The following is a 107,095-nucleotide window of genomic DNA, read 5'->3' as shown; positions in this document are numbered from 1 at the left end:
AAACATTGGTTCAAAATTTTGCTCCGGAACGCCTCTGGGCTCGACAATTTTAATCTAATTAGGGAAAAGTCGTCTTATCACTACGCACACACAACTATTAAATCCCAAGGAATCTGGATAATGGTAATCAAAAATATTAACAAAATACCGATTAGATATTGTTTTTTTTTTTCGAAAACGAAGCACGACACGCACGCACGATTGCGTTTGCAGCTGCACAACTTGGAAAAAAAATAAAATCGGTAAAAAAGTCAGTGGCGTACATCTATTATTGTAGAAAAAATATTCGAACAACTTTTTGAGATGTCAATGGAAAGTTTTGAAAAAATATTGAGTGGTTTCGCAGCCCAGATAGAGAAAATGATCACAAATGTTCAAGATGTGATAAGTACAGTAGAATACTAAGATTTCTAGGTCATGGTAAAAGAATCTATATTTCATTTATAACCAATTTTGATAATTTATATTTAACCTAAAATAAATATGCACTTTTAGAAGCTTAAAACTAGTCGTTATCCATTAGTCCAAAAGACAAATCTTGAAAATAAACGGCAGGCCTACTTCAGCTGCATTCCTTGAATCTGCTAATGTTTGGTACTAGACGTAATATATTTTATTTTGTAGGTATCCCCACAAAAAGACATCCAAAATCGATAAATCGTGTGACCCAGGTGGCCACCTCATAGATCCATTTGTTGCAATCCAGTGGCAAGGAAAAGTTTTACCGAGAGATTTTGGAACTTGCATATTTGGTTTAGATTCGTGAACCACACATTATGCTTAAATCTTGATAAATGTAGATAGATTATATTTACAAGGAAAACATGATTTTATAGATATTAACTTAAGGCGTAATAAAAAACAGCTAAAAAGAGTTAAGCAGGTAAAACACTTAAAATTTGAAGCATATATCGAAATCTGGGATTCATTTTGAGAACTACCAAAGGGTTCAAGAGGCATCAGTCCGTAATAATCGTGATAATGTATTCAATACAGTACCCATCTAGAGTTTGGAAGCCTATTATAGCAAAAGTCTCTTCAGAATAGAAAGCATACAACAAAAACTTTTTAACAACTTCAATTTTTATAATTTGAAGTCGATTGAAACTCGAAGAAACTGTTTTGATGTTGGAAATTTGTAAATAACGTTTTGGAATCTTCTTTTTGTATAAATTATTTGAGCTTTAAAGCTAATCCGTATACGTTTTCTATCGAGCGATTTAGGTTGAATTACTTTTCTGACTCTCTTATAATAAGCTTTAGTTTATTTAAAACAAACATATATAAACTTCTTTAGCTTGTAGTGAATAATTGAGCCTTTGCTTTCATTGTAGAGGTAAGAAATGTATTGATTTTGTTAAATAGTATAGGCCTGTATTGTGCCATTCTGTAATTGGGTAGGTGAGTCTGCCTCTTCAATGGCCTGTGAAAGACAAATAAATAAATACATTAATTTTTTAATTTAAAAACAACCAAAGTTATACATTAAAAAAAAACATAAGTTTAGTTTATTTCTCAAAAATTATTGAAGATATAAAAAGGGGCTACAATTGATTACGGAATTTTTTGTTTCTCGAAAAATTGACGTCAGGTTTACTCTTTTTCTAAAAGCTTGTAGAATAATGCATGACACTTTTAAGTTGGTTTTTTGAAGAGTATCTTCTACGGCATATTGTAAAAAACTAGTTAAGTGCGAACTTGTATCGGTACATATTAACATAACCATGGTTTTTGATTTATTTCAGCAGTTGGCATTACTTAACTTTTTAGGTTAGGATAAAGATATTGAGTTGCGGTTAACAAAATTTGATTTTTTTTGCTGTCTGATATTTTACGAAATTGATTGGCAGCGAACTTTTATTCGTTTATAATAATAACATAGCCTTGTTTTTTGATTTATTACATCAGTTGGCATTACCTAACTTTTTAGGTTAGGATAAAGATATTGAGTTGCGGATTACTCTGGATCGTCCCATTTAGTCTTTTTCAGAGCCTACTATTTTTCTAAAAGTTTGTAGAATAACCTTTTGCTTCTTTACTGTCTGATATTTTAAGAAATCGGTTAGATGCGAACTTTTATTCGTTTATAATAATAACATAGGCTTGTTTTTTGATTTATTTCATCAGTTGGCATTACCTAAATTTTTAGGTTAGGATAAAGATATTGAGTTGCGGTTTTCTCTGGATCGTCACATTTAGTCTTTTTCAGAGCCTACTGTTTTTTTTAATGTTTGTAGAATAATGTATGACATTTTTATGGATGATTTTCTACGAGGAAGTTAACAAAATATGTTTTTTTACTCTCTGATATTGTAAAAAATTGGTTAGAAGCAAACTTTTATTCCTTTATAGTTTATAGTAAAAACATAACCTTGTTTTTTTATTTACTTCGTTAGTTGGCGTTACCTAACTTTTTAGGTTAGGATAAAGATATTGAGTTGCGGTTTTCTCTGGATCGTCGCATTTAGTCTTTTTCAGGGCCTACTTTTTTTCTAAAAGTTTGTAGAATAATGTATGACACTTTTGTGGACGATGTTCTACGATGAAGTTGATAAAATTTGCTTTTTTACTGTCTGATATTTTAAGAAATCGGTTAGATGCGAACTTTTGTTCGTTTATAATAATAACATAACCTTTTTTTTATTTATTTCATCAGTTGGCATTACCTAACTTTTTAGGTTAGGATAAAGATATTGAGTTGCAATTTTCTCTGGATCGTCGCATTTAGTTTTTTTCAGGGCCTACTGTTTTTCTAAAAGTTTGTAGAATAATGTATGACACTTTTGTGGACGATGTTTTACGATGAAGTTGATAAAATTTGCTTTTTTACTGTCTGATATTTTAAGAAATCGGTTAGATGCGAACTTTTGTTCGTTTATAATAATAACATAACCTTTTTTTTGATTTATTTCATCAGTTGGCGTTACCTAACTTTTTAGGTTAGGATAAAGATATTGAGTTGCAATTTTCTCTGGATCGTCGCATTTAGTCTTTTTCAGGGCCTACTGTTTTTCTAAAAGTTTGTAGAATAATGTATGACACTTTTGTGGACGATGTTTTACGATGAAGTTGATAAAATTTGCTTTTTTACTGTCTGATATTTTAAGAAATCGGTTAGATGCGAACTTTTATTCGTTTATAGTAATAACATAGGCTTGTTTTTTGATTTATTTCATCAGTTGGCATTACCTAAATTTTTAGGTTAGGATAAAGATATTGAGTTACGGTTTTCTCTGGATCGTCACATTTAGTCTTTTTCAGCGCCTACTGTTTTTTTAAAATTTTGTAGAATAATGTATGACACTTTTATGGACGATTTTCTACGAGGAAGTTAACAAAATATGTTTTTTTAATCTCTGATATTGTAAAAAATTGGTTAGAAGCGAACTTTTATTGGTTTATAGTTTATAGTAAAAACATAACCTTGTTTTTTATTTACACTCTTTAGTTGGCGTTACCTAACTTTTTAGGTTAGGATAAAGATATTGAGTTGCGGTTTTCTCTGGATCGTCGCATTTAGTCTTTTTCAGGGCCTACTTTTTTTCTAAAAGTTTGTAGAATAATGTATGACACTTATGTGGACGATGTTCTACGATGAAGTTGATAAAATTTGCTTTTTTACTGTCTGATATTTTAAGAAATCGGTTAGATGCGAACTTTTGTTCGTTTATAATAATAACATAACCTTTTTTTTATTTATTTCATCAGTTGGCATTACCTAACTTTTTAGGTTAGGATAAAGATACTGAGTTGCAATTTTCTCTGGATCGTCGCATTTAGTCTTTTTCAGGGCCTACTGTTTTTCTAAAAGTTTGTAGAATAATGTATGACACTTTTGTGGACGATGTTCTACGATGAAGTTGATAAAATTTGCTTTTTTACTGTCTGATATTTTTCGTTTATAATAATAACATAACCTTTTTTTTATTTATTTCATCAGTTGGCATTACATAACTTTTTAGGTTAGGATAAAGATATTGAGTTGCAATTTTCTCTGGATCGTCGCATTTAGTCTTTTTCAGGGCCTACTGTTTTTCTAAAAGTTTGTAGAATAATGTATGACACTTTTGTGGACGATGTTCTACGATGAAGTTGATAAAATTTGCTTTTTTACTGTCTGATATTTTTCGTTTATAATAATAACATAACCTTTTTTTTATTTATTTCATCAGTTGGCATTACCTAACTTTTTAGGTTAGGATAAAGATATTGAGTTGCTATTTTCTCTGGATCGTCGCATTTAGTCTTTTTCAGGGCCTACTGTTTTTCTAAAAGTTTGTAGAATAATGTATGACACTTTTGTGGACGATGTTCTACGATGAAGTTGATAAAATTTGCTTTTTTACTGTCTGATATTTTAAGAAATCGGTTAGATGCGAACTTTTGTTCGTTTATAATAATAACATAACCTTTTTTTTGATTTATTTCATCAGTTGGCGTTACCTAACTTTTTAGGTTAGGATAAAGATATTGAGTTGCGGTTTTCTCTGGATTGTCGCATTTATTCTTTTTCAGAGTGCACAATTTTTCTAAAAGTTTGTACAAGTAAGTTAACAAAATTTGCTGTTTTATTGTCTGATATTGTAAAAAATTTATTTTTTATTTTTATTTATTTATTCGTTTATAATAATTATATAACCTGTGTTTTGATTTATTTCAAGAGTTGGCATTACCAAATCGATGCAAGTTAGATGAATCGATGTTTGATATGAAAATGGCGGACTACATTCGGCAAAACTTAAAAGACCCTGTTTATTTTGTGCAAAATATCACTTGACGGAAAACCATTAAAAACAGCTACAAAGACATATTTCTGGGGAACTGCGACGGGTAAAAAAGTCAGTCGGTGGGCCTCGAAAAATCGGAGGCCTTGGTCGCGATGGCCTTCGGTACCATCGATGGTAGTTAATCGTAATTGCCGCAACTCTCTGCACTTGGCCGACGCAGTGCAAGGACTTTCAGTTTCCATTGTTGCCCGGCGATCGTCTGCGATCTCCGTGATTGACGTCGATTTCTATATACATATACCTTCGCAGGGCCCTTCGCATCGAAATTAACGTACCAATAAAATTTGCGTAAATTTGAAAGTTAATCTTACCCCCCACTCGATTTCGATATGTTTTTTTTTTAAATGTAGCTTAAATCTTCGGACACAGTTACGAGATAATGGTAAATAATGTTCAAGATGGCGACCGATTTAACAGCCGTCAAGTGATTTATTCTCAGTTTGGTTTGGCAATTCATCATGAATAGACTCACGCCTGAACAACACTTGCAAATGGGCCCAAAACGAGATTGAAGCGAAGCTAATCCTCAAGTGTGTGTCGAAACACCGTTACATCCAGAAAAACTGACTGTTTGGTGCGCTTTATGGGCTGGTGGAATCATTGGTCTGTACTTCTTCAAAAACGATGTATACAGACAAGGAAAAAGCATAATTTCCAACTTCTTTAAAATTGGTCGACAGTGCTCCAGATAACCTGCAAAGCAATCAAACGAACAACGTTCTTTTGGAGTTTAAATGCCGGGTCTGCTGTGGCAAAATTACGCCAGAGAACTATGCCGTAAGTTAGATGAGAGTGAAAAAGAGAAAAATAGGTAACTCGCAATGTGCCCGCGGTAACCAATCCTCCAAGATGATATGAGGGGCCCAATTTAAATTATCAAGGGTTACTCCCAAGAGTTTCACATTCTTTCCATCCAGTACATTATTATTAGCTAAGAAAATAAGACGTTGTGTTTAGTTTAAGGTTATTGTTGGTAAACCAAAGTTCCGCCATCTGCTCAACATTATCAACATTGTGCATAAGTTCATTGGAGTCATTGCCAGAAGTCACAAACGATATATCGTCCGCATAAAGTGTACCTATTGGGGAACAGAAAATGATACAAGTTATTGTCAAAGACGACACACTGTCTTCTGTCAGTTAAATATGACCGAATAAGTTCTTGAGGGTGACCACGGACACCATATCTGCCAAGCTTCAAAATGCTTCCCAATTTGGTTTTAAGACCGGCTGCTCCACTGTGCAGGCGGTTTGCAGGGATGTGGGAGAAGTGGTGGAGGGCCTGGAAAAGGGGGAGCATTCACGCTATGTGACCTCAATAAGGCTTTCGACTGCGTCTCTCATGACCTGCTTCTGGAGAAGCTTGGCAGATATTGTGTCCGTGGTCATGTGGTCGACCAGTGGAGGTCATAACGGAAGATATTGTTGCGATTGTGGAAGAGGTGGTATTGAGTGATCGACGTTTAAAGGTCAAGGAAATCTCAGAAATTACTAAGCTTTCTGATACAAGGGTTCGTCGAATCCTGCATGATAATAAGGTTAGTGCAAGATGGGTGCTTAAAAACCTTTCGGCTATTCAAAAACAACGCCGTGTCCAGTGTGCGGGGTCTTTTTTGGAAGTCTGTGGGTCGGAACCAAAGCCTGTGATAGAAACTATTGTGACGGGGGATGAAACTATGGTTCTCTATTATGACCCTCCATCGAAAAAAGAATCAATGGAGTGGCGTCGTAAGGGTGAAGCACCTCCAAGAAAACTCAGAGTCTGCCAGTCAACAAAAAAGGTGACGCCTACGATCTTTTGGTATTGTGAAGGAATTCTTTTGAGTGATTTTAAAGAAACTAATACCACTGTCAATGGTAAATATTACGCAAGATTATTACATAAATTGCGAGACTGCATACGAGGAAAACTGACTAGAGGCTTGCGTCTTTTGCATACCGCTGGTGTTGGACAAGCTGTTATTTTAGAGTGTGGGTTTCAAGAGATAGATCATCCTCCCTATAGTCCAGATATGGCCTCCAGCGACTATTATTTGTTTGGATATTTGAAAAAGGACTTACGTGGACGGCGGTTTAACGACGAAGTTGAGTTAAAAGGCTGTTTTAGCTCATTTTGCAGATAAACCAAAAGAATATTTTTTTAAAAGGATTGACTTGTCAATAAAGAGATGTAATAACTGTATTGAAGTTAAGGGGAATTATATTGAAAAATACTCTACTTTGTTTCTTTCATATTCAGGCCGAGAAATTTATATGCATGAAAGTTTTATTAGAAAACCTTAAATATACACACAAAATAAAAACATTTCAATAAGCTTGGTAGACCAACTTTCTAAGCAAATGTGGGAACAAAGGAGGCGTCGGATTTATGCCAATGAACTCATCTTCACCCATTTCCTCTTCTGGAGAAAATTCAGTGAGAGTACTAAGACATAAAGATGGGTCACTATCCTCTTTGTCACTGCTTTTACTTTTAGATGGAAAGCCCTGCTTTCTTTTTGCTGCTCCTTTATTTGTATTTTTTGTAGTCTTCTGTGATTTTTTTGTTGTGCTGCTTTTAATATGTTTAACACTTGTTCTGTGGTTAAAATTTTGCCTTGACTAAGAGCTTTTACTCTTGGAACTACAGCCTTTTTTTGGCTCAGGATTGGACTCTCTGAAGAAGGGAAAAATAGTTTTTTTAAAATTTTGGTTATTATTAGACTCTTGTGATATATTTCTGACATATCCTGTGATAGAATTGTATCTGACATGGTTTTCCCTGGACACTTAGATGTGCATGGAAGGTGTTCACATCTCTCATCTTTCTGCAGTGCTACCATTCAGATACAATTGAATCAGCATCTCTCCTGCATTTTTGCTGATGCTGAGTTTTTTTTTTAGTGAAAATACATCTCGATGGCGCTTTATAGAAGCATAGTACCGATCCTGGACGGTCATTTGTGAAAGGAATTAATATATTGTGGGCCCTAAACAAAAAAGTTATGTGTGTCGCCGGTTGTCTATGAAATTCGTAATGGCGCCAATAAATTGACAGGCAACCTTAAAGAAAACGCTGCATATTCAAAAATAGCAGCAAATTTAAACCGGTTTTTAACTGCGTTTACAATTTCCCCGGCTTGATCCTACATTTTTTTACGCAATTTTCATATGACGCCGACGATATTGCTAATTCAGCGGTCAGTGGTCAGATATTCCAAGTTCTGAGAGACGTGTGCATTGAAAGCGACTCATAAAATGTTTCGACTTCGTTTCCGATATTTTTGATGGAAAAAAATCTCACAAACCGATCGAACGCGGACTCGAAAATCAAAACCCATAGTAAATTCTCAACCACACGATGTACCGGGAAGATATATAACGTTTTTATGGGGCCGGGTATGGAAAAATCCAATGGTATTCGCGTTACCCGCATAGTTACCACCGAGGGTATGGCGTTTATGTATGTGTGTGTGTGTGTACGGCGAAAAATGCCGGTCGACGACGGTTACGGGCAAAAACTCGCCTAGACTTATATGTCATATTATGGGACGCGGTCCCGCGGATGAGCTGACAAACTCGGAGTTCTCCGAAACGAGACGCAGATCGCCCGCACCCCACCAATAAAGGAACCGAGAAACGGTGAACAGAAATTTATATGGCATTATAAACAATGGGCCTGTTTCACTTTTTTTTAATTTTTCGAAAACCCAGACTAGAAAATTTCAAGTTTCTTTGATACGTCAAAGCATTCCATGCAGCATGCGGAGCGCCTTTAATGAGTGTAACGATTTAAAATTATGTGGTTGCAAATTGTTGAAACTGTTCTTCGTTTTTCTTATAACTCTCATCTGAAGCCCACAATGCAATGTCAACATCGAGAAGATCATATGGCAGGTCAAAGATTTTGAACAAATGCAATTATTTTTGAGAAATAAAGACAATGACATCGTTTTCGATAATCGAATTGATGTTCTTTTGATCGATCTTAGATATTTTGGTATCATCAAACAGTGATAAATTATCAATAAAATTGGCTGAATGATCTATTGGTCATAAGATATGATTATTTATATATAGTAAACTATAATGAGTATATTTTTCACATTCATTTTAAGAGCTCGTACGTGGAAAGTACTTTTTAGAGTTTTTGTTTTTGAGTCAGTTAAAAAAAATCGTTCTTCTTTACCCACCCTCATTTATAAGACTTCTGAATTCCGAATATCGATAAATCTACTAAATTTAAGCTGGTCAGCGTATTTTCTAACAGCATCTATTTAGCCTACCTAACTATATATGGTTTTAAATGTAACACTGTATAATTTATTACATTTTTAAATTTAATTTACAATTGGTGGCATTTAATTGGTCAATTGCATCCCGAATTTGTTGTTGTTATTTTTTTTAAGCATCTTTTTTAATGTGCCCCACTTTGCCCAATCCATTCGATGGTAAGGAGCGCCATCTTGTTCAATTTTGAATATTGTCTGAGAAAGAGTATTATTTTCTATGTTACGCAGAAAAGTCTGTTAAGCGTTGCTATGCAACGTAAAGAAAACCTTTCCAACATAACAACATATTTCCTAATATATATAGATATTCATATATATCTCTGGATTCCTCTTTTAAATTGGTAGTTAAAAATGTAATAAAGTATATGGTATACCATTTAAAAAATTACAATTTTATTTGAATTAAGTGACAAATGAAATACTACAAAAAAAATGCGGATAATTAAATGTGTCTCAATTATACATTATATTATATTACTCTTCCTCCAAGAGGTCCGAAATTTTGTTATTTTAATTGGAAAAAATACAGAATTGAAGTGTTTGCTTCTTAATCAGTATATGCTATTGCAATAGCAATAACTTGCCTCTTCTTGGCCTGCAGGAGATAATGCATGAGCAGTATAAATAAGCAATATTACATTTTGGGTTAGAAGTAGCCATCCAAAATTACCTTCTTTAAGTTGAAATACGATTTTTTTCTATTCTCTAATCCAAAATTATGCTCGCAATTATATAAACTAAATCAGAAATGTCTTTAATACGGCTCTTCGTTCTATCTTTATTTATTATTATGTGCGGTGAATGGGTTCGGTATAAAGTAGTGGGTAAATAATAAAATACAATACTATTCAAAGCTACATGGCAGCAGCGAAAGATATATATTTTTGAAGAACGCTGTAAAAGTGAGCTTTTAGAAGTTCTAAAACCTTCAGCATAAAAAAAGTATTTTTTTGTGTGTGTTTGTGTCTTCAATCCTATAAAGCACATTCTCCTCACTTTAAGTAACTAGCGTACTGTATAATAATTAATATTTTTAAACTTGTTTTATGAGTATTATTTCTTTATTTTTTAAGCTTTTCTCTTCACACTTTACTTGCTTTTACTTAATCTTGCCTCGTCTGTTTTTCGTTGGTGCGGGCCCGCTATTACGCGACCGAAAGACTTCGCGGTGGACGCTTAAACACTTGTCACCAAGAAATAAATATCTACGTTCTCGCGATCTATTTGCTTTTCTCGTTAGTTTTCGGGCGTCTTAGGTAGGCAAACGCACACGGTGGGAATGTTGTTTCCCCGCCGGGTTACTTACTTCCACCCCAAAATAAACGTACGGATTCATCGCACAGATTACACCGCGTGTTAAAGTAAAAGACCGTTAACAAAATACAACTTAAACGGAATAAATAACACTTTGCTTTAAAGGACTCACCTTTAAACGCCGAAGGCACTGTTAACGCACGGATTTTTTTTTACAAAGACCATCTCATAAGCGAGCAAATGAACCGAAAGCGAAGGGGCTACATGGCGTCAAGGTTGTCACAGAGGCTCCTCTTAGGACGACAACTCGGTCGCTCACCTTCTTGCCGCGCAGCTGGCGCCCGGTTTTCGTTCGGCAAAATACACAATAACGTACCGATTAATAAATTGATATCATACGTTTACAAAATCGCCGATATTTAACAAACAGTCTTGCGTCCTCTTCCTTAAGCCCGTGAACTTAAACCGACCAATCGTTGATGCTGTGGTGTCGAAGATGTTCGAAGGCCGATCGTACCGGGACTTGAACTGAGCTCGTGTCGCTCGCCAAATTTGTGGAAAGTGACGCGAACGATAATAATAAAGAAATGATCGGGGTTTATTTGAACATAGTCCAAAGTGAAAAATAGCACGCCATTATGTGTTACGACGAATCATGACGTAAATCGCAACAAACGAATTTGGTTAACAACCAATCCGACTGGTAAATACAAACAGCTGACAAACTGTCAGGTTTGTTTACAGTATCATTCCAATTTGACTTTGTGTAGCGATGTATCATTAACTTTCCGATATTTTTGGCAGCGATTAGACTCTGTTTTAGGTATCAGCGGCCAGGTTAAATTCTGTTTTAGTTTTTTTTTTAAATTATGGAGGGTATTCGATGCGGTCAGTGCGTGTTTTATAACGATTTCGATTCGGCCAATTTGTCCAGGGTCGAGTTCGTCACTCAGCAGGAATTGGGTAATCATAAATTGGCGTTATCGAACTTGTTTGATTTTCATTCACGATTTCAGCGTTACTCAAGCTCACCCCCGGCCCGACACACGATAAATTTGAAGTACCGGACGCGGAGTTTAATATTTGGACGAGACCGGACTGCGACGGAACCGAGTTCGAAAATGGCAACAGGACGTGGTTTTATTTCGGAATTAAAGGTATAAACGCGTTATGTCCGTTCGAAGGTCATTTTTAGATGGTCTTTAGCTTGCGAACCGGCATTGAATGTCCGGTTGAATATGGTAGACCTTAACCGCCAGGGAAAGATGTACAGCCAGGGCATGGCTCCGGTTTTCAGAATTCTGCCCGGCAAACCCAAATGGGAAAGGATACACGACAAACCCACTTACAACGTGAGCATTTAACCAGTGTCGTGCCTCCCGTCCATTGCAGCTAGTCTTCCTTCTAGCTAAGCGACGATATTTTCACGTTATCCTTCAAATACCGCACTCCGGACAACCCGGAGTGCTGCACCTATTTCGCGTTCACATACCCCTTCTCTTATGTCGATTTGCAAAAGTTGCTGGTCAATATAGACCACAAGTACCTGGCGATCCAGCCCATAGGCGAGGACGACATTTATTACGTCAGGGAGACTGTGTGCAAGTCTCTGGAGGGCAGAAACGTGGACCTGATCACGATATCGTCCTACCATGGGATCACTGCGGAACGCGAGGAGCGTTTGCGGGGCCTGTTCCCCGACAAAAACGTCCCCAGGCCCCACAAATTCGTCGGCAAAAAGGTAGGCGGTAGACTCATTAAAGAGATAGGAAAGTACAAGAAAAAATCCATTCCATTTCAAAATAGCTGTTGGGTTTAAAATGGTTGAAATAACTATGGGTTAGTCCATCCTTTATATTTTTTTAAGTTAGCATTAAAAAAATTGTAGCAAATTTTGTGTAGAGATTTTTAAAAACGGTCAAAAATGTATCCATTCCCATTTTTTTTTACAATTCTAAAGAGATTTCCTCACAGTGAAAATTATCGTCTTTTGAGACTACCCATTTGAACAGAAAAACAAATTTTGCCTACATTAGTTCTTTTCTCTTTTTATCATATTATTTAGTAGGTATTCTTGAAAACCATTTAACTGATCTTAACTAAGTTTTAAACAAGCTTTACTATAATAGTTTTGAGGTTAGAGATTTTTATGAAATCTTAATTAACTATAGGAATGTATCAAATTTAATGCCTCTGAAACAAAATACTCGAATAAAATCAAACTATATTTCTTCAATTTCTTTCATTCGGTACGAATTATTGTTTGAATCTTGAATAAACCAAAACTTAATTACAATAAAGTTGGTTTCAATATTTTGTTTCTTAGGTCTTATCTAGAAACTCCTATTATTTGATTTAGGCAAAAAATGGTAAACTGTTAATACAATTTGTTAATAAACTAAAAAAAATCTTATTGAGAGTTGGGCTTTATTGTGTCTAAGTTTGGTTTTAGTTGTCCTATTTTCTATATACATTATTTTATGTATCTACATTAATTATCCACAATAAGCACATGTAAAACTGTTGGTAAACCTGCAGTTAACCTATTTAGTAGATGGGAAAAGTTTAACTGTGGTCACCAAATGACATTCACCTGCACAGCGTTGCCAAACTGCCATATTTATTGATTTTGGCCAGGCAATTGTACTTATGCCCGTTTCACGTTTCATGAAAAACTCCATCATCTTTGGTTCGAAGAAATTTCGAAATGATTTCAAAATTTGCAGTAATAAAATTCGCTTCTTTTTGGTTTTTCTATTTCATTTTTGGAAATTGACGTGTACACTCAACGTAATGGAGCACTAATCAAATCATTTTCGTAACAACTTGAAGGAAGTAGACGAACTTTCAAGTAATAAACATATCTATAGTTTAAAAGTTTATCAGACACTTATAAAAAAGTTTTAAGGGATATTATGCCAAATGATAATGCTCAGAATTGAACAGTTAAATTAAAAACAAAAAAAATGAACAGTAGTCTTTTTAACGTTTTTCTGAAATACCATTCCGTATTTATTTGATAAAGATAAAATTAATAACATATAAAAATATAATCGATTACATAACCGAGATAAGAGAAAAATTTCATTGTTCCTGACACAAAATTTGTTGGGTCGAATAATTTCAAAGTAAATATTCGTATTGTTATTAAACGAAATACAAAATAGGTTAGACTTGTATAGTTTTATCGATAAACATTTCAGTTTTTTCATCCAACTCACCGAACACCGATTTACAACAAAAAGTATACGCAAAATTTCTCAAAACTTGCAAAACTATCAATTGAAAAAGATTTATTTTAAAAAAATACAGATTTTGTTATCGGCTGATTTTTCAATTCCAAATCAAGAAAACGATATTTCTGAAAACAAATAATTCTTTGTATTTTCTTAACTTCTGATATAGATATATGCTAATCATTACAAAATTACTTATGGGGAACTTTATTTCAACAATCTTCGAATGCCCCCGCATGGAGAATCCCAAAACCAAAAAGCCACAAAAACAAACCTAACCTCCTAACCTTATATCATGAAAATCCCTAGTGGCCTTCTCTCAGGCGTTACATCGTAAAACTAATAAAAATAGTGCATGTTAGATGGCGCTATTCAAAAATAAGTTTAAAATTATTACAACAATACTTATATATCTCGATACGTACTTTACAGTTCATTTTATGAAATCCGCAATATGATTATTATACTCCTTTGTTTATTTTTGTTTTTTCGACAATAAAAAGAGACAAAAGCTGAGTGCCACTATTATCAGCAGAAATTCGACGGTCATAGATAAACGAAAATCAAATTCAATTTACTTTTGTTTAACACAACACAAATATGGCGGCAAAATACGGCCGAATTCACAATAGTATGAGTGCTATTGGGACCTATCCTGTGTTATAATGTTTTGAGCATATTTCGTAATCCTATCAACCCTTCAATCTTCGAAACCATAATTGAATATTTGGCAACAAGGACGAAAAGTAAGTTTTTTTTTGAAAAAGTTTTACGTAGAACGGACAACTCTTTGTATAACGATTTTGTTCAGATTACAAATGAAAAAAAAAAAAAAACAACGCATTCGTTGCATATCACAACACCCCGTGAAATTTGCACTTTCGTTAGTAGGCCCTAAATATTTGTCCAAACTTTCGAAATTCGACTGTTTTTAGGTTATATTTGTTTCTGCCCGGGTTCATCCCGGCGAGACGCCCTCGTCGTTCGTTTTCAACGGCCTGCTGAATCTCCTGCTGTGCAGGGACGACCTTCAGGCGCAGTACCTGCGCAAGTTTTACGTGTTCAAACTAGTACCCTTTCTGAACCCTGACGGGGTTGCTCGGGGGCACTATAGGACCGATACCCGAGGCGTAAATCTGAATAGGATTTATATGAATCCTAGCATCGTGGAACACCCTACGATATACGCCGCCAGGGCTTTAATAAGGTAGGTGCTATGACGTATACGTTTAAATCCCGATCAAAAGACGTTACCATAGAATACTTGCTTTTTACTTTAACGTGGTCTGTGATACACGTGCACAGAACGCGTGAACATTGTTATATAAACCACAGAGCTCCAATCTAAGCAGAGGCGACCGTTTGGATGTCCATTTTTCGTGACCAATTAAATTTAAACGCACAAAATAAAATTTGATTTGCCACTACATGCCTTGTTGCTTACAAAAATTATTTTGAAAAACTTTGTTTTAATATACATTTTTTTAAATTTGGATCTACTAACAGTTGATTTTCTTCTCTCCAATGTATTCTTTGCCGCATATGTTGGAGATTTTTGGAAAAGTGGTAAATCTGGTTTTGACATAATGTCAATAACGGCTCTGATGGTGAAACAATTAGATTTGATCATTTCGAATTAAAATGTAATTGCATATATATATATATATATATATATATATATATATATATATATATATATATATATATATATATATATATATATATATATATATATATATATATATATATATATATATATATATATATATATATATATATATATATATATATATATATATATATATATATATATATATATATATATATATATATATATGATGACACTATATTCCGGGATATCATCCGTTCGCTCGTTGAACTCCGACTGGAATCCTGCAAATCCTGCATCCGACTGGAATCCTGCAGACGTTTCGCCAAAATCTCACTTGGCATCTTCAATGCTCGCGCTCCGAAAACACTTCGAACACTGGGAGGTTATCGGCGGTGCGTGCGGTATTTATACTCTGCGCCGGAGATGGTAACGGTGCTGCTTGTGCGTGGGAGGAGGTGGCTCCTCCCCCTGAATTGTCGCGTTGTTAATTTCGCCCGATCGTAGTTGCGATGTCCCCGTTGGCTGCTGCGCATCGCTCTGCTGTTTGATTATCGTTCTCCACGTGTTGGATAAATGCAGAGCGTCGTCTCTCGTATTGAGGTGTCCGGACTTTTCTATTTCGATGGCCTCTCGTATAATCCTAGTCCTAAAATCAGGAATATTAGCTATTTGTTTGCAAGTGCCGAAATCAATTTTATGGCCTGTCTGATGTTGGTGCTGAAACAAAGCAGATGTTGTTTGTTTGTTTCTTATGGCTAAACGATGTTCCTCGAGCCTGGCTGAAATCCTTCTGTTGGTCTGTCCCACATACGTCAGGCTGCACGATCCGCATGCTACACTGTATACTCCTTGGTTTTCCAGAGTAATTTTTTGTTTTGGGTTTCTTAGTATTGCTCCGATGGTATGGTCAGGTTTGTATGCCGTTGATATGTCGTGTTTCCGTAATATTCGGCCGATTTTGTCAGTAACCCCCTTGATGTATGGCAGGACAGCGATCGATCTTCGTTGGGTCTCGTCCTGCACTCTCTGCTGCGGCTGTTGTTGTTTACTGATTGCCTTGCTGATGGTGCGCCTTTGGTATCCGTTTTGTCGAAGACAGGTACTAATTTTCTTCAGTTCTTTATCTCTGTTCCTCTCGTTTGTGAGCCTGAAGGACCGAGCAATTAATGTATTTGCCACTGCCTGTATCTGTGATGGGTGGTGATGAGATTTAGCGTTCAGATATCTATCAGTGTGGGTTGGTTTTCTATAGACAGTGTGTTCCAAGTGTCCATCTTCGGTCCTTGTGATGTGCACATCTAAAAAGGGCAGACTGTTATCCTCTTCAAGTTCTATTGTAAATTGAATCCTTGGGTGAATGGAATTCAGATGGTCTAGGAATTTCAAAAGCTCCTCCTTGCCAAAAGGCCATACAACAAATACGTCATCAACGTATCTTGTCCATAGTTTTGGCTTCAGATTTGCCTTCTCTATTGCTTTCTTTTCGAAGTAAATCATGAAGAGGTTGGCAATCACAGGTGAGAGAGATGATCCCATTGCTGCTCCATCTATTTGTCGGTAAATTTTCCCGTTGTGCATAAAGTAAGCGTTTTTCAGGCAATGTCTTGACAGATCCATTATGTATGGCGGAAGATCTTCGTTTTCTTCTATAAGCAAGAGTGCCTCTTCTACTGGAATACTCGGGTAGAGGGATTTGACATCGAAACTTGCCATAATGTCGTCCTTGTCCATCCTGAGAGAACCTAAAATCTGAGTGAAATGTTCTGAGTTTTTAACATAGGAATCTGCCTTTTCCACTATAGGCTGAAGTGCACTGGCCAGATGTTTTTCCAGCTTGCATAATGGTGAGTTAAAGGCGCTTACGATTGGACGCAGGGGAACCCCGTCCTTATGGATCTTTGGGAGCCCGTAGAATTTTGGGCAACGACTCGATTTTTCCCTCGGAATAAGTCTCTTCTTTGTATCCTCGTTTATTGATGAATCGAGAATTTTGGACTTAGTTGTTTTTTCCAAATATGTCGTGGGATCTCTGGTGACTAGTTTGTATATTGGGTCGTTCAAAATATCCTCCAATTTTGCATTATAATCCGACGTATTCATGACGACAGTGGCATTTCCTTTGTCTGCTGGCATTATTAGAATGTTTTCGTTTTTGTTTAGATTCCTTAAGGCTTGCATTTCTTCTCTGCTTAAGTTTGGTTGCGGTGGTTTTGACTGTCTTAAGACTCTGGCGACATCTTGCCTAATTAACTCCGCATCTTGCTCGTCTATGTTGGAAAGACTTGCTTCGACGTTGGAAACGATCTCTTCGACGGGTACTCTTTTTGGAGCTATTGCGTAGTTAAATCCTTTATTCAGTACGCTGACTTCTGTATCGGAAAGATGGTATGCTGAAATATTATGAACTGTGCTGCTTCGGTTTGTATTTGGCACTTGTCCTGATTTTTTGGAATTTGACTGAAGGATTTCTAATTTCTTCCACAGTTTTTTTGACGTGATGTCCTTGTCTTTCTCAGTGCGCCATGATGTTAATAATTCTATGCGGTCCCACAGCAACTGATGGATCTTGTTGCTCAGTTTCAGGTGGAGTCTGAAAAGTTGTAGCTCAGTCTCACTAATTTCGTACCGGGTCCGCCTGATCTGGTCTTGGAGTAGGGCCTTGCTAGCTTTGTCCAGGATAGCTTGTGTCTTTCTGGTGTGTGTATGATAAGACAACCTTGTAAATGTTGGCAGCAAGTTCTGGTTGCGGCAGTTTTTAAGAAAATTCAAGTTGCACAGCGAAATAACCCTCCTTTGTCTTAGTTTTTCATAACACTTGGTGGCTGTAAAGGTCTCCTTCCCGTAAAGGTGTATGATATTCTCACGTATTGATTCACGGATGGAAAAATATGATGACACTATATTCCGGGATATCATCCGTTCGCTCGTTGAACTCCGACTGGAATCCTGCAAATCCTGCATCCGACTGGAATCCTGCAGACGTTTCGCCAAAATCTCACTTGGCATCTTCAATGCTCGCGCTCCGAAAACACTTCGAACACTGGGAGGTTATCGGCGGTGCGTGCGGTATTTATACTCTGCGCCGGAGATGGTATCTCCGGCGCAGAGTATAAATACCGCACGCACCGCCGATAACCTCCCAGTGTTCGAAGTGTTTTCGGAGCGCGAGCATTGAAGATGCCAAGTGAGATTTTGGCGAAACGTCTGCAGGATTCCAGTCGGATGCAGGATTTGCAGGATTCCAGTCGGAGTTCAACGAGCGAACGGATGATATCCCGGAATATAGTGTCATCATATTTTTCCATCCGTGAATCAATACGTGAGAATATATATATATATATATATATATATATATATATATATATATATATATATATATATATATATATATATATATATATATATATATATATATATATATATATATATATATATATATATATATATATATATATATATATATATATATATATATATATATATATATATATATATATATATATATATATATATATATATATATGCAGTCGAAACTCTATATAACGAAATTAAAAGGACTACTTTTTTTCATTATAAAGAGTTTTCGTTATAAATATAATAGGCACTTGAAAAATAACAATACGCATATGTGTTCTGTAATATTGAATTACTTTATATACATATTTTAATAAATAAAAATATTTTAATAATACATAAACAACAAAAATTATATCATTACCAAAACGTCCGTCTTTAATTTTCTGTCCTTTAATACCTGCCGGGTTTATTGCCGTCAGCATATAACTTCCATAATTGCGGGCAAAAGCCAGCATTATGATGATTGAGACAGACTATACCGTAGATTACTGAGGTTAGTTGTCAAAAACATGTCATATAAAGCAAATAACACCATTTATTTTGGTTACTTATTGCGTTATTTATTTTCTACCTTCTGTGGCGATAAAGTGCGTCCGTTCAAGGTACTACCACTACGGCGCCGAGCGCGACGACAAGACCACAGACGAGAGGGATTGGTCGGGCAAGATGACGCGCTGCGCGGACTGCAGCCGCGTCAACGAGAACAACATGTCGACGATGTCGCTTCGCGTGGACGGCGCCGTCGACACCCGAACGACATCGTGGTGCTCCAAATGTAAGTGCGCCTGCGTGTCGTCTTTTTGCTCCACAGTGACGTGGACGGCGGTTCTCAGGGCGTAGTTTTTGCCGTCATTGCGGTCGCAAACTCGTGCGGCACGGGGAACGGGACGAGGTCGAGTTCGAGACGGCGACGGTAGATGGCGATCGCGGCGACGTCAACTCGAACGAATCCGGCCTGTTCCTTTACGTGGACATGCACGGCCACGCCTCCAAGAAGGGCATCTTCATGTACGGCAACCATTTTGCGGACGCGGACCGCAGAGTCGAGTGCATGCTGCTGCCGAAACTGATGGGCCTCAACAATCACCATTTTCATTTTCAAGCGTGCAATTTTACCGAGAGGAACATGTATCTCAGGTGAGTCCAATAGCAACTCACAGACTCAACAGAAACTCCAAAATAACATAAAAAATTACACTCTTATATATTATTTATTAATTGAAATTTATATTCGTTCACTAAATTTTAGAGTTGTTACTGGATTACAAACATGAATAGTTTCTAAATGTCTATAATTAATTATAATTTAATTGTAATTAATATTTTTTTAATAATTGACTTTTAATTTTCTCTATTTGAATTGGAAATTAGAAACTTGAATCATATAATAACTCAAATAAAGCGTTCTTTTGTTTATAATTAATTGCTATTTAATGTAAAAATAATAAATCCTAATTTAGAAATGATTCGATATCAATTATAATGGTCATTTATTTTCACAGCTCTATAACTTAAAAGCCGTTGGTCCGGGAGAATGTACGCATGGAAACTTTTTGTAGCAAATTTTATGCTCTGCAAAAGTTATACACGCGTTTTTCCCAAAAAAAATTCTTCACGTCAAAAATTTTATGAAACAAAATATGAAGGACATTTTTTATTAACGTATGGTGTTCGTTCGGTTCTCTAATTTCAAATCTTCAAAAAAACTGCTAAAATTTTTTGACAGTAACTTACCGAATTGTTAACTTTTCTTGTTAACCACAGATAAAAAAACTGACAACTACGAGAATGTTGTAGAGGAGCTTAAATAAATAGATTTATTTATCCATTCAGTTTTTTCTAAAATAATTTTTTCTTTAAAATCTTTCATTTTTCGCGATCTTTGAAAGAAGAAATGAAAAATTGGCGCATGATTTTTGGCCGAAATTTCGTTCACATTCTTCTATGTGCCATGGTTAAAGTTGACGTCACAAATCTCCGGGTTTACTTTCTCCATCACAGACCACTGAAATATGTCGCGATGCCGATCGCATTTAATGAGAAGATAACCTTAACATTTTTGTACATAAACAGAAAATGTGTAGCTATAATTCGAGCTTTATGCGGGACGCTACGCAAACTGAGGGCTTTTTTTCCACAGAGATAAACGGGACGGGATGAGCCGGGCGGGCTCGGGTCGCGTGGCAGTGCTCTCCCTCACCGGCATCGTTAAAAGCTACACCTTGGAGTGTAACTACAACACGGGCCGCTTGGTGAACGCGTTGCCCCCTGCCACGGTGAAAGAGGCGGCGGGCAGAGCTCACGCGACCTCCCCGGTGCCGCCCAAATACAATCCGCAGATATTCGAAGAAGTTGGCAAGTCGTTGGGCGTCTCGATCTTGGACCTGACCGGGCAGAACCCTTTTTCACGGCTGCCCAACTCCGAGTTCCACAGTCTCGCGGGATTGAGGGAGTGGTTGAGGAGTAGCTGCGGCGAGTGCCGCGACCCGAGACCCAAGTTCACCCAGGTAGGCTATGAGGATGATGTGCCGGTGCGCTTTTGTTTCGTTTCGTAGAAGTTGACCCTAGAGCCAGCGGAAAAAGAAAAGCCGATTATGATTTTTTATGTGTTTTTTAATGGGCTGAATATATTCTGTTTACGTTTCGGTTCTTTTAATTTTGGGGCGGGAGGTTTTTCTTTCTACGTAGGAGATTTTAACGTAACCTTTGTGTTGCTAACATCGTGTGTAATTTTTTTGTTTAGTGATTTTTGCCTTTTGACCCCTCCTTTTTCTTTTTAAAAAAGTTTTGGTTATTTTTTTAATGTGGCCAAAATTGGTAATGATTTTTTTATTTTACCCGTTTTTTTCTTTACTTTTTTAAATTGAATTGAATTTGGTAAAATTCAAATTTAATTTTCTTACTTTTTCTCTTTTTAATGTATTTTTACTTAAATATTTGGTTAATGTTAACATTTCATTTGCTTAGAAGTTTGCATTTTTAAATACAAAGAGAAAAAAATTCCTGTGTGGGTTTCAATTTTTTTTTACGTGGCCAAAATTTATTAAAATTGCAATTTAATTTTTTTGGTTAGTTTTTCCTTTCATTGTTTTTTTACTTAAGTGTTTGGTTTATTGTCCACATTTCATTTACTTGGGATTGGAATTGGGATTGGGATTTGTACAAATTTTTAATGTCTAAAATTGCTAATGATTAAAAAAAATCGTTTTTTCCTTTTTTTTATTCATTTTTTTCATTTTTTTACTCAAGCGTTTGATTAGTGTTAATATTTTATTTATTTAAAAAAACAAAGTGTTTTTAAACGCAAAAAGAAAAGAATGCTGATTGTGGTTTTTACTTTAAAAAAATTAATCGGTCCAAAATTGTTAATATTAATAGTCATTAAGTTTATTCAAGTTATAAAGTTTATTTAAAAATTTGTTTTTTTTTAATGCAAAGAGAAAAAATGACTCATATTTTTTTTTTATTTTTAACGTTTTTTACTTGCAATTTGCAAATTAGGTAAAATTTCAGTTTTATTTTTTACGTTGCTGTTTGTATTTGTTTTCTTTTTATCCTTTAAAGTTTTTTTTTTGTCAATTAGGTAAGAAGAATTCTGATTGTAATTTTAAAATTTTATTTTACTATTAATATTTTTTTTATTTTTATCGTTTTTTAACTAAATTTTATTTAAATTTTTAATGGGTCTAAAATTGTTATTGATTTTTTTCTTAGCGCTAACATCACATTTATTTAAATATTTGTGTTTTTAAATGCAAAGAGAAAAAATGACGAATAAGGTTTTAATTATTTTTTAATGGATTCGATATTTTTACTGTTTTTTTTTAACTTTTACCGTTTTCTACTTAACATTTTTATTTTTTTCCTGCGAATTAGGTAAAATTGTAGTTTTTTTTTTACAGCATTATATTTGTATTTATGTTTTCTTTTTTATTTTTTTTTCAGTGTTTGATTAGTGGCTTTAGTGTCTTTTTTGTATTTTTTTTCCGAATTTGCTCAATTTGCAATTCAATTTTTTTACTTCATTTTTTTTTTATCGTATTTTTAACCTAAATGTTTTCATGATATTTACTTAAAAAATTGTGAAGAATACTGATTGTTATTTTTGAAATGTTACAAAATTATTAATGTTTTTTTTTAGTGTTAGCACATTACATTTACTTAAATATTTGCCGATTGTGGTTTTTATAATTTTTTTAATGTCTTCAATACTTTTAATGTTTTTTTAAATTTTTACCATTTTCCATTAATTAATTAATTAATTAATTAATTTTTATCCATATTTGTTTTCTTTTTATCCTTTTGTTTCCTTTAGCTCTTGGTTAGAGGGTTTAGTATCTTTTTTATTTTTTTTTTACAAATTTTGTAAAAATTGCATTTGAATTTTCTTACTTGACTATTTTTTTCCTTTTTATCGTATTTTTTTAACTTGTGTGTTTTCATTACATTTACTTAAAAAATTGTGTTTTCAAATATAGAGAGATGAAAATTGATTGTAATTTTTTCAGTTATACAAGATTTTATGATTTATTAAAAATTTTAATTTAATTTATTTGGTTTAATATTATTAATTTTTTTAGGAAATTAAATTATTAATATTATTAATTAATTTAATTTAATGATTTTTTCTTAGTGTTAACATATTACATTTACTTAAATATTTGACAATTGTGGTTTTTATCATTTTTTTTAATGGGTTCATTACTTTTAATGCCTTTCTAATTTTTTACTATTTTTCATTGAATAATTAATTAAGTAAACTAATTTCAGTTTTTGTTTTAACATCATTATATTTGTATTCATGTTTTCTTTTTATCCTTTTTTTTTCCTTTTAGTGCTTGGTTAGTGGCTTAAGTCACACACTTTATTTACTTAATTTGAGTTCTTTTAAATTACAATGGAAAATTATAACCGCGAGTTATTTCTATAGTCTTTGGTCGCATCTCGTTTCGAAACTAACCAACACTAATCGCGGACCGCGCGTTTTATTAATCGTTTTTTCGTTTCTGTTCCTTTTTCCCGGCCAGCCCGTAATCGAATTTTAACGAAACCGGCGGCGCCGCCCTCCCCGCGCCGCCCCGCGGCAGGGAAACGAATTAAAATACCGGCGTCTCGTTTCGTATGCGCGTAGCGTGGTGGTCGGTAAGTCATTTGTTGCTTTAGGGAATCGCCGGCGGGGCCAGGGGTGGCAAAAAGCCGCCCAATAGGGCGGGCCGGGCCGCCCCCTCCGTAGACCGCAAGGAAAACTTGCCGGGGTGCTCGAAACCGTCCGCGGCGAAACTGAATCGCTCGCTGAAAGCGAAAAGCAGGAAAGAGATGTCGCTGCGGGCGAAAAACGTCGGGCCGGCGCAATCGGCCGACAAACTCGTCGCTTCCGGCAAGCGTTCTGCGCAGAAGGTGAAAAATCAAGAAGGCGGCGGCGACGCGGTGCGCCTGCGGGAGATTTGTTTCATCAAGAGCGGCGAGGGCAAGAAGACGATGATCGCGAAGTACAAAAACAAAAAGGGCGGCGAGGATTTCGACGACAGCCTGATCGTGTCGTGGGACGCGCCCGCGTCCAAAGCGACCGTGTTTACGTCACGGAACGCGTTGCCGAGGTCGCCATCGGAACCGAGTACCAGCAAGCAGGGCGTGTTTCGCGCGCACAACTTTTCGAAAACGGTCGCCGCTTCGTCGTCGTCGCGGGTCAAACTCAAAAAACAGTCGCTGCGCAGGTTATCGAGCGCGGCCGAGCTGGCCAAGGCGGCGGCCTCGGCCGTCGCCGAGAAAAAGAAGAAGAAGAGGAAGCTACGGGTGAAGTGACGGCGCGAGGGAAACGTCAGTCGCGGTTTTTCATTTCGACGAGAGCGTGATATTTTTTGTGATTCGATTTAGATTTTATTTATTGCGAAATTAATATACGCCCCTGGCAGTTACGGTGTCGTTTTATTCGACGGAGCCCGCGCTGAGACGCCCAGCTGAATCGGTAACTAACCAGCACTGATCTATGGTTACTGACACTTGGGTTGGTAGCCAATCGACAGCAAAGGAGCTTGAAAGATGCTTAAAATTTTCCTATACATTTTTCATTCCTACAATATAAATAAAAATGTTTTTAAAAAAATTGCTTATCCATTGAAACGTTAATCATATTGCAAATGGATTGGTTTGGATGAGGTAACGGGTGAATTAGATTCGTAATTTCTTCCCGGTTCTAGATTTAAAATCAGAAATAAACAAAAGAAAAATCTACTCATGCCCTATGTGGATTGTATTTTTGTAAAAAGATCGAATTAATATAATTACTTTTCATTCTATAATTTTCGAAAGCATTTTTGGTTATGCTGTTTGACATCTCGCTGTAACTGCGTACCTGTAAGGTAAAGTTATCAGCAGGCGAAGGAAACCAATGGCGTGTTTTATCGAACTCTTAATATTCCATGGTCGTTCTTCTTCATTTACACTTTATTTGGCCAATGCAACATAAGGCTATTCGGTCAACTTGGTGGGACACTTATATTAGCAAAAAGACATTATCTGTTCACTAAGATCCAAGACAATAACAATTTGACCGAAAACAAGATCTTAAACGTCGAAAAACACTGATTCACTAGGCAGCGGACCCTGAGAATCCATATTCCGTGATCAGTCGTGTCCAGCCGTGTGTGAAACGTAAAGAAGAAGAATACTTTTTACAAAACTTCTGGATCGTCGGTTTTTGCTGAGTCGAAATTGCTGACGTTTCGCCAATTATCCTGTTGGCTTCTTCAGAGCTTGACTGTGAGTTTCAGTAAATCCAGAAGTGTTGTAAAAAGTATTACAGTACCCTGTGGAAGTTTCTTTGAAAAAGAATGTTATATGGAAATATGTCCTTCAAGAATTATGCAATTGGTTTAATGGTAGAAAAGTTGCAGTTACATTTTGAGGAAAAATTGCGAAGTAAGCGTTTGGCATCAATTGAAATTGAAATTTTAACTTGGAAATTGGTGTAAAAAAATTGGAATAATACTACCTGGTTATCCATGGAAATGTTAATCAAACTGCAGTGTATTGGTGTCACATTCATTTTATAATTTGTTTCATTTTTCGGAAACATCTTTGGTTATGTTGTTCGACATCCCACTAGATTTGGGTGGTATCTATAATGGTAAGTTATCAGCAGACAAAGTAAAACAAACGGGTTAGTTAACTACAATATTGATTTATGCTTTATCACACTCTTAATATGCAGCAGGGTCCAACCTTGTGTAAAAGGTAAAGAAGAAGAATATTCCGTGGTCTAATGCGAACCAATATTGAATCTAGCCTATCGCATATATCATTAACTTTTCGACTATGATTTTATCTTTAACCCGACAACAATAGAAGTTCTATCAAGAAGGCGTTGTAGGAATTCTAAATTTGCAGTTTATAAAAACACCAAGCTCAAGTCTATCCCGCCCAAACTTCCTAAAGTATGAGCAGTGGAAATTTTAATGATCAACGAAAGATCCGCGTTAAGTATGAGAGCAGTTTGAAAGTATCACGAACTGCAGAAATGTCTAATCCTGCTTGGGCCATTCGCCCATTGTCGGCATTTAATTTTTGTTTTAGGCTTTAGTTGCTAACAAATGGACAGTAAAAGAGCTTTATAGAAAAACAAGAATCACGTCAAAGTTGCGTGGATCGCTCGTTCATTTCCGACATTTCATTTCTGATTTATAATTTTGTGGCGTTGGAGGGGGGGTAAAGCATTCCATACTTTTACGTATTCTTCTTCTTTTACTTCTGTTGGCTACGACTGCTAGGATCATTCGGCCAACTTTTACGTATTACTTTGAGAATAAGAGATTTCTTCAGTTTTTTTGCCGGCATTTCATTGTCGATATATATTTTGATTGGTAAAATTACGAATTGCCGTTTCCGCATCAATTTATTTTAGAATATGGGAATATTGCCTGGGCCATCATTTTTGGCATCTGATTTATGCTTTGGCTGAAAAAGCGCCGAGCCTCGTATAAATCACTATTACTTTTTCCGTATCAATTTAAGATTAAAATAAAAAAAATATATTTTTAAGAAAAATTATTTTAAAGTATTTGCTTTATTACAATCCATTCATATTATTACTATTAGACAAAATATCGCAATTTTTTGTTTTTCTCAGTCTGCAAGGCTTAGTTCGCCTTCAATAAAGAACTACAAATAATTTGTTTAACAATTTAACCAAAAAATATTCTTTGCTAGAAACTAGTTCTATTAAAACTAAAGGTCATTTTATCAAAAGTTATAAAAAAAATAAAATTCTTAATGATCAACTTAGATATTTCAATACTAAATATTATATATACTCAAAATCTAAAACAACTGAAAAAATAGCATGACACTATTAAAGACGGTACTTATAACAATATGCAAGTTGCTATGGCTCGAGGCCTATTTTGAAACTGGAAGCAACCTACTTTTATTGCTTTTGACCAAAAAATAACCAAAGAAATTTTGTTTAACATTATTATTGCACTTCACAAAATATCATTTAATGTGGTGGCCTGAGTAAGTGATTGTGGGGCAAGTAATGTGCGACTATGGAAAGTATTAGGCTTCCATATAAATAACACGTCATTTAAGCATCCCATTTCCAATAATAACATTTATATGTTTGCTGATGTTAAACATTTGTTAAAATTATTGCGTAACTGGCTTTTAGATAGGGGATTTAAGCTAAAGGACAATTTAATTTTAAATAAAAATCAGGCTCGGGTCTCCTTAACCGATAGTGAAGTCAATGCTTGTTGGAAAAAAAAATGTCAAAATGTGCGACTTGCTGCGCAACTTCTCTCTAATAATGTTTCTACTGCTCTTTTACATTATAAGCTGGGAGAAGATAAGAAAATTTCAAAGGATTTGGGTAACTTTATAGGTGATGTTAATTTATGGTTCGATATTTTTAATAGCTATGTTCCAAACGGGAGTGTCCTGTCAAAAAATGACCACTTAAAAAAAATGTACGAATTAATTTATATTATGAGAGTTGTTGAAAAAAATACCCTAATGACTTTCAAAAAGGCATATTAATGTCAATTATTTCTTTACAAAAAATGTTTGAAGACATGAAGTCCACTTTAGATATTAAATATATTTGTACTCATAAATTAAATCGGCATAGTTTGGAGAACTTTTTTTTTCAAATAAGAAGCATACCCCGATGGACACCAACACCTCTTGGGGTCGTTTACAGAATTCGTATGATTCTGCTAGAAAAAAATCTTGCTATTTTAGGTTCCAAAATAAATACAGAAGAGCGCGTTTTAAACGATTACATTATTTGTACCAAAGTTTTGGAAACTGAAACTGTTTACAATTTACATAATGAGTCTCAAAGCAATATATAGAAGATATATATGGATAGCAAGAGAGCTTGTTAGAAAACCATTAATCACCATTCACAACTTTCTCCGCATCGACTTGAGATTAAAAGAAAAAAGATTTCTTCATTTTAGAACAACAACGCATAGTCAGCAAAGGAGATTCGCAGAAAATCTCGAATCATCAGTCTCAACTTTTTCTTTATTTTAGTATACGGGCAATTTTGGGTGGGCCACTCGCCCATTGCCGCTCTTTCGTTTCCGATTTATATTTAAGTTAGAGACGTATCGTCAGCAAAAAGCTTTACAAAAATCACGAATCGTTATTCGAAACATGCATGTCTCAATTTGAGATTAAAGGTTATATATTATTATATATATTTTGGCTTATATTCAATTCTGCCTGTAATATTCGCCTATTGTATTTCCAATTGATAATTTGGCAGGTAACGCGTCCACAGCAAATAAGCTTCACAGAAAACCACAAATCATGAAGCAACAAAAATTAAAAAAAAAATTTTTTTTTCATTTTTGTACCCGGGCAAAATTGTCTCGGTGATTCGCCCAATAACGGTATTCTATTTCAAGACTTTTACGATCTTTCCATTTTAGTCGATAAACTTTTTCTTTACTTCTATAGCCACGACTACCAAGATCATTCTGCAATCGATTAGCTTCGAAATTCTGATTTGATCCTCTTCTTCCTTTACTTCTAGTGAAATACAGGATAATCTAAACGTTAAAGGTTATAGGTTACCTCATGGCTTATTAGATGTCTAAAATTCTCTATTGATAAACCGATCTTTGGGCTTTTATATTTAGACGCAGTGATCTGTGGTTTGTTTCTTCTTCTTCTTTTTTGGTAAATGACTGGATAGAAAGAAGGTTTTTCTTCCATTGTTTATTAGGAATCTCGCGTTTAAAAATATACATAAAAAAAACGAATACAAATTGTCTGGTAAGTACTATCATAAATCTATGCGCATTAGTGGCACGTATAAAATTAAACAAAATATACAAAAATTCTCCATCCGGCGTGTCAACATTTATTTAGTTTTCCAGCAGCCTAGGACATATACGATTATCACAACGTTGCCGGAAATCGTAAACTTAACCTACATTTTAATCACAGAAGCTTTCTAGTGCTGAAAATATTCGAGCTTGGTCTATACAGGGTGTCCCTGAAATATCTTGCAACCGACGTTTATTAAATCATTATTAGTTTTCGTTAGTTTGTTTCAATTAAAATTTATTGAACGAAATAAATGTTTTAGAGAAGGCTTCAACCACATATGTAAAAAACTGCGTAATTTATACATAAAAATGTCATTTTTTCAACTCAACCTGGATTTAATGACCTCACTGCCTAACTGTCCGGTTGGTTGGGCTGTGTAATACCTAGAATATTAATACGCCCCCAAGAGTTTTCAAGGACAGCCTGAATTTTTCACACGTCCTGCGCCTCGATGGTGGTGTACTGGACCTTCCTCGTGATTGCCTCGAGTATGGGCGAAAACCTACTCCTCATCTGATCGCGTTTCAGATAGAAATACGCCACCATCAGGCTGATCAACACGCAGAGCAACACCGCGAGCAAAACCGTCAAAGATTGCGAAATCTTCACGTGTCTCGACTCGATCAAAGACATCACCTTCACGGGATACTTTTTTCCGTATTTGGCCTGCGCACACTCGAGGTTTTCAAGATGGCGTACCTGCACCCTCGACGTCTGCGTCCACGGGTAAAACCTCCGTATAACCGACTCGCATTTTAAAGGATTTCCGTTCACCTCCACTTGGAGGTTTTCTTCGCGACCCGGCGAGGTCGCGAGGGCGTCCAACGCGTCCAACTCCCTCTGCGTGAACTCCGTGATGTTGTTAAACTCCAGGTCCAAGTAGCGCAGCTTTCTCAAACACGTAACGTCGAAGTTCAGGCTGGGTATGTCGTTGTCGCCCAAATGAAGGTCGTGGAGGTCGGGAAGGTCGCAGAACACGGTCTCGTCCTTGAAGTTTTTGATCTCGTTCTGCTCCAGGTGCAACTTATACAGTTTCGTGAGGTTACTGTTGACGAAGATGTCGTGGAGGTCGTCCGCGAGGGCGGAGTCGGTGTTGTCGGCGAACGCGTTCGTCAGGTGGAGCTCCTGGAGGTTGACGAAGTTGGAAAAGACGCGGGGGTGGTGGAAGTTCTTGTCCTCCTCGTCGGCTATCGAGATGTTGTTGTGATCTAGGACGAGACGCTCGACGTTAGCCACGTGGTGGAAGGTTTTGCCCCTGATCTCGCGGATACCGTTGTTGGTGAGGTCGATCACTTTCAAACGGGACATGTAGGCGTTTTCACCGAACAGGTTCGATGGTAGCGACGGTATGTGGTTGCCTGGGGGAAACAGATTTAGCAGATAAGTAATAAATATTTAAAAAAAAAACAAATTTCGTAAAAAATATATCATATTGGTTTAAACAGTATTATAGGCCACGTCAAGAGCTACAATGCCTGTACTTACGATTTTCGTCTACATCTACAATCCATATGAAAATCGCTATTTCTCGGGCTCCATCTAGACGTGATGACGTCATTTACTATTACCTCGTACTGCGTGCTTTGAGATAACAAGTATTTTCTCGAAAACCATCCACCCTAACGATATACTGGAAAAAGTGGGAGATCCAGGGCTAGAACCTCAGTTTCGAATATTGTTTTAATTATATACAGCGTGTCTCGATTATAAGCCGAAAATCTAAAAGTTCCCCAAAATTTCGGGTTTTGTGGGTAAATTATTGGCGATAAAGGAAAAACTGATAAAAATTGGATAATTTCCTTTAAAACAGTATCGTTAATCGTGTCTAAGCGGCTTCGTTGAAAAATAAAGCCTCGCACTGGAACTCTCACACACGGACAAAATAATACATAATAACTCAAATCACCCTTATACGCACAAAATGGCTGCCTTTTATGCTTTTGCCCGCAGATTACTTAATATGCCACTTTCCACAGAAAATTTTGAAGAAGAATTAAATATTATAAAACAAATAGCTTTTAACGATGGCGACGACCCCTCTTGATAGATAAGATTAGAACTAAAAATCAGTTTAAAATAACTGCGAACTCTATCTATCTCATATTAAACACCGAACCCAAAACTTTAAAACAATAAAATAGATAGAAGAACTTAGGAAGAAAATTTCGACAAATCCATCTAAATTTGGTCTTAATATTGCTTTTAAAACCGAAAACATGGCAGGACATTTTTGAAAAACAGGTAGAACATTTAAGAAACGCATTAACGAACATAGAAGGGCGTATAAAAATAAAAGTTCGGATTCTAACTATTCATTTTAATTCAGAAATGCACCAACTTTGACGATAATTTTGACATTTTACATAATCAATCAAAAGACAAAAAACTAAATTAGTTGGAAGCTATGGAGATTAACAAAATCAGATATTCGATTCCATTACTTAATGACCAATTGAATTTAAATGCGTCTCTGTTGTTAAATTTAAATTTATAATCCTACACCGTTAATTAACAATCTATTACTACCTGTTTATATTTTTTTTTTAGATCCGGATCGTTTTCCGGTACAAGAATTTTTTTAATCTTAGTAACCATTTTTGAGAAAAAAAAAACGTATCTTGAACCATTGAAAATTTAGTTTTCAAATGTTTAAAAACCGTCCTCGACCTGCCAGCAGTTTAAGAAGGTTCCCTTAGAGAACTACAGGACTAGCAATGGGTTATTGCCTTTTTAAAATAAAAATTTGTTCAATCAACAAATTTTTTTACAAATACCAGTCGTTCAAGGGCAGAAATCTATCTATAGCGTTTAAAACAAACAATACGTTAAAGCAATTTATAATTAAAATTAAAAATCCGAGAGATTATTTTTCTAAATCCGGAGTATATTCTGTATTAACTGAAACAGTTTTAGTTAAGCTGTGAAGATGCCAACCGACGCAGGAGGAATCCAGAAGTTTTGCAAATATTATTAGAATTGACGACGATTAGACGAAGTGCATTCAATAACGGTTATAATAATAATAATCATAATAATAATAATAAATAGCCTTTATTAGAGTAGAACAAAAAGAGAGTTGAACAGGTGGCGAGGTCTGGCAGCACTACTCCACATAACCACCGATAGAATGTAGTAATATATTGATAATTTAACAAGAAAAAAAACTAGCAAATATAAATAAGTCCCTTAAGTCCATCCAAGATTCACAATTTGACAATTTTAAACAAAGTAAAACGCGATAAAAAAGACAAAAAAATAGACTAGTACTTTCAGTTTTTCGTAGGACTTTTGCAGTAAATAAGACCAGTGAGAATCAAAAAGCAGCTTACTATCAAGAAAGACTCCTAAGTTTTTACATTTGTCGACAAATTCATTCATTATACTGGATAATTTCCTCTTTTTTATTACCAAAAAGAACAACCTGGTTCTTGGAATCATTTAATTTCAGACCATGGGCTTTGGAGATTCTAGAAATCACTTCAAGATCCTCATTTATGCCATTGTAAGACAAAGCTGCATCTTTGACCGAGAATGATAAGTATATTTGCATATCATCTGCATACCATTTTGTTATCCGCGAGTTTATAGTTTTGTGAAACCCTTGTGGACGTACCGCTGTCGAGATATAAGTTTCGTTGCCAGGAGTGTATGCTTTTCAAAAAAATCGACTTCATCGATTCATCGAAAGCAACATGTCAGTAAACAAGCAAACAAATCAGTTTCACAGAACACATAAATTAATACAATTACTACATTTCTCTCGTTTACAGTATTTTGGGATTGTGGATTTTTCTTTTATGCCCACAAGTTATTAAAAACCTAGTAAAAATATTTTCGCCATTTAACCTTTAAAAACAAAATTTGATCCCATCCCATCAAAAATTGCCAGTTAAAAATGCAACAAGTAGCAATTGGATCGTGTCCACTAACCGCAACTAACCAAAACGTGTTCTATCCCTAATAGAGTGACTAGGCAACTGGATTAACAGTCACGCGTCGCTTTCGTAGGCGCGGGTGTGTGGTTTTCCATAATAACAAATTACATTCGATGCCTACCTGAGAAAATCAGCACTTCGGTTTGTTCGGGCAAGTCCAACAGCACGTCGGTATTGGTGAAACCTGTGTTGGTGCAATTAACCACGAACATGGTGCTTTGGTCCACGAACTGTTCTCCGCAAAAACACGGCTCGAGCAGCTTGTTACCGCACTTGCTCAGCCTGGGGGCGGCGGCTGACAGGAGCCCCAGCAACTGAACGACGAGATACGACTTCCGCATGCTGCACGCACGAAAAGAAACAGCGCAATTAAAATTGCCGTTAATTAACCTGGTCGGGGTCAAGTAATCGCTTTTAAATGAGTTCGGGATTATCCTACTCCGGAGCGAAATAAAGACACCTCTCTCTATTGTTTTTTCTTTAATACCCGGTTAAAAATAAACGTAAAAGCGAATTTTATCGCCCGTCTCACCACTAAAATATCGAAACTGGAACACCCATTGCGCTACCGAAAACAAAGTGCCGTTGTCCCAGAAAAACACGCTAGCGTGTTGCAGTGACGCAGGTAAACTAACAGGTGTGTCAAGGCGCGCGTAAGGTTGGTTGCCTACCGTCGGTAATCCCCGGCGGAGTTCCCTCGTTTCTTTCGGATTTTCCGCCGATACGCGCTGAAATCCGACCGCTTACCGAGAAGTAGTCGCGGAATCACCGCGTTATTTATTTTTTTTAGATTTAGATATAATTATGGAGGCCGCAAACCAAATACCACAGGGACGTCCGTAAAACTTCCTCTGGATATCTGACGGGACATAGCGGATATGCTAAGATGTCTCAAGGATATACGATGTTACTAATTGGAACCTCCACAGTATATCAGACGTATGTCCTTAGGATGTTTATTAGGACATACTAAGGATATCCAGTTATGCTACTTCGGACGTCGTTAGTATATCCGACTGTGAGGATATAGCTCATAGTATTTTGTCTCACTGGTTTCAAAACTTACGAGAAAATGCCAAAAGTTGCAAAGATTATTAGGACGCACAACTTAAAATTATTTTAAAGTATACAAGGTGGCTCAATAAAGCTTGACGAATAAAACATACATTTTTTTATACTGGCACACTCTATTTTTGAATTGTGTTTTGGTTCCTTTTAAAATTCTTCAATAATACGTATCCAAAACTAATGGTTTTCCTATTTTTTAATTTCAATTTTTCTAAAAATAACAACAGTTTGAAATGTGAAAAAAAAATTATTATTTTTAAATTCTAAGATTGGACATTATGGCTATTCAAAAATTACGTAAAAGATATATGCGAATTTGACCTAGATGCTACGAGATGTTGAAAATATGCTAATATATTTGGAAAATTTTAAATTAAAAAATCTCGATTTTCTTAAATACCGCATACATCAAAAACCTACAACTTTTGCTCTGTATATACCCATGTTTAATACTTTGAGGTTTATTTTAACTTTTCCAATATTTACCCTTCTTTCTGTTTAAGACTAATGCTATAACATTAGTTGGCCATGACCAGATGACATTGTCAAATTTTTACCTGACAACTGAGTAAATAAATTCATAATATATAAGTATGTATTTTTATGGATTTATGTATTGAGTGAGACGGAAAAATACTTTTCAAGCTCAAAACAAGTGGTGAAATATAAAAAATTGTCTTTTTTATATTCTGCAGCTGCCTTTATTATAAATACACTGAAGACGCCACAGTACTTATAAAACAAACAAAACGAACGCGAAGAACATAGAGGGATTCTTTGCTTAAAATTAAGGGTGGTCTGTGATAATAGTCTGTGCGGGTGGTTGGGCCGAAAGCCAATCATTAAGATATGATGTCACAAATATGGCGGCAAAATAACGTTTTTTTTATATTAATAACAAAAATAGATAGAACAATAAAATATTCTAGAAGATTACTATTATAAAAGCACGCTTTCTGTACATTTTCTTATATTTTTAAATTGCATGGATGTTATTGAGTTAGACTGCAGTCATTTTGCTTTACGAAGTTTAAAGAAAAATTTACTACTGGAAATTTATTGTCCATCAAAAATTTTTAATAAAAAAATAACATTATTTGTCCGCCATATCTCCTCAACAGTTCGCTTTTGATTCGACGTTTATATGACAAACTACCCATTCATCTGTTATGTTGTTTGCATTTGTTTTGAAACACTATGGAAACTTTCAAGCCCTCCCATTGTTATTGCGTAGCAAAAGTATTTGATAATCTATCGAATGAATTTAAACCATTAAAGGCTGTACAGATATCTGTTATCAAAACAATAATCCCCTGAATTAAATGCGCTATTTCTCTACTGTTTTTAAACATGTTGAGTTGTCAACTATGGCTGATTTTCTACTATTATTTTTTGTTTCATAATATTGCACATTTAATATCGACACTTTTTTTCATTATTTACTATTTCTGTATATTTCCTTTTATGGGATGCTAGGTTTAGTGTAACAACAGTAAATATTCCAATAATGCTCCATGTCTAAAGTACTTATAAAATGTATAATTACTTATTTTGTCAAGCTATAACGATTTGCAATCTAGTCAGCTTCGCAAACGGATAAGCTTTCGTTTCGAATTGGAACCACAGACCACTACGCCAACGTTCAAGTTGGGAGCATGTGTTGGCCACCTGAGATCGCGTTCCGTCCTGAAATCCATGGCCTGCTCTTTTAAGCCGTTTGATACTCGCGCCTTTATATAACAAAAAAACATCCAGAAATTTCAGTTTTGATCGAAATAGACTCTTTATTTAGTGCGGAGTCAGATTAAAGGTAGGTGTTGTATTCTTAACACATGCGACAAGAAAAACGGCCGGGTCTGTACACAAAAATATATTTCGACGAATCGAGTAATGTCAAAAATGCAAGAGACATGCGTACATCGTTTTGATCGGTTACTGACGTCACAAATACAACTTCGAATTCCGAGAGAGGGCGAACAGTGATAACGCTTACCTATGTAGGATTACAACCGTAAGAACTAAACAGGGAGTTTCGAAATGCAGATATGACTTTGAGCGTTCAGAATTCTGATAAAGGATTTTATTTAATCTGAACCATTTGCAAGGTGTTTCAAAACAAATGCCAAAAACTTATATGTTATGGAAGCATATTTCTTTTTTTATTTTTCTTTTTATCTTTCTTTGTCTCGGTCAAGTATCTTGATTGCCATTAATTTCTTTAATTTACTACCACATTATTTACTTCTTATTCAGTAAAACGTGGTCTAGCAACGAGGCTGTTTTCAAGAAATGAAATTCTTTTTGAACCTAAACTTCTTTATGAGTTCTGGTATGAATTAATTAAATTATACGAGGTGTGTTCAAAAAGTAAGGCGACATTTTTTACCTAGTAAAAAACCGCCTCACAGTCTCCCTCCTTGCAGGAAACGTCGGAACCACCTGTCCTGTATTACTTCAATATTTCGTGCCATCTTGTTTTCTTAGCTCATCTTAGCCTGCTGCGTCTCTGAGTTCATCTAGAGTCCATAATACTACTTCTATGAGATCTATGTTGATAGGTGGCCATATTATTTCTTTGTGTTTTGGATAAAGCTTTTTAGCTTCCTTTTTCATCACGTTCATGACAATCATCAACCTTCACTTCGTCAAGGTCACCTCATGATTGTTCGTGCTAATAAAGCCCGAAGGAGATGTAGAATCTGCCACAGCCACACAATTTAAATTAAACTTTCTTTTGTATATTTATGTATAGATTATATGTTACATCTTATGTGCCCCACAACATTATTCAATGTTTTTTCCTAGTGGTTCGTTTCCGCACCAGTATTTTTTTGTATGTTTCGAATTTTTTTTTTGACACATGTAATGCATTCTTAAGTGCAACAAAATAAATAATTTCAGAGCAAAAAAGCATTTTTTTTTAAATTTTTTGAAATGGTTGGGATAATATGGGTTAATGAGGATAAGATAATTCTTAACCGCTTTTAAGGTTTTCCATTTAAGTTTCCGCCTTTTAATTATATTTTCTGAGCTACCTTGTTGGTATCTTGTATAATTGCATTATACTTTTTATCACAGCTTTAAAAGTATCCTTTTTTTAACTACACAGACACTCTGTATACTTTCTGTATATCCTAGTTGCCTTAAACCTTTTTTTATACGTATATTTAATTGTAAAGAACACAATTACGTTACGTAAACACTATGATTTTTGTAATCCTAGATCGGTAATCATTATCAATGTGAGCAGCCTGGTCTCACATTTAATAACATTTACTTTAAGCACCCGATATGTACAGTACGTTCAGCAGTCTTGGCGAATTAAAAAAATATTTTACAAATCCCTTGGAAATTTACAAAAGTGTATAGTGTCCCGTTGATTTTTATACGTTGGTGGTGATCTTTTGGGTGTCCCTTTTGATCGATGTCTTGGTGATCTTGGTGCTGCTCCGCGGGTCCAATTCCCTGACCGCGTTCACTTCCGACAAGTTGTGGTTGATGTTGTCCTGACGCTTGTTGTTACGAACCCTGACGCTGCTACCGTCGCCTGTCCACGATATTCCATTCAGTATTGATTAAAATACAAAACAAGGTGTGCCTTACGCGATTTGGAATAAGAGTTGTGCGATTCCACCCGTGACACGTTGAGTTTTCGTTTCTTGCCGCCCAAAATACGCCGCAACTTGGAGCAGTACACGGCAGTCTGGAAGTACTGCCGGAACCTGTCAATAGCGTTAAAGTGTATGGAACCTTTACTGTGTTCTATGATACAATTACTATTCTTTGGTTCTGTCAATAGTTCTTGGGAGATTTATGGGTACATTTTAAAAAGAAAACTTCACATGACGTGTCTATTTTAGCAGACATTAAAATTAAATTAAAAACCCCTGCAAAACTCTAAGGTGCCTTTTTTAAATCTTTATAGGAACATTTTCAAATATACATAGAAGGTTGACTGCAACAGATACGTTGACGGCAAATAATAATTTAAAAAGGGCCCATTGGACTTTAAGAACTATAAAAATTGAAGAAGCAGTTTTAAATTCTATTGATGGAAATTTAGAGCAGTACACGCGGTCTGGAAGTACTGTCGGAACCTGTCCAAAACGTCCGTCAATACCGTTAAAGAATATGGAACCTTTACTCTGTTCTATGGTACAATTACTATTCTTTGGTTCTGTGTGTCGCCGCACTTTTGTAGTCTGTGGTATGGCAGTAATATATGGGATGTTTTCTAATCGAATGTCAATAATTCTTGGGAGATTTTTGGGTACATTTTCAAAAAAAAAAAACTTCAAATGACGTGTCTATTTTAGCAGACATTGATTTCTCTTAAAATAAAAATTATTCCTACAACTTCCAATCATTTGTAAATAAATTTAATTTCTTGATTAAAAAAAATAATAAAAATCTTTGCCTGGTCATAACAATATTATTATGACAAAATACTTCAAAACTCTAAGAGATACGAGAAAAAGTTTCGTGTAAAAATTTCTTGAACTCTAATGAAATTAATAATTTTGTTGATACAGGGTGTCCCAAAAGTCCCCCGCGACATAATCATTGCTATTTTAAATGGAACACCAGGAAATTTTTTGATTTTTTGAATCCTTGGTTAAAATAAAGGTCACTGTCTTAAGAAATTCCTATTCGAATTTTGTATAGTTTAAGCAGGAAGTGAAAATATGTGTTTTTTTTTTCATATTTTACTTGCCCCATATAAAATAGTGTTGTGACGCTACTGATCTAGAAATTGCAACGAAAATTGAACCACGGACGAAGGAGATGATGCACTACTCAATCAGTTTGACAGATGCGTCTCAGATTATACAGGGTGTCCCAAATAGGTGGTGCCGTTTTGGCGAATTCAATTAATAAAATCTCAAGTTTGTTATTAATCTTATATTTAAATTTTTCTTACTTTTTGAGATATTCGAGGTTTAAGATAACCGATTAGATGCTAAAATATGCCTGCGCCTTCTTTTCGGCAATAAAAGTCTTTTAGCAAGTCCACAAATTAAGTGCTTCATTTTCATGCCGGATTTCGTTAAGTACATCGAATACTGCCGCAGTAAATTCGGCAAAGTTTACCTAGTGTTCATCCAGTAGTAGATCAGGGGGTTGACCATTGCGTTGGACATCGCGAACCAATAGAAACTCAAGTACACGTGTTGCGTGTACTTGCCGAATATCACCTCCGTGTCGAAGTAGACGTAGATGAAGTAGGCGTGGTATGGTAGCCAGCACAGGCCGAATATCATCACGACCAGGAAGAACATTTTCACCACCTGTGGTTATGAAAAGCGGATCGCATAAAAAAAAATATTCGGGTCGTGCTTTCCTGGTAGCTATTACGGAATATACAAATAATAATAATATACAATAAATAATATACAAAAAAAAATAGTACACAAAAAAAAATAATATACAAATAAAATAACTATATACCGGACGAAGTAAAGCCTAAGGCTATTCAAACTTAACCCCGGTAAACCAGACTGAAGCCTAGTTTATGTAGATATATAAAAACTAAGATATGCGGCGATATCAATCCATGTTCTGAATAGACCATCGTGTGTATCAGACCAAGTTTCATGTAGGTTAATTAAAAATCTGTTTTCTTATCTATACCTTTAAATTTTCTGTTGGTTACCACTTGTTTTTTAGTCAATATAATTGGTTTCATCTTCTTCTAGATTCCTTTTTAGTTTATCCAAAGTAGGATCAATCTGGCCTTGATAAAAGCAGTATATTGTAAATCCCTATTTTTTTCCTTTCTCATTATGCACCTGTCCATACTGCTGGTGTTGCACAACCTGCCATTTTAGAGTGTGGGTTCCAACAGATAGCCCAGATATGGCCCTCAGCGACTATTATTTGTTTGGATATTTGAAAAATGGCTTACGTGGACGGCGATTTAATGACGAAGTTGAGTCAAAAGATACTATTTTAGCTCATTTTGCAGATAAACCAAAAGAATACTGTTTTTGAAGGAATTGAGTTGTGAATAAAGAGATGTAATAAGTGAATTGAAGTTAAGGGGGATTATATTGAAAAATATTTAAAAAAATTGTTACTCTATTTTGTTTCTTTCATATTCAGGCCGGGAAATTTTGGCGCTGCCCCCGTATTTTCATTTACACTTATTCAAATTGGTCTGTAGTACACGTAAATAAATTAGAAGAGCGGGTTTAGTTATAAAGAAAGTGCTCTGGATTTTTTAAAAATATCATTAATAATCACAAAATTTTCATATAACAAAAATGCATATTAGCGTTTTTTTTTTTATTTCGATGCATATGTTCTGAAAATTGTATACATTTAAATGCTTATTAGATAAGATAGAGTTATAAGATAAAAGGCATGATAAAGCATTTCTTTTTTTTTTCTATTTGTATTTCAATTTCAAATTCAATTTCCGCGGTGCCAGGAAAAAACTCGCGCCATCGCGAAAATTTGAAACTGCACGCATAAAATTTTGAAATAGAGTAATTTTTTAAGCCTTTTTTTTGTTTTTAAAATTTGCAACGTCATTAAAACGCGGCATATTCGGTCGCACAACGTCGTAAACAACCGCCGGCAAACAACCGGAAAAAGCGGTCGCCGGCTGGGGCGGGGGTGGGGGTCAATAATGAGGGAGGTCCGCTGCGCTTTGTCCGAGAATAGAATCGGACGGGTATAATTGGAAAGACGCGAAGCTTGACGCTTTCGACACAATAACGGTTCTCGTTTTCGAAAAAAAAAAAAGAATCCAATCCAATCCAATCGTCCCCATTATTTTTGTTGATAATATGAGAATATTAACTTATTGTTAATTAATTGTTTTGTTAATTGTATCTATATATATCAATCAATATTTCTAATATTGACTTGTATTCATACTAATTTCAGCTATATTATTAAATTTTAGTTCTTCATTATGATAATGTTCTTGTTATTATGATTTTATCCATAAATATTATTTTCCTAGTTTTTATGCCATTGTATTCATATAAGGAGATCTGCACCAAAAACGTTTACACTTGAAGATTTCATAGAATGTACAGGGGCGTCCGTAATTTGCAAAAAACGAAAATTAGGTTCCCCTTATCGACCAAGAAGCGAATGCTGGGTTTCAGTTTTCAGTTTCTTATAACCATATAGCCCCCGCGGACCGCTAAAACTTTTGTATGTGAGGTTTTCACATATTGTACAGGGTGTTCGAGATGTTCTGTGTTATATTCTTGTTTTAGTCTAGTTGATACTTTTCGTCCTGTTGCACATGGTATGATATGCTGCAAAGTTTGTCTTTGATGAGAGATTTTTGGACAAGTGGTAAATCTGGTTTTAACATTATGTATTTTAAGAACTTTGTTTTGAATGTAAGGAAGGACCGTGGTTGCAAGTGTGAGGTTGCATTTGACTTTTGGGGGTTGGAAGAAAAAATATTAGGTGTTTTTAATTCTGGATATAGTGATTAGGGATGAGATATTTTTACGACTCTGTGAACAAGAGAGTTGATAACCAATGATCTTTGGTCTGGATGATGATTTGACAATGCATGTGGCTGTGAGGAGACTCTTCGTTTTGTTATTTGACCTCATGGTAAGAAATCTTTCCATTTACACCCTATACCCGTTGTGGTCATTCAATTTACAGAAAACCTACGCACAGGCAGAAACTTGAATCTATTGTCACATCACTCTCCAAACCAAAAGTCATTTGTTTGCAGAGATGTAAAACTATCTCGTCCTTAAATCACTGGTTCAAGAGACATAACATTTGATCTTCCCTTGAATAATTTCAACATTAGAGATATTAAGCTTTCCATCTCAAAATAGAGTTCACCACAACCTTTCAGAGAAAGTGAGACCGAAAACAAGCCCACACTTGCCACGTTCAAAACATTAGTGATTATATATTGAAAGTTCTTAAGAAATCGGGAAAACTTGCTAATGATCCCAATGCGTCGATTTGTGGAAGTTTCTTTGAAAAAAAATTGCGAATGATCATTACCAACTGGACTTTTTTGCTACTTTTAGCATCTTTCCGCGTCAGGTTCTTCATACATAGTTTGAAGTAGACCTAGTTAGTTAACATTGCCAGTCATGGCTTTTACTTGATGAAAATCCATTTATCAAAATAAATAATTACTAAAAGTTCAGATTTTCACGAAATTATATATTATGACATTACAATTGTTTCGACTACACGGTGTCCTTATCAATTTTTATGATAAAAAAAAATTCGTAAAAATCTGAACTTTTAGTTCTTATTTATTTTGATCAAATATCTTCCTGATATTTTTAATAAATTAGAAAATATATGTTAAAATTTTTACTTTTTGATGGAGTAAAAAAATAGATTTTATTAATTTATAAGATAATTTATAAGTTAAAAAAAAGAACATGATTAATTTTTTTAGTTAAATTATTTACATATTATTTTTTGATATTTTATTTTCATTGTAAGAAATGTAGGCTCTCCGTTTCAAAATTTGAATTTGAAATGTTTATTTGCAATTAAAATTTGTTTGCCTTTTGATAAAATTCCCGCCCTGTATTCTGGTAACGTTCATTTTATAGCACAATTAAACAAAATTAATTATCTTTGGGACATTTTTTTCAAAACTATGATCACGTATGCTTCCCTTTCTCGCGTATAAACATTTTTCCGGGCATAAGTTTAACTTTTATAGCGGAAATAAAACTCGCGTTATATCGCGGTAGGCGGATTTATTACCCTCCGAGAAGCTCCCCGTCGACGCGGTTTCGACCCAACAATGCCCCGTGATTTGTGTTTTTAATACAATAACTTCAAACTGCTCGCTTGCGCATTATGCAAATTCCTTTAAACAAGCAGCAGGCGTATAAAGTTGAGCGTCGCGTCGTAAGTACGTTAAAGTTATTTACCATGTCAGGAAGTTGATTATCAGTTCGTAGTCGCTACGCAGAAGTAGAACCGACTAAGGCTACGAATGGTTCGTGGAAAACCCTCGAAATGAGATTCGATAGGTCCTCCTAGGTAAAGTGTGTTTCGAAGTATATCGTCTTGGCTTTCGATGAAATTTTAAAGAAAACGTCTAGCCGCTTACAAAAATATCATTGTCGTCGTTTTTAACATTGAATGAAAGAAAACAAAAGGGATTTTCAACCTTAATGCCTGGACAATGGTGAAGAAGATATGATAAAAGGGATCAAGTGCAAAGGAAGCTCGAAGAAGATGAACCCAATAAAATTATATAGGCAAAAATCAAGATTGTTTTCGAGATCTCGTCGCATCGCGAAGCTATGCATGCTCCCTGTATAAAGCAAACAATGATGTCATCGCGTCGAAACTGTGCGCGTGGAATAGCGATTTTCATATGGATTTTTTCAAATATCTCGAACACAGTATGTGATAGCTAAAAATCGTAAATACAAAAATTGTAGCTCCAGATGCGGCTTATACTATTCGAAGAAATCATTTCCGAAGAGTTTTCGGGGTCTTTTAGATTTCTGTCCATAATTGAAAATCCCTGCATATAATCGAAAAAATAAAAGTTATAACACCGGACCTTCCGCGTTTCTTGGTTAAATAATTTTCCCGATTGGGTTAGTAGTTTTCTAGAAAATGTTTTTTTCTTCTGGAAGCCAAAATAATAAAATAAAAATCTTCTTCTTTGCTAAATTTTTTTCTTAAACCCTTGCGAAGGTGGTTTTTAATCTTTTAAAAATACTTCCCGACCCCCCAGCCCCTCCAGTTTCAACAGGGTTGGTAAGGGAACTAAACTTTATACGAGTGCCAAACTTAGAGTCAATAGCTTTAAAATTCTGATACTTATCGTATTTCATAACGATGTCCAAAAAACAGTTGAAAATTGAAAAAGAAAGATGGACGCCGGCTTCGGATCTGAATCCAAATCTGAAGGCCCTGTGTTAAACCGTTCGAAAGTTATTTCTGTTTAATACCTCATCACCGTAAATATGCAGGACCTAACAAAAATAATAAGAGAATTAAAAAAAGTGACTGGTGAAGAGTGTGGTATATTGATTGATGCCTGTGCAGTTGTTGGAAATCGATTGTTGGACATTGTGAACACCTCCCTTACGAGTGGAATTTTTCCGGGGGCATGGAATACATCAATGGTGATCCCTGTACAGAAGGTTCCCAACATCAATCTATGTCAAGAATTTAGGCTAATTACTACCGTTCCAGTTTATGAGAAGGTTCTTGAGATTGTGGTGAAACATCAGCTGCAAAGTTATTGTGACGTAATCAATATTTTAGTGCCTAACCAGTTGGGTTTTCGCTCCAATCATTCATGTGAATCTGTGATGATTTCTCGAGGACCTTGGAGGATGGTAAATTTGTGTTGGCTATATTTTTGGATTTTAAGCGGGCTTTCGAAACAATAAATAGACTGTTGGGAAAATAGGTATTAAGGAAACAGCGTATAAATGGCTTCGTTCGTATTTAACAGATAGGATAGAAAAAACGAAATATAAAAATTGCGTATCTGATTGCATAACTGTAGAACATGGTGTTCCTCAGGGTACAGTTTTGCGACCATTGTTCTTTCTTATGTATATAAACGATGTTGTAAATATTTTAGAAGGTAAATATTTTAGAAGGCTTCTGAATGGCTGTGTAATAATAACCTTTGTATAAACACGGACAAGTCAAAGTTTTGTATGTTTGGTAAACGACATAAATTGAGTAAATTAAATTTCGATGTGAACATTTATATTAACCACAAAAAATTAATTCATGAAAAACAAATTAAATACCTGGGTGTTATATTTGATTCAAATTTGACGTTTCATACACATGCCTATTACATAATGAATAAATTTTCGAAAAAGATTAATTTAATGTCTAGAATGGGGAAAAATTTGTCAATTGACACCAAAATCTTTATAGTATAACAGCCTAGCTGCTCCCCATTTAGAATCTTTTCCCACACTTTTGTTCAATTTGTCTAATTATGAATTAGAGCAATTGCAGATTGTTCAAAATAATGCTAAATAAAGATTATATTATCATTATTATATTCACAGAACGGAAATTGGAGAACGAAAATCAGAAAAAAGTTTTGGCTAGGCATTTTGTATCATTTTTTAAGTGAAAAGGAATTTTTTTAATTATATAAAATAAATAAGAGTTTTTTTTTGGTGATATGGACAGAAGGAGGCGTTAAAACTGAGAAAAAAAAACGTCCGAGAGAGGGCGCGCGGATCTGCCGAATCGAGCGTACGTCGATAGAAATATCGAAGCCACATCCGGCACGTTTGTTGCCGAGTTCTAATCAGTCGGTCGCAGTGGGCGCGAGGCGGCGACCTGTCACCGTGTCAGATAAGCGGACCGTCACTAATCGTCTCGACAACATTAATTCCCCAAATATCTCGTGATAGAGCGGTTTTACTTCGCGATTGCGGCCGTGGTTTCGAAATTAAATTATTTCGCAGCCCTCCGAGACGTTCTTAAGTAGTACGTGTTTCACGGTTCTGAGCCAACAGGTGATAGATTGATTTTGACTTATAAGTAGTATGTATACTCAAGTTCTGTGCCTACAAGCACTTTGTATTTTTTTTTAAATCAATAGACTTTGGGACCTAGTAAACCGTAGCGACGATGAACTTCATTTAAAACAAATAATTATTAACGAAAATAATTACAAAATCAAAAATTAATTAAAAACAAGATAGTTGTATTTGTTAGTTGATGTACCGCGAAATTTGGTAAATAGAAAGATTCTTTATTTGACTGGTTTACATTATTGCAGCAAGTCAAAATAGAAAAAAAAAATATACACGAATAGATGAAATCTTCAATAAATAGGTATAAAAACAAAAAAATTCAATGATATAAAATACATTCAAATGGTGACCATCAAGAATCAGATAATATCTTTTTCTATTTTTGCTATAAAATATCTAATTATGCACTGGTCTAGCTTGCAGAAAGTGTCACTTTATGACGTTAGTTTCACGACTACGGCTGCTTCCAAAACCAAAACCCACGGTTTTGGGAGCAATAGAATGTTTTCGGAGATATAACCTCCTCCGCTGCGCTTATTATCTTTAATGTGAGTTTAGGTCTGATTGGGGTGATAACAGATTTGTTGAGGCAATTTTCTACTATTAAATCTTTAAGTCGTTGTAAAACATTGACTTTACTAAAAAAACAATATGCTCCTTGTAAGAAATCCTATTATTCTTCAGAGTCCCACCCAATAACTTTGCAGACTTCATATAATTTTAGGCTATTGGCATGTTCTTTGGCGAACCGTGTTTACTCTTTAGGAGTTTTAATATTCGGGTTTCTTGTGTTAAATGTAGAGCCGTATGCAAAATTATCCACGGCCACAGAGAAAATACGGTTGATATAAAGTAAAATGGGAACCCTGTGGAACTTCGTACATTACAGTCTGTAAACTAGACATGAGATTATTGGAAAAGACTTTCGTTTGCTTTCTGTCAAGAAGAAAAGATGATATTGCATCTAGTTCAAACCATAAAAATCTAATTTCGCTAAAATGCTACATGCGGTAGGGAAAATGACTTGCTGGAGCAAAACAAACTGCCTCACTTAAGTGGAAAACTGTCATTGATGGAAAATCAGCCAAGTACAGTATTTAATACTGAGTCTTAAGAGTAACAAGAAACGGTATTTACTATCTCATTCTGAACCTGCAGGAACCTTGCATAACATAACGCCATCAGTAAATTGTAGCAAAGCAGTTGAGATAGAAACAAAAACGAGGATAGAAAGTGTTTCAATATAAAATTTACAATGCAATGTCAAGAAAAAGATTTAGAAATGCGTTAGGTTTGATAATGGATAGTGGAAGATATGAAAAACAAACAAGTCCTATTGATTATTATGTTTTTGACATTTTAGGAAATAATATAACTGCAACAGCGGTTTTCATAACGAAAATGTTGGTTGTTGGATCCCTTTTAGGTATTGATAAAGAAAACGGAGCATATTATTATTAGTATTTAGGATCGTTTTATCATAATATGTATTTTGAAAAACAGAACGGCGAAACAAAAATAAACCTTGTCAGAGGTCACGGTTACAACGAAATTAAAGGCGGAATACGAATCACAACGCAACACATTTGAAAAACCTGAAATACCTGCACCCACAACGATGAAATGACGAATGTCACTCAATTATAATTAATCAAAAAAAATGGCGGATGTGCCGATTCGGATACACCTGTTAGTTAATTAAGTAATCAATTATCGGGAGATAATCAGGTAGTTTGTTCTGTAAAACCACACCACCTCCCCCGCAACAACGTTATAATTGCGCGCCAATGCATTATCTGTTGTTTTGCAATTGGGTTTACAAAGCGCTATCGCGTTACCTTTCTCTTCGATCGAATGGAATTTATCTGCCTCTGCGTCCTTTCGCCGATGGACTTCGAGCCCCACAGGACTTTGCCCATAATCGTATAGCACAGTGACATTAGAGTCATCGGCACCAAGTAGGTTACGATCAAGAAGAACATCTGATACCTGAAAAAAGTTACCTTCTTAAGTAATAAGTTTTGACTATATACGAAAGTCGCTTTCCTCCTTTACTCAATTGCCAACAAAGAAAAGTTTAAAAAGAAAGTGTCTGTAGTGTAGGGCAGGGAATGCAAGAAAAAAGTTCTAACTACGTGCAAGAGTCTTGATGAAATGTATTCAAATAACTTTTTAGCATTCAATCTCGATTTAAGTCGAACTATAGCACGACAGTTTTAAAAGCCATTGACGACATTTTTAAAGTATAAAATGATAAAAATTTAACCTTCTTAGTTTGCTATGGGGGTTCCCACATGTTGAATCATCAACTTTTCTTTAAGGCTTATTTTGGATTTACGAAGTGACTGTCCGCTTAACTCAAGATTATTTGAATTGTCGAAAACAACAAAACATATTTAACAGCTCAACATCTAGTTTATTACTAGGGGAGTGCCCCAAGGAAGCATATTAGGACCTGTGTTTCTATTTATGTAACTAATATTTATAAAATTGAACTGAGATGGCTTTTACATGATGAAAATCATTTTGTTACTCTAAATGGCTTCCAATACATTTAATTTTCTACTTTTTGCGACTGTATGTAAAATATCAAAATTGTCGTCAAAAATGTGTTTTTCTGTGTTTAGGTGTGTAGCATAATTAGATACAATTAAGCAACATTAAAAACAATAGTCTAGATTATAACTATGCTACACACTCAAACACAGAAAAACACATTTTTGACGACAATTTTGATATTTTACATACAGCCACAAAAAGTATAAAATTAAATTTATTGGAAGCCATGGAGATTAACAAAATGAGACATTCAAATGTATTGCTTAACGATCAATTAGATTTAAATACCTCTACTTTATTGAATTTAAATTCTCGTAACAACATTAACTAAGGTTTTATGGTCATTTTCGGTGTATATATTAGCAGGTAGTTTGTAAATATTACATTTGATAAAGACAGGGTGTTGTCGGTTTAGTTCTTATTTATTTTAGTATTTATAAGGCATTAAAAGAACTTATTTGATTTGATAAGTCCGCAAACTGCTTGGTTTTGAATGAATATCAGATCAATGTTATTGTCTTGGGAGCAACCTCAACTCCCTTTAACTTAAATAACCAACAGTGTAGAAAAATTAGAACTTTTCATGGATATGAGGATTCGATCGCACAAACTCCAATCCAAATGAGACATTATGACACTTGTATCGAAACAAATATTTTTTTCTTTATCGATATAACGACTCTTGAACTATTGAAGTTCGGTTAATTGATCTACCTGTACAGGGTTATTCATTATATTTTGACGCCCACCTACGGGGTTAATTTTTGAAAGATATATAAAAAAGTAAATACAAAAGTTTCAATATTTTTGCTGTATTATCTTATGAAAATGTCAGAAAGAACAAACGCCGAATGCTCTATATATTATTTGCATAAATCGTAGATCTTTTTTTGCATGATTTCAAAAACATATAATTTATTGACATTTTATTTAATCGTTTTTGAGATATTTCAGTTTAAAAATAATTATAATTGGATTTTTCGACAATAGCCATATTGTATAAAAATGGTCAAGTCTGCATTAATACCAACCATATTATCTATGTTTGCAATTGCAGAACTCCTGCATTCGATTTAGTTTTAACGCAAAATAGTTCGATCATATATCTACAACCGTCACTCGTAGCAACTGGCTCACGATACTAATCTTCATTTCTTACACAGTTCAATATTTAAAAAAAAGGATAGACCCTATTATCTTCCATCGCAATCGAAGGCATGCAGTCGAACCACGTCATACCTTCTTTCTCTATACTGTGGTAAAATGGTTTAACCAATCAGCAGTCCAAAACCAAAATGTCTACTATACGTAAGCCTCATTTAAACTAAATTTAATGAAGTGTCCTTACCATAAATCATACTGGGAGCCGACCAGCTTTTGGTCAGGCCAGATCATAATGCAGCCAGTTCTGTTCTCGCCTTTGTATCTGCAACATAAACGATTCGAGTTTAAGCGAGGCATATTTTTCACTCGATTGGAAAATTACGTGTCTGTTGACAAACGATAAAACTTGGAAGGGCAATTTTTAATCACTCCCAAGGCCGTGCAGAAAATCAGAAACAACGTTTCCTTCCTCGCTCTCGGTCTATCGCGAAACGCATCGAGGTTAAGCGACGGAAAATGAAAATTGCCAAGCGCAAGACTTTAAGTTAATTCTACCGGTTCAATCGGTTAAGCTAAACTTTCAAGTAGGTATGGTCTGTTCATAGATATAAGAAAGAGACCAATTGCTTTCGAATGGGATTATCCAAGGGTGGTCATTAACATACAATGCAACAAGATTATTACCTAAAGTTTCGGAATTTAAAATCAGGTAAAATTGTGGTCCGTAATAGAAAATAATTTTATACCTACCTGTGTTTAATATTCTTTAGTTTGGTATACTACTTAGTTTAGGTTTATTATTAATCATTCCTATTTCGTGTGTAATACAGCGTGTGTTGAATAGTGTGCGAATTATGCAAAATATGTATCAGGTATCAGGAGATGGTCCTGCCCAAATGTAGAAAACACTATACTATTGGGACTAAGGAAGTTATAAACAATGTTTATTTGACTCTCATTGAAGTAATTTAAGTAGGTAATAAAGATAATTTGTAATTTTATTTTAGATTCAAATACAAATACATACATAAATAAATAAATGTTGTTTAGTTCGGTCATATTTCATTCTTACAGCTTGCCCGGGTCTTTCCTTCATTCGTATGAGTTAGTCACTTTCTTATATCTATGAACAGACTTTAATCCGAAGATTGCACCGTCACGAATAAACTAATTTTAGCGACTGCAATTGTTTGTAGTTTCATGAAAGCTTTAGCTCTTACCCGTTCGTTATGATGGTAGAGTACAGCAGACACGGAAGGGCAAACACCATGCTCGTAGCCCAGATAAAAGTGATCGCCACGAGCGATGACACCTTCGACATCCGGGGATGCAGCGGGTAAACTATAGCGAGGTATCTGAAATAAAGGAGTGCGAAACGTCGAAATTTGTCTCTTATGAAGGCGAACGCACTCTTACCTGTCGCAGGAAATCGCGGTGAGGGTGAACACACTAGCAGCGACTGTCACGTTGGCAATGAAGTTGCTGACGGTGCAATACCACGATCCGAACGGCCAATGCCTATAAAAGGAAACTTATGTCGTTGCAGTCACTACAATATTATTCACATTTCAGTAGTAATCACTGGAAGTTTACTCCTACTGTCTAATTCTGAACCTGTTGAAGCCTTACCCTTCGACTTATCCAGATTATTGTAGTATGGCAGTCGAAAAACCGTGTTTGTGCTGTAGTGAACTGTTATCTAGTCTAAATTTTCACATACGGAACCCTGGAACTTGGTGGTTTCGCAAGCAAAAATTTGGAACGAGTTCTCATATATCGCTAGTGCCGTTTTCTGATTGAACGACTGATAGACTACGAATTTGTACCAGTTGTACCAAGCTATTGGTTGTTCCTAGAAATTCTTTATCCCTGTTCATTCTTCTTGACACCATCCATAGAATACAATTGATCGTAAAAAAGCCTTTACGTTTAATCTTAGTGTTCAGTTTGTTTGTTTATTCAATATCGAATCTTGCAACTTGTTTTATTCTTTTGTTATTGATATCCATATTGAAATTCATAAAAATGGTCATAATCTTCGTTATATATTGTAGTATCAATAACACGGTATTGCCTAGATATCTTACATTTTTACAAATCTTCCGTTTACTTTTATGATTTTCGTTCAAAAGCTTTTATAGTACATAGTGAATAACGTTGAAGATCGTATGAGGCTGTTTGTTTTTAGTACAACTTTCCGATCAGTTTGATATCCTTTTCGTTTAGTCCTTGCTTGTGCATCTCTATCGAGTGGAATCGGAAAGCCAAATACTTATAACACATTAGCTCACATATGATTCTAAGAGGTATCTTCAGTATATAGCCCATCAAACTAATCAATACGTGGTGTGAGAATTTATTGACTCCATTTTCCTTTGGTATAGCAATAAAAGTAGACTGTAACCAGTCGTATGGTAAGGTTCGTGAGTAGTATATCTTATTTAAGAACGTTGTTATTCGTTTCCGGGTTTTTATCAACAAATAACTTAATTATCTCCGTACAGGTTGAGTTTTTATGACGTATTGAGACAAACGGCTAGGCTAGGCTAATTAAAGGTGCTGGATCATACGAATATACGAATGAGGGTGACCTGTGGGATGAATGTGTCCTAATATATCGTTCCCATTGACGATACTTTGTGCAACGGCAATCTTTTGATGATTCCTGGAAATTATTTATTCCTCTTCATTCTACCTGGTTCCATCTCGTTTTCATATACGTATAATACGATTGATTTTATATATTACGTTTCATGATAGTGTTGGGTTTGTTGGAAGTCTTTTCATTCGAGAAAATGTACTTCGGGCATTTTCTGTATTGCAGCGTAGTTCCGTTTTTGGGTTAACATCGCTTGGTATCGAGCATCTCAAATACCAGATGCCAAATGTCAGTTTATTTAATTCAGTTAAGTTCTTAGAAATAAGTATTTTTTTTTTTTTAGGTGTTTATCTTGTGAATAACGTATCTGTCTCTCTTAATATGGCATTAGTCATGTTTTGCAATACTTGATGGTTATTAACATACCTTAAATTGTTGCAGTATTTTTTCATAGTACATATTGAGTAAAGTAGGAGTCAATGCCTCACACCCCTTATAATTGTAACACTGAGGCTGTTTGTAATTAATAAAATTTTCCGATGGGGTTTCGATTACCAATCGGAATCGAAAACAGTGAAAATATATTGGCCCCATATTCCTTTGGTCCAAGAATAAAAGTAGACTGTACCCGGTCGTGTGATGAGGTTCTTGAACAGTATGTCTTATGTATAGGGTTTTCATCAACCAAAAACTTAATCATCTCCGTATAGGGGTCGACGGGGTTGGTTGTGGTAGAGGTTAGTTGTGGCAGCGGCCATTACTGCTAAAGGCGACTTGGCAACGTGGAATAAATACTCTAAAATATCCTAGTCTGCGCCTCATGTTCCTTCACTATAATTTTAGTGTCCGTATGAGTTGCTATGCGGAAAATATTTATAGTATTGTGATTTTTAATGTAAAAAGCGACTATTAGCGTCTGTATAAAATCATTAATAACATTGGATACAAAGGTCCTTTTGAAAAAGTGTATGTATTGAAATAAACCTTAAGGCATGTATAGCCGGTAGCCGAAAATTTCCAATTCAACCGTATGACCTTATAGCGGTTTTGTAAGCGAAAGGCAGAGGGTAATCTTTTGAAATATTTGTTTCTTCTGATGATTATTTAGCTTAACTTGTTAAAATATTTTAGGCAACCCAGTAGAAGTAGGCTACAAAAGAAATCGTCAGGTTCTCTCTAATTCAACAACCAAAATTATATTTTAAGTTGACTACCAAAGAAGTTTGCCATGTGCTTTTACCGTTAGCAACCATGTAGAAGTTCTTCCAAACTGAGTTAAAAAGAAAATTGCTTCTGCTGATTGGTTCACTGGATTGCCTAAAGGCCATACCGCTCTGTCTCTGACAACTTCTGAGGCAACAAGCCTTAGCCAGGCAACTAGTTTCAATACAACTAACGTCGAAGCGTTTTTTCAATATTAGAGGCAGAATCAGACCGTTACAAGTTTTAATCTCAAGATATCTACAATGTTGATGAAATGGTCCAAAAGCCCGATCGGATAGTTGCTAGGAAGGGGGTTAAGCAACTTGGATATTAGCAATATTACTTATCTTGGATAGTCAGGAATCTCACTTATCAATAAGAGGCGTCAATTTCTGTCCCTCTATATTGTTCCCACAACTTACAGCCATTAGGGAGATCAGTATATAGTTCGCCAAAAAAAAAATATCAACAGTGCGATTGACTCCTGGATGAGAAACCATCCAGGGAGGACAATGACAATATATGATATTCTGTGCAATGCTAAAGAGCTTTACCATGGGCCGCCACACCAAATAATATTCACGCTGGGACACGTATTTGGTGACGATGAGTTTCCGTCTGCCGCTGTTAATAGAACAAATCCCGAAACTGTGGGAACAGGTGCGTCCCCAAAATTATTTTGAATTTAATGGACAGATTTACATCTCTAAAAAAGGTTTGATTATGGGAAACCAACTTAGTCCTTTGTTAGCAGAGATTTTTATGGATAATTTGGAAAATATCATACTAGAACATCCTTTAAGTAAAAGTTTTCCATGGTGGTATATGTATGATGTTATTTTATTTTATCAAATCATATTTCTTTCACTTATACAGGAAGGACATAATACGAGTGTTTTGACGGGAAAACCATTTTTCTAAACTAGATAGGACATCTTTGCTCAATTTCAGGTAAAATTTTATTTTATGCTCTTCTATTGTCTATTTTTTCCTCTACACTCAGTTTGAACTAGACCGACTTTATTTTGGGAACCCATGAAAATCTTCGGTTATCGACCTTTCCTTAAGTTACATCCTTAACCATATCAATTCATTTCTATTTCGGATTTTTGAAAAACAATTAATGTTTAAAACGACATGGCGATATCTTCAGTACCGAGGTTGTTATTTAGTTTTCGGACTTTTCGAATATAGCCCTCAAATTTGGCATACAGTTTTATTGGTATCTGAGGAAATATAGTTGTTTATGTATTAGTAAGCCGTCCATATAGCTGTCAATGTCAATTAAGGACTTTTTTTCCTTGTCATACATAATTTTAGTGGGTAAATTAACATGAATTCAAGCCATATCGTACTAGAATTCAACCATTTTCATGAAAGGGATGCCTGTAATGTAATGAAAACATTAATTTGTCATTGTCTATTGTCTGGAGTGATGGAGAGGAATATTTAACAGATACAATTATTATGACTGGAGCACAGAAAATCCTCTAGCTGTAGCGTAAAATCTGCAAGATCGCTTCCGACTAGGAATTGTCCCAGGAAGATGTGTTAGACCTTATTTATTTAACGTCAAGCCTTGACATTAATTCTTGCAAGAAGTATTTATTATCGGCATCAGTATAATCAAACTCCTCTAGATTTTTTTTATGGGGGAAATTAAAATATCTTATATTTAAAGATAAAATTTTCAAAACCAAAGCAGAATTAGAGGAAGCAACTCGAGAAGCGTTTGCTTAGATCACTCCTATTGAGTTAGTGAGTAGTCGGCATTTAGTTAGAAAATGGTGCTTTAAGTATATTGAAGAGGGCGGCACCCAATTTGAACATTGACTTTAAAGTATTTTAATGTAATTAATCCTCCCATTTAAGATTGTTGATAGAAGAATTGATTACATCTGCTCTTCTCTTTAATAATTTCCACATTCCGCATTAGAGATATTAAGCGCTCCATTACACTTCACCACAATCTTCTAAAGAAAATAAGTCCGAAAACAACCCCAAGGAACAAAACGTCAAAATCAGATTTATTACTTGTCCAAAAAAAGGATCTTCTTAAATGGCAGCGTCCTGGATTCCTATAATAAGGGTCCACTTTTAGTCGTAGGGGGCTCGCAATTAAAGAGGCACAACACTTTTTTCTAATTCAAAAACATCTAAAGGCAAGCCAATTATTACAAAATATACCGACCGCCAATTTTACAACAGGTTCATAAACTTAACAGACACAACATTTTCTAAAAATGAAGATGAATTCCTGGAAAAAAAGGTTTCAACTTTAGCTTGCAACACTCTTACATTAATAGAGAATTAGACTGTTTAGGGATCGATTGTGAATTAGCAATTAAGGACATTAACGATTCTAATTTAAACGAAGATGTATTAGCAAATATAATAAACTCTCACTTAATAGATAACAAAAAACACAAAGAAATTTCTCAAATGTCACTAGTAAAAACTATCAAAAACAAAGCTTCTGAAAATAACATAATATTTACACGTGCAGATAAAGGGAAGACAGTGATAGCTATCGATCTCCCAGAATATATTTCAAAAACCAACAATTTTCTTAAACCAGAAATTTTCCAATGTATCAAACACGATCCTACCGAGTTATATCAAAGACAAGCCAAGGAAGTAATTACTAACTCCACACTATTTAGTGACAAAGACAAATATTTTTTAACAATGATGATTCCACAACCGCCGAAATTATATTCTTTAGCTAAATTACATAAACATACATTACACATTACATACCAGTCATGTCTTACGTACGAGCTCCAGCAGTTAAACTCTCAACAAAATTAGTAAATATTTTAAAGTTCCACACAGATTTTAAACCATAATTTTCAATAAGAAATTCTTTTGAATTAATCAACAAAATTAAAGATATCAAAATCCACTATTGACTTTTGATGTACAAAACTTATTTCTCAGTATTCCACCTATGGATGTGACGGATTTAGTAGATTTCACCGTAACTCGGAAACAGGTTAACCCATTGCTGAAACAGGATTTATTAGATTGCTTAATAGTATTTTTAGACCAAAATTATTTTGAATTTAATGGGCAGATTTACATCTTTAAAAAAGGTTTGATTATGGGAAACCCACTTAGTCCTTTGTTAGCAGAGATTTTTATGGATAATTTGGAAAATATCGTACTAGAACATCCTTTAAGTAATAGTTTTCCATAGTGGTATATGTATGATGTCTTTACTTGCTTTGTTGGAACGGACAGACAATTGAATTCTTTTTTAAATTACATTAACTCATTACATAATCGTATAAAATTCACTATCGAGATTGAACAGGATAAGTCTATTAATTTTTTAGACATAACTATTACCAAAACGCAAAGCAAATTAGATTTGTCCATTTACCATAAACCTTCACACACGGACACAGTCATACATAACAGCTCAAATCACCCTTATACACACAAAATGCCTGCACTTCACCCTTTTATACACAGACTTCTTAATACGCCACTCTCAACAGAAAACTACAACAAAGAACTTAACATCGTTAAATAAATTACACTGAACAACGGCTACAATCCGTCCATTATAGATAAAATTATAAATAAAAAACAAATCCATACAACAGTAAACTCCCTTCATTCGAAACCTAATACAGAACACGAACAATTTAAAACAATTACATACATAGGAGAACCTAGTGAAAAAGTTTCAAAACATTTGTGAAAATGTGCTTTAAAAATAGCTTTCAGAACTTACAACACAATAGGAAAATTTTTAAAAAACAATAAAACAAAATGTCCAAAATCTCAAAAATCCTAATAGATCCTTCAAGAGACGCATTAACGAACATAAAAGAGCGTTTAAAAACAATAGTCTAGATTCTAATTATGCTACACACTTGAACACAGGAAAACACATTTTTGACCACAAGCCACAAAAAGTAGAGGTGATTTTTTCACTCCCTTGAAATACGAGCGATGAATATGTCGTAATATATCGTTTCCGTGGACCGTACTTTGTCAAAATTCGTTGAAAGATAACAGTCCGATTGGTCCATAACAAATGGATGCACTCAGTGCAAACGTATCGATGATGCATGACCGAACACCGAAGACTTACGATCGTCGCTTTGCCGTTTGACGAATACGATTCCTTAAAAACGTTCCATTATTATTTTTTAAGCGAGCAAATTTAGAAAATGACTCGCCTCACAAAAAAGCAATTCAGCAAATGGCGTGAGGTTTATTTGATTCGAAACCATTCGGGACGGCTAATGGTTGTTTACGTTATAAAAAAAAATCCAAATAATAACCTGACGGGGCGGATTACAGATGGCCCTGGAAAAGTCAAGGACTCGTGCGTTAGAGTCGACGCGATTAAAGCGATTCGGAGGGGACGCCCCCGTAGGTTCCATTACGATTTGTAGTTATGGTGTCGTTAATTTGTAATGTTCAGGTTTTCGAAAAGGTTCGTACAGTACACTTAAGAAATGTACACCCTTGTATAATCTTTATTTCTGGTTCGATTTTGATTTTTTTTTTGTTAGATATGTCTCTGAAAAATGCACTAAAAGGCTATTTAACAAAAGAGGAGTACTTAGAACCCAACTATACCAATTTTTATTATGTTTCAATTATAAAATCTTTGATTACGGTTTGAGTTTGATTTTTTTTGTCTGATAGAACTCTCAAAAACGCATGTCATGGCGAACTGGAACCAATTTTTAATGTCAAATATTGAGGATAAGGATAAGGTGTCAACGAATTCATATTCAGGACTGCATAAAACCTCACTATACTAATTCCTATGAAATTTGAATATTTTGATAATTCTTTTTTTGTTGGATAAGTTACGCTGAAAGACACTAACGATCTTAGGAGGATTAGATATGAAGTAAACAGAGTTCACATCGCTGTATTTTTTTAATTAAAAATGATTTATAATTCTCATCCAATAAAGAAAATAATATAAATATCAAAATAAAAATCTCGCCTAACGGAGGACTAAGTGGGTTTCCCATAATCAAACCTTCCTTAGAGATATAAATCTGTTCAATTAATTCAAAATAATTTGGTATAAAGCAATCTAATAAATGGGTTTACTGTTTTCGAGTGAGGGTGACATATACTAAATTTATCACATCCATAGGTGGAATACTGGGAAACCCACTTAGTCCTTTGTTAGACGAGATTTTTATGGATAATTTGGAAAATATCATACAAGAACATCTTTTAAGTAAAAGTTTTCTATGACGGTATAGATACGTGGATGATGTTTTTGCTTGCTTTGTTGGAACGGACGTATAAAATTCACTGTCGAGATTGAACAGGATAACTGTATTAATTTCTTACACTTAACTATTACGAAAACGCAAAACAAATTAGATTTTTCTATTTACCATAGAGCTTCATACAAGGACAGAATCATACATAACAGCTCAAATCACCCTTATACACACAAAATGGCTGCATTTCACTGTTTTATACACTGTTCATATGTCCAAAATCTCAAAAATCAGGTGTCTACAGGTTGAAATGCGGATCTTGTCCTAAAATTTACATCGGACAAGCAGATAGATCCTTCAAGAAACGCATTGACGAACATAAAAGGGCGTTTAAAAACAATAGTCTATATTTTAATTATGCTACACACTTAAACACAGAAAAATACATTTTTGACGACAATTTTGATATTTTGCGTACAGCTACAAAAAGTAGAAAATTAATTTTATCGGAAGCCATGGAGATTAACAAAATGAGACATTCAAATGTATTGCTTAACGATCAATTAGATTTAAATACCTCTCCTTTATTCAACTTAAAATCTCACAACAACATTAATTAAGGTTTTATGGTCATTTTTCGGTATATATAGTAGCAGACACGGTAATGTCGAAACAATTATCATGTAAAAATATATAATTTCGTGAAAATCTCCATTATTAGACTTAAATTCACATAACAACGTTATTTAAGGTTTTATCGTCATTTTTCGGTATATATAGTAGCAGGTAGTTTGTAAATATTTGCTAAAGACACGGTGTTGTCTTAACAATTGTCATGTCAAAATATATGATTTCGTGAAAATCTGAACTTTTAGTTCTTATTTATTTTGTTAAATGGATTTTCATCAAGTAAAAGCCACCTCTGCCAGTTAGCCATGAAAAAACTTTGAAATTTCCCTTTGAGATCTATCCAGCAAAAAAGAATTGTCAAAATTAAGTCAAGGTTCGCTTTTTAAAAACTTGCAATTTCATATGGGCTTTGAAATGCTTAGTTCCTTCGAATTACGAATACCAAGCGTACCTTTCCAACTCAATCTTTGACTTTACTAAAGTTCTAAAAAGAAAGACCACTAACGGTTATTTGCGGTTTGAAAAGGCGGGATTAAGTTGTCGAATCGCAACTTTTGTGCAGCCGAGCGTACCACAGGCAGATGTTTCCTCACTCATCGAGGTATAAATACTCATAAAAGAACCGCCGCTAACTTTCGAGATTGAAGTCGCTTTGGGCCAAAGTTTTTCGACTACATTACAAACTTATCCGGATATATTATTCGACGAAACTTTGGCATGTCAAATGTTCGACGGCAGTCGTGCTTCGCATCGGAGAGAGTGTAAAATGCAAGTCAGTTTCAGTCAAGCTCTGAAGAAGTCAACCGTATGATTGGCGAAACGTTAGCAAGTCGGTTGCAGGAGGAATAAATAATTTTTATAAAAAATACTATCCTGCACACTTACACCGAGAATATGATCGATCAAACTGCGATTTTTTTGTGATCCTACAGTTTGGACCAATCATATCGGCAACTTCAATTATTCATGCCCCTGTCGGCGTATTTTTTTTTTATTCAAACGGGTATCGACTATCGGAGTTTGGTTTCGACGCGTTTTGAGCGATTCTGGCTTATCTCTCTTAATTAATCAGTTCCATAGCAGAAACAATACCCACGTGGCAGTGCGACGGACGAATGACGCTGATCGATGGATGGATCGTGACTTTCCCGCATCACAATAAAATACTGTGCTTTAAATTGTTAGGTAGAATTAGTTGTTATGGAAAACTGAAACTGGAAACAACGAAAGTGGAATCGGAACAAAAGTCCTTCAAGGGAAATAGCCAATTTGGACCGAATTTTTACGTACTTCTGACGAGCCGGCCTTAATCAGCCAAGGAAACCCTTACGGTGAACTTTGTTTTGCCCGAGAAAAGCTTAAGTATAAACCGCTTTTATATTTGGAACGCTTGAAATGTATAAATCTATACCGTCCCGTTGCATTTCCTTTTTTTCCTAGCTGAGATAAAGTTATGTTAAATTTTGTTTGCTGAAAAAGTTGAGTTTAAAGTATAAGGCGAACTATAGAAACTTTCGTAAATGATAAATAAAGAACAAAATTAAGGCTTCCTTGTGCCTCGATATACAATAATGAAGTTTCCTACAAAGGCTCTGTAGGGGAGAAAAAATTCAAAATAAATAAGAACTAAAAGTTCAGATTTTCACGAAATTATATATTTTTACATGACAATTGTTTCGACATTACCGTGTCTTTATCAAATGTTATATTTACAAACTATTTGCTGCCATATATACCGAAAAATGACAATAAAACCTTAAATAACGTTGTTATGTGAATTTAAGTCTAATAATGGAGAGGTATTTAAATCTAATTGATCGTTAAGCAATACATTTCAATGTCTCATATTGTTAATCTCCATGGCTTCCAATAAAATTAATTTTCTACTTTTTGTAGCTGTACGCAAAATATCAAAATTGTCGTCAAAAATGTATTTTTCTGTGTTTAAGTGTGTAGCATAATTAGAATATAGACTATTGTTTTTAAACGCCCTTTTATGTTCGTCAATGCGTTTCTTGAAGGATCTATCTGCTTGTCCGATGTAAATTTTAGACACCTGATTTTTGAGATTTTGGACATATGAACAGTGTATAAAACAGTGAAATGCAGCCATTTTGTGTGTATAAGGGTGATTTGAGCTGTTATGTATGACTGTGTCCTTGTGTGAAGCTCTATGGTAAATAGAAAAATCTAATTTGTTTTGCGTTTTCGTAATAGTTAAGTCTAAGAAATTAATGGAGTTATCCTGTTCAATCTCGATAGTGAATTTTATACGTCCGTTCCAACAAGCAAGCAAAAACATCATCCACGTATCTATACCGCCATAGAAAACTTTTACTTAAAAGATGTTCTAAGTGGGTTTCCCAGTATTCCACCTATGGATGTGATAAATTTAGTATATGTCACCCTCACTCGAAAACAGTAAACCCATTTATTTGATTGCTTAATAGTATCGTTAGACCAAAATTATTTTGAATTTAATGAACAGATTTACATCTCTAAGGAAGGTTTGATTATGGGAAACCCACTTAGTCCTCCGTTAGGCGCGATTTTTATTTTGATATTTATATTATTTTCTTTATTGGATGAGAATTATAAATCATTTTTAATTAAAAAAATACAGCGATGTGAACTCTGTTTACTTCATATCTAATCCTCCTAAGATCATTAGTGTCTTTCAGCGTAATTTATCCAACAAAAAAAGAATTATCAAAATATTCAAATTTCATAGGAATTAGTGTAGTGAGGTTTTATGCAGTCCTGAATATGAATTCGTTGACACCTTATCCTTATCCTCAATATTTGACATTAAAAATTGGTTCCAGTTCGCCATGACTCAGGTTGGTGCAATATGAAACACGTTTTAGTGCGTTTTTGAGAGTTCTATCAGACAAAAAAAATCAAAATCAAACCGTAATCAAAGATTTTATAATTGAAACATAATAAAAATTGGTATAGTTGGGTTCTAAGTACTCCTCTTTTGTTAAATAGCCTTTTAGTGCATTTTTCATATCTAACAAAAAAAAATCAAAATCGAACCATAAATAAAGATTATACAAGGGTGTACAGTTCTTAAGTGTACTGTACGAACCTTTTCGAAAACCTGAACATTACAAATTAACGACATCATAACTACAAATCTTAATGGAACCTACGGGGGTGTCCCCTCCGAATCGCTTTAATCGCGTCGACTCTAACGCACGAGCCCTTGACTTTTCCAGGGCCATCTGTAATCCGCGCCGTCAGGTTATAATTTGGATTTTTTTTTATAACGTAAACAACCATTAGCCGTCCCGAATGGTTTCGAATCAAATAAACCTCACGCCATTTGCTGAATTGCTTTTTTGTGAGGCGAGTCATTTTCTAAATTTGCTCGCTTAAAAAATAATAATGGAACGTTTTTAAGGAATCGTATTCGTCAAACGGCAAAGCGACGATCGTAAGTCTTCGGTGTTCGGTCATGCATCATCGATACGTTTGCACCGAGTGCATCCATTTGTTATGGACCAATCGGACTGTTATCTTTCAACGAATTTTGACAAAGTACGGTCCACGGAAACGATATATTACGACATATTCATCGCTCGTATTTCGAGGGAGTGCAAAAATCACCTCTACTTTTTGTGGCTTGTGGTCAAAAATGTGTTTTCCTGTGTTTAAGTGTGTAGCATAATTAGAATCTAGACTATTGTTTTTAAACGCTCTTTTATGTTCGTTAATGCGTCTCTTGAAGGATCTATTAGGATTTTTGAGATTTTGGACATTTTGTTTTATTGTTTTTTAAAAATTTTCCTATTGTGTTGTAAGTTCTGAAAGCTATTTTTAAAGCACATTTTCACAAATGTTTTGAAACTTTTTCACTAGGTTCTCCTATGTATGTAATTGTTTTAAATTGTTCGTGTTCTGTATTAGGTTTCGAATGAAGGGAGTTTACTGTTGTATGGATTTGTTTTTTATTTATAATTTTATCTATAATGGACGGATTGTAGCCGTTGTTCAGTGTAATTTATTTAACGATGTTAAGTTCTTTGTTGTAGTTTTCTGTTGAGAGTGGCGTATTAAGAAGTCTGTGTATAAAAGGGTGAAGTGCAGGCATTTTGTGTATAAGGGTGATTTGAGCTGTTATGTATGATTCTGTCCTTGTATGAAGCTCTATGGTAAATAGAAAAATCTAATTTGTTTTGCGTTTTCGTAATAGTTAAGTCTAAGAAATTAATACAGTTATCCTGTTCAATCTCGACAGTGAATTTTATACGTCCGTTCCAACAAAGCAAGCAAAGACATCATCCACGTATTTATACCACCATAGAAAACTTTTACTTAAAGGATGTTCTAGTATGATATTTTCTAAATTATCCATAAAAATCTCGGCTAACAAAGGACTAAGTGGGTTTCCCATAATCAAACCTTCTTTAGAGATGTAAATCTGCCCATTAAATTCAAAATAATTTTGGTATAAAAATACTATTAAGCAATCTAATAAATCTTGTTTCAGCAATGGGTTAACCTGTTTCCGAGTTACGGTGAAATCTACTAAATCCGTCACATCCATAGGTGGAATACTGGGAAATAAGTTTTTTACATCAAAAGACAAAAGTGGATTTTGATATCTTTAATTTTGTTGATTAATTCAAAAGAATTTCTTATTGCAAATTATGGTTTAAAATCTATGTGGAACTTTAAAATATTTACTAATTTTGTTGAGAGTTTAACTGTTGGAGCTCGTACATGACTGGTATGTAATGTGTAATGCATGTTTATGTAATTTAGCTAAAGAATATAATTTCGGCGGTTGTGGAATCATCATTGTTAAAAAATATGTATCTTTGTCACTAAATAGTGTGGAGTTAGTAATAACTTCCTTGGCTTGTCTTTGATATAACTCGGTAGGATCGTGTTTGATACATTGGAAAAGTTCTGGTTTAAGAAAATTGTTGGTTTTTGAAATATATTCTGGGAGATCGATAGCTATCACTGTCTTCCCTTTATCTGCACGTGTAAATATTATGTTATTTTCAGAAGCTTTGTTTTTGATAGTTTTTACTAGTGACATTTGAGAAATGTCTTTGTGTTTGTTGTTATCTATTAAGTGAGAGTTTATTATATTCGCTAATACATATTCGTTTAAACTAGAATCGTTAATGTCCTTAATTGTTAATTCACAATCGATCCCTAAACAGTCTAATTCTCTATTAATGTAAGAGTGCTGCAAGCTAAAGTTGAAACCTTTTTTTCCAGGAATTCATCTTCATTTTTAGAAAATGTTGTGTCTGTTAAGTTTATGAACCTGTTGTAAAATTGGCGGTCGGTATATTTTGTAATAATTGGCTTGCTTTTAGATGTAATGCAAGTAGTAAATCTGATTTTGACGTTTTGTTCCTTGGGGTTGTTGTCGGACTTATTTTCTTTAGAAGATTGTGGTGAAGTGTAATGGAGCGCTTAATATCTCTAATGCGGAATGTGGAAATTATTAGAGAGAAGAGCAGATGTAATCAATTCTTCTATCAACAATCTTAAATGGGAGGATTAATTATATTAAAATACTTTAAAGTCAATGTTCAAATTGGGTGCCGCCCTCTTCAATATACTTAACGCACCATTTTCTAACTAAATGCCGACTACTCACTAACTCAATAGGAGTGATCTAAGCAAACGCTTCTCGAGTTGCTTCCTCTAATTCTGCTTTGGTTTTGAAAATTTTATCTTTAAATATAAGATATTTTAATTTCCCCAAAAAAAAAATCCAGAGGAGTTTGATTATACTGATGCCGATAATAAATACTTCTAGCAAGAATTAATGCCAAGGCTTGACGTTAAATAAATAAGGTCTAACAAATCTTCCTGGGAAAATTCCTAGTCGGAAGCGATCTTGCAGATTTTAATACGCTACAGCATGAGGATTTTCTGTGCTCCATGTTTTCATTGCATTTTCCAATCAACCCGTTGTATATGTGTTGTATTCCTCTACCGGCATCCCTTTCATGTAATTGGTGGAATATGCTGGTACGATATGGCTCGAATTCATGTTAGTTTGCCCACTAAAATTATGTGTGACAACGAATAAAAGTCCCTAATTGACAATGACAGTTAGATGGACAGCTTACTAATACATAAACAACTATATTTCCGCAGATTCCAATAAATCTGTATGAGTGCAATGGACACAACATGGGCATATTTTTAAAGACCATAGTCAAATTTATGGGCAATATTCGAAAAGGCCGAAAATTAAAACACACCCTCGGTAGTGAAATAAATTGATATGGTTAAGGATGTAACTTAAGGAAAGGTCGATAACCGAAGATTTTCATGCGTTCTCAAATAAAGTCGGTCTGGTTCAAACTGAGTGTAGAGGAAAAAATAGATAAATGAAGAGCATGAAATAAAGTTTTACCTGAAACTGTTTGGAAAGCAAAGCAAAGCAAAGATGTCCTATCCAGTTTAGAAAAATGGTTTTCCCGTCAAAACACTCGTATTATGTCCTTCCTGTATAAGTGAAGGAAATATGATTTGATAAAATAAAATAAATGAAAATAATTTCGATCATTCCCCATCCCGTGTATTTTAACATTAAACAGTGTTGGGGATATACAGCATCCTTGTCTGAGGCCTTTATTTAATGGAAATTCCTGGGCGACATATTTCCTTAACTTCACTGTTGATGTTGTTCCACTATACAAATCATGCAGTGCAGCAATGAGTGTATGATTGATGTTTATGCCCTTTAGGATTTTAAAAAGTCTTGTATTGTATCGTAAGCTTTTTGAAAATCAACAAATGTTATATGTGTACTTATGTTTATGGCAATTTTCTTCTCAATGATTTGCTTGAGGCAGAATAAGTTGTCGCTACAAGACCTTCCAGCAAGTTTCGTAATAGTCGTCTATATAACCTACTCATCCTACTAGCCACTGACGGCTGTCAGTGTGTGTAATTCTCACAATGCTTCTTATTGCCTTTTTTGTAAATTGGGGTGACATAAGCCATTTTCAATGCTCCTGGAACTGGATTTCCATTAAAGTACAAGCTGAAAATATGACTTAGTATAGCATATAATGTTTCGCTTCCATGCTTGAGCAGCTCAGGGGAAATGCCTTCAGGACCTGGCGGTATTCCATTTTTTGGACTCTTTATTGCGGATTTGGTCATTTCTATAGTGATTTCAATTTGTTCACCATGTATTTAAATATCTTGGTATGGAAAATATTCGACTATCCTCTCGCATTTTCAACTCAAAACAACCGTTTCCTTTGTATAAAATGTCGACCGTTCCCGGAAGTCGCGTGGGTTTTTGATATAAATTCAAACTCGAAAATGTCGAAAAATACATTTCCCGGAAGCGACGATGCAATTTATATCGACGATCGCTTTGTGTGGTCCTGTCCGACTGCGCCTGTTTATATACTGAAATTTGTCCCGAGTTAACTCCGCTAATTAATACGTCCTTGTAAGGGGCGGAAGGGAATGAAACCCTTTTGATTTTTCCGATGAAGTTTAGCCGTTTAAGTTTTTGATTCAACATTTGAAAAAAAAATGAAAAAAAATAGTTTTTTTTTGTTTTTCCATTTTAGTAGACCTGAAAATTCAACTGAATAGGTCTGAAGAAGCCTAAGTTTTTACCATTTTTTTTTAAACTTTGTTTTCTTGTAGCAAAAAAACAATTTAGGTTTTTCGAAAAAATATACATTTTTTTAAAGGGAAGTCGACGCTATGAAGTTTAAATTGAATTAAAAAAAACAGCAAAAATGAAACATTTTGTTTCGCTGTCGTTTATTCTTAGCCCTTTTTTGCCTTCAGGACCTGGCCTTTTTTCCATTTTTTAGACTCTTTATTGCGGATTTCAACTTGTTCACCATGTATTTATCTTGATAATTGAATTCTTGTCTGTCTTCTGTCAGTAATCCTTTGTAATCCATTTATTGCTTTCGATGAGTTGCATACGCGTATGTTGCTCGTGTGATGTTCTTACATTCTTAATAAATTCCCAAACTTCCATGTTTTTCCTTCCAATATATTTGTCAATTTCTTGACACTTTCGGTCCCAGAGCTCACCCTTCCTCTTTTGCATCAATTTTAATTATGTAATTACCAAATCTTCCTCTTTTTAGGACGCCATTTTCTCCTTTACTAATAATTCTGTTTCCTCATTCCACTATAATTCGTCGCTGATGTGCCGTTTTTGTTTTCTTAATGATTCTTTAGCACTTTTTTGTAGGCTATCTATTGCATTGTTATAAACTTTATACAGAGTTCTTGCTTGCTCTCTGCATTACGAGACTTTAAAAGGCGGTCCAAGATCCTCAATCCAGGAATGCTAACAGGGCACCTCCACATCATGGACAATACATGTAGGACATGTTTAGAAGACCTCTAATTCTCTAATTCATTGAGCCAGTACGAACCGTCCTACTCTAATGAATGCAACAGATCGAATAGCAATAGAAAGTTCTTTCTATAACAGCAGCATAAACTAGATTTGAGTTAGGGTCTTCTCCAGTCCTAGGTGTTACATATTTCGGTCATAGGTAGAGCTTACTGGATGCTTGGTTCCATTAGGGTTCATATGGGACAGTTTTCAGCAACTCCCTGCCCTCCAAATCATCATCGAAGGCAGGATCGAGGGAAAAAGAAGTCGAAGATGAGGAAGAACGTTGAATAATGTTAGAATCGCGATTATATCTATCAAGTGAGTACGCCTACCTTTGAATCATGTAGGTGAAGTTGAAGGTGCAGTTGAGGGTGATTAACATCAAATCGGCGATGCTGAGGTTGACGAGGAAATAGTTGGTGACGGTCCTCATCCTCCTGTGGGCTGAAACAAAGCGCTTTGTTCATTTTGGTTAGTCCCTTTGTAACGGGAAACGATTCATACATTTTGAAACTCCGATAATCAGTTTTAAACTTCAGCCTCGACATAAATTTCAAACTAGCCGGCAATTAATAAACGACCTGCCGGCGTTAATACCTCATTTAATACGTACCGCGGCAACAATGGCCGACTTATTAATGAAATCGAATTTCCGAATTTAAATTGGGCAAGGGCCGTTCGGAAAACCCGGTTGTTTTTTTAATTTTTTTAATTAATACTCGCAAATTGCAGGTAAACGATTAAATTAATTAGCCGCGCGCTTTTCGAATTTGAGTCGGCGATTACGGGGCAGCGGGGGAGGGGGAGTGCCAAAGGGCGGAGAAAAAAAAAACGTGAGCCTTCGATTCGGATCTTTCGTTTTCTTTTCCCGTGCTTGGAAGCTGTTTTTCTCTGTTAATTATATATATATATATATATATATATATATATATATATATATATATATATATATATATATATATATATATATATATATATATATATATATATATATATATATATATATATATATATATATATATATATATATATATATATATATATATATATATATATATATATATATATATATATATATATATATATATATGTATATGATTGAATCATTTCCCGAAGTAGAGGTTATAGCGCTGGATTTTCCACGTTTCCGCGTTCAAGAAATTTTTGAAAATAATAAATGGTTTTCGAGAAAATAAGATTTTTCCGAAAGCATGCAATGCGCCGTAACAATCATGACGTCATCGCGTCTTGACAGCCCCGAAATAACGATTTCAATATGGATTTTTTCAAATATCCCGAGCAACGTATGTGATAGACGAAAACCGTAAATGCAAAAATTGTAGCTCTTGATGCGGCCTATGACACCGTTTAAACCAATTAGCCATATTTTTTACGATTTTTGATTTGCGGCTCATAATTTACTCTGTAAAAGAACAATTTTCTTTTAGATTTTTGCCTATAATTTGAAGGCCCTGTATATAATCGAAAAAATGTCTGCACTGGATCTTATGCGTCTACGGGTTAAGAAATTTTACGAATCGGATGAACGATTTTGGAAGAAAACATATTGTTCTGGAACACCCTGTATAATAGGTGAAAACCTTAAATACAAAAGTTTTTGCTGTTGATGCGGGCTATATCGCAATATAAAAGAAAGTGAGATCGGAATTATAGTCTTTCAGTTATAACCAATTTTCCAGTTTTCCCATTTTTCAGTTTTTTCGAATTTTCGGCGCACCCCGTATATTTTTTAAAAATTGTCAAGAATGAAAGTTTATAGAGTCCTGCTTCTTCTGGTTGAAGAATTTTTTTGGTCTCGCAACTAGTTTTTGAAAAAATGATGTTTTTTGTAGACCCTTACACACGCAATTTTTAATTTTTTTAAACTACTTCCCGTCCTCCCAGCCATCCCATTTTCAATAGGTTCCGTAACGGGGCTAAGCTGCATATATGTGTCAAATATGAAGTCGATTGCTTTAAATTTCGGATACTCATCGTGTTTCATAGCAATGTTCAAAAAACAGACGAAAATCGCGGAAAAAAGATGGATACTGGCGTCGGATCAGGGCCATTTTTTATAAGCTTATGTGCCTCGTGGATGGTTAAAAAGGACGCAAATTTCAATTTTGTAGCTTCAACGGTTCGAAAGTTATTCAGGAAAAACCAAAAGACGAGAACGGAGAACGGACAAACAGTTAGTAGCTTCCAGTACTTGGGAATTATGTGCGAGGAAACAAGAGGACAGGATACAGAATACAGTCTCTACGTTCTCGTAAAATTAAAATTGCTAAATGAACTAAAAGCTAAAGTTTGGCCACATACCAAATGCAATAAAGAATAAAAATTACGTCCTCATCTGACATTGACAGCCATATGCACACAATAAAAAAAGATATCAACAAATCTATATATCGTTGTGGCTGCCATATAAAATAAGAAGGTCGTATTCATTCACGAGACAATTGAGTAAGCATTTGCCTTAAAAAAATACGTTAATAATGTATTTCTCCGAAACCAAAATTTTCATAAATTAAACAGTTAAAGGCAGTTTTCTCAAAAAAATAGGTTTAAACAGTCCAATTGTATATAAGGAAGTTGGAGCTTCGAAGCTCAAACGACTGTCGGAAAGTAGCACAGTAACACAGTAACTGGCGTTCCACTCGTAACCGTTTGTTTGCGTTGCCTAGGCACTCCATCAATGGAAAACTTTCGACTATCGTCTCGCATCTTGAACTGAAAACAAGCGGGTCGCGTTGCACGTGGATCGGGAGGTCCTTTGTATAAAATGTCGACCATTCCCGAAAGTCGCGTGGGTTTTAATAAAATAAGAGAAAATCATAAAAATAGGATCTGTCGTCTAACCCCTAGAACTCAAATAAATTTAAATGATATACCAAAAAATTGTGCCCCATTGTTTTTTTGTTATGTTTTGCTGTCACTTTTGACCAAATAATAAACTTTCACAAATAGGCGGTCCTATACAAAGTAATTTTTTAAAATCCGAAATGCGATCGGTTTCCAACAATTATTATTATTAGCATTTAAAATTGTAATGTTAGTTTCTGATCACCCCGTATTTATCTATTATTGAAAATATCAAAACGGACCACTGAATTTAAGCTTTTATAAGAAAAGCAACCCCAAACTTATACGAAATGCATTGAGTGGGAGTGATTTGATTTAAAATTCGAAATGTGCCAGAAGCGGTGAGACGTAGATATAGATATGCCTAGAAAGTTTCGAAAAATTTAGAGACACTATCATATACAGGTTGTTCTATTTAAAATAGAAAAGTTGTCCCTCGTATATATAACAATTTCAAAAAGTATAAGTGAGTTAAAATATCTCTCCTCATCATGGAAGTTAAGATAAACGGTTCTACTTATTCGAAAATACCACTCAGCATCAATGCTTAACCAAATTTACAACAGTCCATTTACTGCGGTACTGTAGAATTCATAAAACGTAAATGCACTATATTTTTGGTCGAATTATACATTGCGTATAACATTGCGGCGTACACAAAACGTGAAACATAACCTCTTTTGCCGATGTTCCTTCTTTACAGTGTTAGATTTGGACTGCCACTGCTGTTACTTAAATTTTCCCGCGCTTTATCGCTTACCAATCACGATCCAGATGACGATACAGTTTCCTACGGTGGCGGTGACGATCATTACGCTGAAGACCGCGGTCCAGGCGATTTGGACCCATATGAAGGTGACGCTGTCCCACGATTCGGATCCGGAATCCGGATCTTCGAACTGCTGGGAAGTGCTGGATTCTAGGAACTGATAGTCCTGGAACGAAAACATCGTATTAGGGAATTTTGAAAAAGTAAATAAATATATAAACATACTATTTTAACGCTGACACAAATTCAGGTCTTTTTTCTTGCTTAACGCATTTTACTAAACGTGAAGCCGTTAGAAACAGCTTTTCCTAAAGTATAAATCGTGCTATAAATGACGCGATGGTGGTTGCTTACCTTGTCAGCAGGTGGAGCCAGGAATTTGGCCTAGGAAAAGTCTTTTTAACGACTTTAAGTTTTTTGAAGACTTGGAGATTTATTTATGGAAAATGAGTTTGAAATTCATTATAGATAGCAGTTACGCCCCCTTGTGACCATTTCAGAAAGTCGAAACTAATATACAGATTTTTTATACTTGACCGATTGATTGAATATTTTTTTTTTCAAATTTCCGTGGATCCTAATATCGCACCTTACTGGGACACACTTTAAGTTAAATAAATATCTCTGTATAGCACTGGTTCTGAGTCACCTAAATTATTCTGAGTCAATATAAATTATAAAAAGTAAAGAACTCCTATATTTGAATAAAAAACAGGTGAATGATTTCAAGAAAAGTGAGCGTCAACTTTAATGTATTCTTGCCCATTTTTTGCAGTAAACACAAAATATACTCCTCAAAAAAAAAGGAAGTTATAGGGAGAACCATTTTTTTAAAAATCCGTTTTCGATTCTACGCCAAAATTTAAGCATAATTTATGTTTTCAAGGATAAAACCCCGAAATTTAATGTTAAAACGAACAACTAAGTATCTAGGACCAGTAAATTTGTAAAAATTTTATAATTACATTTCTGTCAGTGCGGAAAATAAATATGGCCCGTCTAAATGAAACCCAGAGATCCAGAAAGACCCATTGCAAAATTCACCGTGAGTAAAAGTGAGAGAAAATTTATAGAAACTATTTTATTGAGTATTGAAAATTTACGCGAATTCAGTTGTCATGTATCAAAACCTGTAAGTTTCATACGAAAGATTTAAAATATTATAATTTTGTTGTTACATGGTGTCAAAAAAGTGTCCGCCCCGACATCAATTCTGTTATTTTAAACGGAACACCGTGTATATTTCGGAATTTAAATAGGTGGTGCCGTTCATTAGGTCACTTATTGGCAATATATATTTTTTTTAATAACAAAGACATGATACTACTTCTTTTAAAGGTATTATACTCCATACTTTTTAAATAGAAATATAAAAAACAACAAAAAGAAACAGAAAATTTCAAAGTTTGTTTATACCTTAATGCGTCAAAAAACAAGATTGTGATGTCATAGCCAACTATATTTTTAAATATTCTGATATTTCTTTATTGTTTTGATGCCAGATGAAACAAGCATTTTAAGGAGAACATTATAAGCTAAACTTTACGGATCGAGTTAACGAACTCTTTTTAGATCACTTTTTGATTTATAGATTTATTTATTCAAGATTTCTCACCTTGTTTAGTTAACCTAGAAGCTTTAATTATTTAATAATAATAATAATAATAATAATAATAATAATAATAATAATAATAATAATAATACATTTATTGTTATACCCATCAAAGTTACATAGAAATAATTACATAACCAAAATTAAATAAGTGAAATAATGGTCAACAATAGGCCTTGTTGACAGCAAAGAAGTATTAATGATATATTTATATCATCATGGCCCGCAGCTTTAGATTTTATATTTTTCAGAATGTTGAGAATCTCATCTTCCGTGGACAATACAAAGTCAAAGTGATCCGTTCTGTCATTTAACCTATTATTATAATAAAAATTCAGCAGTTTTTGATTGGGGCTATCATTATGTTCCACACTGTTTATAAAAAAATTATTAATTTGATCGACATTATCTAAGTGACTTGGCAAAGTACCCCTGTGACATTTTACAACATTAAGTTTCCTTAGTTCGTTCCATTTCTCTTTGGCATTACCATGACAAAACTTAGTTCTTAAATAAGCTTTTTTCTCTGATCTAATGGCCGAATTTGCATAATTACGTAATTGTTTGTAATGCTCGTAATGTGCTGGAAGTTTAGTCAGTTTAAATTTTTTTAGCGCTTTATTTCTCAGCTTTTGTAGCAGTTTTATGTTTTCTGTTATCCAAGGCGTATAGTTATAGTTTTTATTCTTCCTAGCTTTTCTTCAATGTCACAAAAATAAAGTAAGTTATTTAACGGTAAATCTAGTAGATCCCTCTTAAACTCCTGAAGATTAATGGTTTTTAATGATCTATAATAAAAACTTACAGGTTCATTATCTGGCAAGTCTAGACTGAATTTTATGTATGTCAAAAAGTGATCAGCGATGTTATTGTCGACAACTCCTACATCAGACACGTTTTTTACATTGGTAAATATTAAATCTAAGAGCGACATAGAATGTAATGCAATGCGGGTTGGTTCTTGTATATATTAGTCCATATTGAAAGTAGAAAACAGGAATTTCTTTCTTAAGCAAGAGTGACCTTTATTTTAACCAAGGATTCCAAAAATATACAGGGTGTACTATTTAAAATAACAAAGTTTATGTCGGGAGGGGGGACACTTTTGTGTCACCCTGTATCAACAAAATTATAATATTTTAAATCTGCAATAGAATCCAAGAAACTTTTACACAAAACTTTTTTTCGTATGTCCTATAAAAGAAATTTTTCGTCTTAAATTTGCTTAACTCAAGTATTTATAATAAAAATGGCAAAATTTTAATATTGTTTTACTTTATAATCTCACAATATACCGGAGCAGCAAGCGTTTGGTTAGTTTTGCTTAGTTTCTATTATGCTTAGAGAGAAAATAGAGCCGGCAACGTTGGATCACGATCAAACATTTGACGCATTCTCTCTTGGGAGTTAAGTAGAGACACTTGCATTCATTTATGAGCACTTAAAAAGATAAAAACTAATAAAAACTAATTTTTCTGAAGTTGTCTTTTTAGAATGAACCCAAAAATCGCCCACATATTTATTGGCAAAAAATAGGAATATATATATATATATATATATATATATATATATATATATATATATATATATATATATATATATATATATATATATATATATATATATATATATATATATATATATATATATATATATATATATATATATATATATATATATATATATATATATATATATATATATATATATATATATATATATATATATATATATATATATATATATATATATATATATATATATATATATATATATATATATATATATATATATATATATATATATATATATATATATATATATATATATATGATGACACTATATTCCGGGATATAATCCGTTCGCTCGTTGAACTCCGACTGGAATCTTGCATCCGACTGGAATCCTGCAAATCCTGCATCCGACTGGAATTCTGCAGTGTTCGAAGTGTTTTCGGAGCGCGAGCATTGAAGATGCCAAGTGAGATTTTGGCGAAACGTCTGCAGGATTCCAGTCGGATGCAGGATTTGCAGGATTCCAGTCGGATGCAGGATTCCAGTCGGATGCAGGATTCCAGTCGGATGCAGGATTCCAGTCGGAGTTCAACGAGCGAACGGATGATATCCCGGAATATAGTGTCATCACACACATATATATATATATATATATATATATATATATATATATATATATATATATATATATATATATATATATATATATATATATATATATATATATATATATATATATATATATATATATATATATATATATATATATATATATATATATATATATATATATATATATACAAGTCTTTTTCCAAGTGACGTATAAGACAAAACTATCAATTTTCTGACATATAACCAGCCTACATCATTTTTTTTTTAAATGAAATACCCTATATATCATATATTTGTCTAATAGAATATGTTATTCGGATTACAATGATGTAATACTTACGAAACAATTCCACAGGAATAGATTTTTTTAATTAAGTTAAGTAACGGAACTGGTCCAAATCCAAATCAAGAGACCAGAGAATATCCGTCAATGTGGGTATTTTTAAGTTGTGTATTTTTGAGCCAGTGCTTCTTCAAACAGAGAAAAGTGGGGTTATATTCCATGGTGTGTAAGTCGATTAGGTTTACTTTTTTTTAAACTTTGGACATTTGAATAAATCAGAGGCTGTTCACCATTTAGTGCCGTGGGAATTCCGGAAAAATTTCTTGTTGGGATTTATTTGCTCCCACCTTACCTGGTTACCATAGCAACTATTGCATATATTTGCATCACGAAATTGACAATTTCAAAGTGTCAAAGAAAATTTATAAATTTTAATTTTAAACGAATTATCCCCTTTGTCCGCGGAATTAAATAAGGAAGGGTCCGTGTCCCTTCTTCCAGCCTTCGTAGGGCAACTGGAAAGCTGATTTCGACAGAAAAAACGTTAATTCAATGCGTATTATCCGATTAAACCAATTAATTCAATTTAAGTTTGATTGTCAAAAAACGTAGAAAATTCCCGGGACGGATAGCGGTATACCTTGTTTCGAAGTATATCGCCTTTGCTTTTGATGACAACGATCTAAAATAACGTGTTTTATACATGTAAAGATTAAATGTTTTGTATTTAATATAAGTACAGTGGAAACTGCCTACAGCTATACTCTGTATAATGTAAAACTCTGTATTATGAACAAAATTTGTTGTACTATTATGTATGTATGTACTAATCCACTCTGTATAATGAATTTCTCACTCTGTATACCGAAAGAAAAAAGGGCACGTGAGATAACAAAGTAAGGAATTACCTTCACAGAAATAATCTAATTACCGAGAACCTGGTCGTCGTAAGTGTTCTTCTCGATCATGTTAATGCCTTTATCGGTATGCATAAAAGCACCCCATTGTTTCAATCAGTTCTAATTTTACTTAGTGAATATGGCGAGCATGCCGAGTAAGCTAAAAATTTTGTTGCTTTAATTCGGGTGATAGAACGGGGAGAAAAGAAAAGTAATGTGGGACGTCGACACGGACTTGCACCGTCGACTGTATCCACGATTTGGAAGTGCAAAGAAAAAATCATCCAGGCTGAAGCGGCGGGCAGTAAAAAACTAAGAAAGATTTGGATCGGGCAATGTTGCAGTGGTTCCAACAGCAACGTCGTAAAAATGTGCCACTCTCTGGACCTATCGTAAAATTAAAAGCAGCAAAGTTTGCTGAACAGCTTGTCATTATCGATTTCAACGCTTCGGAAGGATGGTTGGGCAAGCTCAAAGAGAGACGTGGTATAAAAAGTAGCGAAGCTCGTGATGTCGGCAGAAACGTCACTAACTATTGGCTGGAGAAGACGTGGCCAAAACTAGCAGAAAAGTACCATGCTGACGATATTTTTAATGCTGACGATATTTTTAATGCTGACGAAACTGGATTTTTTTTTAAAATGTCGCCAGATAAAACTCTTAAATTTCGAAGTGAAAAGTCTATGGGTGGAAAACTTCCTAAAGAAGGTATAACAGTGAAACGGGATGCAGAATTAAAGGGGAGGGAACTATTACTTCTCTTAGCCGAAACAACCAGTGTATTACAGCCGAAGGACCAGAGCGTAATAAAAAGTCTTAAGGGTCGGTACAGGAAAAACATTTTAATGGGAATGATCGAACCCGAATACAAATTTTCCATTAATATGCTAGATGCAGTCAACTATATTATTAAAGCTCGGAAAGCGGTGATAGCAAAAACAATTCCACAATTTACGTTTACAAGTGAGGAGTTGCAAGATTTTATATTGATAGATCGGGATTTGCCCACAACAGCGGACTTGACAGAGAAAGCCATATTGCAACAGGCAAGAAAAGCTGAGGAAGAGCATCAAGAGGAAGAAGTATATATTCAGTTAAGCTGTTGTACTATGGGGAAGATGCCCCTCTCGGTGAAAATACAAGCCAAAGTACGAGATGCGTATTGGCATGATAAAAAATTTAATAGAAAATGACCGATTATTTGAAACATTAAATGCAGTTCTTAAATATTTATGTATAATATTTCTAAGTATATATAAAATAATTAAATATTACAGAACACATATGCGTATTTTTATTTTTCAAGTGCCTATAACTCTACAAATTATCACTAATTGCCCCAATAAGTGCTTTTTTTGTTGATCCTAATTTTGTTTCACTCTCGTAGTGGTCATTAAGATTAATCACATCGGGCTCCATGTTTTATTGTATACAATTTTTAAAATGTGCTGCACCGCATTTTTGCAGCTTTCAACGGGCATATTATTAATTACGTTTTTAATTAAATTTATTCCACTGGGTGGTGCCCCCGCATTTCATATGTAATCAATGAATATGGATTTCCCTTTCTTGTAACCGAAACCAAAATAAATATCATTTCGTTACTGATATTCTCGACTTTCCGTTTTTGTACTTTTTAATTTTGGTGTTCTTTTTGTGAAAAATAACTTTGAGGGCCAGTTTACAAGAAGTTTTGCAGTTTACAATGAATTACTCTTCTGGAGTTGCGTTTTCTTTTATTAGAAAGTTCGATTTTGACTTTAATTTATCCATTATTTGGACAATGTATCGTGTGCTCTATCTAGGGTAATTATCCATCTATTTTCGGAATTTTAATTTAAATTACCTGAAGTTAATTAAGTCTCCAAGTCAGCTCCATGTTCTTTTGGCTTCCTTGTCGGTTCATCCAAAGCAGAACAATCTAGTTTTGCTGAAGGAAACGCATTATAGCATAATACAAAATCTATAAGTACGAAATTTATTACATTAGTTCGTCAGTTCAACAGAAACAACATTCACTATAAAAAAATTAACACAAATCTTTGGAATGAATGAATGAGGGATGAGAACTGACCGAGAAAAGTAGAACAGAAGGGTAAAGGCAAGGTCAACAATCTCATGGACAGACGGAATCGAAAATATCATAGAGCAGTAGATGAAGATGACTGGAAAAACAGAGACAGATGGCGTTCGACATGCGGGAAGTGACAGAAGCGGTGGGAACCCCATTTTATATATATAGGGTGAGTCAACAAAAGATTAATGTCCATTATCTCGACGATATCGAGGAATGCTGGGCTAACATCAAACGCCAATAACAGCCATCTATTAGAACCGAACACCGTAATAATGAATGAGTGGATGATACAAGAAAACACCAATAACCCACATCCGAGAACTTATGCAAATAACCTTTTAAACGCCACATTTTTTACGATTACGAAAAAAAAAAATTTCACAACATTTTTAAAAAATACTTGCTAAATTTTGATTGCTCCCTATTTCTACCATTTAAATGTGGACACGGACTTTTACTTCTCTGCTAAATTTGAAGCTGACATCTGCCAATTTAAAACACAATTCTCATTTAGCACGGAATATCGGAACACCCTGTACAATAGGTGACAACCTTAAAAACAAAAGTTGTTGCTGTCTAGGCGGGTTATATCGCAATATAAAAAAAAGTGAGATCTGAATCATAGTCCTTCAGTTAGAACCAATTTTCAATAAAAGGGGGACCCATTTTTCTTAATTCATTTTTAATGGATGCAATGTAGTAGAATATTCAGAGTCTAACAAGAGAAAAACTAATAAATATAAATATCAGCCCTTAAGTTAACCTAAATTCACAATATAACAACTTTAATAAAATCAAAATGTAAAGATTTTATATTATTATATAAGCGGTTAAATCTACTACTTAATAACTTAGTTTAGTTATTGTGAAAAAAAAATGCGATTTCATTAGAAAAAAATCAAAATAAACGTTTTTCGTTGTATTTTACTCCAGCAAGTGGATATCTTCGTCTCTTAATTTTAATAGCCAACCAGTTAAAGGACAAAAAAAAATTCTCGTTGATTTGCGAAACGTGTTCCGAAGATTACACTACAAAAACAACTACCTTCCCTTTAAAAAGTTATGCCTTGGCCCTTGCCTATGAATCAGTTACTTATTGTTGAGGTTACCCGGTAACAATAGGTACGAAGGTGGTAATGTATTACTTTTTAGTTAGTTTCCGTCCTACACCAACACGGTATACACAACCATACCGATAAAATGCGACGTTGCCACGACCGGAATACTAATACAGCGCTCGCCGTGTAGCATGTTAAGTATAATTTGTGTACATTATGCAACAAGTGACGTCATCCCACGCTATTCCTACAAACTGCGGGTCCGGCAAATTGAATATTAACGCAGGTCCTTAAATGTTTGACCTTAGGGCGCGGAGGCGGGGTGAACCAATTAAGGGGAAAGCGGAGCGAAAAAAAAAAGATGGAACTCGATAGTGGCCTCCACTTTGAAGAGGCACTCGACACGTTTTTCTCGAACGGTGGAGAGTCCTTGTGTTGTAGATCGTAGGTCGATGCTCGATGTCCAAAGGAAGACCCGACAAGCGGGACATAAATATACAGGGTGTTTTCTAATTGAATATCAAAAATTAAGGCGGCGAATTTGGGGTCCATTTTAAAAAGATAATTTCACATGAAAATATGTCTGCAACGTCTTAACTTTTGACATACAGGGTGGAGAAGTTTTCTAAAATACAAGCGACATTATTTAGTGTAACACCATTGGCAAGTGTAAGTTTGCTTTCGACCTCATGGCTATTGGAAGGTTGTGGGTGAAGTGTATTTTTCGATGAAATGCTTAATATCTTTAATGTGGAAATTATTAGAGAGAAGAGCAGAGGTAAGGTGTTTTAATTCTGGGTTAGGTGACTCGGGCTGAGACAGTTTTACAGCTCTATAAACAAGATTGTTGGTAACCGATGATTTTTGGGCCGGATGGTGATGTGACCATGCATTAAGGTATAAGAAGTAAGAATAATGGTAGGTCTGCTGACGGGCCACTGCAGGCTTAAGAGGCATCTAAGCCTGATGGAAGTGGAAGAAAACACAGAATGTAGATTGTGTTAGGAAGAGGAGCAAACTGCCGCACACGTACTGTGCCACTGCGAAGGCCTAGCGAGAGTGCGTTTCCATCTGCTGGGCGATACCAAACCAGAGGCAGAGAGCTATACGAGGGAGCCATTATCGAAGTTGTGGAGTCTGGTTAGAGAGACGCACCTGGATAAAGCCCTATGGCTATGGAGAGATCCTTGAAAATACATCACCCTCTATAATTTGAGGTAAATCCCTCTATCCGTTCGCCAGATATATTTAGAAGTCAAACTCTATAGTCTTTATAATCTTGTCTATAGTCTCTGGTGGGGTCATAGGTCATACCCGAACGGTGTTTAAGGCTGAAGCGTAAGTAGAAAGGAATCAGTGAATATTCGCCTCTAGACAAAGTACGAATTTCCTTTCTCGTCCGTTTCGGATTAAAGGGTTGACGACGAAGTCCCGGACGTTCCCGGAATAATCCGGGGACGTCCACGTCGTCGTCTCGTCGAAATGAACAATTTAACAAATCCGGGACGCTTTTTCGCCCATAAGGTTTGGAAACGTCCATCCTCGGTTAAACCTTAGGGGCAGAAGTTCTTAATTTCGAGCGAAGCGTGGTCAAGGTTCGGATGCCGCTTTGCCACGTCGACCTGTTGACGGTGAGCGTGTCAAAAAATGTCAATAGTTTGAAATTATATAAAAATTTCCTGTTTTTCCATATTTTTCAAAAACGAGTGTAATTGGAGTAAGATATTCTATTAAACACATATATAAAAAACAGGGTGTTCTATTTAAAAATATATAAGGCTTATTAAGGCTTATATTTGAGAAAATTGATAGTGGTTTGTTTTATACATTACTTGGAAAAAAACTTTATATTAATGTCACCAGAAACAAAAAAGTTACAGCCAATTAAAATGTTATCGAGCTAAACTGAACGCACGGTACATAAATTTTCATTTTATAATTTAACTTATATAAAACAAACAGTTTTTTCATTCCATTTAGCACACAGTTACCTAGAAATTTCTTTAACTTTTTCATCCGGTTTTTTTTGAAAAAGTTTAGTTTTAAAACGGTCAAGCTTAAGAGTTCCCTGAAATGTCATATGACGTATGTCAACTGTCATACCACATTTTGACAGAATAAGATTTGTTTTGACGTCTGATATGATTCGTTTTGAGTATTAAAAATCAACACGCATATTTTTAACAGTTGAGATTTTTTTGCTTCTGTATATAAGTTTAGCTATTTTACATAAAAGCGTACGAGTGAGCGTTTCTATTAGATTGCCATTGGGTGAGCCACTTCATCACTACAAGAAAAGTGTATCCATCTCTTACACTAAAATTTATTATTAAACCTATTTTCGTTAATTAGCCTTTGCTGCTTGAACAGGAAATCATTCGAAATTTCTGAAGATATCTTGCAAAAAACGTTGGTTGTGCTTGTAAGTTTTAAAATAAAGGTATAAACTAAACAGACTCAACTTTTTTTGATCAAAAAAGAGATAATTTTAAACTTTTGAATAGCAACTTAAAAATAATCGGGTAAATGCGGAGTTGTAACAAATTTAGAAGATGAATGACAGCTTGAGGACCTCAACCATGGCCTCCTAGGTCTCCAGATTTAAATAGTTTGGACTTTTTCTTATGAGCGCCTCTTAGAAGTGTGCTTTATCGCATATAACACTGTAGAAGAGCTAAATGATCGTATATGAGGAAAAGAGCTGAAGGGTTTATCCTTCAACGTGGAGGACACTTTCAACAACCCATCTAGTTTCTACGTTCTACTTTTTTGTTTAAATAACAATCGTTTATTATTCATTTGTTATTTATTAAAACTGTAAAAGTTAAGGAAATATTCTTTTTTTTTTCTAGATATTTTTTTTAGGTATATATTTTATTTTTCACAAAAAAGGTTTTCGATTTAATCAGTGCAGTGGCGACCTAATTAACAAAAATATTATTTGCTGATAGACAGTGACTGAGAGAAATCAGTGGCGTGCCATTAATGTATGCCGAAATAGACGGGTGAAATTCCGTACGCCCGCAACTGGTGTATTTTAAGAAAATTATGGTATACTAAATAATGCCTCTTGATATATAAAAAAGTGTGTCAAATTTGGTTAAAATATCTAAAGTGGTTTTACAGATATTAAAAAAATATATTTTATTTATCGTAAAAGTTAAGACGTTTAGGACCCTTTAAAATGGTCCCAAAAATCGCCCCTTTGAATAGTGACATTCAATTAGAGAACACCCTGTTAAGCGGTGCGTGGACGTATTATTTTTGACGGGGATTTATCAGAAAAAGTGAGGTTGGAATTTACCTCTCCCGTAGCTTTTCTGAGATCGGGGTCAAATAATACCCTTTTGTTCTTATACGAAATGAAAAAATAACGATAGTTTTGGAGTTTTAATCAAATAACTGAATAACTACATAAGATTGCTTTGGGAAAATCGCAAATGTAAAATGACGTATCTCTAAAGAATGATGTAATACCAACAAGCGTATTTACATTTATGTAAAAATTATACACCAAGTTATTTCTAAAAATTCCCTTATGCGCACAAAGTCCTTTTGAAAACCACAACGCAGATTATTTAAAAAAAACTAATTATTTAATTAGTATATTTACATTTATGTAAAATTCCAATCCTTTCAAAAATGTTAAATATTTGAAAATAGGAATGTAAAATTATTTCAAAAAACAATATATATAAAAATTATTCATATAATACTCAAAGTGCACAAAATTTCTTTGAAAACCACAGTGCAGGTTATTCCAAAAAATTCCATTACTCAAACAGCATACGTCAAATTGTGCATATTATAAAAAGATTCCTTCATTTCAATGTAATTTACCTACATATAATAATGTAAAGCAAAATAACGTATATCTAAAGAATGATGTAATACGTATAAGTACTTCTTTAAGTGCACAAAATCTCTTTGAAAACCACGGTACAGAATATTCTTAAAAGGCCATTACAGCATATTACATCTACATAAAAAATATGCATTTGTAAAATTACGAATTTCTGAAGAAATTGCTAATTGTGCAACAAAATTATTTTTAAAATTCCCTTATTTGCACACGATCTCTTTGAATAACCTTAAATTATTATAAAAAAAAACTCCCCCCCTTAAAGGAAAATCACGGCAATCCGGCAACGCCTGTACTCTATATCTAATAAGTTCGATTCACCTCTGTCGTAAAGTTGTCCGTAAACGACCAGGTCGAACTGGCCTGATCGTACTGTTCGAACGCCGCTATCGATTCCATTTCGTTCAGTTCCATTTTCTCATTTCCTCCCGAATTTCATATCGTAACCGTGTTTTCCGCTAAACGCCGCGACGCCCGTCGACATCGCCTGCAACAGAAAAACGTTTTAACGACCATATTTTAACGAGGGAATTGTTAAACTCGCAATTAAACGCGGAACAGTTTTAATGGCCGAAATGTAAAACGATTCGAACGATTTTTATCAAATTCGTGCCATTTCTGTTTTATATCTACGCGTTTATGTTTAAAAATCTGTGGAGCGCAAATCCGGACGTCGTGGTGAGCTGATTCAAAAATTGCCAAAATGCGTGCCAAACGAAATCCAGTAAAATCGACCATGACTGATTTGTTCTCTGTTGTAATGGCGCTGTCAAATTTAGAGCAATGAATTATAGTACAAAGGAATTCCAAAGCAATTGCAATTAATTTTCGAGCGATCGGAACAATCGCAGAACAACGTCAAGGAATTGCTCGAAGAATTTCAGAGGAATTCCAGAGGAATTATCCAATTATCGTGGTAACCTCGAGACTGCGTTTTGGTTTTTTGGAAATCACACGAACCAGAAAATAATTGACCCAAAATAGGTTCCGAAGTGCGTTGAGGTTGTTGTCTTTCAGAACACCTTTTTGTATCGTTTTTATATTATATTTTACTATAACTCGTTTTTCTTCATTGGTAAAGTCCATGACCACTTCCTTGAAAAATTAATCTATATATATTATTTATAAGTACTTATGATGGAAAATTGATCACTCAAACGATTTTTTTAAATTTCGATTTCAACATTTTTTTTTTATAATAAAAATTTTAAACACTTTTAATTAAAAGATAAATTTATGAAATTTAAAATATAATAACAACTTAAAATTATTTGTTAATTTACAGTTATTTTTATTTTTTTAACTTATTTTTTTGTCAAAAATCAGCATCAACACCAAAATAATTTGTATGATTATCTAAATTTGCAAAATTGTATTTAAGTAATAATTAAAACTTATTTTTTAATGATATAATTTGATAATTCGCCCTGCCCATTTTAAATCACAGAAAATATTATTATTACAATTAAAAATTTAATACTAAAATATTAACTAAAAAAACACAACCGAACAACACTTATTATGATTTGATTTGATACATTGATCTCTTGTACACCTGAAAACTGCGTTCGAGGTAAATGGCTACAACAAGAGGGAGATCGAGAGATCAATGAACTCAAGATCATCAAGATCACGGGATACCGAACAACGACCCTCCACCTCCCACGCATACCTGCCGTATATTCCGCGTGTCACCGACAGGATTGGCAGAGTATTGAAAAGACACAACATCAAAACAATCTTTAAGCCTACAAAGAAGATCCAGCAGACCATCAGGTCAGCGAAGGACAAGAGGGACTCACTCTCAGCTGCAGGAGTCTACCGCATTCCGTGTTCATGCGGAAAGGTCTACATCGGAACTACCAAGAGATCAATGGGAACGAGACTTAAGGAGCATAAAGCAAGCTGCAGGCTAGGACAGACAGAGAAGTCTGCAGTAGCTGAACACGCTCTGGGCAGCGGGGAACACAGGATACACTTTGAAAGCTGTAAGTTACTAGCATCGGTCAACGGCTATCACAACAGACTAGTCAGGGAAGCCATTGAGATACAAAAACGCCCACACAATTTCAACAGAAAGGAGGAGACCCTTAGACTCAACCAAATCTGGAACCCGATCCTTAGGAACGCCCGAGCAGTACCGATCGATATCCCGAGACCAACCGAAGCAGAACAAGCCCCGCCCACCACCAATCGGCATAAATACAACCTGCGCAGGAGAAACCGTCAGTCTACGTCCAACATCGGAGATGGAAGGACCTCTGAAGAAGCTCGCCACTTGTGCTAGCGAAACGTTAGGAAGGAATTACAACCGACGACGGCCTTTAAACCCGAATCAAGATATTAGCTTAAAGGTGGAGTGTTGACTAGTAAATTAAAAAATGATAATTTACTAAATAAATTTGAAAAAATAAATATAGATCATAACAGCTTTAAAAATTTAAAAATGATTATTTTTTTGTAAATTTACGCTGTTTGGTAAAAATGAAAAGAAAAACTTTATTAATTTTTTTAAAATTTTATTAATAATAACTATATATGCTGTTTGGTAAAAATGAAAAAAAAAACGATTGTATTCTTTACAACATTGTTATAAAAATATAAAATTTTATTAATAATAATTATATTGAAATAGCATAAATAATAATAAAATTTGTTTTATAATAATATTTTGTATTATTGTCTTAAATTATCACTGATATATTCTTCTTCGGCTATCTATACCGAAAAATGACATAAAACCTTAAAAACAATAGCCTATATTCTAATTATGCTACGCATGGAGATGAACAAAATGAGACATTCAAATGTATTGTTTAACGATCAATTAGATTTAAATACCCTTCCTTTATTGAACTTAAATTCTCACGACAACATTAATTAAGGTTTTATGGTCATTTTCCGGTATGTATGTATGTGTTGTCGAAACAATTGTATGCGAAAGTTTTAGTTCTTATTTGTTTTGCAATTTTTAAAATTTCAGAATATGTCAAACAACAATTTTGGTGAAAAAGTTTTATCTTCAAAAATTCAGTGGGGTATCGGAATATCTTTTCTTGATTGATGCTCGTAAAATCTTCTAGAACATCCCTGTTTTGGTGTCCGCGCTTTGACGTAAAGCGGCCACTACAAGGAAATGAAATCAAAAAGTTTCCTTAATAAAATAAAACAACTCTCTTTATAGGTCTTCCCACTTGTAGCCTTTTAATTTATTATGCCCCTTTCGAAAAATATCGTCCGCGATTGATTTTAGGTCTTGCTGTGAAATAAACTGACGGGGCGTCATTCTGAGGGCGGTTTTGTTTCACCACGAGCGACATACTGTTTTTTAATTGCGTATCAATTGAAGACTCCCAAAATTTGCGTTTTTTTTTTAAACGTAATTAATAATAACACTGTTATTTGGTGAATATTTTTTAAAAGATTGTTTCGACCCTAATTTTCAAAGGGCTGGACACTAGTATCCTCATGATAATCAAGAACACTTAGTCTTCTTTGCAGACAACATCTGTGCGATTCCATACATGCCTTTTGTCTATTTTGCGGTACTTAAATCTCATTTTACAAACAACTTTATGGAGGTACTTTTTAATAAATTCTATGCGTGAAAGCAGTATGACGAAATATACAACAATACATAAATTATAAAGTTTAGAAACGATGGAATCTAAAATTTAACAGAAAACGTAAGTATAGATGGGTATAGATTCGTTTTTGGCCGAAAGGGTGTATTCTGTAATTGAGTAAAAAGCATGCTCCACAAGAAACATTCTAACTTCTCTGGAGAATTTAGACTGTGATAAGTCTCAGATATGTTGAGGAAGAACATTGTACAAGTCGGTGCGAGGCTTATTCCTTGCCGAGGTCGTCAGTCTGGAGTAGTATGGTACGATGAGGTTTGCCTGTCTGGTGTTGTGTGCATATCTGTCAGAATGTCTTTCAAAGTGTCATGATCTTTAGCCTCTTGAAGATAGGGCGGCAATGTGCCAGAGGTTGATCTGTGCATTGTGCGTATATTCTTTTGCATTTGGAAAGCTTTGGCTGCATGGACAGACCCGCCCCAGTCTAGGACCGCGTACGACAGCAACCAAAATAAACCATCCTCATCATGATCGATGGGGCAAAGGATTTAACATGCCTTAGCAGGTAAAGTCTAGTGGACAATCTGTTACAAAGGAGTTCGATATGTCAACGATTTATCCAGTGACACGCCCAATAGATTAATTGGGACTTGATTCAGACGACTGCGTGGAACGTAACATGATGGGAGTTCTTTAAAGGGAGATCATTATTGTATATAACGAAAAGTAGGTGGCCCAGGATAGAGCCTTGCGGAATTCCATACCTGGCGGGAAGTTCCGTTGATTTCGACCAACTGAGATCTATTGTCCAGGTAAGACTTAAGCAGTTCGAGCGGAGTGCCCCTCAAACCACACCACTCGAACTTCCGATGCAATACATTGTGATCAATACAGTCAAAAGCCTTAGTCAAGTCAAACAATGTGGCTCTTACCACCTCAGTGCTACCAAGACCAAGTGCCACCTCCTCGACAAAGTCCACAAGAGCAAGAGTAATAGATTTCCCTTTGCGATAACCAAATTGAGAACTGCTCTTCAATAACTTCTCCACCACCTTGGCCAGAACCGGGATGATTGCGGTAATTATTTGGGTCGCATTGGTCGCCATTTTTATGGATAGGCGCAATTTTGGCAATTTTTATTTGGTCGGAAAAAATTTCCCTCTCCAGAATTCTGTTTACAACGAACCCTTAATTACGGGCACTACATGTTTCATGGTTTTCTAATGGTTTTCAATTACGGTGTGAGTATTATTATTTTTTTAAGAGAAAACCGTGCGTCGTACGAACGCAAGTTCATGCAGCAAATTCGCTCCAAATTGAATGGGGATTTTAAAAGTCATTTTTGTTTTCAGAAAAAGCAGCAGCGTGCCATTTTTTTAAAAAATAGTCAGTCCAAACCCAGTACGGACAGCACTGGTAAAAATAAAAATAAAGCTTTCGTGTCAAAAACCGCCTCTCAATAATTAAAAGATGTACACCAAATTTGATAAAAGTATCGAAAGTGATATAAAAGTTATTAAAAGAAAACCTAATTTTTTAGAAAACTTTAACACTCTTTATCTTTTGTACCTATGTCTATATGAAATCTTTGACTTAAAATCATGCAAGAAATCGTTTTTTTGGCAGCTTACTTTTTTAACACCCTGGATAGGTAATATTTATTACGACATTTAATAGATGTTACTTGTTATTTTTCAACAATGTCCAAAAATTCAAAGTTGCATTCAAACATGCGTTGTTGATATTTTAAATAATTTACTTATTTATGTTTCGTTTGTAGTAAAATTTTATTAACTATCTAACCAAGCTTATTTAACACTTGTGAGCGAGTTAAAATCAGCACAAATTAGCAGACGGCCTTTCTGACTTTCTGTACAGAATGAAAGACATTTTATTATATACGGAAGGCGAATGACGTCACAAACGTATCCAATACCTTAAAAACAAAGTAGGTTTATTTTTCAGTATTATGTCACATAATTGAAGTTTCTTTTTGATAGAACCAAACAACCTGGAGGCTTTGCAGACGCAGGCGGATATCTGCCGCAATTTAAATTGCTAGTTTCCTGGAAATGTAATTTGGCCGGGAGCACAAACAAGATTTTAGACGTTGATAATTCGATTCGGAGGAGATATGAGGCATACATGCTGTAAATAAGTGCTCACCTTTAAGACGATACGTGTACGCAGGAAAGGTATTGTGTTCAATGGCGAATAACGAACTACTGAATGGGCTGCAAATCTTATTATTAGACGCTTCGCGTTTTACAAATTAGGGGCACTTAGGGGCCGAATAATTGTCTTTGCCGTTTCCTAGAGTATCTCTCCGTCACACCAGAAGGTACCATTATAACGTGTTGAGAAATAAATGGGTTTGATGGGAATGTCGTGGATCTTGAAAAAAAAAAGCAGTGAAATAAGACCATATAAAGTAAAAAGTGAATTTACACTTTCCCAAGAGTGTCCCAAGGAATCATTTCCAGGCTTGTGTTTTTCTCTACTCATAGAGCTGGTTTTTATACCACATTAAAATATCATTCTATCTATATAGCACCATCGTTTTCGTAATATTAGTCGTAAAGCGATTAATATCAATTAATCGTGGGTACCAGTAAGGGAAAAGATTTTTTTACAATTTACGGGATGTCAATTACCTATACAGGGTGTCAAAACGAAAATGCGGTGTGATGATGATGCTATGTCAGCAGAAAAGAATTTCATTCCAAAGACATGCACATAATAAGTGGACGTTTTTAGACAATAAAATAATCTGAACGCATACGTTGTAGCATTTCTATTAATATTTTTTAATTGCCCCCAAAAAAACATCACAAGGAAACCATGTAAAAAAAACAATTGTTAACACAGAAAATAAAACTACAATATTGCAGCAACAGGAACTAATTTAACGTTTTACATAATACAAAACCATTACATAATTGTATATGCAGACACTTTTAAATTTCAAAAAAACCAGTAAAAAAACAAACCACATATATAAATACGTGCCACGGATGCGATTTTTAGAGAGAACCTCTTAGCGATCTTTTGCGTTGAAGTTCGGAAATACGTTCGGCAGAGTTTAAAAATGTTCCGTCTTCACATAAAACGAATTACAGAGTCTCACCCCTGTTGCCATATAAGTTCAGTTAGTGTAAGGTGGCTTTGACGGCTAGAACGCTGCCTCCTTGGATGTGGGTTACATTGTTGATTACTGTCATAATTCAAATATTTTTTGACATGTTACTGATTTATTTATTTCTTGTTCATAAATTTAATGTTTTCGCTTGCTTGCATATCATGTGTAACACAGAGTACAAGCTCTTATGGAGAAGCCCAAAAAAAGGATATACCAACACTTTAGAATATATGGAAGAAAGAAAAAGATAGACATTTTGAATGAAGAAGAGCAACTTAATATTTTGTTGTCAAAAGGACAACGCTTCGAACGTGGCTTTAAATAAACAACTGCTAGTCCTATAAATTCTGTCCAGTGAAACGGGATTACAACATCAGGACATTTTTCAGAAATAATATTTGATAATATTATTTGGAGAGATTGGCAAAATACCCGTTACTGAAGAACAATGAAAAACGTATGGAAGTTACAAATCCGAGAGAACTTCTGTCAAAGTATGGTGCGCTATTTGGAGGTTCTGAATAATAGGTACAGTATTTTTTGATCAGAATTTAAATTCCCGAGGCTACTTGGAGCTTTTAAAAAGTGTACATCACTTTGTTAAAAACGAAGCGCTTGAAAGGGAACAACGAAATTTCATTTGGCAGTGGGATGACGCTCCTTATCACGAAAGTCAAGATATTAGCAGGAAGTCCCGACCTAACTCCACTAGATTTTTTTCTACGGGGTAACTTAAACATTTAATTTACACAAACACGACCGTCAACGGTTATTTAAATGGGACTGAATATGTTAGAAATGCCATTATGTCGAGGATATATCGATCAACTGTCACAATAATTATTATCCTTTGTAAGCTATCAGTTTTTTATTGATCGTTCGTTAATAAAATATTCAACAACGTTATCGAGTATTGTTTGGATCTTTATAAGCGTATCGGCAAGACTATGATGAACTATGAAATGGTAAATCATTACTTTAGCACTTGTTTTGTTCAAACACCGTCGTATCCACCTTGCACTAACTGAACCCGTATGACAACAGCATATTATTTGTGTAAAAAAATTAGGCATATACAACATTATACGAAATTGCTTTAATTTTTAATGCTTAATATGACAAGATTATAAAAATAGGTACTTTCCATTAAAAAAAAAATTATTTTATTTTTAATGTTATTTTTCGCTTCCTTTTATTAATACATATTAAAATTTCTTCTTCCGAATGAAAATTATCACAGAAACTTTTCACCGAAATCTGAGAATCGAAGAGGTACAATTATCTGATTATATATAGTTAAAGTCTGTTTACAGATATAAGAAAGTGACTAACTGATACGAATTAAGGAAAGACCCGGGCAAGCTGTAAGAATGAAATATCTCCGAACAGGTCCGTACTTTGCTTAGAATTTAATTATTTGGGATTGTGTTAGGAAAGATACTAAACAATATTTATTTATTTATGTATGTATTTATGTTTAAATCTAAAATAAAACTATAAGTTATTTTTATTACCTATTTAAATTACATAAAATTATTCACATAATATATCAGTGCCACTATCACTATCATCGTCTGTTCTAATTATTATTTGTTCTATATTATTTGCAATATGGATATGCGATTGTTGTGCTTTTTCTATATGTTTAACAGAATTTGCTCAACTTTGCGGAGGGATGTTAAAAACTTCGGTTTCTATAAGTTTGAGAACATTGGAGTTGACACGGGGAAAAACATTGCTACGACGAATGGCAGATTTCAGTTGCTGCCAAACATGTTCAATGGGATTAAATATACAGTGCTAAGGTGTAAAACTGTATGCCCTATATTTTTTTTGCATAATTATCACAGACGTATTCCTTTTGTAGGTTCAAGCTTTATAGAACTTCAGTTAACTGCTTTTTATATGTTTATATATATATATATATATATATATATATATATATATATATATATATATATATATATGCTTTATTATAAATGTAGTTTTGGATTGTTGCTTTTGTGTCACATGAGAAAGTTTCATCCAAGTAAATAATTGGCCTTCGTTGTTCTCTATTAATCCTAATTTTTTCTAGATATTCCAGTAGCCATTTCCGAATTCTAAAAGACTCCATTAAAACTTGCCATTTGTCATTTTTTTAAAATCTAAAACCCATGAGCTGAATACACTTTCATAAGGTAGTTCTGCCACATATAACACCGGTTTCATTTTTTTCAAGCCTCCTAATTAAGATATCTAATGTAGGCACGCTTTGTTCCTTGTATAACTGGTGAATTTTACGCCGTATTATATCTTGATCACCTTCATCTACGCTCGAGAAAATGTCAGCATCGCTTCTTTTTTTCCTCGCTGAAATGGAATTATTCACAATTTTCCATACAGTTGATGTTGGAATTTTCATCAATGTGCGGTTTCTTCTAAAGATGCTTGCTTGCTGGCACCACGTGAGAATCAAATAAACATTGTTTATAACTTCCTTAGTCTCAATAGAATAGATAGAATAGAGCATCTCCCGAGATACACTAGACTCGCACATATTTTGCATAATTCGCACACGATTCAACACACCCTGTATTACACACGCAATAAGAATGATTACTAATAAACTTAAACTAAGTAGTATACTTATATGTTGAAAAAGATAAACTCCTCCAAGCTGTAAAATGACTGTTTTATTAAAAAAAGACTGACTTTTATTGGCAGTTGTTTTGTCTGTAAGTTTAGTAAGAAAATGGATGCAGTGGTAACTTAAACCTAGCCTACCCACATCAAGACCTAAGAAATCAGGTCGAAGGTTGTCAATATTCTGTCTCTCTATTCAGATGTAAAAAATCTGTGTGTAATCTGTTAAGTAAACAATTAAGTATATAAGCGCTTGGCAATGTAGGGATTTTAAGCTAACATCCCCTCTACGTTGTATGCCAAAGATTCGTGCTGCGGCGGGACCCTGGCCCCAGTTTATAAGACCATAAAGCTAGTGGGAGAAAAATTAGAACATGAAATGCTGTCAATAATAAATATGCCACAATCAACAGGGCCTTTTGGGCTACATATTAGAAAGATGTTTTTTGGGATTTTTTAGCCACCTGGTCTGATGACACCAATTTAGTTTATGGTCTAAATGGTTCCCAAGAATTTTGCACTGTCTCCATTATTGACTTGGCCGATGTGCCTTGGAGAGAAGATTAAAGGTTAAGCTATTTTTTGTAAACCAGTCATTAGCTCTTGTTAATTCAGCTTCAGCAGGTGCTTCAGTAAGATTTTTTAAAAATTATTATACAACGCAAAAAACGTATTCAAACCACGCCAGCCAACCATTCAAAAAGGGTTTAGGGCGGTCGATGATATATATCAGAAAGAGGGTAGGTGCCATTACTTACATCTGCACAACCCTATTTCTCACTGGTAATATACGCTTGGTTTTATTCTTATAAGCCACGTATTGTTCCCTCTCAGCTGGAAATGAACCAACTGAGGCTCAAGATATCAAAGTTGTAATATTTTAATTTTTTAAACTTCTCAAAATGTTTGTGAATTTGGTTTTTGGTACTGATTCAATTATTTTTGATATACAAGGTACCAAAGTTGTTTGCAGTAACTAATAATAATAATAATAATAATAACTAACTTCAAGACAAGTATAGGATAGAAGTAAAATTGTTTATTCATTTGTGAAATTACCGTTATCGAAAACGACGTCAAAAATGTAGAGTATCAAACACAGCGCATTTTTTTATAGACTCGGTATAGACCCCATCAACCCCATATCGGGCGTATCTGTTTTAATTTTTCACTAAAACAAATAATAAAACACTATTTGGACAGCCGGTATAAATATAATAATATGATCTCTGCGATTTTCTTTCCTCATTCAATATTTCGAGTGCATTCCTAGGGCAGGGACGTATCCCTAAAGGCTAAGGACGCATCGTCGGTTCGCGTTAGAATGGAGTCAAAAACCACGTCCATTATCGAACGGGTCCTCGAAACGGCGATTCCAGTCGAATGAATGAAATTGCACGTCGGATTTATATTTAGCGTCACTGCAATGGAACGGAGAGTGGGAGAGAGCATAATTTACCCGAAATTCGAATTTGTCGAAATTATTCAATTCAATTCTTGAAAAAATTTCAAAGGGACATGTTTTTCATGTGTAGTTCCTCGCGAGAACTTTGGAACTATAGAGTTGATATCCTTGAATAATTTTTCAAATAATATTGTCTGAAAACAGTGTCTCTGGAATTGGAACAGCTTCTATAGTTATATCACGTGTATTCTCTCTTTACGTAACAAGATTGCTTTCGAAAAATCGTCGGTGAACGGGGCAAGTTCGCAGCAAATAGCGCGAATCACCTTTTTATTTTAAAAAGAAGGCGCTTCGCGGATTCTTGTCCTAGAGGTACGCATCGTGCTCTTGCTAACCACTATGGAACTTTCGCAAAATCGATGTAATTTAATTGTGAATACACCCCGTATAAAATGTCCTTCACATTTCGTCGAACTTGAAAGTTACGGCACACTTCGGTAAATATTAAAATTTGTACTGGTAATTGCAATTTAAAATAATATTTTTTCAAATATTAATATGTATTATACACGAAACCTTAAACTTTGTCTAGACACAGTTCACGCTTCTTCGAAGAAGCCAACAGGATGATTGGCGAAACATCAGCAATTTCGACTAAGCAAAAAACGACGCAGGAGGAATCCAGAAGTTTTGTAAAAAGCATTACAGGCAGCAAAGCAGGAAGTTTCTTTGAAAAATGACTAATGTGGCCAAAAACGCCGTTTTTATTATACCTGTTTTATTTTATTATATAAAATATTATGAAATATTTGCCAATCATGGATAAAAAAACAAAATTTATGCCCATACTTGATTGAGGGCAGGTCCATCAATTTGGCTAATATCACCGATGAAGGTAAAATCATTTTTCCAAGCTTTTGTGGTAGACTGTTTAACCAAACTAATATCTAGGTCACTCGCTTGCTCCCAGAATTCTAGTCAGGTATTCCAATTATATTCGATTGCCTCCACCTCTGCATAGAGGCACATACTGAGTTGAAGGAAGTAAGGCACCTTCGGCATTTCTAAAATTACGTTAACACAATCGAAATTTATTAACGCTTGTTTAGTACCAGTCGAACAGTGTAATGTACTAGATATTTCTACAAATATTTTTATTACTAATAACTTCTCGGTCTCCGTTGTTACACATGCTTGCAACTCCTGTCTTGTATTTGGTTCTTCAAGTGTTCATGATTATGTTGTCCCCTCCTTAAGATGCATACATACATACATACATACATACATACATCTTTGGCTATAGCCGACAGCTCATCCCTCGTTTTTTTCTTGACCTCTTCAATGTTGTCAAATCGCTGTCCTTTCATGTCCCTTTTCATACGTGGAAATACGAAGAAGTCACACGGAGCGAGATCAGGCGAGTAAGGAGCATGGGGCAGAGGAACCATGCCATTGTTAGCCAAAAACTGCTTAACAGAAATGGCTGTTTGTGCAGGTGCATTATCGGGTCTTTTTTGTCGAATACTGTTGCGCAATCTTCTTAAAACTTCCAGATAAAAAGCTTGATTAACGGTATCACCTGGTGGAACGAACTCTGCATGAACTACGCCGTTGATGTCGAAAAAGCAAATCAGCATCGTTTTGATGTTTGATTTGACCTGATGACATTTTTTGGACGGGGAGACAGTGACGTCTTCCATTGGCTGGACTGTTGCTTCGTTTCTGGATCGTAACCATAGCACCATGACTCGTCACCAGTAATGATCTTTGAAAGAAAATCTGGATCCGTTTCAAGCTGTTGATTCAAAGCACGACATGTTTCAATTCGATGTTCTTTTTGCATGTCAGTCAGAACACGAGGAACAAACTTGGCAGCAACTCTTTTCATTCCCAAATCTTCGGTTAAAATTCGCTGAACCGTGCTCCAAGACAACCCGCTAATCTTTGATAATTGTTCAATTGTCTGTCGACGGTCTGTGAGCTCAAACTATCGAATCCTATTAATATTTTCGTCGATTCGAGCAGTCGATGGACGTCCAGAACGAGGTCGGTCATCAATTGACTTGTCGCCATTTTTGAAGCGAACAAACCACTGGTACACTTGAGTTTTTCCCATCGCATCGTCTTTATAAGCTGTTTTTAACATTGAAACAGTTCCAGCAGCAGAAAACAAAATTTCACAGCTGCACGTTGTTCTTTTAAAGTTGCCATCGAAAAAAACGAAACAACAAAAAAAACAGCGTTAACCAAAAATGGCACTGCAAGTGAACAAAACAAGTTAAATTTAAAACGAAGGTGGCGTTGAACTCGCAATAAGTTGTACTATCCACAACCTAGCGGCAGAAAGGTGTACTATGCAAGCTCTGCGCGCGGCAATTCAATTCCGCTTTTTTATGGGTACCCCATCGTATTTATTAACCCTTAAACCAATTCAGGGTTGAATTAGTCGCAAAATACGACGTTTTTGCATTAAACATGCAAAATGCCTTTTTTGTGAGCTACTATAAAATATTAAATCAATTTCAACTCGTTCCGTTACACCTTCATTTGGACATTCGTTCATTTGCTACCATCTCGAACATTCGACCATTTGTGCGAATGTCACAGAATCTAGTCGCACAATGCCGAACCGCCACGAAAATCGTATTTCTCCATTAACAAGCTAACATTTCAAAATCGTAAGAAAATAAGGTTATTTTGTGATGGGCTTTCAAGAATTCGCCCCCGGGTCCTCATCTCGATCGGTCGTCATTGGCCCGGTGCCTTTTATTACCCCCCCCCCCCCCCCTACATTATTTCCTTAAGTATCTCACAACGGGGGTCGCAGGTGTCCCATTGCAGAGAGACGGAGGCCCCATCTGGAGGATTTTCATTACGGACCGTAACGTCGTCTATCCATGCAAGTTTACGGCTTCGCCATTGTTTGCACCGATTAAAAATGCACAGGTTGAAAATTAAAATTGAAAATTTTTCTGATGCGCCTCGACTGTAATTAAGGAACTTAATTTTTTGTGGACTTTTGTGCCGCGAAATTAATTTTCGGTGTTAGAAAACGTCATTAAGCGTTGCCGCAAGGCCTTTGTTCTAGTGATGAGAAAACTAGCCGGTTTCGAGGTTTTGGTAGCCAAACTTTCCTCATTTTATGGTTTTTACTTAAAGTTTCTCGGTTCAGTGAAAAAATGGATGAAACAGAGAAACTGAGAGCGCCTTTAATCAACCATTTTATTTAGAACATTTAACTGGTTATTTATTTGTGAAAGTTTTGCATAATGTTTCTCTTTATTGTTAATCGGGAGCTCCTGTAATCAACCATTTAATTTTGAACATTTAAGTTTTTCGTTATTTTTGCAAGTTAGACTTTCCTCAGTTCTACTTAACTGTTGCCTTAATTATTTATATTTGCTATAAAATTTGTTTTGGTTCAGCGAAATAATGGATACATCAGGATAATTGAGAGCGCCTATAATCAACCATTTTATTTAGAACAATAAAATTGTTCTTTATTTTTGTAAGTTATACTTTCCTCAGTTTTGCTTAATTGCTTAACTACTTAACTATTGCCTTTATTGTTTACATTTGCTATAGACCTTGTTTTGGTTCAGCGAAATAATATATAAATCAAGGTAATTGAGAGCGCCTTTAATCAACCATTTTATTTAGAGCATTTAAGTTTTTCTTTATTTGTGTAAGTTATGCTTTCCTCAGTTTTGCTTAGCTTTTGCATTTATTGTTTATATTTACTAGAAACTTTCTTTTTGTTCAGCGATATAATGGATAAAATATAGGAATTCAGAGCGGCTTTGATCAACTATTTTATTTAGAACATTTAAGTTCTTCTTTATTTTTGTAAGTTATAATTTCCTCAGTTCTACTTAACTGTTGCCTTAATTATTTATATTTGCTATAAAATTTGTTTTGGTTCAGCGAAATAATGGATACATCAGGATAATTGAGAGCGCCTATAATCAACCATTTTATTTAGAACAATAAAATTGTTCTTTATTTTTGTAAGTTATACTTTCCTCAGTTTTGCTTAATTGCTTAACTACTTAACTATTGCCTTTATTGTTTACATTTGCTATAGACCTTGTTTTGGTTCAGCGAAATAATATATAAATCAAGGTAATTGAGAGCGCCTTTAATCAACCATTTTATTTAGAGCATTTAAGTTTTTCTTTATTTGTGTAAGTTATGCTTTCCTCAGTTTTGCTTAGCTTTTGCATTTATTGTTTATATTTACTAGAAACTTTCTTTTTGTTCAGCGATATAATGGATAAAATATAGGAATTCAGAGCGGCTTTGATCAACTATTTTATTTAGAACATTTAAGTTCTTCTTTATTTTTGTAAGTTATAATTTCCTCAGTTCTACTTAACTGTTGCCTTAATTATTTATATTTGCTATAAAATTTGTTTTGGTTCAGCGAAATAATGGATACATCAGGATAATTGAGAGCGCCTATAATCAACCATTTTATTTAGAACAATAAAATTGTTCTTTATTTTTGTAAGTTATACTTTCCTCAGTTTTGCTTAATTGCTTAACTACTTAACTATTGCCTTTATTGTTTACATTTGCTATAGACCTTGTTTTGGTTCAGCGAAATAATATACAAATCAAGGTAATTGAGAGCGCCTTTAATCAACCATTTTATTTAGAGCATTTAAGTTTTTCTTTATTTGTGTAAGTTATGCTTTCCTCAGTTTTGCTTAGCTTTTGCATTTATTGTTTATATTTACTAGAAACTTTCTTTTTGTTCAGCGATATAATGGATAAAATATAGGAATTCAGAGCGGCTTTGATCAACTATTTTATTTAGAACATTTAAGTTCTTCTTTATTTTTGTAAGTTATAATTTCCTCAGTTCTACTTAACTGTTGCCTTAATTATTTATATTTGCTATAAAATTTGTTTTGGTTCAGCGAAATAATGGATACATCAGGATAATTGAGAGCGCCTATAATCAACCATTTTATTTAGAACAATAAAATTGTTCTTTATTTTTGTAAGTTATACTTTCCTCAGTTTTGCTTAATTGCTTAACTACTTAACTATTGCCTTTATTGTTTACATTTGCTATAGACCTTGTTTTGGTTCAGCGAAATAATATATAAATCAAGGTAATTGAGAGCGCCTTTAATCAACCATTTTATTTAGAGCATTTAAGTTTTTCTTTATTTGTGTAAGTTATGCTTTCCTCAGTTTTGCTTAGCTTTTGCATTTATTGTTTATATTTACTAGAAACTTTCTTTTTGTTCAGCGATATAATGGATAAAATATAGGAATTCAGAGCGGCTTTGATCAACTATTTTATTTAGAACATTTAAGTTCTTCTTTATTTTTGTAAGTTATAATTTCCTCAGTTCTACTTAACTGTTGCCTTAATTATTTATATTTGCTATAAAATTTGTTTTGGTTCAGCGAAATAATGGATACATCAGGATAATTGAGAGCGCCTATAATCAACCATTTTATTTAGAACAATAAAATTGTTCTTTATTTTTGTAAGTTATACTTTCCTCAGTTTTGCTTAATTGCTTAACTACTTAACTATTGCCTTTATTGTTTACATTTGCTATAGACCTTGTTTTGGTTCAGCGAAATAATATATAAATCAAGGTAATTGAGAGCGCCTTTAATCAACCATTTTATTTAGAGCATTTAAGTTTTTCTTTATTTGTGTAAGTTATGCTTTCCTCAGTTTTGCTTAGCTTTTGCATTTATTGTTTATATTTACTAGAAACTTTCTTTTTGTTCAGCGATATAATGGATAAAATATAGGAATTCAGAGCGGCTTTGATCAACTATTTTATTTAGAACATTTAAGTTCTTCTTTATTTTTGTAAGTTATAATTTCCTCAGTTCTACTTAACTGTTGCCTTAATTATTTATATTTGCTATAAAATTTGTTTTGGTTCAGCGAAATAATGGATACATCAGGATAATTGAGAGCGCCTGTATTTAACCATATTATTTAGAACAATGAAATTGTTCTTCATTTTTGAAAGTTATACTTTCCTCGGTTTTGCTTAATTGCTTAACTACTTAACTATTGCCTTTACTGTTTACATTTGCTGTAAACTTTCTTTCGGTTCAGTAAAAATATGGATAGATCAAAGTAATTGAAGGCGCTTTTAATGAATCATTTTATTTAGAACATTTAAATTGTTCTCTATTTTTGTAGGTTGTGTTTTCCTCAGTTTTGCTTAATTTTTAAATTTGTTGTTTATATTTGCTATAAATATTGTTTATATTTGCTATAAATATAAATATAAATCAAAGTAATTGAGAGCGTTTTTAATCAACTATTTTATTTAGAACATGGAAGTGGTTCTTTTATTTGTCATAATTTTTTTAGTTCCTCAGGCACTGGAGCCAGCAGAAAATTAAAATTGTGAAGGTGGCTAAAGGAGTACATTATTTCCTAATATCGAAATTCATTCTATATTATACGGGGTTGTTAAAACCAATGATTTATCTACGAGACACAAAAGTGGTGAAAAGTGCTCTTTTTTTAAATGTAAAACGGTGTATATTATCGCATATTCTATACGCAGATCGTTTGGTTTCTGAAATAAAACCAAAGCTTCTCTGAGAACTGGATTATTGTGGCATAAATCACCTTTTCCTGAATATTGAGAAGAGGAAATTTTCCAGAATTAAGAAAAGCTTTTCAAATCATTTTATTTACACTAACAAAACATTAGATGCTTAAAATAAAAATTGCACAAAGAGAAATTCTATCAATTTTCACATTAGGTGCTCGAAGTGCTCACTATTGCATTCTAATTTAAAATCTGTTAAAGTTGATTGGTGGTGGTACCGGTGTCAAATAGACTATAATGCACCCTGTGTGTAAAAATCTAATGGCATGAGATCGGGCGATCTTGCTGGTCAACTGGTCAAATATTTAGGTATAGGGACATTATATTTTTTGAAAGGAAATTTAATTTCAATTGCATATGGAATAATATACCTTCAAAAATATGTTTGTACCTGGTAGCAGTAAATCATTATTTTTGACCAACCTTGTATAATGTAGATTTCGATATTAGGAAATTCTGATCGACACCTCTCTAAGCTACGTCTAAACTTTAAACTTTATACTGGCTCCAGTGTCGTAGTAATTAAAATTTAATTGAAGCTATGTTTTTTATTTACTCAAAAACAATCATAAAGTATCAGCGGATCGGAAAATGCAATAATATACATGGTGTCCCATTAAAATTTCAATGTTCATGCTACTTTTTGGAAGGCACTAACCAATTTTTCAATGTAACGTTCGCCGTAAACGTCCTTTGTGAACCACCTCGTATATCTAACTCCGATGGCAATGAAAAGGGGGGGTGGGGTGTGGAAATTTTTATCCCCAAGTAATGGAACCAGAAAATCGCTCACGCGTGGGAGGTCGGCTCACTTGCTGGTGCGGAATTTCCGATAAGGGCCTGTGTGTGTAGTTGAGGGGGTTGGGGGTGTATGTCGAGTCATTCGCAATTTCCGACTCAAGAAGTGTCGGGTGTTAAATTTTAATCGGTAAATAACGGAACTCAAGTCTCATCACTTTGTCTTGACAGTCCTTTCGCCGATCGTCCATGGTCCGATACCAGTCGCGTCGGCATTTCAGTTTCAAAATAGCAACAATAAGACCGACAATTATGTGGAAGTGGCTTTCTAAAATATGGCTTTTCTTCAAGATTTCTTTCGAGAACAACATTTCCTAACAAGATTGAAACTATTTGGTAGGGGATATTTCCCAGTTTGCCTAAAGCAAAAATAAGCTAAAATTAAAAAACTGTTATCTGAAGATTTGAAGGACAAACTGGTTGACAAGGAAAAAAAAAGCTAGGAGAGTATTCCGCGTCATTACGAAGTGTTTTGTGGGCAACAATAAGGGCGACAACTATGTGAAAGTGGAAACAGTTTTCTAAAATATATCTGAAGAATATATGGAACAGTTTCATAGGGATTGATAGAACGGAGTTATCAGTGCAGGGGATGTAATTTAATGAAGTGTTTGGGGTCGATTTTAAAGAAAAATATTTTTTCCTAAGTATGAACTCTAGAATTGAGGTAAATATTTTGCATCTAAATAATGTAAATATAAACATAAGTTAACAAAACCAGACAAAATACCAAAACAAAAGTGAAGTATTTAAGATGTTGTTTATTAGCAGAAAGAATTTCATTTGTGCTTTTGGGTTTACGAAAAAGGAATTTTTTCTCCTACCGGGGAGATGCTATCATGTGGGTTTATATTAAAACCAATATTGGAGTCGGGTTTACTTTCGATATAGGCATATGTGGCGCCGTTAACTACAAAATTTCCGGTGAGACGAAGGTAAATTTCGAGTACGTGTTTACCCGGGGGGGAAACTTGTTCCCCAATACAAACATCGTCGTTAAACAGTGGCGGCGATCGTTTTTGTTCTCCGCTGCGATTTAATTTTGTCAAGCTTTAAGAGCCTCAAGACCTCTAATTTCGTCGATCCGGAGGTCTTCTATGATATTATATTTAAGAACATGGCGCTAAATTGGCAGAAAATTTATGTCAAGGAGTCTTGACAAATTATTTGCAATATTACTCCGTTTAGTTGAGGTAATTTTTAATTTAGCATCCTAGTCTATACTCCTAAAAAGAAGACTGGCAAGAGATTATATAAACTCGCCATACAAATAAAGCTTACAAATACCACCTCAGGATAATTGACAAAACCTAGATAGAAATTGTTAATAAAAATAGTGCAATGCAGAAAATTATACTGAGAAAGCAAAATACAAGTGGTAACTGCTGTCCTGCCAATTGACTTACTCATAAATCTTCCGAGATATATACAAATAAAAGCTTACAAACATCACCTCAGCATAAATGACAAAACTGAACTTCAGATTATAGTGGTGGTTGACAAGGCAAGAACAAATAAAAAAGCAAGTGGTAACTGTTGTTCTACTGATACTGAGAGCGGAGATTTACGTAGGGTTACAAGAACGGAGACATAGTAAGTGCAGAATGGTAACTCAGGCGCAACAGACAGAAGAGGTTGAGTTGTGACCACCGGGAATTAGATTATTTCTTAACACTGCGGATGATTTCTTCATGCTTCCATAAAGATGATGTAGATCAATGAATCTACGGCTCAGAGGAAGACTGTATCTACTGTTCAGGTAACACTGTCAAGCAGCATATAAAATGACCAGGGACATGAGGTAATATCTATCAACTTTTCCGGGTGTATCAAACGAATAAGTTTGATACACAGTTTCTACTCAAAGATTTTTCATCTATACTGAACTTGAAGTGTGATGTGACCTCATTTTGCAGTATTGCTTACAGGATTGCCGATATTCTTAACTGGATAGACCCTCTTTTGCAGGAGCGCAAGCAGTTTGTCAGTATTTTAAGTGATAAAGATAATCTCTCGTCGTCAGATTAATTCGTCTTTGTGGTGTTAGGGAACGGTTTTAGGTCCTGTGCTATTTATAATCACGGTATAATATGTTAATGACACTTCAATTGCCATTTCAGATAGGTGCGATCTTATATTGCAGAATAAATGCAACGATATATAGTTTTGGTTAGTTTTGGTTAGTCTCAGAAGATGGATAGTCTAGAAGCTGTTGTTTATTTAATAAATACCTGACCTTACCAAATTTGCTAATATTTCAGGTCGGTATTCATGTCTTAAAAAATAAAAACACCTTTTTTAAAACAAAGACATTCATTCTTTTGACACCGGACAGCAAAACAAAATGGACATACCTTTTGCCAAATATAAAATTTCGTCTAGATCACCCTGTATACTGGGGCTTCCACTTTAGGTATATGATGCGTGGGGTAATGGGGTGTCTAGCTTTTTGCGTTCCCAAAAGTGATGAAACTATCAAAAGTGAGGAGTGAACATACGGATATTTCCCGAATATGTAATATTATTACCGTATCTCGGTTCCTTTCGTTCCTTACGATTGGGTTTTATATATGGCTGAGAAAATTCTGCGGTACAACAGTATAGAGGGAAACTAGATGTAAAAGGACAATCTGAATCTAAAATCCAATATTAGTAAAAGTAAAGTCAATGCCATATTATTTACATTAAATATAATTACAAAACAAATGAAGCACGTATCAGAAAAAAGTTATCGAGTTATTTAAAAATAAATAATTACTGACGTAAAAATAAATATAGCAATGAAGTAAGAAAAACGAAGTCAATACAATAATATATAAAAAAAGATTGAATTAAATTGAAATAGAAAACTTAGAATATTTTAATAATTTTTTTGATAAAAAAAGAGTGAAAATGGACACCTTGGAAAAATTTAGGATACTTTTCGACGGTTTGGTACTAGAAGGAATAATTATATTACAATTTTTTTACGAAGTATAAGTAGTTGAATTGTACTCTGTAGGAGAAACGAAGAAACCTACTATGGGATTTAATTCGGTCAACTTTCAATCGTCCGGATCGCATCAAAAACTTTTTTATACGACTTAGCGGCAACAAGTACGCGGTAGAAGATAGACGACACTTTTCCGACGCGTCCCGACGCTATTGATATACGCCGCGACGCCTCGCGGGAACTAAACTGGAATCGCGACTTCAAATTTCCTCGGGATCGCACGGAATGCGCGGGAGTTTCTACAGGATTGAGCTTTTCCGTTACGCAGAAGAAATGCGTACTAAACGGGGAGAGCATTTGATCATATCGTGAATCCACACAAGAGTCGAGCTTATACGGGTAATTCGCAGAAAATTTACATTTTGGTGCTACGAAGATGTTCGAAGCAAAAGTGAACTTTGTACCGCGCGTTCAATTTTATAATTCTTTAGTTAAATTTCATAAAGATATGCCCATCAGACCAGTCGTGTCTTATGTAACAGCTCAAGCGGTTAAACTCTCAACAAAATTAGTAAATATTTGAAAGTTCCACACAGATTTTAAACCAAAATTTGCAATAAAAAATTCTTTTGAATTAATCAACAACATTAAAGATATCAAAATCTTATTTCCCAGTATTCCACCTATGGATGTGATCATTAGCATTATTACTATTATCTCTTTCGAATTTATGAAATGATTTATAAACTCTGCAATTTTTTTTAATATTACATACTGTTTTAAAGCTAAGATAAAAGTTATATGATTGCGATTGGTTGCATAGCCAGCAGATGGCGCCTCCTAATATAAATATAATAAATGAGGGTTCAACAACCTAGCGAAAACGGAATATTAGTCTTTATCCCGACTTAAATTGCGAATAAAAGCTCAAAGAAAAGTTCAACTTTGGGCAGCATTGTCACTAAACGCTGATTTATGATTTAGGTTGAGGTGTCATTTATGTTTATTACTTTTTTACAATATTTTCGACAGACCCAGTGGCTGACGTGTTTGCTACTCTCATATTTAGTCGTTTTTTAATCAAATTTCTAAATGTCGTACTCCATTGTCCTTACTGTCCACTTGTAGTTGCCAGTAAAATATTCTACAGTTGTTGTACACGGTTAGAGCAATATCGACTTACATGTCTTGATTTTGGATGCGGATAAATATGTTATTAAGTCATTAATTTGAGGCAAATGCAGTGGCGCGCTCAGATTTTATCTACAGTTCCCCGTTTTCTCATAAATCGATACAATTTTCTTATTTTATATGGCAATCATAGTTGGCTATAGTTGTTTATGTATTAGTAGGCCGTGCATATAGCGGTCAATGTCAGTTAAAGACACGCATAGAAAATAATTTAACCCAGGATTTGAATATAAATGTATTGGAAAATCCAAGCATATGGTTTTGACTACTTAAAGAAAACATAAACTTAAGTCATATCGTACCAGGAAAGTCCACCAGTTACACGAAGAAGACAGTTTTGCAATTGGTTTATCGGAAAATGGAGACTTTTATCAGCAATATGGTTGCTCCGCTCACAATGCACGGATTGGAACTGATTGGCCTGCGAGATCGTGTGATCTGACTCATCTAGATTTTTTATGGGACATATCATATTTAAAAATAGAATTTTCCAAACCAAACCACCCTACCAATGCTACCAATAAACCCAATATTATACACCCTACAGCCTACAGTTACCGATCCATTACGAAAAGTATTAATATGTTGTATTCTAACATTAGTTGTGTTTTGCTTATTAGATTAAAATAACTATGGTTTTATTTCTAAGCAAGTGGTTCTTAGGTTTTGTGTTTTTCTCTTAAGTTGTTTTAAATTCGCCTTTTTTTTAATTTCAGAATTTATCAACTATGCAACCAAAACTAACCAAAAATGTATGTATATATATATATATATATATATATATATATATATATATATATATATATATATATATATATATATATATATATATACATACATATATACGAAGTGTTCGAAGTGTTTTCGGAGCGCGAGCATTGAAGATGCCAAGTGAGATTTTGGCGAAACGTCTGCAGGATTCCAGTCGGATGCAGGATTTGCAGGATTCCAGTCGGATGCAGGATTCCAGTCGGAGTTCAACGACCCAACGGATGATATCCCGGAATATAGTGTCATCACATTTTTCCATCCGTGAATCAATACGTGAGAATATATATATATATATATATATATATATATATATATATATATATATATATATATATATATATATATATATATACAGTGTGTCCAAGATAAGGATGAACAGCATGGGGATCTCGGAAACTATAAGAGATACAGTGTCGGTTAAATTAGACATAAGTTGCGCATTTTGATACCGAACAAGATCCCGTTTTACAAATTTGAAAATTCCAAGCCGTTCCGGAAATATCCGAGAAAAACCGATATATTGCGATTTCGTTTTTATTATTTTTTAAAGCTATTTGAAAAGATATGAAAAAACGGAAAACACTTTTCCATTGGCACTTTTTAATCTCTCCAAATTGACGTTAACAAATTTTCATTACAGCGTTTCGATTCCATGGAACCACCATCAACTTTGATTTTTCTTATGGGACGGAAAAAAAGTACACACAGTATTAGGTTGTGCTTTTCATTGCGAATTCAACGATGTACGATACAATGCGGTTACTTATGTTTTTATCCAGAAAAATGGATTTTTAATACATTTCAGCATTTAAATGGAGTAGGCCATGACAAAATGACATCCAGTCAATTTCAATGACACATTAATGTTATTTGTCTTTGTTATCAGTCGATCATAAGTTTATTCCTTTAGTTATTGTTTTTGTATTTTTATTGTTGTTGTCTTTTTCTAATTTATTTTGTTCTACAATGGAGGGAGGTAATTTTACAAACTAAGAAAAATGTGATATGCTGTCTTGCTACATCTGATGCCAAAGAAATTGTGTGGAAGCCGAGCGTATGTATTCTAACAAATACCCAGAGCGGAGACAACCTGACAAGAGTATTTTTCGGCGTTTGTTATTTAATCTGAAAGAATATGGATCCTGCATTATCCCGACAAAAACCTTCCAATGAAGAAAACCAATACATTGTTCTACAATCTGTTATCGAAAATCCACAAACTTCTACCAGAGAAATTGAAGACCAGAATGGGGTAGCTAAATCTACAGCTCAGTTTATTTTAAGGAAAAATGAATTTAAGCCTTACAAATTCAGAATATGTCAAGGATTAAAACCGGGTGACGACGAACGACGTAGACATTTTTGTGAGTGGTATACCAGGATGTGTGATGAGAGTTTTAATTTTCCATATAAAGTGATTTGGTCTGATGAAAGTATGGTGACCAATAACGGTATTTATAACAGGCGC

At 34.5% G+C, this 107,095-nt stretch overlaps 3 protein-coding genes across 6 annotated transcripts; 1 reads left to right on the top strand and 2 right to left on the bottom strand.

Moving 5' to 3' along the window:
- The first annotated feature begins 10,834 nt into the window (after positions 1 to 10,834).
- LOC132701012 (cytosolic carboxypeptidase-like protein 5) lies at positions 10,835 to 24,423 on the top strand. 2 transcript variants are annotated; one of them, XM_060668629.1, is made up of 10 exons: positions 10,835 to 11,015; positions 11,136 to 11,275; positions 11,329 to 11,469; positions 11,519 to 11,664; positions 11,721 to 12,053; positions 14,484 to 14,755; positions 19,120 to 19,292; positions 19,351 to 19,654; positions 20,658 to 21,024; positions 23,681 to 24,423. In XM_060668629.1, exons 2-10 carry the CDS (start codon positions 11,182 to 11,184, stop codon positions 24,317 to 24,319), a joined length of 2,469 nt encoding a protein of 822 aa, XP_060524612.1. In that variant the 5' UTR covers positions 10,835 to 11,015; positions 11,136 to 11,181; the 3' UTR covers positions 24,320 to 24,423. The 2 variants fall into 2 exon arrangements, with proteins under 2 accessions (XP_060524612.1, XP_060524611.1); XM_060668628.1 differs by having other exon boundaries at positions 10,835 to 11,275.
- Positions 24,424 to 28,730: 4,307 nt separating this feature from the next.
- Positions 28,731 to 33,412, bottom strand: LOC132701082 (leucine-rich repeat-containing protein 70). Of its 3 annotated transcripts, none has more exons than XM_060668752.1 (3): positions 33,323 to 33,412; positions 32,912 to 33,132; positions 28,731 to 30,213 (listed from the first exon to the last, which is right to left on the bottom strand). In XM_060668752.1, the coding sequence occupies exons 2-3, from the start codon at positions 33,129 to 33,131 to the stop codon at positions 29,288 to 29,290; spliced, it is 1,146 nt and encodes a 381-aa protein (XP_060524735.1). In that variant the 5' UTR covers position 33,132; positions 33,323 to 33,412; the 3' UTR covers positions 28,731 to 29,287. The 3 variants fall into 3 exon arrangements, with proteins under 3 accessions (XP_060524735.1, XP_060524736.1, XP_060524733.1); XM_060668753.1 differs by lacking the exon at positions 33,323 to 33,412 and adding an exon at positions 30,341 to 30,485 and having other exon boundaries at positions 32,469 to 33,054; XM_060668750.1 differs by having other exon boundaries at positions 32,912 to 33,391.
- Positions 33,413 to 35,713: 2,301 nt separating this feature from the next.
- On the bottom strand, positions 35,714 to 103,887 carry LOC132700510 (tachykinin-like peptides receptor 86C). Its single transcript, XM_060667875.1, has 11 exons — positions 103,754 to 103,887; positions 82,902 to 83,067; positions 70,655 to 70,829; positions 67,362 to 67,473; positions 50,436 to 50,537; positions 50,240 to 50,374; positions 49,264 to 49,341; positions 47,195 to 47,345; positions 38,950 to 39,146; positions 37,462 to 37,580; positions 35,714 to 37,405 (listed from the first exon to the last, which is right to left on the bottom strand). The coding sequence occupies exons 2-11, from the start codon at positions 82,992 to 82,994 to the stop codon at positions 37,242 to 37,244; spliced, it is 1,326 nt and encodes a 441-aa protein (XP_060523858.1). The 5' UTR covers positions 82,995 to 83,067; positions 103,754 to 103,887; the 3' UTR covers positions 35,714 to 37,241.
- Between the last annotated feature and the right edge of the window lie 3,208 nt (positions 103,888 to 107,095).

Source organism: Cylas formicarius, unplaced genomic scaffold, assembly GCF_029955315.1.
Source record: "Cylas formicarius isolate icCylForm1 unplaced genomic scaffold, icCylForm1.1 PGA_scaffold_4__25_contigs__length_36172078, whole genome shotgun sequence".
Classification (NCBI taxonomy): Eukaryota; Metazoa; Arthropoda; class Insecta; order Coleoptera; family Brentidae; genus Cylas; species Cylas formicarius.
Note: the sequence above shows the minus strand (reverse complement) of the source record. Positions and strands in the feature narration are given on the sequence as shown.

Bases quoted from the DNA above. Each gene is read 5' to 3' on its own strand.
- LOC132701012 (XM_060668629.1), top strand. From the start codon at position 11,182: ATGGAGGGTATTCGATGCGGTCAGTGCGTGTTTTATAACGATTTCGAT. The intron at 11,470-11,518 runs GTATAAACGCGT...GATGGTCTTTAG, and splicing joins GTTTTATTTCGGAATTAAAG to CTTGCGAACCGGCATTGAAT. The intron at 19,655-20,657 runs GTGAGTCCAATA...TTTTTTCCACAG, and splicing joins GAGAGGAACATGTATCTCAG to AGATAAACGGGACGGGATGA.
- LOC132701082 (XM_060668752.1), bottom strand. From the start codon at position 33,131: ATGCGGAAGTCGTATCTCGTCGTTCAGTTGCTGGGGCTCCTGTCAGCC. The intron at 30,214-32,911 runs GTAGGCATCGAA...TGTTTCCCCCAG, and splicing joins CGAAGTGCTGATTTTCTCAG to GCAACCACATACCGTCGCTA.
- LOC132700510 (XM_060667875.1), bottom strand. From the start codon at position 82,994: ATGGAACTGAACGAAATGGAATCGATAGCGGCGTTCGAACAGTACGAT. The intron at 39,147-47,194 runs GTAACGCGATAG...TCATAACCACAG, and splicing joins CCATTCGATCGAAGAGAAAG to GTGGTGAAAATGTTCTTCCT. The intron at 37,406-37,461 runs GTAAGGCACACC...TATCGTGGACAG, and splicing joins CAACTCTTATTCCAAATCGC to GCGACGGTAGCAGCGTCAGG.